This window comes from Lissotriton vulgaris, unplaced genomic scaffold (assembly GCF_964263255.1).
Source record: "Lissotriton vulgaris unplaced genomic scaffold, aLisVul1.2 SCAFFOLD_3223, whole genome shotgun sequence".
Classification (NCBI taxonomy): domain Eukaryota; kingdom Metazoa; phylum Chordata; class Amphibia; order Caudata; family Salamandridae; genus Lissotriton; species Lissotriton vulgaris.
In genome coordinates, this window is record NW_028251921.1 from 6,686 (window position 1) to 150,864 (window position 144,179).

At 46.6% G+C, this 144,179-nt stretch overlaps 1 protein-coding gene across 1 annotated transcript; it reads left to right on the forward strand.

Annotated features, from left to right (window-relative positions):
* The first annotated feature begins 5,442 nt into the window (after window positions 1-5,442).
* Window positions 5,443-107,071, forward strand: LOC147662708 (isopentenyl-diphosphate Delta-isomerase 1-like). The gene is made up of 4 exons (XM_086950957.1): window positions 5,443-5,608; window positions 38,416-38,508; window positions 87,411-87,541; window positions 105,435-107,071. The coding sequence occupies exons 1-4, from the start codon at window positions 5,467-5,469 to the stop codon at window positions 105,750-105,752; spliced, it is 684 nt and encodes a 227-aa protein (XP_086807083.1). The 5' UTR covers window positions 5,443-5,466; the 3' UTR covers window positions 105,753-107,071.
* The last annotated feature ends 37,108 nt before the right edge of the window (window positions 107,072-144,179 follow it).

Here is a 144,179-nt window from a genome sequence, read left to right on the forward strand (position 1 = left end):
CCCCCCCACTCCATCCATCCATCCATCCCCCACTCCATCCATCCATCCATCCCCCACTCCATCCATACACCCCCCACTCCATCCATACACCCCCCACTCCATCCATACACCCCCCACTCCATCCATCCATCCCCCTCCATCCATCCATCCATCCCCATCCATCCATCCCCCTCCATCCATCCCCCACTCCATCCATCCCCCACTCCATCCATCCCCCACTCCATCCATCCATCCCCCACTCCATCCATCCATCCCCCACTCCATCCATCCCCCACTCCATCCATCCATCCCCCACTCCATCCATCCCCCCACTCCATCCATCACTCCATCCATCCATCCATCCCCCACTCCATCCATCCACCCCCCCACTCCATCCATCCACCCCCCCACTCCATCCATCCACCCCCCCACTCCATCCATCCATCCCCCCCACTCCATCCATCCATCCCCCCACTCCATCCATCCATTCCCCCACTCCATCCATCCATTCCCCCCACTCCATCCATCATCCCCCCACTCCATCCATCCATCCCCCCACTCCATCCATCCATCCCCCCACTCCATCCATCCATCCCCCCACTCCATCCATCCATCCCCCACTCCATCCATCCATCCCCACTCCATCCATCCACCCCCGCTCCATCCATCCACCCCGCTCCATCCATCCATCCATCCCACTCCATCCATCCCCCCACTCCATCCCCCCACTCCATCCATCCCCACTCCATCCATCCCCACTCCATCCATCCCCACTCCATCCATCCATCTCCATCCATCCATCCCACTCCATCCATCCATCTCCCCACTCAATCCATCCATCCATCCCACTCCATCCATCCATCCCACTCCATCCATCCATCCCACTCCATCCATCCATCCCACTCCATCCATCCATCCACTCCATCCATCCATCCACCCCACTCCATCCATCCACCCCACTCCATCCACCCACTCCACTCCATCCATCCATCCCCCCACTCCATCCATCCATCCCCCCACTCCATCCATCCATCCCCCCACTCCATCCATCCATCCCCCCACTCCATCCATCCATCCCCCCACTCCATCCATCCATCCCCCCACTCCATCCATCCACCCCCGCTCCATCCATCCACCCGCTCCATCCATCCCCCCACTCCATCCCCCCACTCCATCCCCCCACTCCATCCCCCACTCCATCCCCCACTCCATCCATCCCCACTCCATCCATCCCTACTCCATCCATCCCCACTCCATCCATCCATCCATCCATCTCCATCCATCCATCCCCCCACTCCATCCATCCATCTCCCCACTCCATCCATCCACCCCACCCATCCCACTCCATCCATCCACCCCACTCCATCCATCCCACTCCATCCACCCACTCCACTCCATCCACCCACTCCACTCCATCCACCCACTCCACTCCATCCACCCACTCCACTCCATCCACCCACTCCATCCATCCACCCCACTCCATCCATCCACCCCACTCCATCCATCCACCCCACTCCATCCACCCCACCCCACTCCATCCATCCATCCACCCCACTCCATCCATCCACCCACCCCACTCCATCCATCCACCCACTCCATCCATCCACCCACTCCATCCATCCATCCCACTCCATCCATCCATCCCACTCCATCCATCCATCCACCCCACTCCATCCATCCATCCACCCCACTCCATCCATCCATCCACCCCACTCCATCCATCCATCCACCTCACTCCATCCATCCATCCACCCCACTCCATCCATCCATCCACCCCACTCCATCCATCCACCCCACTCCATCCATCCACCCCACTCCATCCATCCACCCCACTCCATCCATCCACCCACCCCACTCCATCCATCCACCCCACTCCATCCATCCACCCCACTCCATCCATCCACCCCACTCCATCCATCCATCCACCCCACTCCATCCATCCATCCACCCCACTCCATCCATCCACCCCACTCCATCCATCCACCCCACTCCATCCATCCACCCCACCCCACTCCATCCATCCACCCCACTCCATCCATCCATCCATCCACCCCACTCCATCCATCCATCCCACTCCATCCATCCATCCCACTCCATCCATCCATCCATCCCACTCCATCCATCCATCCATCCCACTATCCCACTCCATCCATCCATCCATCCATCCCACTCCATCCATCCACCCCACTCCATCCATCCACCCCACTCCATCCATCCACCCACTCCATCCATCCATCCATCCACCCCACTCCATCCATCCATCCCACTCCATCCATCCATCCATCCATCCATCCACCCCACTCCATCCATCCACCCCACTCCATCCATCCACCCCACTCCATCCATCCACCCCACTCCATCCATCCACCCCACTCCATCCATCCACCCACTCCATCCATCCATCCATCCATCCACCCCACTCCATCCATCCCACTCCATCCATCCACCCCACTCCATCCATCCACCCACCCCACTCCATCCATCCACCCCACTCCATCCATCCACCCACCCCACTCCATCCATCCACCCTACTCCATCCATCCACCCTACTCCATCCATCCATCCTACTCCATCCATCCATCCATCCATCCACCCCACTCCATCCATCCATCCCACTCCATCCATCCATCCACCCCACTCCATCCATCCATCCACCCCACTCCATCCATCCACCCCACTCCATCCACCCACTCCACTCCATCCACCCACTCCACTCCACTCCATCCACCCCATCCACCCACTCCACTCCATCCATCCACCCCACTCCACTCCACTCCATCCACCCCATCCACCCACTCCACTCCATCCACCCACTCCATCCACCCACTCCATCCACCCACTCCATCCATCCACCCCACTCCATCCACCCACTCCATCCATCCATCCCGCTCCATCCCACTCCATCCATCCATCCACCCCACTCCATCCATCCATCCACCCCACTCCATCCATCCATCCACCCCACTCCATCCATCCATCCACCCCACTCCATCCATCCATCCATCCATCCAACCATCCACCCCACTCCATCCATCCACCCCACTCCATCCATCCACCCCACTCCATCCATCCCCCCACTCCATCCATCCATCCACCCCACTCCATCCATCCATCCACCCCACTCCATCCATCCATCCATCCATCCAACCATCCACCCCACTCCATCCATCCACCCCACTCCATCCATCCACCCCACTCCATCCATCCACCCCACTCCATCCATCCATCCACCCCACTCCATCCATCCACCCCACTCCATCCATCCACCCCACTCCATCCATCCACCCCACCCATCCATCCACCCCACTCCATCCACCCCACTCCATCCATCCCACCCCACTCCATCCATCCCACTCCATCCATCCATCCCACTCCATCCATCCATCCCACTCCATCCATCCATCCCACTCCATCCATCCATCCCACTCCATCCATCCATCCACCCCACTCCATCCATCCATCCACCCCACTCCATCCACCCCACTCCATCCATCCACCCCACTCCATCCATCCACCCCACTCCATCCATCCACCCCACTCCATCCATCCACCCCACTCCATCCATCCACCCCATCCATCCACCCCACCCCATCCATCCTTCCCACTCCATCCATCCATCCCACTCCATCCATCCATCCCCCACTCCATCCATCCATCCATCCATCCCCCCACTCCATCCACCCACCCATTCCCCCACTCCATCCATCCATTCCCCCACTCCATCCATCCATTCCCCCACTCCATCCATCCATTCCCCCACTCCATCCATCCATTCCCCCCACTCCATCCATCCATTCCCCCCACTCCATCCATCCATTCCCCCCACTCCATCCATCCATCCCCGCACCCTATCCATCCATCCCCGCACTCCATCCATTCCCCCGACTCCATCCATTCCCCCGACTCCATCCATCCCTCCTCCGCCCCACACTCCATCCCTCCCCCGCCCCACACTCCATCCCTCCCCCGCCCCACACTCCATCCCTCCCCCGCCCCACACTTCATCGCTCCCCCACCCCACACTTCATCGCTCCCCCGGCCCACACTCCATCCCTCCCCCGGCCCACACTCCACCCCTCCCCCGGCCCATACTCCACCCCTCCCCCGGCCCATACTCCACCCCTCCCCCGGCCCATACTCCACCCCTCCCCCGGCCCATACTCCACCCCTCCCCCGGCCCATACTCCACCCCTCCCCCGGCCCATACTCCACCCCTCCCCCGGCCCATACTCCACCCCTCCCCCGGCCCATACTCCACCCCTCCCCCGGCCCATACTCCACCCCTCCCCCGGCCCATACTCCATCCCTCCCCCGGCCTACACTCTATCCCTCCCCCGGCCCATACTCCATCCCTCCCCCGGCCCATACTCCACCCCTCCCCCGGCCCATACTCCACCCCTCCCCCGGCCCATACTCCATCCCTCCCCGGCCCATACTCCATCCCTCCCCCGGCCCATACTCCATCCCTCCCCCGGCCCATACTCCACCCCTCCCCCGGCCCATACTCCACCCCTCCCCCGGCCCATACTCCACCCCTCCCCCGGCCCATACTCCACCCCTCCCCCGGCCCATACTCCACCCCTCCCCCGGCCCATACTCCATCCCTCCCCCGACCCATACTCCATCCCTCCCCCGGCCCATACTCCATCCCTCCCCCGGCCCATACTCCATCCCTCCCCCGGCCTACACTCCATCCCTCCCCCGCACTCCATTCCTCGCCCACACTCCATTCCTCGCCCACACTCCATCCCTCGCCCTCTTGCCCTTCCTCTATCTCTCACCCTGCCTCTATCTATCTTTCGCCCTCACTATCCATTGCATCACCACAGCATCACGCAGGGGCACCACAGCATCACGCAGGGGCACCACAACATCACTATGCGCTACCACAGCATCACTCGTCGCCGCCACAACATCATTCAGAGCCGCCACAACATCATTCAGAGCCGCCACAACATCATTGAGCCACCACAACATCAATCTGTGCAACCATTCAACAACAACTGATTCAAATATGTTCTCTCAATGTTTCAAACTTTTATTACAAATGTCACAAAAATAATATTTCACTTCTGTTCTTGTATTTTCATCACAATAAAATACACTAAACATAATCTTCCAAAAATTTATTTTCAAAAGTTTAAGCTATTGCTATTATAAATTACAATAACTTTTATTTAAGTATTAAATATTGAAAAAAATACAACCCATTGTTATTTTTAATATTAATACATCTAAGTCATGTAAATACAACACGCCTTGCATTACAAATGCTATAGGTGTCACGTTTGCAAAAGTTAACACTATTGGCATTGTAAATGACAGTTATTAATTTCGCTATTTTCAAAACAAAAACATAAATAAAAAATTGTCATTTACAATACTAATACCTCTAACTTTACTAATGCGAGTCCTATTGCATTGCAAATGCTTGTTATAATTCATTTGTTTTGCTTTGTTTTATACAGTACTAAACGTACAGCAGCCATGCCGGAAATAAACACAGATAAACTTGATGAGCAGCAGGTGCAACTTCTTGCAGAGATGTGCATTCTTATTGATGAAAACGATAAGAAGATTGGTGCTGATACCAAGAAAAATTGCCATCTGAATGCGAACATTAACAATGGTTTGTTATAGCTTTAACATATTCATTTTCATAACATCATGTTTTCGGAGTCTGCAATATCTTTTATTTTAAAACGTTAACAGTAAGTCTATTTGATTTGTTGAATGACTTGAACTAATTTACAGATTTAAAGTAAATTACTTGTTTTAGGTTTGAGATCTAAACAGAGCACAACTGTTGAGGTTTGTGTTGAAGGTACAATTTATATTTCACTAACTCCTTTAAGGAGTTTAAGTCTTAGAACATTTTTATTCTGAGAATTTTCTTCACTGGATGGTGAGGAAAACTTTCAGGATTTATTTTTAGTAATGAAATTGCATATATGTAGTGATTCATAACTGGCTTTAGTTGAAACTTCTTTACTTCGACAAGGCTAGTCTAGTTCTTGTTTAGACTCCATACACTGAAAATTAACATTGGTATAAACCATCATAACTATGCAAAGTCCTCCATTTTCAGTTTCCTGCATGCCCATCTCTTTGATGCTCCAGCTGCCTCCCTCTTACCCAGTTTCTATCTATTTTGAGTATACCTTCATGGTCTTGAAACACTTTTTCACAGTACTTTTAGGCACTTAATCACAGGAGTTTTCAACGAATGCATATATATAGCAGCAGCTCGCCTTTGTAAAGAGGGTAGTCCTAATAGTTTTCACTTGGAGAAATTGTTAAGGCATCCATTTCAAAAGCTGGCTCAGACTCAGATATTTTTTAACATTCTCCTACTGGCAATAAGAATGACTTTTTTACTGAAACATTTTGCTCAAACTTCCAGAATTGGGAAGCAAATAACTGCCTCCTCATAATCATTTCTGGCCTTTTGGTATAGCCCGTAAGAGGCTTTCTTCTTGATGTGTGGCTACACACACTATTTTTCACCATTATGCCACAACCTTCCAAACTTTGCAGTTGGCTTTCGCATGGATTTCTAATTTTCGATCCACTCTATGAATTATTAGCATTCAAAGTTTTTTATGGCAGTATTGTCTCCTCACAAATTCTTGACCCATATTTGAAACATGCCCTGGATGTTTATAAACTTCTATTCTCCATCCTGCCATTTATTATAACTATTCACGATCGATGATCATTAGGTCTCTCCTAGACGGAGCATGAGCTATCTCTTCGAGATCTGTTTTTAATAGTGAGCTTGGAGGCACCTGTTACTTACAATAGTTTCACTGTAACTTTCAATTATTTGATTCTTATTTGTCAGCTGCCCTAGGTTTCCTTCTAATTCTTGTCTTGGTCCCTCCCTGAAGCATGAACGTGTTCCTTGTGTCCTTCCACAGCTCTTTTTGTACCACAGTGTGTCTTTTGTGCCGTCATTTTGATACTTGCCCCCTCTGTGTTCCGCCGATCCACCGTTGTCCGTCTACTTGTCCCCATGCCTTCCTTTCTACTGTTGTTTGTGTGCTTGCCCCGCCCCCTGCACAGTACATGGTTCTGGCAATGTTTTTCCAGTGGCCCTCACCAAGAATGTAGCTTTAAAAGTAGAACTCGTTGGCATAGATGTTGGTAAACTGTGCTTGGTCTATGCAGTTAACCTCCTCCACCTGCCCTGCCCCCTAGCAGTCAGCAGGTGTGTGGGTCTTTTCTATCTAGTACAGGTAATCTGGTCCGGGTTTAATGCTACCTGAGTAGAATTTTCAGATAGCAACCCCAGCAGTCTCCCCAACTCTTCCTCCGCCTCATGTGGTCTGGTCTGTAAGTGTCACTTCAAAGCCTTGGCCTTTTGGAAGAAGCAGTACATTGTCAATGTCAGGTGTCTGTATCTGCCAACTGTAAAAGTTTCCTAAAACAAGTCAGTGCCTGTGTTGGTCCTGGTGTAATTGTGATGTGTATAGCCCATTGTCTTTTGCAAGTAGCGATATTGCTATGCCTTTGCTATGTCAAAATCTACATTTATGTGTTCACAGGTTTTAATTGTGCCTTCTCTGAGTACGTCATCTAGCTTAAGACATCTGCTTGTTTTCCATGGTTGAAATACCTCCCTGCCAGTCCAGCTGTAAAGTTGAGTTTACCAAAAAGTAGGGTGATTGGGAACATTAGCTTGTCAGTTTCATTTTATTTTTCACTGCATCTCAGATTTGTAAAGTTTTTCATGGACCCATACAGCCAGATTCATCATAGTCCCGTTTTGCGAGTCCTTAATAGCGATTATTAAGGAATCGCTATTAAGGACTTGCAAAACGGGATTCATGTAGGAATCGCTAAATAAATTACGATTCCTACACATTCCTTATTTGCGATTAGCAAATTGCTAATCGCAAATAAGGATGCGATTTCAAGGGTGCCAGGGGTGTCAAAAGGACACCCTGTAGCACCCCTGAAATGTAATCTAGATTGGTGTTGCGCACACACATGTCCAAAGGACGTGTGTGTGTAACATGCAACTTAGAAAAATGCATTTAAATGCATTTTGCTAAGTTTTCGCTATTTACCACGAGGTTTGACCTCGCGGTAAATAGCGGCCCAAAATTGCGATTTCGCAATTTTGAAATGGTTCATGAATTGCATTTAAGGAATCTCAAATAGAGATTCCTTAAATGCAATTCCTCGCAAATGTGAGAATTCTTCATTTGCGAATTTTGCATATGGGATGATGAATCCCAAATGCAAAAATTGCACTCGCAAAGGGCCAGATTCTCAGAATATGGCCCTTTGCGAGTGCATTTTTCTTTGATGAATCTAGCTGATAGTCTTTTGTTCCACAGTTACCCTATTCTCTTGTTGGATGCATTTGAGCTCCAAAACGGAGTCACCAGTTGGTGCGTGTTCAGTCGGGTACCACGGTCTCTCAGTGCCATCCCTTGACCACTCCTCCATATATTGTAATTGGTTGGTCTGTGAAACCAGATCTGTGATTCCTAGAATGTCCTTCTTGGGGGACTGGAGGATCTGCCCAGCTTCCACTCGCATATTATTCCCTCCATATAGTTGCAGTGCATCATCTGCACCCATTCCAGGCAATCCCTGGGGGCTGAAATACAAAGGACACAAGGCGAAAATAATCCTTTGCAGTGTTGTCATCTTTAGGTTCATAATATGCCCCAACTAGGGCGCTTCCAGTTCTCTAATGGTTTGTTTCCCAAGCCTGCTAGATGTTCTGCTCAATTATGTTAATGTTCTGGTGAATGTGCCTGCATTTCATTTGTTAGCACTAATGCTCAAATAGGGCACGGCTCATTGTATTAGAGGGCACGTCTTGCCACTGCACGGCTGGAGTTTTAAAAACCATGGTAAATATGGATGTGTGTAATAGCACATTTTTTTCCTCGTATATTTCATGAAACTTTCACTGAATTCTGCAATATTATACTTCTAAAGCAAATTGTGTTTTGCTAGTATCTCCTTAGGTTTTTTTTGTCTCGCGTGTATAGAAATACAAAGAAAACACTGCAAGTTTCTGGCAGGAGACAGATTTGAGCAGAAGGGTTCAAGTCAATCTTCTGGGATCTGAAAAAAACGTTTTTATGCAAAGTGTGAGCTTTCTGTTAAAAACAAATAAGTTCCATTTAACGTTGAATTCTGAGAAATTTCATGCAGTGCTAAATTAAAATTTAGCACTGGCCTAATCACGCTGTCAGTAATTTACATTGACAAAAAGCACCATTGCATTTTCAATAACCTAGACAAGCAGCCTGTAAAGCACCATTGCATTGCAAGTAATGTTTGTAGTCCCAGCATGTCCCAGACCGCTGCTCTACCTGTACTTCCATAGAATTTATGTAAAGCAACTTGGCCTTGCACGTAAACAACATAGCCTCCAGCACGTACAACTCAAATACTGTCAACATGCCAGCAATACACATTGCTTCCTTTGCCTTGAAAAACAGCCTTATAATGCCAAAAACCAACCCAAACTCAAGTATAAAAAATACATGACCTCCAGTTTGTAAAGGTCTTTAACCATTACAGGTATCAGTATCCCCTTCTAATTCCACTCACTCCCACTCAGGGATGCTTACAGTTAGCATTGTGCTGACAGATACTACAGTGCAGATAGTAATGTGCAAGCTACGCTAACCAGTGATGTATTGCATGGATTATCGCTCAAGTGGTGCTAAGAAGCAGGCCACACTGGCCTCCAGCATTGAGTAGGAAATCCTGTTTAATTAATGTACATTCAGATATTGGTGTTTTATAAAGACGTTTCATCAAGCTGAGTCTCCTGAGATGATTTACAAGTTTTAGACAAAAACAAAAAAAAGTTTGATTTCCAGGGCAGGACACAAGGAGATGATAGTGCACAGTCTGCATTTGCTCAACTGTAGTTTAAGTTACCACCTCCCCAGGAGAGAGCAGGTAGACGATGCCCTCCTGAACACAAATGGAGATGACACCTGCCTCTTGATATTGCTGACCCGTTTAGGCAGACAGAGAAAAGTAGTGGGAGTGACCGGATTTAGGAGGAACGGAATAACCAGGTTTTCAGTTTGTTCTGAAGATTTCCTCAGGGGGTTATGCCCTCAGATCATGTGGGAGAGAGTTCCAGATTTTGGAAGCCAGAAAGGAGAAGGAGCCCCTAGTCTGGCCTTGTATGGCTTAGGCATTCTGGCTAGTTTAGCTGTGAAAGATCTGAGAGCACAAAAAGGGACATAAGGTTGGATCAAGGAGCGAAGATATTTAGGACCTTGCTGATGAAGAATTCTACGACATAAGCACATGGCTTTGAACTTGATTCTTTTTGTTACTGAGAGCCATTGAAGTTGGTTTAGAGCTACTGAGGCAGAAGATCTTCTAAGAAGATTGAGAACTAGTCGAGCTGCTATATTTTTTACTCTTTGAAGAGTATTCAAACTGCCCTAGGTAGTACCCAGGTACAGGACATTACAATAGTCCAGCTAAGAGGTTATGAGAGCATGGACGTTGGTTTTCTGTGATTCCAATGGGATTAACTCCACGACTTTTCTCAGGGCCTTCAAGGTGCCAAAACATTTACCAACGGTGCTGCTGATCTGATTTTCAAAGGTGAGTTTGGAGTTAGATTTTTAGGTCTCGCCTAGCGTATTGCGTAGCAATCGCTCTGCGAGAGATATAGAGAGCTGCTCCACGAAAGCTTACCAAGGGGCTTTTCAATGCGGATTATCGACAGTGCATGTGCTTCGTGCGCGCTCTCGCGATTTGCTCCCCCACCCCCACCATCACTTGAAAGGAAGCCGCTCACACACCACCATTCCACCATTTGTGCCTCGCATCACTTCAAAGGTTCCTCTCCCATCAGACTTCAAAGTAATGCCTCCCCCGCCACAGCTATGCCGAGAGCTTGTTTGATCCATTTCACGGCCAAAGCAACTAAACGCTGACATCTTGTTCTTGTTACTGTTTAGTCTCTGTGCGTGCACGTCTTGTTTTCTATTTGTATTCCGGTGTTTGTAGAACTTTGTTTAGAATGCAAAGCACATCTAAATCACAGCTGTCTTGGTTTGTTTACTCATTCTGTTTATGAACTCACTTTACCATCATCCTACCCCGCTACGTCTTTTTTTGCTGCGGTCTGCTTTTTCTTGCAGTTTTATTCCCCAAAAGCTCCTTTTTTTTCTTGCTCCGTTTTTTCTTGCAGTTTTAGTCCCGATCTCCTACCCCGCTCCATCTTTTCTTGCTCTGCTCTGTCTTTTTTTGCAGCTCTGTCTACTTTTTCTTGCAGTTTTAGTCCCCAAAAGCTCATTTTTTTTCCTTGCTCCGTTTTTTTCTTGCAGTTTTAGTCCCCGATCTCCCACCATCACTCCTACCATGCTCCGTATTTCCTTGCTCCGTTTTATTTCTTGCACTTTTATTCCCTGATCTCCCACCATCACTCCTACCCCACACATGGACCTCCCTGTGACTCTTCCCCCAGCTCTGTCCGCTCAGCGAGTCACTCCATACTATTCCAACCCCTCTTCCCCATCTCCCACCATTACTCCTACCCTGCTCCGTGTTTTCTTGCAGCTCTGTCCGCTCAGCGGGTCACCCAAAACCATTCCAACTCCTCTTCCCCTATCTCCCATCATCACTCATACCCCGCTCTGTGTTTTTTCACAATTTTATGTAGCACGAACTCGACCGGGAGGCATTGGAGCACTTTACACGAGGACCACTTACATTACACAAGGACTTAGTCTGCAGCTCTGACCGTTATGCCTTATCTAACCTCTCCTTTTTCGCTTTCCCCTCCTTCGCAACCTTTGCTCTTCTCTCCCCTCTCTATTACTCTCCAACCTTTTAATAAAGCTTACAGCAAAGAGTATTCAACGCCCAGTATGTACAAGTTGAGAGTAAAATGATTTTACCTCTCTTCTTCTCTACGTCTTCGTCCTAACCTCTTCTCTGTGGCCTCTCCATGCCATCTCTCTTCTCCCTCAGCCTCACCACCCTCACTCTTCCCCCCCCTCACTCTTCTCCCCCTCACTCTTCTCCCCCTTTTCCATCTCGGTTGTAGCCACTTTTCTCTCTCTTTCGCCTTCTTTCATATCTTCCCTTTCTTTCTTTTCTCCCCCACCTGTGTTCCTGTCACTCTCCTCGCCCTTTCTCCTCTTCTTTCCACCAATACCATTTCAATCCCTCTTCCCCGATCTCCCATCATCACTCCTACCCTGCTCCGTCATTTCTTGTTTTACAATGCTACGTTCTTTTTTTTTTTATAAATCTTTTTATTAATTTTAAAAAGGCAATAACAATGAGAACGTATCAGGTGCAATGCAATTATTTACATACAAGTATCATATTGTGGAGAAGTCAGGATAGTAGAGACATAAGACACGGTATATCAGGACTCAACACTCCTAAACAATCAGGATTATGAAATTAACAGGATTTGCTCTATCGAAGGGTGCTGGCCCTCGGTCCCGCCGGTCACAACATCACTTTATACTTCGATCATGAACAGGATAAATTGCAGCCCTTGTATGTAGAAGATACACCAGATCAAACAATAACGCTCGCATTAGTACCCCAATACTGATAAAAGGGGGGTCAGGATAATTAAAAATATAAGAAAATAAAAATAAAATAAACGAGAAACTCAAAGCGCGTAACACCCCATCCTGCACCCCTGCACGCGGCTAACGCCAAACCCCAATTCGCAGTGTACCTGACGCCCCATCTAAACTATAACCTGTTGGACTTGGCCTTTTCCCCCAAATTTTTCGCTTTTGACCCCCTTGTTTAGGATGTCTTCCCCCATGGGATTAAACCTGTATAGGCCATGAGTGGTGTGAGACACCTTGTTAATGCTATGTAATTGTGTGAGCACTTGTAAATTTCCCCATTTTAGAACTGCACCTGACTGAAATGTATTGTGTTTAAAATGGATGCCATGGCCATGGGTTTTGCCACTGGACTGCCATAGGTCAGCGGTCTAGATAATATTACCCAGCTACCCCTAGCTTTTGGAGGGAAAGCCTAGCACCCAGGGTGCTCACCCCCTCCCCTTGAGCCAGTTTAGGCCAGCTTTGCCAACATTCTAGAAGGTTCTGGCACTGCCTGGGAGGAAGGTATAAGAAGGGGGGAAGTGCCACCAGAAAGTCAGTCAGAGCTGGGACAAGGAAGAGAGGGGACCTGCTGTGAGGTGCTACCGCCACATGGGCCTCTGAGATGGGCCCGGCACCCCTAGAACCACCCCCCCTCTGCTGTCCTCATGGGCCCCTGACAAGGGAGGGCCCCTACCCAGGTCACTGAAGCTGTTTGGACCGGGTACCACGCCCGCGCTGCGTGAAGAAGCGCCCAGGAGGTGAGGAGTGTGCCCCTGAGGAACTGCTGTGGGACTGTCTGCCCCCTTGTGAAGCTGTAGCCCCCTTTGAAGCACCATGGGGAAGATTGTGCCCCCAAAAGAACTGCTGCTGGCTGAGGTGCTGTGAGGCCCTGTGAAAGCGCTGGAGAAGTGCTAAATTCCTGCCCCCTCTGCGTGGTCTGAGGAAGGAGCTGAGGTTGTGGGCAGAGGGAGGAGCAGTGCGCTGTGAATTGCGCCGTTTGCTGAGGAGACTGTGATGATAAATAGTGCTGGAGGAGCCTACCCTCGTTTTGGCGAGCTGTCCGCCATATAAATAATTAAATAAAGGGAGCCTACCCCTTATTGCCGCCGCAAATCACCGCCGTGGCCCTGCGCTGTCGGGGAGACCCCCCTCGCTGTGGTGGGTATCGACGCGGTGGCCCCCGGTACCAGGAGATGGCCGCCGAAGTGAAGAATGGGCCGCGCTAGGCCCTGAGGCCGCGGCACTCGCTTCACGTGACGGGGCGCCCGGGAAGGCAGGAAGAAGCCGAGTCTAAGCCCCGGGTCCCCGTGAGGTAGGAGGGGGACCCGGGTGAAGCGCCGTTGCGGGGCCCCCGTGCAGAGGAGGGAGCCCCGGGTGAAGCGACCGGAGCGGGAGGCCACCCCGCCGGTCTGTGCCCCCGAGCGAGGGGCCGGTGAGGTAGGCGGGGCCAGGGTACACTGTCGGTGCCAGCCCCGCCTCCTGACCTGAGGCGGCCGAAGTAGAGAGACTGCGGGCTCCCGTGAGGTCGAGGGAGCCCCGATTGAGCTGCCCCGAGGCAGTTTCGAACCCCCCTCCCGGGCTCCCGTGAGGAGGAGGGGCCCGGGTGACTCCCCCGGAGGGGAGGCGAGCTCCGTTTGCGAGTGCTGCGCGGCAGGGGCCTCGAGGCACATTGCCGGTGCCTGCCCCCTCCGCCTTGAAGCCCCGGGTCCCCATGAGATAAGAGGGGCCCGGGTGGAACCGGAAGCAGCGAGAAGGTGCTGCAGGACCCGCGGGGCTCCCGGTTGGTCAGGGAAGCCCCGTGAGTGAGAGCGCTGTGCAGCAGGGGCCTCGAGGCACATTGCCGGTGCCTGCCCTTACCGCCAAGGAGGCCCTGGACAGCCCGGTGAGTGTGGGCGACAGTATACGGTGTGGGGGGTGGAGAGGGCAACGGGACACAGGGTCTGTGTCCGCCACCCACCCCCTCTGTTGACTGAAGTGGGGCCCAAGTGCCCAGAAACCGAGTAAGGGCTGCTGGTGACTGCTGCCTCAGAGTCCCAGGATACCAGTAAGGCCTACTGAACTGCCCACAGAAGCCCCTGCTCACCCTAAAAGTCACAGGGGGGAGGTAGAATGTTGTCGTGGCCCCCAGGGAAAGGTGTGACATGCATAGCCAAGTGAGAGGCTCATTGAAATGCACCTTTTTGCCTGTTGCCTGATTTTACCTGAAGTGTTTAGTCCTGACATCCCACCTATATATGTATGCCCCGAGGAGGGTTTGCCCTAGGTTGAGGTTCTTAGGCCTAGAGTCAGGGCCCTGTTAGGTTCAATGTGATACGGGCCTAGTGGTTATGTGACTGCTACCTGCCTGTCCTCCCTAGTTAGGGCTGAGCCTTATGCTAAAGCAGGGTGCCTAGCGTACTGCGTCCCCTGCCCAGGATTGGGGACGTCTGGGGCCTAATGAGGGTTGGCTGTTGTGTACACCCTGATGTTTGATACCCCTAGGTTGATAGTAGAGGGAGCCTAGCTGTTTCCTTACAGGTGTTCCTGGTCTATGAGGAGGGCCCCTACCTGATATTAATGCTGGGTGATGTATGTTCTGCCTAATGTTGGTCTATAGGTTGGCCTGATGTGTTATTCCAGGCCCTTAGTTATGCCCCAGGTTAATGGGCCAGCCGTGCTGATTTATTACAGGTGCTCCTGTTTATGATGTGCCGTGATGCCCTGATGTTTTTCCCTTAAAGGGGTTGGGTTGGCGTTATCGTGCATGATGTATATCTATGCTAATGTGGTATTTTGCAATTACAGCCTACCCGTAAGGATGAGAGTCTGAGTTGGCCCCGCCAGATTGGCCCCAGATCTAATGTAATTGTAAACATTCTTCTTTATTTTCAGCTTTGGACTTACAGACTCAGCCCTTACTTGCCATGTAAATAATCCCACATTGATACACTTGGCTCTGGTGCCAGTTGGCGCCATGTTACGATACCACTGTTATGCATTTTTGCTTTGCAGGTTGGAAACACTACTAAACTACTTATTTTTTCCAACTCAAACTGGTGTCCTGCCTCTTCTGTGGTGTGCCTGGTGTGTTGTCTGTGGGTACTGCGTGAATGCTTCACATGTCCTCTGAATTTTGGCCTGCCCGCTTGATTCCATGCTACCCCCTTGGAGATTTGGGTAACCCCCATTTCTTACATAACCCATAAAAGGAATGGAGGAGGGCCTTCGTACAGGCTCCCGGCCTCTCCCCTCCCGCTAACCCTAAGCCTCCCCGAGTAAGGATATTCAACGGTTACACAATCGAGCTAAGATCGGGGGATTCATTACTTGCCTACTTCGCCTCCCGGGATCAACATTATATAGTGAGTCTCTCACAGCCACAACTCGAACAAAAGTCCTGAAGGATAAGCCAGTCTCAGCCCTGGCCGGTTCGAACAGGTACATGAGTGGTCGCCACCAAACAGTCGCCATCTTGGAAGAATGCTGAACACAGGAGCGAGCCGGAAACCTCACGGAACATTCAATCACATTGTCACTGGGTCCCATCCGCTTCGTCAAGAACTCCCGACATTGTTTTCAGTCACGTTTAACTGAGTTCAAAAAAAGGAAGAGGGGTACCTTGTCAATCCATTCCCGAGTCCTTACATGAGTTCTCAGATGTATTTTACGGCGCAATTTTCTCTCCCTCAATATTATTACTGAACATTCCGACACAACAGGGACGTCTGACACATAGCCATTAGCTGATTTGCGGATCAGAGTCTCTCTCCCCTCTCGCTGCACAGGGTTGTTGGCGTCGATTAAACCAGTTGCTGTAAACGCCGCCACTTTTACACTGTCATGAAATTGAACACAAGCCTCTTTCATATGCCCCATCTCGAAAATAACGGCATCCAATTTAAGTTCCAGTGCTTGGGCTCTCCGGTTCACGGAAAGGTGAAGACCACCGACAGCCGCCATTAGAGCTGCGAGCGTGGGTTCAATTCTGGCTGACACGGTTTCCCCACGTTGGTGACATACTGGTCTGATATTGAAAACCCCTTGGGTAGGTTATGTCGTCCCACAATATCCATACGACTTTCCCTGGACCCCTTGGAGGGATGGGTTTGAATCCTACGCAGGTCGATATTGGGTGTCGTGTCATACAGTTCCACCATGGTCAGTCCCTCGGGCCCATAGGGATAGACCAACTAGAGTTAAAGATGAGGACACCCGTTCGACTCACGTACAGGATAGTTCGGGGTCGTCGTCAGGATGTGGCCGCAGCCACCGGGTCACCTTCCCGACTGTTTCCAAGCCATTCACGGCGCTGGCTCGGTTAATTAATATCTAACTTGCATCCGTTCATTCACAACGCCAATTTGTTCGAACGTTCAACGCGAAGATCGGACAAAAATTTCACTTCCGTTCCGGAGGACCGGCCCCTCCAAACTCCTGTGTCCGATGTTGTTCAACTAGGTGCCGGCAAGATTTCTATTCGAGGTCCCGGCTTCAGGGCTGATGTAGGCTGCAAACTTCAAGACGATGTTTCTCCGGTCTCGAAGCTGACAGAACTTTCGGGAGCTCATGGTGCGGCGTACTTTTGATAGGATATCTAGCAGGATCTTGTAGCAGGATGAGGAGGTCTACGGAGCCGGGAGCCTAAGCGGCCATCCTGGTTGCCAGCTTGGCTCCTCTACAATGCTACATTCTTGAATACTACGCATTTAACAAACAGTCGCCAATGGGCCTGAAGCCAGACAGAGCCACCCTGCCATCCTGCTTGATGAATGGATTTGCATTTGCTCGTGAAAGCAGTAAACATCCCCGAGGCGCCACCAGAGCTCAAGCCACCCGGAGACATCCAGACATCCTCCTTAAGTGTTTTTTCCTCTGGGTGCCAAGTTATTTTACTTGTAACTCCTAACATACAAAAGGTTCTCTTTTTTAGAAATATATAGTATCTTAAACAGTAATGTGTTTGTGGTAAAATTAGAACGGCACTATACAGTGGTGTTAGCCAATTTTCCTCCTCTACCTCCTAATGTTTTTGAACATTGGTCGACCTTAACGAATAAATCCATTCATTTTTTATCTTCTAAACTTGGGTTCAATAATTCCTTGTTTTCGAAATTTAAGATGGTCGGAAGAGTGAGCTGGTTGGGCACACTAAATAAATCATTGAGCGGGGACTGTGTAATTCTAACATTTCGGTCTCCACCATTGGTTAGTAAAATAATTGAGAGGGGCTGCACCGGGTCATTTGACCCAGAGTTTGTTAACATTCTCCCCCTCGGTTTTTTTTATTGCCCTCCTACACCAATTAGGCGTTTAGCCCCCCCCTATCCATCATTAGACCAGGATGGACCGTTGGTTGGAAGATATGGTATCCCAATATCTAATCCTTTTGACATTCTTAGTGGACTAGAAAACAACGACTGACTGCAGGTAGACACCACCACCCAAAATCTTTTAGGTGTAAAAACAGACTCCACCCCCACTGTTAGCAATGAGGAAAGTGTAAAGGCAGACGGGGGAAAGTTTCTAATAAAGCCCCCAAAATGCTAGAGATTGTGGGTCATACACAGAGTTCAGCGATCCAAGATGAAGGATTTGAGGTTGGAAGTGAGCAGAGGATTATTCCTTTATCAGTTGGCTCTACTTCTGGCGCTCCTGTTACTTCCCCGTTGGCCTCGTTGCTATGCAAAATTTCCTTGTGGAATATTGCTGGCATTAGATCTAAAATTGCTAACCCAGTTTGGGGGGACTTTACTCAGACCCAAGATGTGCTCTGCCTCCAAGAAACATGGAGTCTGGATCCGGTCCACTTAAACGGTTTTAGGACGTTCCATACTCCATCAGTTGATGCCCCACATGGAAGAGCTAAGGGTGGATTGAGCATATATTTGTCAAACAAACTGAATTTAGTAAGAGTAATAGTGCCTGTTATAGATACTTACTTTCAACTTTTGATATTGGTCATGGCTTTTGATACTCCGATTGCTCTTCTTAATTTACATAATAATATTCCCATCGGTGATGTATCTATTGTTCTAAGTATATTGGCCAAAGCCTTGTCTTTGCAGGATAAAATCTTAAGACATGATCTGATGATACTTTTGTTTGGGCATTTTAATTGCACTTTGTGTAGTATGTCAGAGGATAATAGGTGTGGAACGATACGGGAAGACAGCTTGTCCCACTCGCACTTTAATCATTCTTTCCAGGGGGAACAATTTAACAATTTACGTTCTAAATTTGATTTGGGATTTGCAAATGAAGTCTGTACTTTACCATCTTCCCATCTCCCAACATTCAATGGAAGGGGTGGTGCTACTACTATCGATTATGCTATTGTATCAAATAAGTATGATAATAGAATGTATTCCTTTAAGGTCTTGGATGTTGCTTTAGGCGACCATTTCCCGCTCTGTGGCCATTTTGCTTCCAAAAATGTCCACCTTAAAAAATAATAAAGAAAGGGACAGCGTGGACGAAAATCTATCTATCGGTAGTATACATGGTCACTCGCTAAAATGGGCTATGGTGGTCCAGTCGGAAATACTTAAAATAGTGGTTGGTAAATGCACATCTGAGCTAGCGATCTGTTTAGGGGAAGATTCTATTCCTGAAAGGCTTCTTGCATCCTACCTGACTATTTCCAATGAAATTAGGACCTCCCTTATGAGACAGATTAAAAACAGTAAACAAAAAGAAGGTTGGTTTGACTCTAGTTGTACTATATCTTACGCACTTCTAAAGAAGGAATTACATAAGAAACCCAGGTGCGCTGAGGAAGTTAGTAGACTCAGGAAAGAATACAAAATAGCTATAAGAGATGGAAAGAAATCACTGAAAATAAAAGCTTGGGAAGCCTTGCACCTGGTAGGACCGACAGTGCGGGCTTCTGGAAGCTCATTAGAACACCCTTTCCTAGGGAAGAGGTTGGTCCTAGGCTGGAAATGTCAATTCCTGAATCGGACTGGATTAGGCACTTTTCTAAAGTGTATGAGGGTGAGGGACTGGTGAGTTCTCAGTCCCCCCTTATTGCATACTCCGCTTCAAGAAATTTGTTATTCACTCTGGAGGAAGTTAAAAAAACTTTGCATGTAAGCCAGGGTGGAAAGGCCCCTGGCCCGGACGGTGTTCCCATAGATATTTTTAAGGCTACCCCTGTCTGTGGGGCCCCCTCCTGGTCCAGGTGCTTAACGCTAGCTGTATTTCGGAATTTCTGCCTACATGGGTGGAGTCTGTAATTGTCCCCATCTATAAAAAGGGGGATAGACACGACCCGGGTTGTTATAGACCCATCTCCCTTTTATTTTCTTTTACAAAAATAGTGGGTCAGATAGTTTTGGATCGGCTCTTGGTTTGGGCCAGAGAAAACTCTATTTTATCTGATCTACAGTATGGCTTCCGTTCTTGTTTGGGCACAGTGGAACAGGGTTTAAATCTTTTAATGCTGATCGGGAAGTACACAAGGGCCAGGAAAGGGAACTTGTTCCTGGCCTTTGTTGACCTCTCGGCCGCATTCGACTGTGTGATTCGTTCCAAACTGTGGATATTACTGGGACAACTTGGGGTTGAAGAAAATATTATTTATTATCTTAAAGTTTTTATAGTGATGCATCAGCCCGTGTTCGCTATGGCCTGAAGGGGGAACGCACTGATAAAATTCCAATCAGGAGTGGTGTCAGACAGGGCTGTGTCCTGGCCCCCTTTCTCTTTAATCTATACATTAATGGATTGGACCTGTGCGATAATAGTTTAGATCCTGCATATGTAGCTGGCCGTCCAATCCCAGCGCTTTTGTACGCTGACTATGCTGTGCTAATGTCACGTACTCAAGTGGGACTCCAGCGTGTGGTGGACAGTTTTTTCCTCTTTATGAATGAGTTGGGTTTAAGAGTGAATACATCTAAAAATTTCACTATGCACTGCGGCTGGTACCATAAACCTAAGAGGGCCATTTTTAGAGCAGGACAGAAGCTTGAATCCACTAAGCAATTTTCTTACCTGGGCATACTGTTTACTCAAAGTAAGTCTTTGTCGCAGGCAGTGACAGCGAAAAAACTCGCGTTGGTTCGCTCGACGGCTGCCCTCAAGACTTTCTCAAAGAAATTAGGTACCAGACCTGTGGAGTTAAGATCTACAAAGCCAAATGTGTGTCTGGTGCAACTTATGGTAGTGGGGTATGGGGCTTTGCTGACCCTATGCCCATCCAGGTGGTGGAAAACTACTTCCTAAAGTTTATCCTTGCAGTTCCCAAAAGCACTCCTAATTATAACTGTCATGTAGAATTGGGTCTTGCCTTTATATCTGATCTAATTAAGCTGGAGCCTGTGCTATTATGGCATAGGCTGTGGACAGAAGAAGAAACAAAGCTTAATAGAGATATTCTGACAGATATTCTAAAATTAGAAGGAGCCATGAGAATACCATGGCTTAGCTATGTATGTAAATTTTTAACAGATATTGGAAAGTTAGATTCTTTTACTATCTCAGCCATTTCACGTAAAGAACTAAAGAAGGGTCTGGCTTTCTTGGATTCTTTAAGAATCACATCAGAGGTTCTAAAACCTACTGTCCTGCATCATCAAATGATCTTAACAACTTTTCATATTCAACCCTATTTGATCTATGTGCCAGATAATTACGATAGATTTTTATTATCTCGTTTTAGATTTGGAATTGTCCACAGATTGGTTAGTTTCCCCGACAGTAAATAACTGGATGCACGAATTACCTCCCTGTCCCTGTGATGATGTTTCACCCCAGAGTACTATACATGTTCTTCTTTTTTGTAAATTTTATGGCCTGATTAGACATAATGTTTTATTGCCGTTGTTGAGAGTGATGGGCCATCGGCAATGCTGTGTGGCTATGTTAAGCCTCCAATACTTGGATAACCATCTATGTGTTGCAACAACTATATTGTATCTGAAAAATGTGATGCGTAGTAGGAAAAGTATGATTACATAATGCACTTTAAGATATATGATATTATGAATTCTGAAACTCTTGTTATTTATGTTTTTTCCTGTACGCCATAGAGAGATTGTAAAATGAACTAATGAATCTTTTTTAATGAAATGTTTTTATGTACACTTTTATGATTGCTTTTTAACAATCAAATAAAGTTATGTTTGATTTGAATTGAGAACGGCCCTATGATGGGCGCATCTAAGTATTTCCCCCTGTTAGCAATATTTTAGGGCTTTTAGCCAATGTAAGTTGTTTTTTTCCCAAAAAACTTTATTTGTTAGTCACAGGCAACGTCAAGGAGGTTTTGTATTATTTTGCTTAAACAACATTTGTACCTTATTTTAAGTTTACACAGTACACTAGATGATTTTCTCTTCCTTCTCGCTTTTTTTTCCGTCACATTAGCGCAAAAGGTATATAACTTTCCATTATGTATCTTGAATGGAGATTAAAATTGCTCTCACATCTTTGGTATCTTACCATACCATCTTACTTTCACGTGTCGAGGCGGCGGGAATCGGAGGGACAGCCTTGTTATGGCTATCCTCCTTCTTGAGCGGTCGGACTCAGGCGGTTCGCCTGGGAGAGTTCTCAGCTGAATTTCAACCCATCCAGTGCGGGGTCCCCCAAGGTTCCTCTTTGTCCCCCCTTTTATTTAACCTTTACATCGCCCCCCTCATCTTTGCTTTACAGCAACTGGAGGTCTCTGTGTATAACTACGCAGACGATCTCCAGCTCATTTTTTCTCTTTCCTCTTCCCCCGAGTCAATGTCTAATGTTCAGTCCATCATGACTTTCATCCAGGACTGGATGAACTTCAACCACCTGAAACTCAATCCCGATAAAACGGAGTTGGTGTTGACAGGTGGTTGCTCCAGTCCCTGGTCCTCTTCTTTTTGGCCCCCTTCTTTAGGCTCCCCACCCACTCCTGTATCTTACGTCAAAACTCTTGGGTTCAAAATTAACAATCCACTCTCCCTACACTCTCAAGTCTCTGCCGTGGTATCCTCAGCCTTCCTCTCCCTCAGGACAATACGCAGAGTTTCACGATTCTTTTCCCCCGACGCGCTCAAGCTAATACTCCTGGCCATGGTAACATCTCGCCTAGATTACGGCAATGCCCTCTATCATGGCATGCCCGACTATCTCATGAGGCGTCTTCAACTGGTTCAAAACCAGGCCGCACGGCTGGTTTTTAACTTACCAAAATCACACCATGTAACTCCCCTCCTTTTCTCCCTGCATTAGCTCCCTGTCCGGCAGCGTGCCTTATTCAAGCTCGGCTGCACCATCTTTAAAGCCCGGACAGGCTCTCCCCTTCCTTCATTAATTCAGCCATTCAAAACTACATTCCCTCAAGAGATCTCCGATCTTCTTCCCACCACCTCCTCGTGGTCCCCCGCTTCAAACGGAAGAAGTGGGGGGGCTCCAAGTTTGCGACCGCGGGCCCAGCTTTTTGGAATTCCCTCCCATCTTCTCTAAGAACCTGCACCCAGTACCCTATTGAGGTGCCGGGTTTTTAGGAACCCGGTGGTGCCAGGGGTAACACCCGGGGACCTCTGAGTTCTCCCTGTTCCGGACCACAGAAACACAGAGTCTTCTAGTTGAAGTCAGAGATCGAGTTTTATTGGCTGCAACCAAGTAACATGTGTCCTAGAAGTACGACAGCACGGGCCGTAAGTTCTCAGGAGACTGTTCGTCTTTACAGAACCAGCCTTCTCCTTATATACATGAATAACAGCTGCGGGCAAGAATTCTTGGGTTTATGATATGGTTGTACACATATTTCTACAACAATACAAAGAGCAAAGTCATGCTGGTCAGCACATATTTTGGATGTCCAGTTTGTGATGGATTACCCCGCCAGATCCAGAATTCCCATCAGATATCGATGAAACACCAATAAGGTCGGGCACCCTCCCATCATAAAACGGGTCATAAACAAGAAGCATGGACAGGTGTATGTGTATGGAAAACATGGTCTGTATGTAGTGAATGGTTTATGACATGTTGTGCCTAGATGATATCTTGCTCGGCCACTGGGCGAGGAGCTGCCCAAACAGGCTTGGCTGGAGGCGATGGAGTCAGTTCGGCCAGGTCATGGGGAAGTCAGCTACGGTGGACGTGTCCTTTCACATCAAACTCGGTCTTAATTAATTGACTATATATGAGGGCAAGTCATAAGATGGATGCCATTTACAAAATGGAGTCTGAGGGTTTGGGACGGAAACCATGATTTAAGGGTGCTAGCATCACTCCATCATGACGTAAATGCATAGGGGTAATGTCCTGATCATTACCGGTCCGTAGATACCAAATTCGTCATGGTACGATGATATTTTGTGACACGAGTGGTGGACCCCGGGACCGGTGGAACAGAAGGGTCCAGAATTACAGTACTTCAGACCCTCCTTTTGCCCTCATATTAGGCAATAACTCACTCTAATCTGAGTCCAAATCTGTATTGATGAATTCATGGAGATGCTGCTGTAGCATCATTCTGTTGCTCAATTCGTCCCTTGATACAGGCTTCCTTACACATGAATTAGCGCAGAGGCCACATATTGCAGGAGCGCACTGTACAAACAGGCAGAACATAAACAGAACGGCTAAGATCATCCCGATGAAGATCAGAGTTTTCCATCCCCAGACAGAGATCAGTTCCCAGAACCACCCTAGCAAGGACCAATCCCCTTTCTCTACGTGAAGGGAATCAGAGATTTTGTGTAATTTGGAGATGGCCTGGTACACTGTTGGAGCATTATCGGGGATGAAAATGCAACAACTAGACTGGATCACTCTACATACACCACCACGGTCTGCAAGTATGACATCTAGGGCAACCCTGTTCTGAAGGGTCATAAGTCGATCAGACTGAAGCTCAGCTGTCAAGTTGCTAAGGGCACCGGCCGTTTCGGTCACGGCGGACTCAACTATCCTCGTCAATTGTCGAATGTTCCTGCTGTTCACCATAGGCCCCCAAAATGGCAGAAAACTCTTTGCGAAGTCTCCAAACTCCTGACCCGCGGTGTCGTCTTGACTCACGACACCCCTAACTGTCCTTGTCCGATGGTAATCTGCCCCGGCCGTGTAGGTGGGTGGCAGCAGAAACGAGATAAAACATGTGCCCGAGAAGTCAGGGGGCAACCATGTGTAGGCTTTGTCATGGCAGACGAAATAGGTGCCTTTAGCCGCCAAGAATGGAGGGGAAGTTCGGTAGGCAAATACGTATGTTTCCGTACATGTGCTCTTCCCCAACTGTGCTTTGGGATCCCTGCCAATACCTTGCAGACATAAGTGACCTCGGTGGGGCACTATCCAGACTGGGGAGGATTTCTTTGTTTTCTGGCTTTTATTCAAAGAGATCCCATATTTAGTCACGTTCCAACGGCCGTAGGGAGTGAGTTCATCTTTAGGAATCATTTGATACGTATCAACATCCCTACTCATATTTCTTATTCCTACCACTAGTGCCTTGTTGCTGGAATCGCTCTCCGCGGAACGGGGCGGGTATGGTTCTAGGGCGAACAGGAACATGGTCTGGAAAACCCACAGAGAACCGTAATAACTGAATGGTAGGATGAAGTATGGAATGCCCTTATCTGTCGTGTGTGGCATGAGTCCTCATATCCAACCATTCGATGTGTTCATTATGGACTGGTGCTGGTGTAGGAGCTGGATAAAGGAGTTATTTACGAACTCTAGTCTTCTGGCAGACTCGTGTTCAGGGAGAGGGTGAAAGGAGTGCAAAGAGGCGGTCGGAGAAGGCGTGGGCTGAGTGTTGTTTACAAAGGTGATTTGAAACGTGGATAAGGTGTAACCAATCAAGAACATCATTATGCTACATATCATCAAAATACATATTATCAGGAATTTCTTCCTGGCCATTACAGTACATATTTTCGTTTTAAAGTTCATGTGTCTAGCAGGTCTCTCTACCCTCGGAAACTCCATCCTCTGGTTGCTGCCCTCGGTGGGAGGTTGCTTCTGCCAAGATGTGCGCTCTGTCCAGTCCGGGGTAATTCCCTCAGACTGACCAGAACCGTTGACCTAGGCGTCCCCGGCTGCACTCCTCAGACTTCAACCGCGGCCCTAGCAGCAGAACCGGATGGCGGTTCGAAAATCTAAAATGAGCTAGTTCCCTGGGTGAGAGAGCTGTGAAAATCAAAAATAGTTCATGGGGAAAAGGGGGAAATCGTATTAATTCGGTTATGTCAGTTCCTTGGTCTTGACCTCAGATTATATCGTTCTTTTCCAGGTACGGTGTGATCTTCAAACAATGTTTCAGGTTCTGTAATGTCCAACTGCATCGACGGTGGGACAGATCCTTGCAAAATACAATCGCTCTCTTTGTCGGTACCAGTTCCTTTTAGCCGTGCATCGCTGAAGGGGATAAAACGAGGTATAAACTCAGTTTTGGAGTCAGCGACTCCGTGCTGGACCCATCGGTCATATGGAAGGGGGAGCGGGACCCTTTTGCAGTGGGCGCCGTGCACCCAATGTTTCTTCCCGAGGACGCGTACTGCAGAGCGGGTGGACAGCAGAACCTGGAAAGGTCCGGTCCAGCGAGGCTCCTCGTTCTTTGTTCGTCTGAAGTTCCGAACCAGGATCCAGGAGCCAGGTTCGATGGCGTGGCCTGGATCGTCAGACACCGGTGGAGAGGAGCTGTGGACCTGGTGATGTAAAGCATGCAGTTTAGTTGTCAATTCTTGTAAATAGTCAAACAGTGCAGGGTACTCTTTCCCTGAGCTTTCTGGGCCTCGGTACTCCCCATATATTTGCTGGGCGCCCGAACACGATCTCGTGTGGGCTGAGTCCTAATCTGGAGTGGACAATCATCCTGGTAGACAGGAGTGCTAAAGGCAGGGCGTCTGGCCACTTGAGACCTGTGCTGGCTTGGATCTTGGCCAGTTTCAATTTTAACGTGCCATTATAGCACTCTACCAATCCTGCCGATTGGGGATGATTCGCAGCATGAAATTTCTGGTGGATGCCTAGACACTCACACACTCTCTTCATCACTCGTCCCACGAATTCACTTCCATTATCACTCCAGACAATTCTAGGCATGCCAAATCTGGGGAAGAATTCCTTGACAAGGGCTTTGGCAGTTGACAATGCAGTGTTGTTCTTAAGGGGTACGCTTCTACCCACCTGGAGAAGGCGCAAACGACAACAAGGACATATTTTAGGTTATTGCACCTCTCCATGTGAATGAAATCGAGCTGCAAGACCTCGAACGGATACGTTGGAGGTGAAAAATGACCAGCTGGGGTTGGGGTTCCTTTACCGGGATTGTGCTTCAAACACACCATACAATTTCTGACCAGATTCTCTGCACATTTTGGGATACCACTATTCTGCCATACTGGGGCCAACAGCTTACATATTCCTTTCACACTGATGTGTGCCATTCCATGGGCCATCGTTACCACTGCGAGCACATAGGCGTTAGGTAACAACCATCGCTGATGTTCTGACAGTTCGACCCAACAACCATTCGCGTCTAACCTACCCTTGCTTTCTCTCCATTCATTCACCTCTTTCTCAGTAGCATCAGCTTGTATAGATTTCACGCTTTCGATGGTGTCCTCACACATACCCACATCAGGGGTCCATCTAGCAGGACCTACGACATACATCCGACTCATTGTGTTCCTTGCAGTCTCTTTCGCGACCTCATCGGCAAATGCATTCCCTCGGCCAACATCATCTCGGATCTTTCTATGCGCGCTGCACTTCACAATCGCAACCTGCAGGGGCAAGGTCAGTGACTCGAGAAGGTCGTGTACTAGCTGGCCGTGTTGAATTTTCGCGCCATGTGACGTCAGGAACCCACGTTCACGCCACAATCTTCCAAAACTGTGGGCTACGCCAAAGGCGTACTGACTATCAGTGTACACATTCACTCGTTTCCCTTTCGCCAACACACATGCTCTTGTGAGTGCGACTAACTCCGCTGCTTGTGCAGAATTCTGGGGGATGCGAGCTGTCTCTACAATCGTGTGTAATGTTGTCACAGCATATGCTGCAGTCGTATCACCATTCGGCAACTTGAAACATGAACCATCAACCCATAGATTATCATTACATTCAGAGAGGGGAGTGTCCTGTAAGTCTACTCTCCCTTTTGTCTCTTCCTCTGTCCTAAAGCAGCAATCATGTTTGTCGACCTCATCTGTCTCTGCTGGAACGGGTAATAAGGTAGCAGGGTTGAGTGTATCACACCTTTTTATGTGAATGTGACTTGCTAACGGGGTCAATTCATAGCTGGATAGTCGAGCACTAGTTAGATGTTGCGTTTTCGTTCTGTTTAGTAGGATATCTACTGCATGTGGGACCATTACGGTCAGAGTATTATTCATGACTAACCCAGCCGACTGTCGGATGCAGACAGCCGCTGCGGCAGTGGCCCTCAAGCAACTTGGTAATGCCTTAGCTACAGGATCTAGAGTCGCGGAGAAATATGCACATGGGCGTTGTTTGTCCCCAAAGTGCTGTGTCAAGACTGATAATGCGCAACCTTCCTTCTCGTGGACATATAATGTAAACGGCTTGCTGTAGTCGGAGTTGCCCAACACAGGAGCCGAACATAATGCCTCACGCAACTCATGGAAACTCGCCTGACAATCTTCAGACCAAGGCAAAGGATTGGGTGGGTCTTTACGCATTAATGCCAGCAAGGCTTTGGCCAATAGTGAGAAGTTCGGTATCCATTGTCTACAGTACGATGTAATGCCCAAGAAGGCACGCACTTCTGTTTTGTGTCCTTGGGACACTCAATTCTGCAATTGCCTGTACTCTTTCTGGGGTCAGTCTCCTTCCCTCCTTCGACAAGATGTGACCTAAGTAGGTTACTTCTTGTCGGCAAAATTGTAATTTGGAAAGCGAGACCTTGTGCTTCATGTCACATAAACGACGCAACAATGACAACGTAGCTCGCTTGCAAATCTCTTCAGTATCTGCAGTGATCAGTAAATCGTCTACATACTGAATCAGAGTCGCGCCACCAGGTAGAACAATCGTATCGAGTTGTGTTTTCAGAGCCTGACTGAATATTGATGGACTCTCACAGTAGCCCTGAGGAGCGCGTTTAAAGCGGAAGCTTCGTCCTCCTAAATTGAAGCCAAAAATATATCTGCTCTCCTCGGCAATCGGGATGCTGAAGAAAGCATTCTTCAGGTCAATCACTGAAAACCAATTGGCTGAGGCTGGAACCATTGTCAATAAGGCAGTAATGTCGGGGACGACTGGAAACTGTGGTACAACGATCTTATTTACTTCCCTTAGATCGATCACAAATCGGTACACAGGGGGCTGTGAAGGATCGGTACGCTTTAACACAGGCAGAACAGGACTGTTACAAATGTTGCCTGAAGTCTCTTCGATGACATCTTTCGCAATTAGATCGTAGTCGATCGCTAACAAAGCCTTTTCACATTCGTTTGATATTCTATATTGGGGAATACGTGGCAACCTAACATTAGCTTTCAATGTTATGACATATGGCGCTATTTCTAAACAACCTACATCATTAGAACCATTCGCCCAAAGTACATCCGGAAGAGATGACCACTCAGTTGGAATTCTTTCTTTTGACAAATACATCGGGGAAATCACTTTCTTACCAAGGGTGAGTTGTACTCCCGAAGGAGAACAGTACAAAGTCGCATATAATCTCTTCAACAAATCCAAACCTAACAAATTTTCGCCACAACCTGTTGTAAGAATGAGGGGTGCTTCTAATTCGCATGGGCCGACAGAAAGGGGCATGGGACTGGAGATCGGGTTTCTAACAGGGGCGCCAGAAAAACCTACTGAAACATTCATTTCGCCGGACAAAGGTGCACCAGGAAGTTTTGAGTGCATAATAGAACTTTTTGTAGCACCAGTATCCAGCAGAAATGGCTCTGACACTCCTGATGTAATCACCTTGACATAAGGTCCATTCTGATCTACTGGAACTGAAACAACTCCCTCTCTTTGTCCATGGCTGTCCTAGCAATTATTACCCTCATTCTCGTTTTCTGGGTAATAGTCGTCTGCATAGTACTGAGCTGACCTGGAAGACGCATAGTTCTGTTGGTCAAAGCTATTCATAGAATTCTGAGGCGGAAAAGAAATGGTGTTCTGGGAGAAATTTCCACGGCCCCTACCTCTAGGAGCCTGTTGACCACCTCTACCTCTTGCGCCGGAAACACAGTTCAAGCGTCGCGCAAGAGCTTGACAATTACTTTTGAAATGTGGCTCACTGGTTAGAGGCGGCAGACCAGAGAGCAGAGGACTGCCCGGGACCAGGGTTCGATTCCCGGCGCAACAGGTTTCTGGACCAGGGTCAGCGGACTCGATAATTCTCTCGCCTCGGTGCCCACTCTGATCAGCGTCCACACTCGGCAACTCTGGGCATTAGCTTGCCTCATCTTCACTAACGGCCCCACCAGACCGCCGGGGATGCCTGGTCTCACCCTGGAGATACCCATTAAGGGACCATCTCTCAGGGAAGCCAGGAAGGGTTTCGCAGCGGTCGAAGCGCCCTGGGACCCTCCGGGTAAGTAGTGCGCTATATAAATGCCTATACATTACATTACATTACATTACAAATGACCCTCTTCTTTGCAATAGGCACATTGATTCGGGCCATACGGAGAACGCTGGTGGGAAAACTCGTTTCCTTGCGCGTTTCTCGAATACTGCTGTGGTTGCTGAAAATTGGGCTGACTAGGAGTGCGAGGCGGATAGGCCTGCTGGAGAAGAACTTTAGTTTTTATTTCTTTAGTCTTCTTGTCTGTCTTATCTAGCTCGTCTTTGCGTCTATTTTCATAGTACTGGGCTGTGGCTAAAATCTGCGCTGACGTGGAAACAGCCCAAGCACTCTCTGAATCTTTCAATTTATTGCACAGTTCAGGAAGCAGATTATGTACAAATTTGTCTACAAACAATCTTTGACCACCCTCGGTAGCCATATCCTGACCACTATGATCAGTGAAAGTCTCCTCAAATCTCGTGAAAAAGTCACACATTCTCATCTTTCTTCTGCTTGCATGCAGATAGCTTGTCCCAATTTACACGTAATTCAGGCATTAATGTTTTCATGTACGCGATAATCCTACCGGGAAGGTCTGCTATTAAAGGCTCGGGTTTAGAACCACCAATTTGTCTAGCATCAGTAGCAGTAATATTAGCCCATGAGTCACCTAGTTCTTGATCATGATCTGCATGACGAATTTTACTCCATAAAGGATGCGGAACAACATTCCCAAACAACATGTCTACATCAGCTAAATTCATTACACATGAGCTGGCAGTTTGTGATAATTCCTTGTAATATCCTGCTGGGTTTTTACGTGGATCAGGTAGTGTCTGTTTGAGTGCTAAAACTTCGGATCTTTTCCAGGGGACATGCACCCATACACGCTGGAAATGGGGTGGAACAGGTGGTTGTGCATTCGCATCACCTTCCCTCCATACTGGAGGAATTTCTCTCATGGGGTACTGTCGCGCCTTTTTCCTATCTGACACATCATCCTCATCAAACGATCTAGAGCTGTTTCCCTTACTCCTATAAGATAACAACAGATCCATTGCTCGTTCAACATCTGCACCTATAATCATGCCTTCGTAAAATTTGAATCGCATGCGGGCTAGTTCCTGCATTCTGCGTTTTGGGTCATTGTCTCGTAAATCTTCCCAGAGGTACACACACATCTCTTCAAATACATATCTTTGAGTGGATGAATCCCACTGACGGAAGACTTCCATAACAGACTGAACATCATATCTTACAGTATCAGTAACCCATTTGCGCGCTAACTCATTCAGCACTTCTCTTTCCTCGTAGTCGGGTAATTGACTACGCAACTGTCTACGTTCTGTTTTAGGGGTCGTTTTAGGCGACCCAAAGAAGGGCGAGAATAGACCAGTGACAGTACTTGCCTCTCTCTGTCTGACAGAAGGAGAAGCTTGCGGCGAGGCAGATGCGCCGGAAAAGACAGGCTGATGTAAAGAGGAAGTTGAAGCAACAGCAGAGGAAGTCGAGGCAGTAGCAGACGTAGTATCATAGTGAATAGTTGGAGCAGTAGGCAAAGTCGTAGAAGTAGATGGAGTATGTAGCAAAGGCGGCGGCCCTTGAGAAGGCTGCGCCGGAGAAGTAGGAACCAGCTGAAGAGGAGCTGGTGCTTGTGCAAGAGCTGCTTTTCGTGCGCCAGGGCGCGGTATAACAATACGCCTCGAGGGTCCAACAATACTCGATGTGTATGGGGGTGGTGAGTTCAATAAATGGGACATTAATGGATCTTTCTCGGATGTTCCCTTTCAGTCTTGTCCCCCATGTGGTAACATCGGGTAGCATTTATCTACTGCTAGTTTCTTGCTTCTGAGCATTTGTTCACTTTCCTGCTCTTCCTCATTATCCCTGTATGCGATGGCAGCTTGTACCATCGACATGCCTCTTTTATTTTTCTTTGCTAATTTTATTTCTTTCTGTTTGGCTTCTTTGCGCCATAAGCGAAAAGAGTCAAACATCGCCGGCCGGGCTTTCTTCTTGAACAATTTGACCTCGAGGTTGTCTAATACTTCTGAGTCGAAACTACCATATTGGGGCAATTTTAAAACACCCTCCTTGCGGGTGTATTTTATCCACACTTCATTATACGTGATAGGACCTACTCCGTGCTTTATATATAACTCATATGTTGGAGTTCCAATCCGAGGAACCGGACACAAATCCTCTAATCGGGAGTCCTTACTACAACCAAGACAAAACAAGTTTCCAAGTCTGCTAAGACCAGGCATCTTCGCTCACTAGTCTAGCTTCAAACTTCAAGGGATTATCTAATTATGATATTATCGTGAATACACAAATCCCTCGGTTTTGGTGCTTGCAAGAACCAATACAAACCGTATCTCTGGGATACCAAAACTAAGAACCAAACTAAGGACTGGGAGACGCTCCACTTATACTTAACTGAATATTGAAGATCGGTGACGTCACTAGAAGACTCTTCTATCGTTTCGCTCTACCAAGGATCACTAGGTCCAAAACAGGGCGATAGTCAGGGCAGCAGTCCTTCGTAGCCGTCGGGACGCGGGGAACCTCGCAGCAAAGACCTTCGGAACCACGTCGACATGCAGGGGTCGCTGAAGTGGCTGGCCGTCCTTTGGAATTTTCACACGAAGCTCCTCACGAACATCTGGCTTGGACCGTCCCCGCTCGATACCGCCCCGAGTTGGGCGCCAACTGAGGTGCCGGGTTTTTAGGAACCCGGTGGTGCCAGGGGGTAACACCCGGGGACCTCTGAGTTCTCCCTGTTCCGGACCACAGAAACACAGAGTCTTCTAGTTGAAGTCAGAGATCGAGTTTTATTGGCTGCAACCAAGTAACATGTGTCCTAGAAGTACGACAGCACGGGCCGTAAGTTCTCAGGAGACTGTTCGTCTTTACAGAACCAGCCTTCTCCTTATATACATGAATAACAGCTGCGGGCAAGAATTCTTGGGTTTATGATATGGTTGTACACATATTTCTACAACAATACAAAGAGCAAAGTCATGCTGGTCAGCACATATTTTGGATGTCCAGTTTGTGATGGATTACCCCGCCAGATCCAGAATTCCCATCAGATATCGATGAAACACCAATAAGGTCGGGCACCCTCCCATCATAAAACGGGTCATAAACAAGAAGCATGGACAGGTGTATGTGTATGGAAAACATGGTCTGTATGTAGTGAATGGTTTATGACATGTTGTGCCTAGATGATATCTTGCTCGGCCACTGGGCGAGGAGCTGCCCAAACAGGCTTGGCTGGAGGCGATGGAGTCAGTTCGGCCAGGTCATGGGGAAGTCAGCTACGGTGGACATGTCCTTTCACATCAAACTCGGTCTTAATTAATTGACTTTATATGAGGGCAAGTCATAAGATGGATGCCGTTTACAAAATGGAGTCTGAGGGTTTGGGACGGAAACCATGATTTAAGGGTGCTAGCATCACTCAATCATGACGTAAATGCATAGGGGTAATGTCCTGATCATTACCGGTCCGTAGATACCAAATTCGTCATGGTACGACGATATTTTGTGACACGAGTGGTGAACCCCGGGACCGGTGGAACAGAAGGGTCCAGAATTACAGTACCACACTATGTTCCGCAGAGACCTCAAGACCTTCCTCTTCACCCAAGCCTTCCCATCTTGAACGGTCACATTCCCCACCCTTCCTGCTCCCCGAGTAGCCGTTGCCAGTTAGCGCCAAGAAACCGCTAGGTGTACGAGCGCTCTACAAATCCCTTCAAACTCAAACTCAACGCCACAGCATCACTCCGCACCACTGAACGCCACAGCATCACTGTGCAACCATTCAACAACAACTGGTTCAAATATGTTCTCTCAATGTTTCAAGCTTAGTTACAAATGTCACAAAAAGATGTTAATAAAAAATTGCTCTCACATCTTTGGTATCTTTGTCTCACACTACACTTTTATTTTACACGTTATTTTTGTTTCACACTTTTTCTTTGGCACACACATTACCAGCCGTCAGTGCACACTTTCGCCAGGCATGCACCACCAGCCGTCAGTACACGCTTCCACCAAGCATACACACCACCAGCCATCAATGCACGATTCCAACAGGCACACACACATCACCAGCCTGCAGTGCACGCTTCCACCAGGCACACACACCACTAGCCATTAGTGCACGCTTCCATCAGGCACACATCACCATCCATTAGTGCACGCTTACACCAGACAGACACACAACACCAGCTGTCATTGCACATTTTAACAGGCACACTCCTCCAGCCGTAAGTGCACATATTCACCAAACATACACACCACCAGCTATAATTGCATGCTTCCACCAAGCACACACATCACCAGCCGTCAGTGCACACTTCCACCAAGCACACACATCACCAACCGTCGGTGCACGCTTCCACCATGCACACATTACTAGCAGTCAGTGCCCGCTTCCACCAGGCCGACACTAACAGCTGTCAGTGCACGCTTTATAGGCACACACACACACACACACACACCATTAGCGTCAAGCATTCACAAGCTTCAGGCATCCACAAGCGTCAAAAATTAAAAAGTGTCAGACATCCACAGGCGTCGGACATCCACAGGCGTCGGACATCCACAGGCGTCGGACATCCACAGGCGTCGGACATCCACAGGCGTCGGACATCCACAGGCGTCGGACATCCACAGGCGTCGGACATCAGACATCCACAGGCGTCGGACATCAGACATCCACAGGCGTCGGGCATCAGACATCCACAGGCGTCGGGCATCAGACATCCACAGGCGTCGGGCATCAGACATCCACAGACGTCGGGCATCAGATATGCACAGGCGTCTGACATCGGACATCCACAGGCGTCTGGCAGGCATCCACAGGCGTCAGACATCCACAAGCATTACCCATTCGACATCCACAGGCGTCTGGCAGGCATCCACAGGCGTCGAGCATCAGGCATCCACAGGCGTCGAGCATCAGACATCCACAGGCGTCGAGCATCAGACATCCACAGGCGTCAGACATCCACAAGCAATACCCATCAGACATCCACAGGCGTCTGGCATCCACAAGCGTCCCTTTCATCACCTCTGCCATCCTCGTTAGCTTTAAATGCTTCTGGTTCCTCACAAGGCCCCTTCAGCTCTCGCCTTGCTACATTTTACATTGCCACAGCACCACTAAACGCCACAGCACTGCTCAGCGCCACCACACCGCTCAGCGCCACCGCACCGCTCAGCGCCACAGCACCGCTCAGCGCCACCGCACCGCTCAGCGCCACAGCACCGCTCAGCGCCACAGCACCGCTCAATGCCACAGCACCGCTCAATGCCACAGCACCGCTCAATGCCACAGCACCGCTCAACGCCACAGCACCGCTCAACGCCACAGCACCGCTCAACGCCACAGCACCGCTCAACGCCACAGCACCGCTGGTCGCCTCAGCACCGCTGGTCGCCTCAGCACCGCTGGTCGCCTCAGCACCGCTGGTCGCCTCAGCACCGCTGGTCGCCTCAGCACCGCTGGTCGCCTCAGCACCGCTGGTCGCCTCAGCACCGCTGGTCGCCTCAGCACCACTGAAGGCCACAGCATCACTCGGCACCACTGAAGGCCACAGCATCACTCGGCACCACTGAACGCCACAGCATCACTCGGCACCACTGAAGGCCACAGCATCACTCGGCACCACTGAAGGCCACAGCATCACTCGGCACCACTGAAGGCCACAGCATCACTCGGCACCACTGAAGGCCACCGCATCACTCGGCACCACTGAAGGCCACCGCATCACTCGGCACCACTGAAGGCCACCGCATCACTCGGCACCACTGAAGGCCACCGCATCACTCGGCACCACTGAAGGCCACCGCATCACTCGGCACCACTGAAGGCCACCGCATCACTCGGCACCACTGAAGGCCACCGCATCACTCGGCACCACTGAAGGCCACCGCATCACTCGGCACCACTGAAGGCCACCGCATCACTCGGCACCACTGAAGGCCACCGCATCACTCGGCACCACTGAAGGCCACCGCATCACTCGGCACCACTGAAGGCCACCGCATCACTCGGCACCACTGAAGGCCACCGCATCACTCGGCACCACTGAAGGCCACCGCATCACTCGGCACCACTGAAGGCCACCGCATCACTCGGCACCACTGAAGGCCACCGCATCACTCGGCACCACTGAAGGCCACCGCATCACTCGGCACCACTGAAGGCCACCGCATCACTCGGCACCACTGAAGGCCACCGCATCACTCGGCACCACTGAAGGCCACCGCATCACTCGGCACCACTGAAGGCCACCGCATCACTCGGCACCACTGAAGGCCACCGCATCACTCGGCACCACTGAAGGCCACCGCATCACTCGGCACCACTGAAGGCCACCGCATCACTCGGCACCACTGAAGGCCACCGCATCACTCGGCACCACTGAAGGCCACCGCATCACTCGGCACCACTGAAGGCCACCGCATCACTCGGCACCACTGAAGGCCACCGCATCACTCGGCACCACTGAAGGCCACCGCATCACTCGGCACCACTGAAGGCCACCGCATCACTCGGCACCACTGAAGGCCACCGCATCACTCGGCACCACTGAAGGCCACCGCATCACTCGGCACCACTGAAGGCCACAGCATCACTCTGTGCAACCATTCAACAACAAATGGTTCAAATATGTTTTCTCAATGTTTCAAGCTTAGGTACAAATGTCACAAAAAGATGTTAATATTTCACTTCTGTTCTTGGATTTTCGTCACAATAAAATACACTGAACATAATCTCCGCAAAAGTTATTTACAAAGGTTTAAGCTATTGCCATAAATTACAATAACTTTTATTTAAGTATTAATTATTAAAAAATTAAAAGCCTTTGTTATTTGTAATATCAATACATCTAAGTCACGTAAATACAACTGAGATATTCCGGCCTCCACCCGAATTACAGTGGTATTAGTGACCTAAGAGGCAAGCCAGGGATCATGTATACACAATATGTGGACTAGATGTGTGTTCTACATGGAGCAAACATTTAGCCTATTAAATCATATAAAGGTTTTTTTATACAGCAGACCTACAGAACTCCCATATTTTTTTTAAATATTTTTATTTGCATTTTCAAAACAGTGCGATACAGTGTTCAGTAAAGATACAGAGCAAATTGAGCATAGTAGTCTTTCAGCAGAAACCATTATGGCTATGTCACAAGTACAAGTATATCTGAATCCAGCAGCCGCGGCATAGGCTGTAAGCAAGTTCGTTATTCCCAGTGCATCAATCGAATCCGAGCTGGAACTATCATCTGAGGGTGGGTCACAAATGTCCCCTCTATATTTATTCCATTTCCCCCAAATCTTACTCCATTTTTTGGGACAACCCCTATTGCAAAACAGAACTCCCATATTTGAAGGTATTCTTTTGTGTCATAATTTTTCTTGTATGTGATAACGAAGAAGTTAGGCAAATAGTGTTTTCAAGTCACTAGAACTGCAAGTGTGGGCACATGTTTTTTGTTTTATCAAGGCCTGATGTACTTTGGTAGGCATATGTGTGCTCCATTGTGACTGCAAATGTTTACGTCCATCTGTGGAGTAGGGCACCCCTCATAGGGTGGAACTTGATGGTGACCCTAAAGTGGCATGTACTTGCCCCACAGATTGTTGACAAACCCATTTAGTAATAATTTACAGTGAACTTTCTCCTACAGAGGATCATAGCTTTGTAGGTGCCTTCTCAGTTTGTTTAAGGAGGTGCACTGATTCCTAGTCCTAGATGTAATGAAAATGCATAGTTGAGCTCAGATCTTTTCTTAAGCACATTTCCAAAATATTGTTCATTAAGAGCAAATTTTCATTTTGCCTTTCAATTTAAATTTATAATGTAAATCTATGAAAAAACTGATCTGTGTACGATCTTCAACTGAGAAATTCCTGCTAAAGTAAACAATTTCTATTTAAAGGCCCCTGCTGCACTTTGGAGCTACCTAAATACTGTATAAAACAGCTCAAAGGAGAAGAAAGACTATGAGTGGTGTCTTAATTAATGAATGACATTTGCCAGATCATTGACCTTTTGTTGCTACAGTCATGTTGTGAGAGTTCATCATTTAGGCCAACCTTTATCTATAGATAATAAGCAGAGACTGTAAATAATGTAAGTTGAAGAATTTGAGCTTCTTTCTGCTAGGTAAGTCTCCCACCAGTGGAACACTAGAGATTGGAATCTGGGACATGATTTAAATTATATCTAAATTCCTGCTTTTCAATGATGTCTTTCATCTTATTTAAATTGAAAATCAGCCAAACATTTACATGCCTACACTAATGTCTTAAAACATGCAAATAACTTTATGAATCTTCTTTGTTTTTCAGGTTTATTGCACCGGGCCTTCAGTGTTTTCCTGTTTAACACTGAAAATAAACTATTGCTGCAACAAAGGTCAGATGCTAAGATCACTTTTCCAGGTCAGTGTAAAACATTGAAAAGTTCAGCTGATCTTGTAGATATGTATAGGTTTGAACTGCATTAAGCGGAAGAAACTTGATAGATATATATATATATATATATATAATTAATTTGTTTTACCTATGCCCATCCAGGGCGCAGGTCTGAGAGGTCAAAAAGACCTGTTTACGATGTGAACACAAGGGCATTGGTCCGAAAGTAATTCTAACATTTACATCGTAACAGGCAGAGTAGAACTGTGTTTGACACAATGTCAGCATGCATGCACTTTAGATAAAAAAAGACTAACTGCTTACCTGAATGTTTTTAAATTGCACTGAGCACTTTATGATATTACAACGCCATGACATGTATATGTTTGTCTTTGTGAGATTTGCACACTGAAAGATGGCCGCTATGAATTTTCTGTTGAAAATGTAAACAGTTGTTTATGTTTATGATGAGTTGGCTTTAAATGGCGCTGTAAAGTACTACACAGGTGAACACTGACGAAGCCCTTTGGCGAAACGCGTCTGTTGTGGGGGTAGGGGCTTTAATTAAAAACTCTTAAGCTTATGGTATCGTGTGCTGGTCGTTTGTCTAGCCGAATTGGAGTGGAATATATATATATATATATATATATATATATATATATATATATATATATATATCGAACAAGTGCAACCTCCCAGGCTCCGACCACAGCGACCCAGGAAATCACGCGGATCCAGTAATTATTAAAGCACAGATTTTTATTTAAAAGCTGAACCAAGCAATCTGACGCGTTTCGGGCATCCGCCCTTGCTCACAGACAATCAGAGTTGGAAATGCTTACGTTTTAAATACTAACTGCTAAACAGTGAAAAAGTGCATTTTTTTCTTTTTTTCGTCATACACCTCGTGGTAATAGAAAGCGAGGACAAACTACTTGCAATGCATAGCTTAGTCTGTTTTCCAAACATTTTGAAATGACAACAGTTGGAAAAATTCATTAACTGGTTTAAATCCACATTTTGAATTGACAATAATGAAAACCCATGATATAAAAGTTAAAAATGTAAGAAAACTTTTTTACAGCTTAAAATGCAAATACCAAAAAATTGTATATAGAAAATATATATACAAGGCCCTCGCCTACATTAAATATTGATAGTGCAAAATTGCGAAATAAAGTGCATCATTTAAAAAGAGTTGTTAATGTTATAATAGATGCAATAAAAAAAACAGCAGTAATACTATTGATTTTGTGCAAAATAAGCTTAGATGTAAACAATGTAGTGTTGCATCTATATCTATCAAAAGTGCAAATCAGCGCAATATGTAAACATACGACTGTAGCAGCATAATTATGAGGCCTGGGCTATTTGGTATAAAAATCAAGGGGATATCATTGTCATTAATCAAACTGTTGAGAAAGCATATTAGTCAGGAAATACAGAAAAAAAGCATATTGTCTATGTCCTCAAATAATAAGTGTACCCAAAAATTAATGCAAATACATCAATAGTGAACCACCGTCAAATCATATGTACAAATGATACGTGCAACAACCCAACAAGGAGACATAATATTGATCACGTGGGGGAGGGCGGCAGCCAAACGAACCCTACCACCCAAAGTAATGCAGAACGAAGTGGACAAAGCAAGGCTTGATTTACAAAAACACATGTAGATCCTCCGTGTTATTCAGACCATTGGGAGATCTACTGTCTAGCTCAAGATTGAAATGAGATTCCATTCTTCTCAGCATCCTGACCCTATCTCCGCCTCTTCTGGGCTTATCTATTGCAGAGATAACGAAATAGGATAGGCACTCCAGATTGTTATTGTGTATTGCCTTGAAGTGCCTAGCTACAGGATAGGCTGGGTCGTTGTTAACGATGGCGCGTAGATGCTGGAGGATCCTAACGTGTACCGGTTGTCGTGTACTGCCGACATACCTAAGTGCACATGTGCAAGTTAAAACATAAATGGCAAATTCAGTTTTACAGTTGTATTGACCCCTGATCTGAATTGGGTCTGGACTGAACGGCGTGTGGTATTGCCTAGTACTTTTGCCAAATTTGCAAGCCCTGCAAGAGGTGCAGCGTATAAAACCTTATCTTGTTTTCATCCATTCCTGCTTTTTTCTAAGTTCAGGAAATTCATGGCAAATGTGAGACCTGAGTGAGGGACCTTTCCTAAAGGTGACAATAGGAGCTTCTGCCAGTTGGGGTTTTAGTACAGGGTCTGTAGCAAGGACTGGCCATCTTTTAGACAGAATGGATTTTATTTGCCTGGCCTGTCTGCTGTATGGCGTAAGGAACCTGGGGTTCGTGGTGTTGTCATCTGAAGTGCAAGATGTATCAGCACTGCTGTTAGTCTCAAGCAGAGAAGCACGAGATCTACTCTTGGCTTTTTCCATTGCTGTTTTAAGCACTGATTCACGATAACCCCTGGCACGAAACCTAGTCAGAGCTTCATTAGTGCAAGATTCCAAGTCTGAGTCTGTACTGCAGATTCTCTTAATTCTTAAGAGTTCACCCAGAGGAATATTATCTACCACATGGCGCACTGCTAGCGTGCAAGATACTGTTGCCCGTAGTACTTTTCCGATGTAGCTTGGTTGTAAGCTGGCCATTGCGGATAAGGATTTTAACATCCAAAAATTCAGCCTCACAATCACTGATGGAACTAGTGAATTTCAGGTTTTCAATATTAACGTTGATAGAATCAATGAACAGTTGTGCACTGTTCCTGTCACCCTGCCATAACAAAAAAACGTCATCAATATAACGAAGCCAAAGCAAAACATGATCAGAAAAGACTTGGGCGTGCCGCCTGAGGACCTGCTCCTCCCACCAACCCACGTGCAAGCACGCGTAGCTGGGAGAGAAACAGGCCCCCATCGCGACCCCACGTTTCTGCAGATATAAATCACTCCCAAAAAGAAAGAAATTGTTATTGAGACACCATGATGTAAGCTCAATCAATACTTTGTTGTGCTGGTAACAATTAATGGGCCTTTTTCCAAGGAAAAAATCTAGTGCTTTAATGCCACATATATGCTCTATGCTCGTGTAGAGCGATTCTATGTCCAAAGTAATCATGAGCATTCCATCATTCCACTGGGTGTTCTGAATTTTAGCCAGAAAATCGCCTGTGTCTCTTACATACGTTGGTAAATCTTGGACCAGACTTTGCAGGAAATAGTCGATGTATTCTGTGACGTGTTCAGCCACTCCTGCAATGGCCGAAATGATCGGTCGGCCAGGCACTGGTCTAGATAATTTGTGTATCTTAGGGAGTAAATAAAGTTTGGGCAAAACAGGAAACTCAACATGGAGGAACTCAAATTCTTGTGAAGAAATCATGCCTTCCCTTTTATACTTAAAAAGTAGTTTTTTAAGTGATTCCTTGGAAGATACAAAGTGTCTCATGTTGGTAATGGAATAGCAAGTACCATCACTAAGCTGCCGCTTTGCTTCCTTAATGTAGTCCTCCTGGGGCCAGATGACCACATTGCCCCCCTTGTCGGCCGTGGTTACTATAATATTGTGGTCATTGCTTAATTTTTTAACCAAAGCATGGTAGTCAGTTTCCTGTTTGCTTCTATATCGCTTTTTGTGCTTTATCTGATGATGCAACTGCTTAAGGTCTTCGACTACCACATCCTGAAATACATCAATAGAGTCTCTGGGCATGGTAGGATTAAATTTGGACGTTTGTTTAAAAGGACTGATGTTGGCTCCAATTTGGGGAATGTCAGCTGCCCTCAGTTCATCCTGTGTGGATGCAAGATCGTTGGTGAGTGCATCATTGCCCAAAAGATTCAATACTGTAAGTGCTGTTCGAGTGTCACTGGCCGGAAGCATGGGCACATTTGAAAGAACATTGGTGGTAGCTCCAATTCCCTGTGGTGTCTTGTTGTTCAGACCTTCCTTAATTTCAAAGAATTTCTTGAGCTTCCATTTTCTAATATACATGTAAACATCTATGCGAGTCTTGGCATAGTTGAAGTCAGTAGCTGGACAATATGAAAGACCAAGGCTTAAGAGTTGTTGTTCAGCCATGGTAAGGTCAACGGAAGATAGATTGACTACAGTGTTGTCACTCACTTGTTTTTGCGCCAATATTGCCGCTTTGGTTTTTTGGGCGCTTTTGTGCTTTTTCCGGCGCTGGCCCCGTCTCCTGTTGTTCCTGGCACGCTTTGCTGCTGCCCCTTTGTCTGTTGTTTGTTCCGGGGCCTTAGTGACTGCAGTCTTTCGTTGGATAAAAAATCCACTTCTTCCCCTAAATCCAGGATGACCGAACTTGCTTCCCAAGTGCCACTGGCATCATCATCCGAGGTAGGGGCACTTGTCAGTGACTCATTGTCGCTATGTACTTGGTTTGTTCTGGCTGTTGTGGGACCCAGAGATGGCACTGAGGTAGGTGTTTGTCCATCAGATTTGCCCTGTTTGGCCAGCTGTGTTTGTTGAGCAAATTTGGAGCGCTTTACATTGTCGAATTTGCGCGCGAAGGTAAATATTCTTCCCTGTGCATAGTCTTCCTTATCGCGCGCAAATTTGAAAATCTTACGAGCTTTGATTTTTTCTTCCTGCTTGGCTATGCGCTCATCTATTTCTTTTCTGGATTTGGTTATTAGATCATGCGGTTCGAATTTGAGCAGCTCCTCATTAATTTCTGAGATTTCTTGCATGAGCTGTTCACGATCTATTACTGCGTACTTAACCAAAATTTGCAACAACTTGGCAGATGACTCCAGATTAGCTTGACCCCACTCTTTAAGCATACTGGGATTAGGCCTGTCGTAGCTCGGTGCCAGTAAAATACGTAAGCCTCTAGGGACTCTATTCTCTTCCAGATACATAGTCAAAGATTTGTGCTCCCACCATTTGGACATTTCTGAATACATGCATTTTTCAAGTCTTTTTAATGCAGCACGTATTTGGGTTTCTATCGTATTGGAGCTGCCAGTTTGATCGGTTTTATTACTGCCTCCTCCCACACCCGTTGTTACCTTGGGTAAGTTGGAGTACAGAGCGGCCGCCGCCGCTTCCCTGCCACGGAGGGTCTCCTCTGACATGGCGCCTGGTTCAAATTGCTTCAAGATGTTGTGTGCACTAAATTACCCGAGCTCGACAATCCTGCTCCCAGGGTAACGTGCGAGTGCTTAGTATTCCTCCCCACCGTGCCGCCGAAATAGCTGAGCGTTTTCCGTTGGATTCCGATTGATAAGGCGTTTTTGGCGCCTCCACGCCTTTTCCGATTTTTCAAAGAACGCCGCCGATATTCTCCAACATGAAACTGATACCTCCGCAGACACAGGGGCTGTCGTTGACAAATTTTCCTGGCAGGAAAGGCTTTTGGAAGATGATTGAACACGACAGCCAACTTCAGGAGAGTGGATCCACCTTGGAAGCAATCACCTTCCGAAATTACATCGAACAAGTGCAACCTCCCAGGCTCCGACCACAGCGACCCAGGAAATCACGCGGATCCAGTAATTATTAAAGCACAGATTTTTATTTAAAAGCTGAACCAAGCAATCTGACGCGTTTCGGGCATCCGCCCTTGCTCACAGACAATCAGAGTTGGAAATGCTTACGTTTTAAATACTAACTGCTAAACAGTGAAAAAGTGCATTTTTTTCTTTTTTTCGTCATACACCACGTGGTAATAGAAAGTGAGGACAAACTACTTGCAATGCATAGCTTAGTTTGTTTTCCAAACATTTTGAAATGACAACAGTTGGAAAAATTCATTAACTGGTTTAAATCCACATTTTGAATTGACAATAATGAAAACCCATGATATAAAAGTTAAAAATGTAAGAAAATTACAATAAATCCTTACCGGGATGAAATGCTGGCTGCCGTATACTTCATGTCTCCTAAGCTTATATATATATATATATCATGTGATCAAGCTCTGCGTGCATAGCGAAACGCGTCAGGGAGAGCACTTGCTTGTAAATATGGCAGAATATTAAAAACTGCACTGCTCACTCTACTTCGTGTGATGGCGTCCTGATTCCTGGATTTTAGGAGTTGGAGGGAGAAAGAGGTCCGCACCCAACAGAAGCCGTGTCGAGAGCGGCTGAGATTTGTGTATGTATATGTATATGTATATATATGTATATGTATATGTATGTATGTATATATGTATATATATATACATATACATATACATATATATACATATACATACACAAATCTCAGCCGCTCTCGACACAGCTTCTGTTGGGTGCGGACCTCTTTCTCCCTCCAACTCCCAAAATCCAGGAATCAGGACGCCATCACACGAAGTAGAGTGAGCAGTGCAGTTTTTTATATTCTGCCATATTTACAAGCAAGTGCTCTCCCTGACGCGTTTCGCTATGCACGCAGAGCTTGATCACATGATATATATATATATATATATAAGCTTAGGAGACATGAAGTATACGGCAGCCAGCATTTCATCCAGGTAAGGATTTATTGTAATTCGCCGACTCGTTTCTAGGCGGACATTCCTCCTCTTCACAGGCATTTCTGGATGTGTTTGGGCGGTCCCAGTCACTGATTTAAATACATGCAAAGTCTTTAGTAGATCACGTTTAGTACGTCATTTCGGCATGATGGGACTTGTAGTCCAAGCGTGGGGTGTAAGTAACACTTTAGTAGGTTCCAATACATCCATGATTTAAAAACTAATTCATACCCACAGTGGGACCTTCCATCTGATAACTGACTTATTGCGCCTGTCTTCTGTGCTGCAGTAAGGCTTGGATACTGTTCCTGCCAAAGAGCCTCGCTAGGCGTGATGGTGCAATCTTCCTCGGCCTGGACGGCCATTTTTTCATGTTAAACAAAGTGCCCAGAAGCTTTGAAGCCGCACTCACAGGAGACATAAAGTATACGGCAGCCAGCATTTCATCCAGGTAAGGATTATTGTAATTCGCCGACGCGTTTCGAGGCGGACATTCCTCTTCTTCACAGGCATTTCTGGATGTGTTTGGGCGGCCCCAGTCACTGATTTAATTTAAATGCATGCAAAGTCTTTAGTAGATCACGTTTAGTACGTCATTTCGGCATGATGGGGCTTGTAGTCCAAGCGTGGGGTACGTTTTTAAATCATGGATGTATTGGAACCTACTAAAGTGTTAATTACACCCCACGCTTGGACTACAAGTCCCATCAGGTCGTGGAAGATTGCACCATCGCGCCTAACGAGGCTCTTTGGCAGGAACAGTATCCAAGCCTTATTGCAGCACAGAAGACAGGCGCAATAAGTCATTTTTCAGACGGAAGGTCCCACTGTGGGTATGAATTAGTTTTTAAATCATGGATGTATTGGAACCTACTAAAGTATTACTTACACCCCACGCTTGGACTACAAGTCCCATCATGTAGTTTTCAGAAACATTTGGGTTTGGTAGGTCTCCCTAGATGGCCGCCGAGTAAACAATGTGGGATCCACACAAAACATACCACATATTATTCCCTTAGTGATCAGTTTCCAAAAAGATGTGTGGGCAGAAGGTGTTCAGTGTATACGCAGACGATAAAAAGCAAAAAAACACCAAAACATTACTGTGCACCCATTTACTAGTCAATCACGGGCATACTAGTTGGATTTGGCACTAGGGTAAATAAATGGTTCATGAGAAACTTTCTTTTCCAATGACTTTGCAAAATAAAATCTGCAAAAGTTATTGTTGATAATTTCAACATTATATCAGAGAACCACTGACTGACAGCTTGTGAGCTGTAAAGCCACATCAAGGCACTGGGCACTTTACTGTCCATTTGCACGCTTTTCATGCGTTACACACAGAAAACCATTCACACTGCCTGCTGCGGGTCCAACACAATACAACATTTAAATTTTCAAACAGTGCCATTAAGGGGCCCATCGCTCTTACGCCAAAAGGACTAACCCCCCAGTCACACCACCAAGCACCCAAACATTTATTTATTTATTTAATTTAATTTCTTGTATAGCGCAAGAATCAACCCCGGACGGGGTATCTCCGCGCTTTGCTCGCTGGGATGTAGGAAGGGAGGAACTTTGCAGATGAGCTGTAGTCTAGTGAGCTGACCAATCTAGTTATTCCTCTAGGAACAGGTTGGTTTTTAGCTTTTTCCTGAAGGCGGAGTGGTTGGAGATTTGCCTAATACTGAAGGGCAGATTGTTCCATAGGGTTGGCCCCACCAGGGAGAAGGCACGGCCACCTTGTCTGGTCTTTTTTACAAGAGGGGGTTTTATTAGCAGTTGGTTGCTTGAGCGTAGGGATCTGTCTGGTTTGTAGAGATGTAACTTTTGAGTCAGATAGTTGGGGCCATTCCCGAACAGGCACTTATGGACAGTGCAACATATTTTAAATTTGACACGTTGTCGTATCGGTAGCCAATGAAGTTCTCTCAGCAGAGGCTTGGAGGGGGTTCTTGTAGGGGCATTCAAAATCAGTCTTGCCGCTGTATTCTGAACTACCTGTAGGCGGTTTATGGCATCCTCGTTGGCTTGTATCAGGAGCCCATTACAGTAGTCTAATCGACTTATCACCATGGTCTGTACAAGGGTCTTTCTGTAATTGTCTGGTAGATAAGGGAAGACTCGTCTCAACAGGCCAATGGTGTGGAAACATGCCCCAGCGATCACATTCACATGTTCCTTTAAGGTTAGATTTTGGTCTAACTTCACCCCCAGATTTTTTACGGTCAATTTTGGGGAGGGTACTGGTCCTAGGTCCAGGGGCCACCAGTCAGGGGACCATAGTATAGATGCTTTTCCAAAGAGCATTACTTCAGTCTTCCCAACGTTACATTGGAGACGGTTGGAAGCCATCCAGTTAGAGATAGCCCTCATGCCTTCAGCAAAATTTTCCCTAACATTAGAGTTAAGGGTGTGGAAAGGGTAGAGGAGTTGGGTGTCATCGGCGTAGGACACCGGAGTGAATCCGTATTTCCTCACAATCTCAGCAAGGGGGGCCGCGTACACATTGAACAATGTGGGGCTTAGGCATGAGCCCTGTGGCACCCCCTTCGTGAGCGCCCTTGAGGTGGAACGATAGGGGCCCAAGCTGACGGATTGTGAGCGCCCGGACAGGAAACTCTCCAACCAGGAAAGGGCCTGTCCTCCAATGCCCACTCCCTTCAATCGGCTCAAGAGAATCTTGTGAGACACAGTATCAAAGGCGGCAGACAGGTTTAACAGCACCAGAATCATTGAGCCTCCTCTATCCTGTGACATCTTGATGTTATCAGTCACGGAGAGGAGTGCTGATTCGGTGCTGTAGTTGGGCCTGAATCCAGATTGTGAGTGGTCCAGGCCACCTGTCGCCTCTATGAAACTGGACATGTGGGTGTTAACATGTTTCTCGGCCAGTTTGCTCAGGAGGGGCAGAAGAGAGATGGGGTGGAGATTGGAGAGCTCCGTCCAAGGGGAGGTGGAATTTTTCCGTATAGGATTCACTACTGCCTCTTTCCATTGCTGAGGGAGTTTACCTTCTTTGAATGAGAGGTTCAAGACTTTTTGAATAATGGGGCAGAGCGCTATACTCAGTGTTCATCACTCTGGCAGGAAGAAGGTCAAGGGGGGACCCAGTTTTTATATTATTTAGTAGTGATCTTATGTCATCCTCGGTGGCTTCAGGGATGTCAGTGAAGGTATCGGTATTAGTCTGTGTGCAAGAGGCACTGGAGGTCTCAATAGTATTAGGATGTTTGGCCAGAATTTTATTATAAATGGTGTCGATTTTATCTTTAAAAAATTGAGAGATATTATTGCACAACTCTTGAGAGAATGTGTCAGGGCTTTCGCATGCTGAGAGGGGTTGGACAACTAACAAACGCATCTCAAGCAAGTCAGTACACATACTGCCTACCAGCCACCAAAACACCACCAGCCTGCTTGCATCATCAGCCAAGCACCAGTCCATGCACATTGCTAGCCAAGTGCCTGTCTACACACACCGCCAGCCAAGCGCTAGTTCACCCACACCTCGATCCATGCACACCGCCAGGCATGCATCAGTCCACACACATCGGCAGGCAAGCGTCGGTCACCACATAAATACATCAAACTAATGCCAAGAAGCTCCAGGGGCCACTTTGTTTTTTGAGAGGGGGACCCTCTTGGTTAATGGGCTTACCCCCTTTTTGGTGGGCCCTTATTGTTTTTCAGGGAATATATATATATATATATATATATATATATATATATATATATATATATATATATATATATATATAGGATGTTCGCTTAAAGGATTCCCAGTTGTGAAAAAAGCCGACCTGCCTCCCGCACCCGAGGAACCTAGAAGGAGCAACAGAGGCATTATCGCGTGCGAAGTTTGGTCACTGCACCTTAAACTGACTGTTTGTTTTTCCACGGTTCCTTACCGCGGGATTGTGGTGCATGAAGTCCAAGGTTTCCTGGCAGGGAGCACAGCGGTAAATACGAACAAAGGAACTTTCCCTGGCCGCTGTGTGCAAGATCGACTCCCAACCAATGGGAACACTTGAGCGGTATTTTAAACCTTAGCAACGTGGTCAATTTCACCTGGGCGCAGTCAGCTACTGAACCGGCACTGAAGAGGCACACGCCGAAACGCGTCTGCCGGACGCTGACACTGTGGACATCACGAGGCATATTATTGTGCACTGGTTGGAATAAAAACACAATTGAAAAGCCTGAGCATGTGTCGGACCTGTCTTTCAAACAAGGCGGGATTGGAGGAGTATGTTAAGGTGGAGGTCGGCTCCACCGTATCCGAAACGCTCCTCGGTCTGGAGCTCCGCACAAGAACCGACAAACTCTCTTGGATAGTGCTTGGAAGGCACAAGTGCGGCGCCCCCCCAACCTGGAGTGTCTCAAGGGCATTGGGGAGAGGGAGCGAACAGGATGTTCGCTTAAAGGTTTCCCAGTTGTGAAAAAAGCCGACCTGCCTCCCGCACCCGAGGAACCTAGAAGGAGCAACAGAGGCATTATCACGTGCGAAGTTGGGTCACTGCACCTTAAACTGACTGTTTGTTTTTCCACGGTTCCTTACCGCGGGATTGTGGTGCATGAAGTCCAAGGTTTCCTGGCAGGGAGCACAGCGGTAAATACGAACAAAGGAACTTTCCCTGGCCGCTGTGTGCAAGATCGACTCCCAACCAGTGGGAACACTTGGGCGGTATTTTAAACCTTAGCAACGTGGTCAATTTCACCTGGGCGCAGTCAGCTACTGAACCGGCACTGAAGAGGCACACGCCGAAACGCGTCTGCCGGACGCTGACACTGTGGACATCACGAGGCATATTAATGTGCACTGGTTGGAATAAAAACACAATTGAAAAGCCTGAGCATGTGTCGGACCTGTCTTTCAAACAAGGCGGGATTGGAGGAATATATATATAAATCCTTCTTCCAGACACTTATACATCCACTCATTCTTCAATATGTAAGACATATTTTAACTTTACAGAAACATACAGTCACTGGATGTTGTCATCAGTGATGTCATCAGTGATTTTATCAGTGATGTCATTTGAGATGTCATCAGTGATGTCATCAGTGATGTCATTTGAGATGTCATCAGTGATGTCATTTGAGATGTCATCAGTGATGTCATCAGTGATGTCACTAACCATGTCATGAATGATGTAATATGTGACATCATCAGCAGTGGATTGCGGGTGCGCGATATATAGTTAGTGCAACTAACTATATATGGAATTTCAATGGTTTTGTGTGAGTAAAATAAGGTTTTGAAAAGGCTAATCCCTAACTATATATGGTCTATAACCAATGGTTTTTTCAGTGAATTTTCAAGGTTTTGTAAATGCAAATTCCTAACTATATATGGTCTATAACCTATGGTTTTTTCTGTGAATTTCAATGGTTTTTTAATAGCAAATATCAAAAGCTGTCAAATGTCAAGTATGTGATAGGTAAAACCTTTTTCGTGTTTATGCACGCTGATGTGCTTTGAACGCTGCCCCCCCCCCCCTCCCCTCTTTTCTCTTAGTAGTACTCTCTCTTTGCAGATAGTGAAGGGTAGTTAACGCAGGCCTTTACCCCCGTTGTAATCCGTCGTGCCTGCTTGTCTCTCCATTTGATTGATTGTTATCCAAGCATTTACTGTTTTACAATTGATTCTCTTTGGTTCATTCTCTATTTACAAACAAGCACAAAGTCGCAATACTCTGTTTAGTCTTTGCAGATAGTGAAAAATCGTGTAAAAAAATAAAAGTAATCGAGCAAAATCAGTAGGCCACTAATTGGATCTCTTTTTGACCTCTCTAAAATAGAAACATTAGGAACAACCCTTCATGAGAAATACGAAAATAGTGAGATGAACTGAGCTCCACACCATGAGGGCTGCAAGACAGCTCGGCTCCGTCACCCACCCCGCCCAAAATAACGACAAACCCTATGCAAATATTAAAAATATATACAACACACCAGCAAAGTAACAGGGTAAAACATTTTATTAAATAACTATTTACATAACTATTTTATACTTTTTGTTGCCCGATCCGGCTAGCTCAATCGATCGAGCATGAAACTCATGCACTCTGATAGCAAGCGTTGTTGCTGATGCTATGCAGACCAAAACTGGTTTTCAGTTTGTACATTCTTCTAGTTTTTTTCATCCAAGGTTGGTTGAGTTTGTAGAACGATGGCTTCAGATTTAAAAACATACGGTGTGGTGGCGCGGACTGGGAGGGGGCGCTTGGCTCCTGCCCCCTCCCCAAGTAAGATTTTCATACGTGAAAGTACGTTCATGATTTTGGACTCTGAGTTGCTTCGATGTCACTGCCCTTCTCAAATGGCATAAGTTCTGGATGTTGGGTGCCATAGTTCAGAGTTCTGAGCAGCGCTTGTAACACTGTCTGAAGCTTATATGCACGTACTGCAGCTTCACTATTCTCAAAGTAAGTGGGGGCCGTTTGTGGACCTGACTGCATTTGAAAACAATGTGATATGGTACCTCCCTAAACCGCTTGACGGAGGCCCCCGAGGGGCGGTGTGATGGCACGGACTCGGAGAAGACGCTTGGCTCCGACCCCCTCCCCAAGTCTTATAGCACTGGTGTAGCCTGAGATCGCCCCCGACATAGGCGGCCGGCTCCCGGGGTTCGGAGGAACTTTTTGCCTTTTGATGACTCTTCTATTCTGGACCTTGTCTCACAATCCGTTTGACCTGAAGACACTCTGTAGTGGGGCGCCCCTTTACCGTTTTAGTTGCCATTCCGCCCGCTTTTGCTACACTATGCCTCTTCCGCCATTCAGCTGTTTACCGCCCGCTCTTGCGACTACAGCGTCTCGCTCACCATGTAGTTGAGTTGCTCCCGCTCTTGCGATGCAACGATAGGCGGCTGCCACAGGACTCTCAAAATGGCGGCCGGCTCTTCAGATTTGGGCGTGGTCCACTAAAATGGCCCTGGAACACCTTGGAACTCGGACGCTTGCCTGATAGGGCTTGGGTCCCATTCTCGAAAGCGTCCCCTCAGCCGTGAAGATTCTACAAAAGTCTTGGGGGCCCCCGACTCCCGCAGGCTTCTGGTGGGGAGCGGCTGCCATGATTGCTCGTGGAATGGCCACGACGGAGCTACGAGATGGTGGTGCTCTCATGCTGACGCCAAGCCCTGTCAGCTGAAACCCCCGAGGAATCGGGTTTTTGCTTGCAGGAATCGGGAGGCGGGAGACTAGCACTGAAATCGGTAGTCTCACGCCTGAATCGGGAGGGTTGGCATGTCTGGATTCTCTACAGCTGGGGCCATAAACTACATCCGCAGGGCTAGGTGATAGCCTGGGACCGGCCTGGACAATCGGACACAGAGGAAGAGGAGTGTCAGAGGGTGCGGTAGTGAATAGGGTGAAAGGGAGGTGTCGGGCGGGCACAGGGTGTGATTCTCAAGGAAGAGCAGCGCAGATAGGGGGAAGTTTATGGCCCATGCATAAGAGAGAGAGCGGGGGTGACCAGTGCGTGGGGGAGATGCTTGCGAGGGTGGGGAGCCGTGCTGAGAATCGACGGCGTGCAGAGAGTGGGTCTGGTCAAGGCATCTAAAATGGCTGCCGTGCACGACAAAATTGTGGCATTGGAAAAAAGGCAAGATGGCGCAGACAATATTTATCAATAAGGATTCATTTATAACAAAATATTTTATCGCAGTGACAAATTGGCGGTCAACACTTCCTGATTTCCATCGAATCGAACGTTAACAGACGTCACGCAGCAAAAAAAAAAAAAAACGCTCACGCACTGCCGCTGGAAGACATGTATCAACATATATGAGCCTCCTCAGCCACCCTCAGAAAACATAAGGGATCAGGATACGTCTCCCGCACCCCCTTATACCTTGTAATTTAATTAAAACGAAACACAAAATGGCGAATTCCCGTTTCGCTACCAGTTTGCGGCCCAGTTCGCGGCCCGGGAAGCGCTTCTACTGTGAAAAATCATTTTTTTTTATTTTCCCCACGGGACCCTTTAATAACCCCAACATCATTCCTAGGGGGTCAAGAGGGGTCTACCTTGCCCCCTTTCATTAAATTCCCCCTTCGTTTTTCACCTCTTCTCTCTCGATCTTACCGAGAGATAAGATGGCGGCCGCTCCGGACTGTTTAGAATGTTGACAGACACCGGAGAGCCAATCAGCTTCGCATCGCAAAGTTCCATTTCGCGAAAAGTACGCGAACCGGAGCGCAGCCCGGAGCGCTGTTACAGATATATATCTTATTTTGAACGTTAATTTCTCAAAATCCACTGAAGCACATATATTGAGACCTAGCAAAGGCACATCGGGCTAACAGTCACTACAATTTTGCCAAGTTTCGTGCAAATCCATTCAGCCGTTCGAGCTAAAAGTGAGGCCAACCGCCCTATGGAAATTAACATGGGAAAAACGTGTTTTGGGACCCCCCTTTTTTCTCGGCCCCCCCTTGACGAAACCCCCCCAAATTTTCAAGGGCTGCTCGGAAACAAAATGTGCCATTTTCCTGAAAATTTCAGCCGATTCCGTCCACAAACGCCAAAGTTATTAGACATAGAATTTTCAAAAATCCCATAGGGAAAAAATCCTAACTATATATACCTACTGGCGACAGCCAGTAGGTAATATATATATATATATATATATATATATATATATATATATATATATATATATATATATACATATAACATTTTAACTGAAAAAAACAACGGTTATATGGACGTTATAGTTGGGGTCAGATTTTACTCGTACAAAACCAGAGAGATTCAGCAGTTGGCTAACTATAACTTGCTCCCCTGCAATGCACTGCTTATAACCTCTCATATTACATCACTCATGACATGGTCAGTGACATCACTGATTACATCTCAAATAACGTCACTGATGACATAATCCAAAGAACCATTTACACACCTGCTCAACCCTTAAAACCTCTTGTACCCCCACTCACACACCTGTGCATCCACTGACATACCCATTTATAGACCTATACCAGTTTGAATGAATTTTTATAGTGTGATTACTTAAAACCATTAGAATATACACAATTAAAAAACATATAGCAAAAGGTGGGAGTCATATGAAGTAAAAGTTAAATACCTCTAATGTTAAACCCAGCTACTAAAGGAGATGAGTGAACGGCCCATGTTAACTTTGTAATTAAAATCATTGCTGCTCAGTGCAGCTCCTTAATTAGGTCGACTGTTCAAAGATAAGAAGAGCTACAGGAGGCATCCCTGATGTGGTAGGCTCGTATGCTGTTAATCGGTCTTTGCCTGAGCCAACTTCTCTTTCAAAAGTGTGCGAGAATAATGTACAAATTTGCCAAAATTGGCCATGTTCTTCACAATATCCAAACAGACAGCCTCCTTTGGGTGCGGGTGCCCAGTTGGAAAAGTATGGGTCTTAGGTAGATTGAGCGGGCTTGTCAGAAGGCCGGGCAGCATAACAAAATATGTACGGAGACTCCCTTTGGTAGTTTCATACATGAGATTCTGTAATGTTCGGCAGTGCTTTCAAAGATGGATATAGTTCTTTTCAGGGGAGCGGGTGTAGTCTTGCTGCTGAAATCCAATGGAGCGCTTGTCTCCCCAAAGCCTGCGTGAGGCGGGGCTTGTGAGTGTGTAAAATTTGAGGGAGCCATAGGGTTTCATGAAATTGCGAGAGCGGGAGCTCAATTGCCTTTTTTTGTTGCTGATTTGATAGTTGCATAGTTGATTAGGTTTGATTCCCAGCTCTTGGTCACTAGTTGTAGGAATTATTTGGCAGTAGAAAGGTTGTCCAACCAAGCATTGCTCGTTTTTTCAAAAAAAATGCATTTAATAAGGCCCTTCATGGAGTTCTTGAGAGCCACAGTTGCCAGGTAATAATATTTTGCCTAGGTGGCCAGCCCCTCTATCTAGTTCTTGCTGAATGAGGTCTACTTCGAGGCAGATCAAGGTGTTTCTTGTACAGGCGGGCAAGCAGAATTTTTTGTTCGAGGCATATGGGCTGCAGATGGTACATTTATGAATAGATCGCCATCTGGTGTTGGGCTCGGATGATTGCACTTGTTTTTCTCTTGGAGAAGTCTTGTCGTCAGGAGACTTGTGACTCCTCCTTTGGGTGCTAGTGCGCATGCGCATCGGCTCCATCCTTAGATTGTTTTTTTCCGCCATCGGGTTCGGATGAGGATCGAAGCGCTCCGGATCGACTTCGAGGAAAAAGTGATATTTCGGCACGTATTCCCTTTCCAATTCGACGGTATTGTTATCGAACGCAATTTCATTTCCATTCCGACACGTTTCGACTCCAACAATAAACAGTTTCTTCTACGTCGACGAGACTGGGAGGCCTTTCTCGACGTAGTCCATCCCGGAGTCCATGGAAAGGACTCCATTTAAGAGATGTCCAACGTGTGGTGCTAAGTTCCCACACAAGGACCTACACGAGGTGTGCAACCTCTGCCTATCGCCTGAACATGAATCCAGGGACTGCGAAGCCTGCGCAGCATTCTCCTCCAAGTCGACGATTAGAAACCGGCGAGCCCGAAGACACGAGGTTTCGAGAATGTAGTCGGAGGCAATCCCGGAGCTGTTCGAGGCCCAGCACCTCGAAGAAGAAGAGGAACATGAAGATGAGTCGGGTCGGAAGTGGACGAGTCTGATGTCGAAGAAATCGACGCTCAACAAACTGTGAGTGACGACGTCCCCTTACCAAAAATCCGACCCCGTGTGGTACCGACCCCGCCTTCGAGCCCGGTCAGACTACCGAAGAAAGTTTCCGACGCCCCGCCTTCGGGCCCGGCAACGAAACCGGAACAGAAACCGAAACTCTCGGCCTCCCACCATGTCGGATCCGAGAAACGGTCGACATCGACACCGAAGCTCCATACAAAGGAAAGCTCGGCATCGAAACATTCCATGTCGAAACCTAAACATGCTTCGACGTCAGACTTACTCGACACCGAAAAAATCTGAATCGAGCAAATTCTCGGTGCCGAAAACAGAGAACATTGACGGTCAGAAGCAAAGGCACCTTTCGGAACCAAGAACTTCGGTACAGACACAGGAGCAGCAGACAGATCCAAAACAAAAGACTTTGTTTATCGATCCGCAAACTGGCAAAGTGGTGACGAAATCACCGAAAAATAGGAAGAATGAACAGCTAGATGACAAAGCTCTTTCTCCTAAAAAGAGAACAATGGGGACAAATACAACTCCTCCCCTTTCTCCTTGACCTAGAGACACACCCTCTTCTCCTCTTCCTCACACTATGCCAGCTATTCCTCCACCTTCTACACCAAGACCATCTACACCTCAAACCGATGTAGACAGTGATACGGGGAGGGAGAACTTCATGGGGATAACGACACTGTCCCAGATGAAGAAGACCCATGGGAGATTTATAATGCAGGGTCAGATGATGATAACGACCCAGAATTATACCCCTCAAAACCTTCACCACCTGATGATAATACAGGTTTTGTACAGCTGATTAATAGGGCAGCAAAATACCATAAGGTAGATTTACATAGAGAACCTCAAATAGAGGATTTCCTTTTAGAAACGCTACCCGCTGCACAAAGAACATCAGGAACACTACCTATGCTAAAGGGTCTTCTCAATCACACAGCAGACATATTCAAAGACCCTGTGAGGGCTAGAGTATTAAACCCAAGAATTGATAAAAAATATAAGGCAGCCCCAAAGGACCCAATATTTATCAAGGGACAGGTACCTCTGGACTCGCTTGTAGTCACAAACGCTCGTAAAAGAGCAAACTCATTATCTACAGGAGAAGCTCCTCCTCCTGATAAGGAGTCCAAGCTAATAGATGCATCAGGCAAAAGAGTAGCATCCCAAGCAGCAAACAGCTGGCGCATAGCTAATACACAAGCGCTACTTGCACGCTATGATAGAGCGCATTATGATGAGTTAGAAAAACTCATCACACATCTTCCCAAGGAACATCAAAAAAGGGCAGACCAGCTTATACAGGAAGGGAAGATAGTAACCAACACTTCCATTAAGTGCGCCTTCGACGCGGCAGACACTGCAGCAAGATCCATCAACACCAGTATCATGTTAAGAAGACCTGCATGGCTTAGGGTCTCAGGGTTCAAACAAGAAGTACAAACCTCTTTATTGAACCAACCTTTTGATCAAAAAACACTTTTCGGCTCAGGTACAGACGAGGCTTTAGAAAAGATGTAAAAAGACAAAAACGGCTAAATCAATGGGAGCATTTCAACAGCCAACTCAAAGGGGTTCCTTTCGTAGGTCCACCTATAGAGGGGGGTCAAAGAATACAGGCACAAGCCAGCAATCTACCTCTTTTACACCAACATCACTCAGAGGTAATTCAAGAGGCAGTTACAGAGGTAACAACAACAAGGGTAGAGGTCGCGGAAATATTAACAACCGCAGCTCCCCAACCCCAAAACAGTGACTTAATACAACTCCCCCCAGACCATATAACACCGGTCGGGGGGTCTATCACAGTTCTTACCTGTCTGGGAAAACATCACATCAGACAGGTGGGTGAGACAAATTATCCAACATGGTTATTGCCTAGAACTCACAGCTACCCCACCAAACATCCCCCCAGACAGCGTCCAGTGAGTCAAGATCATCTGACATTGTTAAAACAGGAAGTACTATCACTGCTACAAAAGCATGCTATAGAGAAGGTTCCAAAACATCAGCAAGGGACAGGAGTATACTCTCTATACTTCCTAATTCCCAAAAAAGACGGGTCTCTAAGACCAATTTTAGACCTCAGACCTCTCAATGCATACATAAACTCGGAACATTTCCACATGGTCACGCTCCAACAAGTACTTCCTTTACTGAAGAAAGGGGACTTTCTTTCTACACTGGATCTAAAAGACGCTTACTTTCACATACCAATTCACAAAGCCCACAGAAAATACCTCAGGTTTGTAGTAGAAGGACAACATTATCAGTTCAAAGTCCTTCCGTTTGGGGTCACAACAGCACCAATAGTGTTCACAAAATGCCTAGCAGTGGTTGCAGCACACCTAAGAAGACAACAAATACATGTCTTCCCTTACTTGGACGATTGGCTAATAAAGGCCAAGTCGCAGGAAGAATGTCCTCAAAACACACAGAAGACCATTCAATTGCTGCACCAGCTAGGGTTTACGGTGAACTACACAAAATCCCACCTACAACCAAACAAGGTTCAACAATATCTCGGGGCTACTATAGACACAGGAAAAAGCCAAAGTATACCCCAATCCAATCAGGATCCAAACAATGATCACGTTGATCCAAAGATTTCAACCACAACACTCACTAACAGCTCGAGTGTTCATGCAGCTGTTAGGGATGATGTCCTCCTGCATACTGCTAATACCATATGCCAGACTACAAATGCGTCCACTGCAAGAGTGTCTAGCGACACAGTGGAATCAGGCTCAAGGTCAGACTACAGATCTGGTGTTGGTAGACGACCGCACACATCGCTCTCTGAAGTGGTGGAACACAACAAACATTTCCAAGGGGCGGTCGTTCCTAAAACCGATTCCACAAGTGATACTAACAGCGGATGCATCGCTCACCGGATGGGGAGTGCATATAGAGAAATATACAGTGCAGGGAAAATGGAGTGTACAGCAAAAAAGACTGCACATCAATTATCTGGAACTACTAGCAGTGTTTCTAGCATTAAAAGCTTTTCAAATGCAAATCCTCAACAAAGCAGTCCTGATCAGAACAGACAACATGACTGCAATGTATTATATTCAAAAACAGGGGGGGGAGGGGACACTCTCTCCAACTATCCAGACTAGCACAGGACATTTGGAGATGGGCCATTCCTCAAAAGATCTATCTGTTAGCCGAACACCTACCAGGAGTTCAAAATCAGATAGCAGACATCCTAAGCAGAGAGTCAGAACAAATACACGAATGGGAACTGCACAACCAAATACTGCAGCCATTCTTCCAACCAGAGATAGATCTCTTTGCCACTCATCAGAACGCAAAATGCCAAAACTTCGCATCCAGGTACCCACACCACCTGTCCCAGGGCAATGCGCTATGGATAAATTGGTCCAAACAAATTTGCTTACGCTTTTCCCCCTCTCCCACAAATTCCATTAGTGGTTCGGAAACTGCAACAACATTCAATGACAATGATACTAGTAGCACCCACGTGGGCAAGACAGCCGTGGTTCACCACGCTACTGCAACTCTCACAGGTGCCACATCAAAAGCTGAGATTATTACCCATGCACCTTACACAGAACCATGGAGAAATAATGCACCCAGATCCCAAACAATTGAACCTAGCGATCTGGCTCCTGAGGTCATAGAATTTGGATACTTCGATTTACCTCCAAACTGTATGGAAATCATTAAGCAAGCAAGACGTCCTACCACCAGAGCATGCTATGCAGCAAAGTGGAAAAGGTTTGCTGTATACTGTAACAGTAACAACATCAACCCTCTGGACGCATCCACTAAAGAGATTATTTGCTATTTACTACACTTGCAGCTATGTAACCTTGCTTACACCTCTATTAGAGTACATCTTGCAGCTATAGCACCGTACCTACAAAACAGTCATCTTTCCCTGTTTAAAGTACCGGCAATAAAAGCTTTCATGGAAGGCCTCAAAAGAGTCATTCCACCAAGACTACCGCCTTCCCCAGTCTGGAATCTCAACATAGTACTTACCAGACTAATGGGACCACCTTTCGAACCTATGCATAAGTGTGAAATACAATTCCTCACATGGAAGGTGGCCTTTCTTATAGCGATTACTTCACTCAGAAGAGTAAGTGAATTTCAAGCATTTACAATGCAAGAACCATTTCTGCAGTTACACCAAAATAAAGTGGTTCTTAGAACAAACCCAAAATTCTTGCCTAAAGTAATTTCAGCATTCCACATCAATCAGGCAGTGGAACTACCAGTCTTCTTTCCAAAACCACAGACGGTAGCAGAAAGGGCCCTACATACATTAGATGTCAAAAGGGCGATATTGTACTACATAGAAAGAACACAAACTTTCAGAAAGACAAAACAACTATTTGTAGCGTTTTCTCCTACACATAAGGGCAATCCCATCTCTAAAGCAGGCATTGCCAGGTGGATTTTAAAATGTATACAAATATGCTACTTAAAAGCAAAGAGGACATTAACTGTTCCTCCTAGAGCTCACTCTATACGTAAACTAGGAGCATCTATGGCATTCTTAGGAAACATTCCTCTAGATGACATATGCAAAGCAGCTACCTGGGTTACACTGCATACCTTCACAAAACACGGATGTGTAGATGTGCAGGCAACACAACAGGCTAGAGTGGGACAAGCTGTACTAAAAACTTTATTTCAGACTGTTGCAACAGACACTGGTGACCACCGCTAGGGAGATAACTGCTGTATAGTCTATTCATAAATGGTTTTTTTTTCAGTTTTATAAGTCTTTATTTCGGTAAAATTAACCATAAAAGACATCACAAAATAAAAACACACAGTATAACATTAAAACCAACATAATACATGAATTACATAATACACGGTGCATCACTCACTGGCTGTTCAATAATAAAAGTAATAATGATAATAATAACAATAGACTGTCAGACTAGCTAATGCTGTGTATATATTTAACTCTAATTAGCCAAGACCAGCCTAGAAATTTGGCTACTGATATGGCCACCGGGAGAGATGTTACCATCCCTAACAACCTTAGGGCCTCGTCTGCCCCTCTCGTCTTGAACTTCTGACAAATCGGTTTTAGCCATTTTTTCCGTGGGGCAACCTATGCAGGGCATTCAAAAAAGAAATGACCCAAAGTTTCCTTCTGGTCTTGACACCATGGGCATGAATCCCCTACACCCCCCCTCCATTTGTGTGTAAACGACCTCACGGGTAACGTTCCTGCTCTAAATTGATGGAAGAGGTTTCTATCAATACTCTTTGTTATGGCATCCTAGTAGTCCTCCAGACTTGTATCCACTTTATGGCTTAAAAATCTACCAGAGAGGGTTAATGAGCTATGTTCCATAATCAGTCTATTTCTATATGCGGCCCAAAACTTGTCTTTGAGATCCTTTTCTCCAGGGAACTCGCTGGTCCTGGGGTCGGACCATAGCTGATTAAGGCCCAAATCTGACAGGGTGGATTTGACCTCTTTAAACCAGGGGAGATTACCACTGCCCACTATTCGTCTGAGGTCTTCTATACCCACAGCAAAGGAGGCCAATTCAGGAGTTACCCATATTCTCCTCCATAATAGATAATTCTCAGTTTAGCTAGTTCCTCTATTGGATAACAACCCAGGTCCAACATTAAAGGAAGCATGGGGGTCGATTGAGGGAGACCCACCAAGTTTCGTAAAAATGTATTTTGTATTTTCTCAAGTTGGGACAAGTTAGCGTTCGCTCCATAAACAATTGCCGATCTAATCTTAGTATTGTATATTTTGAGTACTGGGCTCACTCTCTTAGTTAGAGAGGATCTCTGCTCCTTAACCAGTGTCCCACTCAACTGTGAAAATTGTAATGACAATGCGTCCAACTGAGCAGACCATCTTAACCTATGGTCCAGAACCACCCCCAAGTAAGTCAACTCATATACCTGTTCCAAATTTACACCATTAAGATTAACTTGTCCCAATCTTGGTCTATTTTTGGTAAAAACCATAAACTTGGTTTTGCTTGTATTAACCTGTAAGTCGTTGGCATCACAGAATTCTACAAATTTTCTAAGTGCCAATTGTAGCCCCTTTTGGGTTTTTGAAAGTAAAAGCGTACCATCTGCAGCCCATATGCCTCGAACGGAATATGCTACTTACCAGTATGCATCTGTTCTTGGCATAGAGGGCTGCAGAGTGGTACATGCCCTCCCAGCCTCCCCGGAAACCTGTGTCTGTTCCAACACTATCTTATTTAGATACACTTACATCGGAATTTCTATCATACTACTCCATCTAACCCTACTATGGCAAAACAATCTAAGGATAGAGCCGATGCCGATGCCCATGCGCACTAGCACCCAAAGGAGGAGTCACCAGTCTCCTGACGACAAAAGACTTCTCCAAGAGAAAAACAAGTGCAATCATCCGAGCCCAACACCAGATGGCGATCTATTCATAAATGTACCACTCTGCAGCCCTCTATGCCAAGAACAGATGCATACTGGTAAGTAGCATATTCCTTATACGCTGTGTCTTTTTTTTGAGGTCCTGGGCGAACATTTCCGGAATTGCCTGTTGCGCATAATTAAGTGACGGTAATAATTTGACCCTCAGTACCCTTTGGATTGCTATGGTTCTAGGGCTATCTGAGGTGGCATATAGTTTGCAAAGGGCGTGTGTGACCATCTTCCCTTTCTGCCGCAGTTGTTGTAGATGGAGCAGGGGGCGGCCGGTCTCACTGAGCCATGCGCCCAGGTAGTTATAGCTTTGTTCTCCGCCCAGGGTCAAGGAGCCTAACTTAGTACGTTTTTTGCTTTGGGTAGGGACCTATACCAGTACTCTCACACTCAATCAGTCTACACAATTTTCGTTTTTTTTTTCTTACGCATTTTCTGTGACTCGGTTGAACCGAGTTACAAGATGGCTACCAACACTTCCTGGATGAAGTCTTGGCAGCCAATCAGTGCAGTGCATTTCCCTGCACGAGCTCATCTTCGCGAAGGCTTCGTGACCAGAGGTATCACTAGAATTTTCAGCTTAAATTTCTCAGACACTACTGAACAGATTGACACTAAATAGGCAAAAGGCACTTCCCTAAACCAACATCTATACTATTTTTACACAATGTCACGTTAAAAACAATAAAACAAAATGTGTTTCTGCTCACATTTTTTTTTATTTTAAACTTCCTTTTATTTAAACAGGTGTCAGCATCCATATACAGATACAGAATTATAGGTAGGTTAGGTTACACGTTTCTCAGCGGTTGTCACCGGCTGCAACTCATAAACATATTACAACGGTCATGAGACACTTTTGATCCTACTTTATATTGTATACCTCCCAGCGCCCCTCCCCACCTAGCTATGTTATGCCTCCCCATACCACTGTATTCTTCCCACCCTAGCAAAACTTTCTCCCACTTCTTGGGGCAACCCCGGCTCTTCTTCTGCTCACACTTTTCACTTGTTGAAAGCAAGTGGGAAATATAAACGGAGAAGTACCTGGAATTCAAGGATTGCATGAGTTAAATATCCTGGTGATTCTGAAACTGGCATGTTATTCCCCATTGTGGCCCAAAACCTCGTAGTGCCCGATAACTGAGGTGGTGCTAATGGCCAGAGTTGGTAACCCTGGGCCTGCAGCTTATAGTCGGATCTATAAAAAAAAGGCAGGTCACCTCTGTAGAGAAAAACAGGCACTTCAGGCCCATTTACCCCTCCATGCATATTTATCTATTAATAATTATTAAACAATCAATCCATTCTCCGCTTCATTTACATTTAAAATAATATTGGAAGGGGGGATGTGGTGCACTGCTGTACCTACCAGCCAGTTCACCCCTTAGCATTACGGTAAATGCAGTTCACTTTGAATGCTTACTTGATTTGTTGCCCACATTTTTAACCAACGTTGGCGCCGGTTAGTGCTGTGAATCTCTAGACATGTGTTTCTGGATATTATCCTTCATCAGTAGAGATTTCTGGATGTCTACTCTAATTTTTGAACCTAGTAATACAGAGCGTGTCCTATTCTGAAGTAGGAAGTTACTTGTAACATGTCCTCCTCATATTTGTAAGAGACTCACATACCTTCCTTACTGAGGTTAAGAATGCTGTTCTGGTTTATAAAAGTAAAGTATGATGACTCACACTTATGATGAAAATAGTGTCAGTATCCGTTTTCTATATAGGAAACCAACATTAAAAAAAAAAAAATGTTGGTGTCATTTTCTAAAACAAACATAACATAAGTAACTTTGGTTACTGTCGTCCAGCCTTTAGTGCAATTAGTCATCATACAATACAGTAGGGTTTCATCTGCATTACATCTTCTACTGCAGTGTAAGTACATAACAATCATTGATGGGAAACAATGCCTTGGAACCATTCCCCTCCCTAGGCATCTGGGGTTTCTTGAGCTGGTAAGGTGTCTGGGTGGGCTAGCCCAGTACGATCCAGTTGGGAATCATCCCCTAGTAGATCGAAACCATAATATCGTCTCTAATTACCCTACACCTTTCGAAATTTCCTGGGGCAACCCCTCGCTTTGTAGGTGACCCTTTCAGCTGCCATATACATGTCCATCCCCCCTTCCATTCTCGCAGTCGTGGCGTGTCTGCAGCTCCCCACTTCCTTGCCACCTCTCGCTTGGCTACTTCCAGTGCTAGTGCCAGGAAAATTAATTGGGTTCAGCCAAGGTCCATATTGTAGGAAATACCCAACAGTATAAGTTTGGGGTCTAGGGCTATCGTAGTGTTCAATATTTTGCCAAATTCCCTCGTTTATCTTTTCCCAGTAGACTTGTATCTGTGCGCAGTCCCAGATGGTATGATAGAAGTCGCACTCGCTATACCCACACCTCCGACATCTGGGATCCTCTGCTCACCCCATCCCATGTCGTCGGACTCTATCGAAGTATATTCTATGCCGTATCTTATACTGTATGAGGTGTAGTCTGGATTTGATCGCCACCTCCCTAGGGAACATCAAAGCAGCTTCCCAGTCTAAATTTTCAAGCGCACCTTGGTTACCCTCCCAGGTTGACCTCAACTTTCCTAGTCTATCTGGAGCGTTGTTATTCAGGGTTTTATACTTTCGCGATACAGCTTTAGTTATGATGCTTTCTTGGAGCAGCCTCCCCTCTAGTGGTGCGAAGTCCCGTAATGGGAAATTGTCTATTTTCTCAGCCAAACAAGGCGTGCCTAAGTTGTGCGTATTTCAGGAATTGGGATGGGTGTAGTGAATATTCGGGTCTTAAGGACACCAAAACTTTTCAGCGTTCCCTTGCAAAGGATATATCCACTAATTTGGAAATTCTGATATTGTCCCAACCTCCAAATTTCTTCAATTTATGTAGTTCCTTCAGCCATGTGCATTGCCACAAGGGTGTCTCTTTGTTTGGTTTATTGCCCCCATCCAATGGCCTTCGTGGCCCTCACCCAGGTTTCAACTGTGACCTGAGTTGCTGGGAGAAGCTTTCCCACACCTCTACCACCATATAAATACTGGAGGAATGTGCGACTGCTAAGGGTTGCCCTTTCTAGCCTATATGTAGGGTGTGTCCCTGGTGTATGTATCCAGTCATTAATAGGGGTTAAGTGTTCTGCCCAGTAGTAGGCTTCTATATACGGCAGGGACATTCCCCCATTGTACTGATTGCTCTGTAAAGTATGAAGCGCAAACCTGGGCTGTTTCTCCAACCAAAGAAAGGAGCATAGTTCTGCCGCTTCTTCCCGGAAAAGCGGCCTTTGACAAAGGGCCCAGATCCAATCTTTGGGCCAAAATGAAAGCCTGGGGCGTGCCGCCAAAGTTGCTGGGAGCAATTATTGAGCTCTACACAGACACTTGGGTCCAAGTGAAAAAAGGAGATGGTCGACGCCTGACAAGAAAATTCCATACAACCAACGGTTTAAAGTAAGGCTGCGTTCTGGCCCCCAGCCTCTTTAACAGCTATACCGCGGACCTAGAAAGTGACCTAAGCACCATCCAGGGAGACCCACCAAAATTGGCCCACTCACCTATAATAAGTCTCCAATACGCAGACGACATTGTGCTCCTCTCAAAAACCCCCATCGGTCTACAACGCTTGATCTCCAAACTGTCGCAGTACCTCTCGAACGCACAACTGACTATAAACCTAAAGAAAACTAACATCATATGCTTCTGTGGCTCCAGAAAAAAAAAACTTTCGTCTGGAAGATAAATTCTACCCCTCTAATCCAGGTAGACCATTATAAATACCTGGGAATCTTATTGGACCACTGATTTAAAGTTTAAACAGCACCTAGAACAGGGGGAATCCAAAGCTAAGCAGCTTCAATTTGCATTCAAAACTGTTCAAAAGCAATTAAACGGACATTCCACCCGCCACATTCTTAACATCGCAGCTGCCAAATTTCTGCCATCACTGACATACGGCTCTGAACTACTGGTAATCCGGGACACCCAATCCAGGCTGTTCAAAACTATTTTCTCAATCCCGAGACATATTTCGCAAGCCCAAATTCGTTTGGAGTTCGGTCTTACTAACCAGCTCCCAGCAAGACAAGGCGCACTCGCAAAATATTATTGGCATATGAGGGACGCAGAAGACGAATCCCTGGCCCACCTTTGCTGGTTAGAAGTCGAAAAACAGGCCGGGCTACCAGACTCAACATACAAGATCTTGAGGCAAGCTCTGGAGGCATTAAAACTAGAAGAATCTTGGCTTCTGCCCATGACTTATTCCGCCTTCAAACTGATAACCAAGAAAGCAGTTAAACAAACATAATTACTCATGGATAAAGCAGCAGTGGCTGGATCGTTTTGCCGTCATATACCTACCTAAAACCTCAGGAATATTTGAAAGAATGCTTCGGGGACCACTACAAAAGGAAATTAAGCCTTTTACGGCTGGCTTGCTTCTCGTCCAAAGACCTCCCTCCCAAATGGCTACGGTTGTGGGCAACTCCCGACTGCCGCCTCTGTGGCAACGGCGCAGAGTCCTTACTGCACCTTATATGCATATGCCCGGCACTTCATAATCTAAGAAAAACGCTTCTTCGAGCTCTTCTAAGAGAAGCCCAGGTGAGAACTTGCAGGGTGGAGGTGATAAGATGCCTAAGTGGATCTTGGATAGAACTCTAATGTAAAACCATAACATTTTTGAATCTTGCCGCCATAGAGCTGGAAAAAAGGGCAGCAACCAAAGAGGTCTCTGGACAATAGGCCAGGCTTTGGCAGGCCACAGACTTTTCCACTCTCTTCCCCTCTTCTCCAAACGGTTGTCTTTTTGTATCATGAGTTAAAAATAACGAGCTTCTTGTTTGAACTACTATTATTCTTCTATACTTTTTTTTCCCCTTTCATCAGGAGTCAAAATTAACGTGTCCCCTACAAAAACTCACATCATTCCTTTTTATTCTTTTCCTTTTAGACCCTTTCCCGCTACTTTTGTATATTATGATATTCATTTTTAACTTGATTTAAAGTTGATTTTGTGTTGTTTTTATGATGTAAATGCCGCTTGCATGGTGGTAAATCCACCCTTTTATGATTTTTTAAATCAAATAAAGTATCATTCTTTCTTTCCCGGAAAAGTACTGTGGGAGGGGAAAATATGGGTTTAGTAGGGCATATAGAAATTGGGGTAACGTAATCATTTTGAACATGGACTCTTTGCCCAGGATTGTAAGGGGGAGAAGTTTCCAATGGTGTGCATCCTCCTTAAAGTTTGTGAGTATGCGTGGAATGTTTCTCCTGTCGCCGAGGTTTTTGTCAGTTGTAAGATAAATCCCCAGATTGGTAAACCCCAAGTCCGCAATCTGTAGATCTCCCAGTAGGGCAGGCCATGTATGCAATGTGTCCGGACTGTAGATTACAGATTTATGCCAATTGATGGTGTATCCAGAGTGTTGACCATAGTGATCTATAGTGTGGAACAGGTTGGGTATATCTGTGTCTGGGTGAGTAATGTATAAGAGTATGTCATCGGCATACAAGGAAATCTTCTCAACCATGTCGTTATCTGGGTGATTGAAAAGACTTGTATCCCCGGATGTTGACGCACCTGGCAGGCAAAAATCTCTATCTTGAGGGCAAATAAGAGTGGTGAAAGTGGGCAGCCCTGCCTTGTACCCCTCCCTATGGGGAAGTCTTCTGACGTTCTGTCGTTTACCCTTACTTTGGCCCTGGGTTCCTTATACATAAGTCCCATCCACTTCCTGAAATTAGGGCCTAGTCCAAATTTAATCAGGGTGGCTTCTAGAAAGGGCCAGTGGACTGCATCAAACTCTTTTTCTTTGTCCAGGGATAGCATAAAGTGTGGAATGTCTTGCTTCTTGACCTCCATCATCCAGTTATGTGTCCTCCGAAGGTTCAGTCTAGTCCCCCGACCTGGCAAGAACCCTGACTGATCCTGGTGTATCAGGGCCGTGATCACTTGACGCAATCTGGGAGCCAAGATAGTTGATAGAATCTTCACCTCAGTGTTAAGCAAGGAAATCGGGCGATAGGAATTGCATTTACCCTTGGGTTTCCCTGGCTTATGAATAGGTATAATTGTAGCCATTCGTAATTCCAATGGGAGAACCCTGTCTGCAGTTTCGTCTTTAAAAAGGGTTAGAAAGTGTGGACTGAACAGGTCCGCCCATTTTTAGGTTTTGTGGGCGTTGGAGTGCGCATGCGCTCCTCGTCTGCGAGAGATTTTGTAGGAAAAAAAATTCTACGAGGTACACCAAGCCCCGCCCCTCCTTTCCAATGGGTAGCGTCAGTGTTTATGGTAAACGCTGGCTTCCGATTAGAAAAGAGGGTTTTCCGTTGCCGCCCTGTCTGCTTTAGGAACGGCCCCTCCGGACACGGTGGCCTGCATTATGGCTGTCGTGACGAAGTTTCTTATCAGATGCTTCGTCACCCTGCCTTGCACGCGCCAGTCCAGCTCTGTGATTGGGCGCTCTGAGAAAGCTGTTGGTTTGTTAATGGGCGTCTTTTGGTAGGACTCCCGCATTTTTAGGCGTCTTTCCAAGCTGTGCATCGCCTGGAACCCATCTGATCCCACCCTCTACCTCCTTCCTCAACTGAGAGGTGCCGGGGCTAACTTCGTGAACGGGGCGGGAATCAGCACTGCCTCTCGGAAGCAAGAGGCTGAAGGCGAAAAACAAACTTTAGCGGTCTTGTTTCCCCCCCACTAGTCTCAGACAGCTTATTGTTGAACAAAAGCGAAATCGTACAAAGGGTACTCTGTTTTACCAGGAATACGGATGAAAGAACCGGTAAAAAGGGCGCCACACAGTCTATAAACATCATCAGAAAACAGAAATGCGGTTTGAAGGCGCACTCCCTGTGAAACTCGACCAAATGTTTCTATTAGCATTCTGGTCGTAGTGGTTACCTCTATGATCAAAATCAATGATTAAAAATGCAAACTAAAGGCTGGTCTGCAGGAGAGGTGATGTGTGTTACCACCCAAAATCGGAGAAGCGACATGCGAACAGGTTGCAGAAAAAGCAGCACTTTTCAAAGCTAGCTTAAAGCTCTGCAGCACCAAAGATTTCGACACAGAGCAATATGGGCGCACGTGATGAATGGCTTCATGTGGAGGGGGCGGAGCCGGCTCAAGAAATGATGTGGGAACTGGTGATGGTGGGGTCCTCCGCTCATTCATTTTTTTTTTTTTTGTTCAATAATTTTATTAATTTTAAAGGAGCATATAAATAGTTAAATACAATAAGAAGTGATACAAGTGATGAAAATTCAAGAAGAATAATATACCAATTGTGATCAAGTCACAAATAGTTCATCCTAAATAGTTCATAAGTGTATTATAAAAGAAGAAAAGACTATATAAAGGAACCATAATGAGCATCAAAAGTATCACCATGAGATAAGAAAGATATATATATATAGAGAGAAAGGAAACCAGAAAAAAGAGCGCGAAAAAACAGGACAGAAGAAAAGAATACCGAGGCGCAGTGGATGTGGACTGTTAACCGTACAATAGGCAGGAAGGTGGTGGCCGAGAGGCCCCCTGAAAAAAAGAATCATGCAGCAGTGATAGCCTGATTACTGGTCACGGGGAAGGGTGTGTAAAACCAAATGGAGATGTGAAATGCAGCACACCGCACGGGACGAGGTGAAGGGAATCGTGAGTTTGTTGTCTTTTTTTTTTTTTTTTTGAAGAGAACACAAATAATAGGACGTGCAAGCCGCACAGCACACCTTACTACCTTGCACTGTTAACAAAGGTCCATACAATGAAGGCAGAAAAAATGAATCGTGCTTCTTTCATTACAATATGGATTCATAATTCTGTCTCCAGATGATAGACATTACTACTACCTGTCAAAGTCTCAGGTGAAATTAATCCGGTTTAATGTTTGTCTGAGGCAAAACATTGATTGCGTGCTTTCTGTATTCACAGAGGAGGGGACGTTGTCTTTGGGAGGGTCAATCAGCCAGGGCCACTGGATGAATATAAGCCATGATCGCAGAAGAAAGGGTAAATAGTCAAACAGAGAGCGGATTCACGGCCATAGGCCATTGGCTTTAAATGCAAGATGATGAAAGCAGAAACTGATTGATGCATACAGGCTAGCAGGTGCAATATGCCGGGACAGGTGTGCGAAGGTCCATTTTAAGGCACCACGGAATCAGGCAAGGTGAAAGAGAAAGCAAGACAAACAAGAGGTCTCGAATGCTCGACCTAATACGAGATAGAAACCCATGGTGTCGGGTCCAGACCAAGGAACAGATTGAGTAGGGGGGGCAGGGGTTTGGTGGGGGCTGCTTACATGCAACGTGTTGAACAGAGTACAGCCTCGCTGTGAAGATGAAAGGACATGTATGGGGATCCATGCTTTCCAGCACCAGCCAATCGGTTCGTGTTTGCATCACACGCATGGAGATGGGGGGGGAGATGGGGGGGGGCGTGGGGGTCATGCTTAGGCTGCCAGATCTGGGCCAAAGGCACATTCATTGGAAGAGATCATACGGACATGCACAACTGACCATTCGCGTTGGAGCAATCATTCTTACAAGCACTGACCTCTGTATCCAGTACAAACGCACAACTGCTCTGAGTGGCGGCACTTAGTAGCACCATACTGTCAGATTCACTGTGAAGCACGGCCACTGAGAATGGTCACCCGCGAGTGACCGTAGCAACTCGGGGAGTGTCAGGCAGCTGCTCCCGGGGTGCTTACATCTCCGGCTGAATCTGTATTCTAATTAGAAGTCTCCATTAGGGTGACCAACTGGCATGGGTGCAAATTCAGGACAGTGAGTGTAAAAATTCAGGACACAGGGTCAAAATTCAGGGCAAAAATTCAGGACAGGAGGTCAAAATTCAGGACAAGACTTTGGGACAAAAGGTACGTTTTACAGACACATCAGAGGAGGTCGCACTATAGTATATAAGTAATCCCATCTACATCCAAACATATTCATCCATTTGAAAACCTATTCATCATGTATCCTTCCTTCCATACATCCCTCCAGCCACACTTTCACTCATCCATCCATCCACCCTTTCACCCTATCCATCCGTACACTCGTCCATCTAGTCTTCCACCCATCCATCCACTTATCCATCCAGACATTTACCCTTTCACCCATCCAGCCATCCTTTCACTTATTCATCTTTCCACCCATTCACCTTTTCAGTCATCCATCCATCCTTCCTCTCTCCATTGACCCTTTAACTTAGTCATCCTTCCTTCCATACATCCACCCATCCTTCTACTCATCCACTCCTGAATCCATCCATTGACCCTATCACTCATCCATCCTTTCACTCATCTATCCACCCATTCACTCGCCCATCATTCACCCTTTCACTCATCCATCCTTTTGCTCATCCATTCACCCTTTCATTCATCCATTCACCCTTTCACTAATCCATCCATCCACCCATCCTTTCACTCACTCACCCACCTTTTCATATCAATTATGAGCTGAGTCTTTATCTGCAGAGTTTCATACAGAAGAGACCCATCAAGAATTTCACCCTTGTTATAGTTCCTAAGTTAAGTTCTAGGATAGGCCATGGGACGGACACACCCTTCACCCTCAATCTAAAATAGCGAGCTTCTTCTCTGGATGTCGATTAATGCAGAAATTGAGCAGGCAGGTTGAGTTCAGTAACTTGCGGGCAAAAAACACGACCCCTTAATCGGTCACCATGGACTGAGGGACTCCTAAAGTTGCAACCAGGCTCAGGCTGCTGGCCGCCTTCAGTACACGCCGAGGTCCGCCTCAGATGCTTGCCTCGTTCTTGACCGGTGAAAGACTAGGTAGAGAGCCATAAGGAGTCCTGAGGCAAAGGTAAGGGTGCCAGTTGCACAGCAGACTTATCTATGTATGCGGTGGGGTAGGAGCAACGCAACCGCCATAGTAGTGTTTCCGAAGACCTGCCAAAGCAGTGAAATATACTAAAAAGTGATCCCAAGCCCTGGCGCCTAAGCGCGGCTCGACCTTCTGTTGGCCATTCCTTGTACAGTGTATACACATGACTAGCTATATGAGCTATAAATTAAAAATATGTAAGAGAGGGGCTAAGGAGAGATGAGGGACACCATGGTGGGTGGTAGTCAGGGAATACATAAAGATGGTCATTGAAGGGGCACCAACAAAGATTGTCACCCTGGGCGTCACTAATGCTCATAGTTTAGAGTCTGGTAGTTCTTCCAGAGCCTTTGCAGCAACCACCTATAACGTTTTTGTCCTGTTTTAGTGGTACACAGTTACGCGAAAGCTACGCCTCATTGTTTAAAATAAGTTTGCCATTTGCAAACATAAACAGAGCAGAGACGTTTTAATGCAAGGGCTAAATGTGCAACTTCCAAGGACCCCAAGCTATAAGGCCCCCTCCCTCCCCTAGGAAGATGATCTATTACTATATTGTGTATGTCTATTCATTTAAACGTACCCCCTCTCCTATGTAGTTGTAAGGCTTGTTGGGCCACAAGGGAAGACATATCTGCTGTTTCGGCATGATTCAGTTTCTAAAACTTTAACATAGTTTAATATTTTTGTGCGTTATGTAAGCTTCAGTTTTCAGAAAATGGTTAGTAAAATTCACAAATGTTCCGAACAGGGGGCACCTAAACATGTCATGCACAGGCCCCGGCCATCATTAAGATGACAATATACAGGGTGCATTGCACATCCATTACTGTTGACTTTTACTGTGCAAACAGTCAGCGGTGTGACATTATTGCTGCTTGCACTGCGGCCCAGTGCTCTCGTGTTACACCACCGCACAGAGACCATATTTTATCTGTCATTTAATCTGCTTAATGTGTCCTGCGATAAGGATCTCCTGAAGAAAAGCCAGAAATGCAGAAAACCTCCAAAAATGCAATAGGCTCGATTCTAACATTAATAGTTCCCCAGCCTCCAATCCAGCCAATGTCACCTTGAGGCCTGATCTGTTTAAAACGCGTTTTACTGAGTCTACAGGTCAGGGTTCGAATGAGGGTTCCGGAAAATGTAAAAGGGAAAAGGCTGAAAACGTGCCCTGCACGTCCAGAAGTGCCGTGGCTGGGTACTCAAAAGCTGTTCTCACTGGCCTTGAATCAGGGCCAATGAGAACAGCACTCCTGCAGGGTACCAGCGAGCTATAGGAATGGCTGATGGCTTTAAAGCCAATTCTATATCGCTTTGTTGGGTCTCCACAGCAAACGTTAAAGGCACACCATTGGCTGTCACCCAACAGCTGTTAAAATTACGGACAAATGGCGTCCGTTAAAGAAACCTCCAGGGACAACGGACAGACGGCCGAAATTACGGACTGTCCGTGAAATTTACGGGCGGTTGGTCACCTCCAGAGTCCGGTGGTGACTGTCACCGTGCTGTTATTGACTTCAGAGGGTTGGGACAGGCCACCTTTTATCCGCATGTGATTTACGCGTGCAACCGCTAATTTGGCAGCGACATTAAAGAATATATTTTGATGTGAAGCCAATTACATATTTTCTGTGCCAAAGTAGCCCTAAAAAATATTCAGACTGAAAATCTGCTCCGTGCTGTTATGTTAGTCCCTTTCAATTTTAAGTAGCCTTTGGGGTTGCACTCAGCCGGGGCTCTCTGCAGGGACTGTCTGCTCAAATGTTTGCATGGAATGCGGGTTTCCCTCTGCCTTCAAGACCAATATCTATGGAAATGAATGTTTCAAAATCCAATACCTTAGACGGTATACAGAAGCGCATGTACCACCAGAATCTCGGTGCAAACGAATGAAATCAATTTTTAGAAGCACAAAAATATTATTGTAAGTAAAACACTGCAGACACCTAGCTGGGCACGTTGTTGATTCTTTAAAAAAATCCCAAAACACTTCATTGAAGGAGTTTCTCAAATTATATGGCATGGCTGATCCTGCTCTTTCGGGTTCCTTCTACCAACCTAAGAATATATTCCTAAATTGTTCTGCACTTTCCTTTGTGGAGGGAATCTCTACAGAGAGATGTGAGCAGCTGCTATCACCACAGTCTCCTGGGGCGGGGGAGGGTGGTTGTCTTGGAGGAGAGGTTTTCTAACATTTACATCCTCGCCTTGCAGCTCACGTGTATAGTGCCCTCCCTTCTTACTTTCAGTTAAAGCACCGGACTCTGGTGCTCACTCTTCGGTGTGGTTCACATCTTAACAAAAGCACCTTAGAAAGCAGCGCTTCTTCATATTTGTGGAACGTTTTAATGGAAAGGTACTTGGTTTAATAATATTAGGCACTTTTTAATTTCGTGTTTTTTTAAAAAAACCTGCTTGACTATTTTCCCTCCTCTTTGATAGAAATATGGATACTTTTTAAAGACTTAGACTGTTAGCTAATTTGTAGTGATGTTCTTGATATATAAATAGTTACCTTCGGTTATAAAATTAAAAAAAAATTGCTTCCATTATGTTTTTGAGAGGGAGAGTGTTTTTGAAGCATTGTAGGGGAAGACAACTAATTTCTAGGTGCTTCTAAAGGAGCAGGGTAACGGAGGGTTTGAGAAGAACACACCTGAGTGAATTTTTGCTACATTTTGAAAGGCAGAGAGTTCCAAACTCAAGCAGCATGAGACACCTGGAGACAACCTGCCTGGGTGCAATAAAGTAGCTTTCAACAAACAAGCATTTGCAATGCAATAGGTCTCGCATTTGCGAGATTTTGAGCTACTGGTACTTGTAAATGACAAACTTTTATCTATGTGTTCGTTTTGAAAACATAAATAAAAGGCATTGTCATTTACAATGCCAATAGCTTTAAATTTCGCAAATGCGAGACCTATTGCATTGCAAATGCTTGTTTATAGAGTTCTGCCAGTAGACCGTTGGGGCCTGGTGTCTTTCCGGGAAGCAACTGGGCTATGGCTGTTTTGATTTCCTCCATTGTGATTTCCACATCCAGCCCTGTCCTGTCCACATCATCCAGTACCAGGGTATCTACGGTTTGTAAGTAGGCAGTTACGTCTTGGTGAGCTTGTAAGTGGCAGGCCTTATAGAAGTCTGCGTAATAAGACGCAAAACTACGCAAGATCTGCAGCACTCACCGTGGGTCTACTATACAGTCTCCCATCGGGCCTCCAGTGCCTTACGGCCAAGCCAGGCCATTAGCTTTCTGGTTTTGTCACTTACATCATAACGTTTGTGCAGGGTTGCCGGGCCCTGGGCTTTAGCCGCTTGGGTTGCTAGGTGTTTATATTGACGCCGAGTGTCACTCAGTTGTCTCTAGAGCTTGGGATCGGGATGTGGCACATTACGTTCTTCCATGGTCAGGATCAGGGCTTGTAACCGAGTCAACTCCTCTCTATCCTTTCTCATGACTCATGCTACGCGGTTCTGGGCTCTATCTCGCAGTACGGTCTTGTAGGCCTCCTATAGGACCACCCCAGATTTGACGGACCCCCCCATTTTCAGCAAAGAAGACCGCAGTGTCTGCTCTAATGCCTTTCAGTAGAGAGCCATTTTGGAGGTCCCACGCGTTTAAGCGCCAACGTGTGATCCGGTCCCGCTGTCTGTCTCCTATTTTTACGTACAATGGCGAGTGGTCTGATAGGCCCCTCGCTAGGTATTGGGTATTGTATATGTCTCGTACTTCTCCTTTCGGTAAGAACACATAGTCAAGTCTGGAGTAAACTTTGTGCGCTCCAGAATAAGAGTATTTCCTCCCTTCCGGATGCAAATGCCTCCAAACGTCCATCAGCCCTAGGGTCTCAGTGAGACGCCTGGTCAGTGAGACATGCGGTGCTTGAGTGTGTCCTTCCGTCCAGTCTGTGGCCTCATGCATAACCTCTTTGAAGTCTCCTACTATGACATGTAGAGAGTCTGGTGTCTCGAGCAAGATCTCTGTTAGCTTGTCTAGTGTGCGAGCTTGAAGTTTGGGCAGTGTGTAGATGGAGACAAAAGTTACTGTTAGTCTGCCCATCTCCCTGTCACTCCAGCATATGTGCCCTGGGGATCTAACCATGTGCGATGTGTATATAAAAGGGGGGAGTTTTTTTAATGAGGATTGTTACTCCCCTGGAACCAGCGGTGTAGCCCGGGTGCACCAATACCCTGTAAGCCCCCATGCTAGGAACCCACATTTGGTACCCCTAAGGTGAGTTTCCTGCAGCATCACCCCGTCAGGGTGCCTGCGCTTAATGAAGGATGTCACTAGCCCTCTCTTGATTTTGTCCCCAAGGACATTCACGTTCCAGGTTAGTATAGTAAAGGGAGGTTCAGAATCTAGAATTAGTATTTAGTACTAAGGAACAGTGCCGGACTATCGCCGCAAGGTGTTGCAGCCTGACTAGATAGCTGTGTTTGGACATGTTTGTATGTAAAACCATTGCTTTCGAATGGGACTGATACCTGAAAACCAAACAACAACTGTGCAACCAATTGAAACCAGTCCCCCACCTTCCTCAGCCCCCCCCGCCCCCTTCCCCATTGCACGCTCCTGCAGAGTCTCTCTCGGTGTTGCGGACAAGGGTGAGAAAGTTCTGTTTCCCACCCTGCCCAAAAATCCTAACTAGGCCAAAATATCTAAAACACGACAAGGACCATAACAAAGCAACAAATGAACGAAAAAGCAAGCAAGGAAGGGAGAGGGTAGGGAAGGATCGGAGGAGGGAGGGAGGGGGGTCAAGAGAAGAAAAGAAGGGGAAAGATCCAAGGAGGGAAAGAAAACAAGAGTAATGCAATCAGTCTCAGGCCTGGAGTGGCCTATCTCTTGCTCTTGGATGCAAAGTATCGGTCTCTATGCAGAGCCAGAAACCAACACTTTTGTCCCAATGTTTACTTTTAACGGTGTTTAGGGACACTGCCAGACTGTAGGAAGACTGTCAGATTGGAGGAACACATTTAAGAAAAATTTACATTTTGGGTACTCCAGAAAGCAGCGATTTTAATATTGCTGCATACTTTGTCAATTTGTAATGCACATGAATATGTCCAATGTACTGCTGTCAAAATACCCATCAACTTATTTCTAGTGACTCCTGGCATGTTCAGAAAACCTTGTGCTTGTTCATGAAACGAGATTCCCTACTGGAAATCAAATTCTCCTTGCTCACAGTGTTGCTGTGCATGCGTATGCTGTCTGAACGTAAGACGTGGTAGAATTTGGTAATGGATAGAGAAAGATGACTATTGTACCTTTTGGTGCTCTAAACAGAGTAAAAGATAGCCAATGACATTGTTTGCTTTTGTATTGCATATAGTGTTCTGCTACTTTTCATGATTTACCCTATATACATTGTGAACATGCCTCAAGGGCAGCACATTAGTGAATGTAGAGAGGTGTGGCTCACTGGTTAGAGGCGGCAGAGCCGGAGGCTGAGAACAGCCCGGGACCAGGGTTCGATTCCCGACGCGGCAGGGTCGAGGACCAGGGTCAGCGGACTGATAATTCTCGCCTCGGTGCCCACTTTGGGCAGTGATCACACTCGGTAACTCTGGGCATTAAGCTTGCCTCATCTCTACAACGGCCCCCCACAGACGCCGGGGATGCCTGGCTTCACCTTGGAGATACCCAGCATGGGACCATCTCACAGGGAAAGCCAGGACGGGTTCCCCAGCGGTCATTCGCGCCAGGATACTCCGGTAGTAATTGAGCGCGCTACAAAACACCTTACATTTACATTTACAATGACGGAGCAACGGTTTAAAGGAATGTTTTGGGGCTGCAGCGCTTGAGGTGAGGCCGCCGCGCTTGTGGTGAGTGTGGCGTGCATACGAGGCTAATTTCTCCAGTGTGGAGCATTTCCTCCAAACGGCGTTCTTTTTCTTACCCGAGGATTAATTGGGTGGACGCCTTGCTACATAGTGCCCTGATCGAGAGTGGTGTTACCAGGACTTTTACCGCCTTCCTTTGGGGGACTGCAAGTCCCAAGACTCCCTTTGCCCCAGCACACCTGGCCCGGACCATCGCCACGCCAGCAGCCTCAGGCGCTTAGAAAGCACCTTGACGCACCCGCTATCGCGGGTGCTGCAGCGCTTGAGGTGATTGTGGCGTGCATACGAGGCTAATTTCTCCAGTGTGGAGCATTTCCTCCAAACGGCGTACTTTTTCTTACCCGAGGATTAACTGGGTGGAAGCCTTGCTACATAGTGCCCTGATCGAGAGTGGTGTTACCAGGACTTTTACCGCCTTCCTTTGGGGGACTGCAAGTCCCAAGACTCCCTTTGCCCCAGCACACCTGGCTCGGACCATCGCCACACCCACAGCCTTAGGCAGGATTTAACCGTCATATCATCACCGCGGCGCAGGAGCGCGCGCGGGACAAGGGCGGGCCGTCCGGGGCAGGAGGAGGCAGGGCCACCCCCCTGACATCGGATTTCGGATCATCGGCTCAATACATGTAAGAACTCTGGCATTGACATTTGTTCACGGACTTGCATTGATTGAAAAACTGCTAGTCTTTTGTCACTATTATAGATAATATCTTGGCATAGCTACCTACAAGGGAAATGAATCGTCGCCCAAGTAGTGGTAGGAAATCTTTGGTGGGTGGGTCTGTCCAAGGCACTCTTAACCAGTTTATCACAAGGGCAGCAAATGTTTTGGAAAGAGAAATAGCCCTAACCGAGAGAAGGCTGTCTTCAGGACTAGTACAAAACAAACGTTCCTCTCTGGGGTTTATCCAACATTCCACTACCCCCGATTCCTTGGGAACAGAAAGGGTCGTAGATAGCGAGCTTGGTATTCCACTGCAACTAAAAGATAAGTACGTACCTACAGATTCTAGTAAGTAGTACGAAACTGATCTTTCTCATATTGAACCCCCAATAATAACTATCACTGAGGGTGCAAGCCAACCTAAACCCGCCTCTCCTACGAAGGTGGATAATTCACGAAAGCCAGGACAGGGAAACAAAAGGAAGCGTAGGGGGACTTGTTTAGCGGGTAGGCGTGCGAGAATTACTAAATCTACCCCAGGAGTTACGAAGGCCTTATACTTAAATAATGAGGGTAGGGAAATCCCGCCTCACTGCCCAGTCACACCCCCCAACTCTCATCCAGAATTATTGGGAGCCATGGAACACCTACTGAAGTCCCTCTTGATTCCCTTAGTAGAGCGAGTGAAACGGATCAGTGAACAATTGGAGTCCCTTAAAGAAGTATTTACAACTAACACTAACCGGCTTAATGCTCCGGTCGCTCCTACTCCAAATCCGACTTCACAAGGGCAACCAATAGAAGATAAAATGACTACATCACAAGTTGCCTAAGGTGGAATCCCCAGTAGTTCACACACGAACAAACGGGTCCCCATGGAAGCGGGCAATGCACCCATAAGAGATAAAGAGGGAAAAGAGGGAGGCTCAGTAGGCTCACCAGTTCCCAAGCCCATATAAGTAGCCAGGGAATACCTTTCCAACAAATCCACAAATGGTGCCCTACAACATATAGACCTTCAACCAGAAGCAGCGCCATATGTTATAGTCCTCACTGGGGTTCCTGAATTGACAGTGGGGAAGAAGGAAAGTTACCCAGAACTCAAAAATAAGGTGATTTATTGGCTCCGTAATAACCGGCTCCTACCACCCAACCTAGATGGTGAGTTACTTCATGTGAGATGACTGGGCTGGGTGGGACAGAGACAAAAAAGGAGACGTCATTATAATAAATTTCAGGGACCGTAGGGTCATTGCACATATCAGGGATTGGTTTCTGGAAAGCGGGGAGGGGGGAATATCAACGTATGACCTTAGCTACTTCTACCCTGCTGGTCGCCAAACCGCAAAGACCCTGGAATTTACACACAAGAAATCTAGCCGGCAAAGGTTTCAATATCCCCAACGTCCAATCGCTTTTCACTCTTCTCAGGATTAGAGGGGGTAGATTGACCTGCTAAGAGACTAACTAGTGAGCCTTATCCTATAACCCAGGCAGTCATATCAGAGGCCAGCTCAGGCAAAGGAGATGGAGTCAAGCGAGATGGTATGAGCCCCCTCGTGTTAAGGGATCAACATCCCGCAACCCAGGTCTTAGAATTAGCGAGGGATTATAGGCTTGACCCAAGATGTTTTGATCAGTCTGGTGCATCCATCCCCCAAAACAAGGATCAGTAAACCGCTTGTTAATACCTCCACTCATCTACAGGTTACCAAGCGCCCATTAAATAACTTGTCCGTTCACTCAATAGTTTCCTGGAATATAGCAGGAATAAAGAGCAAATTATCGTCTCTAGACTGGCTAGCATTTATTGACCTCTACACAGTCATTTTATTCCAGGAAACCTGGCAGGTGGACCCTCAGTTTAGGCAGGGTTATTTGAATTTTTTTGTTCCTGCAATCCGAACCACAAGAGGCAGACCAATCGGGGGCTTAACTACTTGGGTAAAGCAGGATGATAGTTACATGGTTACCCAGATAGAATCTGGTTGTAATGACATTCTCATTATAAGGTTGGAATGTCCAAATGCCAGAGACCTGTACATCATTAATGTTTACGCGAGGGGAAAACCGGGTGGCAAACAGTCAGAGGTAGTCTTTAAGCTGGGATCCCATTTGGACAAACTTAACGGTAAAGGACACATGCTAATAGCGGGAGATTTTAATTGTTGTTTCGAGTCCCTGGATCAAAATGATATTAACCTAGCTAAGGAGGAAGACCGTGCATGGGGCATCCTCCCACTAATTATCTCCCCCGATAAAGCGATGGACTCAGGCCGCTCTCCAGCTTAAAGCTTTATGCCTAGAACAGGGGTTGCGTGCAGTTAATGGTAGGACCAGTGCAGACAAAGAAGGAGCACCAACATTTGATAATGTGGTGCGTTCCAGTAGAATAGACTACATACTGGGTAACTTAGAGTTTTGGGAATCTATCCATGATATGTCTATCATAAAAAGAGCAGAGAGTGACCATAATCCCCTAAATTTAATTTTGGAATTAAATGGTGTATCGCTGGCAGATCCCAAACTAACAACCACCGACCTATTTTAAACAAATGATCAACAGAGGGTGAAATGGTCTGAATGTCTATTGAAACAGGAACACATTTTAGCTATGGGGGAACTTGCCGAAAGGGCAACCATGGAACTTCAGGAATGCCTATTAAACCAAGCCTCTCTGTCCAAGGCTGCTCCTATCCATTTAACACTTTTCAATAATCTTTAAAAAAAAAATTATTAAGGAGGTGACTGGACCTAAACACAAAACTAAAAATCACAAACCAGCTTCCTGGTATGACAAGAGCTGTAGGGTCAGCTATAAAATACTCGCTGCATCTGTAAAATCGAAAAATAGGGATGAAATCCAAGATGCAAGGCACAAGTATAAGAATGCTCAGCGGGAAGCGAAAAAATCTTGGGACGAAAAATATTGGCAGGAACTATATGATGCCAGCAGATCTAGAAACATGGTAGGTTTTTGGGACCTGGTAAAATGGGGTAAGGGCTGCCCCAGAGCTAAACCAGAAAATAAGTTTCTCCTGAAACATGGGTGAAGCATTTTAAGAAGCAGTTTGCCTGCCAGATCTTGGATATTGGGATATTCCCAACGATCGCTCCTGCCAATACTTTCCAAGCCCCCTTACAATTTAGCCAAAAGGAGGTAGAGTATGTCCTAAAAACTGTCCGAAAGGCAGAGCACCAGGTTTGGATACCATACCAGCGGACCTTTTCATTCATGGGATGGATGTATGGGCAAAGTATATAATGCACCTTGCTAATGCTATTGCCAAAGGCTCCCCAACTCCAGATACCTGGAAGGGAGTGGAGATAATTCCTATATTTAAGAAAGGTGACCCCTCTGACCCCTCTAACTACAGGCCAATTAGCCTAATAGACTGTATTCAAAAGGTGGTGGGCAGGTTAGTTCTATTGAGGATTCAAAGCTGGATTGATTATGTTGAAGCCTTGTCACCTCTAGCAGCTGGGTTCCGTGCACATACAAGCACGGTGGACCAGTATTTTAGATTTTTCACTATTTATTAGAGGTGGGTAGTTCTTGGAGGGGGCACTTTATACTCTGCATTCGTCGACCTAAAATCGGCCTTTGATTTGGTGCCTCGAATGAAGATGTGGCAAGTTCTCCAGGAACAAGGCATGCCACCTGAACTACTTGCGTTTTTACTTAAACTTCATGATAATAATTATGCCCAGGTTCGGTGGGGTCAACAAGGACAGGTAACAGATAGGTTCCCAATTCTGAAAGGCGTAAGACAAGGATGTGTCTTGTCTCCAACACTGTTTTCTCTGTACATCAACAGGGTTATCGACTACTACAAGGACTTTCCAACTGATGCTCCTAAGCTTTGTGGTGTGTCGATACCCCTGTTGATGTTGGCAGATGACTCCCTTTTGACTTCCAAGACCCAGCAAGGCCTTCAAAGAGCAATTAGGCGTTTTGAGACCTTCTGTATTGACTATGGCCTTGTCATTAATGTATCTAAAACCAAATTTATGGTAATATATAGGCACAAGCATGTGACAGGAAGAGTAATAATGAATGGGGAGCCACTTGAGCAAACCCAATCATTCACGTATTTGGGCATTACACTAGGCTCAAGGCTCAAATGGAAACCCCATATCCATAACCAACTGGTAACCAGACACGCCCAGCTGGCGGGAGTTCTCTTAAGGGAATTGCGCTCCTCGGCCACCCAACCCATTGCTTCGTCTCTGTACATCAACAGGGTTATCGACTACTACAAGGACTTTCCAACTGATGCTCCTAAGCTTTGTGGTGTGTCGATACCCCTGTTGATGTTGGCAGATGACTCCCTTTTGATTTCCAAGACCCAGCAAGGCCTTCAAAGAGCAATTGGGCGTTTTGAGACCTTCTGTATTGACTATGGCCTTGTCATTAATGTATCTAAAACCAAATTTGTGGTAATGCATAGGCACAAGCATGTGACAGGAAGAGTAATAATGAATGGGGAGCCACTTGAGCAAACCCAATCATTCACGTATTTGGGCATTACACTAGGCTCAAGGCTCAAATGGAAACCCCATAACCAACTGGTAACCAGACACGCCCAGCTGGCGGGAGTACTCTTAAGGGAATTGCGCTCCTCGGCCCCCCAACCCATTGCTCCGGCTCTTAAAATCTATTAAACAAAAATTCGAGCATCTGTGTTATATGGGGCAGAACTATGGGGGTCATGTAACATTTCTGCTCTGGCAATTGCCCAAAACAAATTTATTAGAGGCTTAGTGAGGTTACCTCCATCCACCCCACTTTTACCTCTATATATAGATCTGGGCTGTCAGCGGATAGAGGATGTAGCGCAATTCAGACCTATAGCATACTGGCGGAGGATTTGGGTCACCCCAGAACTCTCCCACTATGCACAAGCACTCCTCAAGGTTAGGGACATGGACACAGCTAACAGAATAAAATGGTTCCGAGACTCCAAGGCCATCTATATCGCCATGGGCCTTGGTGATCTATGGGAAAACCCAGCGCAAAACAATTTTCCCTCACGCAAGATCCTTAAAGAACTGTATTGATCCATGGTCACTTCACAAGACTTTCGAAGATGCACTGTGCCCTCACTACAATGTGAGTTTCTTGAACTTAAACACCTACCAGCCTATGAACCTTACTGGGACCTTATTACAATCCCAGAGGACAGGAAACGGTTTCACCAATGCAGGGTGGGCACTCTGCCAATTAACACCTATACATGCAAATGGTCCACTGGTGGGGGTGCTATGTGCCCCTTATGCATTACACAACCGGAAAGCCTTGCTCACATCTTGTTTATCTGCCCGGTGTAGAAAATTCCGCGACTAAGGTGGATCAGGCTGATTTGTTTCCAGAAAGGCATACAAAAAGGTACAGAGCCCCTCAGGGTCTTCAAAACTGACAGTTCTTAAAGTTTAATAATTGCTGTGTCTAAGTTCCTTAGCTGGATGTGGGCAATATGCAGGAATAAACTGAATTCAGTAGTTGCCCCCACTGTCTAAGTAACCCCTATATTTTATGAAACAATGTTTGTATATAAGGTTTTCCACTAGATACATTGTTGTAAATATTGTTCTTTTTAAAAAAATTTTTTAATGCATTCTAATATATTTATGATCTTAAATGGACATTTTATTTAATCAAAGATATGGAATAGCCAGAGGACAGAATAGCCAGAGGACAGAATTGCTTGGAAGTTTTATTGTTACAGCGGCTAATGAATTAGTCCTGTTTATTGTACTATTTGGGCATGATGATGGTTACTTGTCCCTTTAAATTCTTTTTAAACTCTTGTTTTTAATATGTTTGTCTTTTATGACATGATGTCGAAATAAAGACTAAATGAAATAAGAATGTTTTCGGGGTGGAGGTCTATGGGAACCCTTTTCCTCTACGTTCATGGGTAGCTCTGGGGAGGTGCAATGACTGTTCCCTACTTCTTTGAGGTGCAGAGTCAGTGCGACTCCTGAAACCTTGTTGATTCAATGCCGGTGTACATAATATGATGGCAGGTTGATTCAATGCATTCCCCTCATTTGCATCTAACACTGCCCCAAAGCAAATGAGGGAAATACACCCTTAAGATAGTGCCAGCACTATATATATATTGGCGGCGGCAGGCTTGCTGAAAATAAAACACCTCGATTAAAGCACCTAAAACTGGGTCTGTTCCTTCGTCAGTGTTGGATTGTTTGGCTGAGGCGGCTGCTTTGGCGAGTGACGAATTTACGTGTATATATATATATATATATATATATATATATATATATATATGTATATGTATATGTATATGTATATATGTATATGTATATATATGTATATGTATTCCACAAAACGATAAGTCAATAAAGTACGCTCTCAGGGCAGAAACAGGCAAACACCGGTAGTTTCTTTAGTGCTGTTTATTCCACAACGCGTTTCGCCGTGAAGACGGCTTGATCACGTGGAAAACAAGTTGCAAAGCCATAGGTTATATCTATTACCATCATAGACATAGAAATAAGACTAGACATACGTACATTTGGAATAAGACTCTCAATGCTTTTCATGTATTAAATATAAAATGTATACCCTCAAAACGATATTTATCACGTTGTTAGCAACAACCCCGTAATTATAAAGCAGGAAGCAGAATTCATGTACAATAAAATATATGCTTCGTCATCACAATTATAAACAAGGTGTCGTTTCATTGTTTAACTCGTGGAATGCACGACAGAATAATAGTGTGCTGGAAACCCATGCGTTCCATGGTCAGGGAGCGTCATATCATGTTAACATGTAATGGTTCCGTATTAAAGCGTAATCTACGGGTAGTCAGAAATTAGCCACAAAGATGGAAGTGGTAGTGACAACGGGATTATCCCCCAGGGAAGGGGAGTAAAGGGTTGGGTTCAGATCATGTTGACCCCCGCCAAAAAAGTGTACACATAGTACATTCAGTATTCGCAAGTGCTCAAGTAAAGTGTAGTTCTCTACCAGTAAGTCTTTGCAAACCATGCAGTGCCTTTGTGCTCAAAAAAGTGGAGAAGGGGAGTAGTCCCGTGAGGTGAAGTGCCAGTGGAGTGGGCCCCTTCTCTCGTGTTCCTAAAAGAACAAAACAAATATATAAATCAATACAAGTTTAAAATCAAATGAATTACATTTTCCATTCCTATGATATTGCACATAGGACTGAACACAAGCATAAGATATGGAGGAGGCATGAATAAACTAACAGCATGAAAGACAAACATGAATTGACATCAGCTATGGTGGATAGTCTATGGATCTTTTAAGTGTACTGCTAGTTCCTCATCCTGGTTAAGGCCCCCCGGATCCTTGCACTGGAAGTCTATGATCAATTTCGACTCTCTCTGTCGCAATTTAAGAATCTTGTTGCCCCCTCTGGGATTTTTGGGTACCTGTTCCAAAATTATGTAGCTAAGGTATTTAACATTGGAGAAATGTTGCTCTTTAAAATGCCTTGCCACGGGGTACTTGGGGTCAAAATTCGTAATTGCTCTGGTGTGCTCCAGAATGCGTTTCTTCGCCATGCATGTAGTGCTACCTATGTACCATTTGTTACATGAGCACACTATTGCATAGACGACAAAGGTAGAGCTACATGTGAGGAAGGACTTGATTTTCTTGTTTATGCCGTTATAGGTGACTTCCTTGCACGATTTACTGTTGGCGCAAGCCTTACAGTGGCCACATGGAAAGAAGCCATCTAGACCTTGTACATTGGCAGGGGGGTATGTGGTGATATCACTGTGAACTAGCAACCTATGGCTTTGCAACTTGTTTTCCACGTGATCAAGCCGTCTTCACGGCGAAACGCGTTGTGGAATAAACAGCACTAAAGAAACTACCGGTGTTTGCCTGTTTCTGCCCTGAGAGCGTACTTTATTGACTTATCGTTTTGTGAAATTGATTCAAGTCGGCTTCACTCCGCCGACACGTACGCCACCTTCCACGGGTCACCTCGGATCCAGAAGGAGTTTTCTGCTGGATAAATATGTATATGTATATATATGTATATGTATATATATGTATATATATGTATATATATATATATATATATATATCAAAATGGCCCACACAGGCGTCTGCCCTACTGTAATACTGCGGTGCCCCGACCTGTTGCGCCCCCAGGGCGCTATATGTATTACAGGCCCAGATTTTTATTGTAATCCATCTAAAGGGTACTTATTTTATCAACCTCCGAAGGATAAGGGCCTGTGTGAATTGGCTTGGATTCAAACATTGAAGTCATACACATACTTCTGGATTGACTCCATTTAGTCCACTGAGCCACAACAGCCAAGGGTCCACTCTGTCTGATATGTGAGGTGTTTCACACAATCCATATTTGTGTGAAGCCCAAAGTCACTTGTCTTTTGAATAGAGATCCGCAGTGAGGTGGGCGTTTTTGCTGAGCGCTCAGCAGTAGAGTGGAAGCTTAATTGAATAAATGTAGGCGCGTATGCATCAAGGGGCCCTATTTGTGAGCTGTTTGCTGCAAGGTTGTGTTTTGTGCATAGAAAAGGGCTGCAGGATATCCAAAAGCTTTACTGAAGCTTCACTAAACGAGGGGTTCACCTATGGTTAGAGAAGGTGATCCTGGTCTTCTTTAAGCCCAGCAACTAAAACAGTTGCACAAAGGCCACAGAGCGAAGTAGAACCTACTTAGCATCTGTGTAGTAGTAAAAACCTTTTGGGTACAAATGCAGATTTCTCTCTGAGGCTCTTTCTCCTTGTAAACCAGCGATAGATGGTGTCTGATGTAAGGGGTTGAGCTACCTTGCTGCTTCTCCCAGCAGTATCTGCTAGGAATCTACAACCATTCAACTTCCTGGAATATTTAAAAACGCAGTATTTTGGTTTTTCACACTGAATCAATTCACTATGTCTTTCCTCAGCGCATCTCTAATGCCGATGGTGAAAGGCAGTATTTGATTTCATTAATGTTTTGACAGGTTGTTTCACCAATACCTGTTGCAGTCACCCACTACATAATCCAGAAGAGTTGGAGGAGCCCAGTGCCATAGGCGTCAGACGTGCAGCACAGCGGCGTTTGAAAGCCGAATTGGGAATACCTATGGAACAGGTAAATATTGATTCTTTCTGTATTGAAGTACTCACTATTTTTATAAGCTACATCAAATAAAATTTACTTTAGTCTGTCTGTATTTGTATAAACACACATGCACATTACAAAGGACTTTTGTTTTCGTCTTGTGAAGTAGAATGCTACAACCATAGACCATTTCAGGATTTTAAAAGTAAAATGTTAACCCAAAATTCATTTTTAGGTCTCGTGTGGCGTACTCTTAGTGAACTTCACTAGCGAGGGTTAAGCCCCGCCCATCTTCTCCATTGGCTGGCCTCCTAAAAGGTGGCCAGCCATTGGAGAAAAGGTCCTAGTGACGTTCTTCTTTCTCTTTTGAGGTTCCGTGACAATTGTAAGTGGTGCTTTCGACTCGCACGAATATGGTCGAGTCTGGTATCTATGAACCGCAAATGACGAGTTTAGTAAGTGTGCGCAGTTTCGCTGTGCTAGCTTAAACCGTTCGTTTGTTATGTGGGTTTTTCATCTGTACCCACGGGTTCCATCTTAGATACAGCATCCATTTTGTCTCTTGCCCTCAAGTAGCCAGCGAACGGACGCTGTCCGCTTCGCGACCCTGGGACCCCCGAGATATTTGCGGAAGACACATGTCCTTTGTAAGTGTCTTTATGACGAGGGGGATGTTACTGTAAGGCAGATGGCGCCGCTCAAGGCTCCTCTTGCCGCACGGACTTATTGTCTCAGCCGTGCATCTCATTAGGCACGTCCCTTTGATGCCTGTATCTCGTGTTTCCCGATACCTCCCCGTTTTACACCCTTTCCGATCTCCCCACTGTCTCCGTCTTCCTCTGCACCTGTCTTTGTTCCTATTTCGATCTGTTTTACTGCTGATTGGAATTTGCTAATGGTGGGAAGATGGGTTTTTACAGTTGGGAACCGCCAAATGTTTCCGCACTAATGTTCCGGACCTCATTTTGTTTCAAAGTGACCAAAGGGACCCCTCTGGGGGATGATGGTGGGAACTGAGTTGTAAACCTTTGTGTACCATGTTGTCTTATGGGTAAAAACTGTATAAAAGGAGCGATCCACAGAACCAATTTGAAGCAGTCTCCCCAAGTTGCACGTGGTGTACTTGTCGTGACTTCTGTGTTCCCTGCAGTAAATAAACCTTGAATCTTTGACGCCGAAGGAAGTGTCCCGTGTCTCTGTGATTCGTACGCCGGAGCAGGTTACCCACGAAGGTTTCAGGTGTTGTGCCCTGGCACCGCTGGGTCTTAAAGAACCCAGTCCTTCAGTTGGCGCCCAACGTGGGGCTGCATCAGTGGTACCGGTCCAAGCCCGACGATCGTGAGGAACTTCGTGTGAAATCTCCGAGGGAAGGTGCACTCCGCTTCATCGATCCAGTTGTCGAAATAAGTGGCCCGAAGACTTTTCCCGCGAAGATTCCCGCCTCCGGACGGCTGCGACGGACTGCTGCCCTGACTGTAGACCTGTTTTGGCGCCTGGCGTAGACCTTGGTATAGCGAGACGATAGACGGGCCTTCCTGGTGACGCCATTGATCTTTGAGTTAAGTATTTGTGGGTCGCTCCCAGAGTTCTTGGTTGTTGACACTTTAGCGAGTGTTTTTGTTGTTAACGCTGTGTGAGTGTTTTTGTCGGTGACACTTCGCTAGCGTACTTTGTTGTGTTGTTTGACGACTGCAGCCGCCAAAGACCGAGGGTTTTGTTCTTTGCTGGGACTTGGTAAATCCCGTAACCCTTGAAGTTTGTGAAACTCGGCTAGTGTGCAAGATGCCTGGTCGCAGTACTTTGTTTAGTTGTTTCAGACCTTGTGGTATGGATTCCCGACTGGAGGACTCGTGTCCGATACCTCCGGTTGGAACTCCCACTTATGACCTGTACAGTAAGCATGGGCTAGGCCCAATTACCTTTAACGATTACTGGATTAAATATACGAAAAAGGACGGCGACCTTCGTTGGCCACCTCATGGTAGCTTCGAGGCCCCGATTTTAGATAATCTAGAGATTAAATTGTTCGAAAGAAAGTCAAGGCCGGCCATGTTTGATGCCTTCCGGTTGTGGCGCAAAGAAGCCCGACAGAAAGAAATCAGACAGAATAAACGTAATCATCGAGATAATGTTGCTACCATAGTAAAGAAAGCAGAGCAATTTCAGCATGATAAGGAGGTTAAGGATAAGGAAGTGTTTGACAGACTACAGCGTATGACCGTAGATAAATGTTATCCCGCTTTGCCTACGGAGTCGGAAAAGAAGGAAGAGCCAGTTGAGGATCCTTTAATGTCTTATCTTATGAAGTCGCCACCTCCGTACGTACAGGGTACCCCAGCTGCAGCTCCTGTGGTTCCTGCCGTACCTATTCTTCCGCCTATTCTTCTTCCGCCTGTTCCTCAGCCTGTTCCTCAACCTGCACCTGCTCTTCCGACTGTTCCTGCTCCTTTGCCTGTTTCTGTCCCTACTGCTCCTCCACTTCCACATACTCCTGCTGCTGCTACTGCTCCTGTTTTGTTAACTCCTGCTGTTGCTACTGTTTCTACTCCTTCACTTGTTAGTCCTGTGTCCTATACCTCTCCCTCTACTCGTAGTCGTAATTCTCCCCTTGCGGCTAGCTTCTTTCATTCGCTCGGGCCTGTTCATGGGTCCGCTGGTTCTGATGGTCCTCAGAGACGTAGTCAGCTTCCTGGAAACAGAGAACGTGTTGCGCTATATAATATGGCGATGGGTTGGATGGTAAACCCTCTTAGAAATCCACCCCGTGTTGTCCTTGAAACGTTCTGTCAGTTTAATATACCAACCCAGAGATATGTGTTTAATGAAATGTGTAAGTTCCTTCATGATCAGATAGTGGCCGATGCGCCTGACGAGGTGCTGACCGCCCTGTCTGAGCTTCAACTTCAGTTCGCAAATGGACTGATAGTAGATACTAATGTTCGACGTGCTATTGAGCGGTTGCTATCTTTTCGTCCCGCTCCGATACCCCATGCCTTGTTTGTTGAGGATATTGAAGGACAACCAGATGAGTCTGGCCAATATCCCATGCGTGAAGTTCCACCGGTTTGGATGCCAGGTAACCCCGCAGCTGCCCCTCCGATCCCGCCATATTTTCAGAGAGTATGGATACATCTCCCATGGAAAAGATCGGAAGTGTTACAGGTGAAGCAATCTTTGCCTGACCCTCGCAAAAATCCTGCAGGGTATTACAAAGAATTATCGCAGCTCGTAGATGCTACGGTAATGAATCTTGCCGATATCGATATGTTGTTTGGCAATGTTGTACCGCAACCGGTATGGGCTAAGATTCGTCAGGAAAATCACGCGACCGAGCTAGGTGGTGATTGGACGGCCATCGTAGCGGCAGATGGGTTGCAAGTTGGTGGTGCTAAGCCTGAACAGTTGATTGCTGCTCTTCCCCAGCGAATAATTACATTAATGAAAACGCTTATGCCAGCTATGAGAGTAAACTGGGACAAATTGTCAGCTTGCAAGCAAAAGAAAGATGAGAGTGTTTCCGACTTCTTTACGAGGTTCGAGGAAGCATTCATTGACCATAGTGGACAGGATATGGGTACTGAGGGTGGTCAGAGATTGTTTGTGGATAAATTTGTTTCTAATTTATTGCCCGATTTGAGCAATAAGTTAAAGAATTCGGAAAGTGCATGGGCCGTTTCTACTTCGGCTCAGATATTGGCTACGGCGCAATATTATGAGAATAGGGAGAAAGAAGAGAACGACCGTGTTGATAAAAAGACGAAAGAGCTAAAAACTAAAGTGTTGCTTCAACAAGCATATCCTCCGCGTTCGAATCAGAATGCACCCCAACAGAATAGATCGCAGCCGCAATCGAATCGATCGCAGCCGCGTAATGACTCCTCCTCCCAAAGATCATCGTTAGGGTACAATCAATGTGCTTATTGTAGACAGGAGGGACATATTAAATTCAATTGCCCTGTTTTGAATGAGCGTAATAGTGGTAACTCATCTAAAGGAGGTCGTGGTGGTTCGCAGCAGGCATCACGTGGTAGAGGTCGTGGTACTCAGAACGATCGTTCTGATAACTCCTCTAATAATAATAATAATTGTTTTGATCAACGTGGATCATCGCAAGGGCGATCTGCGCAGTACAATGTAGACGACTATTACGTCGATCAGGGGACTGACGACAGTAATTACTAGGACAGCCAAAGACATGGAGAGGGAGTGGTATCAGTTCCGGTTGATCAGAGAGGGCCTTACGTCGCAGTTGCTACATCGGGCGTCGTTGAGCCCTTTCTGTTGGACACTGGTGCAGCGAAAAGTTCTATTCAGCATTCGAAACTCCCTGGCGCACCTTTGTCTGGCTTAACAAATGTTTCCGTTGGATTCTCTGGCGCCCCCGTTAGCAATCCAGTTTCACGCCCTTTGCCCCTTAAAATTGGGCCACGTGAGCTAGAAGCTCCATTGATTCTAACCACAGGTTGTGGTGAAAATCTTTTGGGCCTGGATTTGCTTAAACGTTTGTACGCAACTTTGTATTGTTCTCCTGCGGGTGTAAAGCTTACGTTAGGAGAAAGGGTTGTCTCTCCCATGTACTTGTCTCTCGACAAGCTCCCACCGGAATTGAGTTCTCTTCCTGCGTCTTTGTGGGCAACGGGTCCGAATGACGTGGGCCTACTTGATATCTCGCCCTATGTTGTTCAGTTGAAATCTAATGTGCGTTTGCCACGTATTCCCCAATATCGTATCTCCCTTGATGGTGAGCGAGCACTGTTGGCGATCATTTATGATCTGATTGAGAAAGATGTTATTGAAGAGACTCAGGGAAACGTGTGCAACAGCCCTGTGCTGCCTATTCTTAAACGTACTGATCCTTCAAAACCACCTGTTTATCGTTTTGTTATCGATTTACGGGAGGTGAATAAAATTGTGGTTCCTCAATTCCCTGTTGTGTCTGACATCACGGCGCTACTGACTCTGATTCCGGCTTCTGCATCGTGGTTTTCGGTGATTGATTTGAAAAATGCGTTTTTCAGCATCCCGATTGCCGAAGAGAGCAGGGACCTTTTCGGTTTCTCTCTCGGTGGACGTAGCTTCCGGTTCAAGCGCGCTCCTCAGGGCTACTGTGAAAGTCCATCGATTTACAGTCAAGCCTTGAAGGGTCAACTGGATGCGTTTCGGTTGCCGGTTGGTGCGGCCTTAATCCAATACGTCGATGATTTATTGGTAGCGGCCGATACTCAGGACATTTGCAAAATTGCTATGGTGTCGTTGCTGCAACATCTCTGTGAGTTGAATCACAAGGTGTCACCTACTAAACTCCAATATTGTTGTCAAGAAGTAACCTATCTAGGTCACTTATTGTCAAAGGAGGGAAGGAGGTTGACCCCAGAGAGAATTGCAGCGATTGCACGAATGGCTGTGCCAAAAACCCAAAGAGATGTACGTGCCTTTCTAGGTATCACGTCGTACTGCAGGCAATGGATTCCTAATTTTTCATTGCTAGCGAAACCATTGGTGGCTCTTACGTGCAAGGATGTTTCAACTCCTTTACCATGGACGGAAGAATGTCAGAAAAGTTTTTCTGAACTGCGTGATTCATTGTGTTCGGCTCCTGTGTTAGGTACTCCTGACTACAGTAAGCCGTTTACATTATATGTTCACGAGAGAGAAGGTTGTGCTTTGAGTGTCTTGACGCAACCTTTTGGTGGTAAGCAGCGTCCATGCGCATATTTTTCCTCGACCTTGGACCCAGTAGCTAGAGCATTGCCGAGTTGTTTAAGAGCAACTGCGGCAGCTGCGGTCTCCATCCGACAATCAGCAGGATTGGTCATGGATAATATGCTTACGGTGATGGTTCCGCATGCAGTCGATACCCTTTTGAATCGAACGAAAACTCAGCACTTGACGAGTGCGAGGTTGTCTGGGTACGAGTTGACGTTGTTGGCAAGCCACGTTCAAATAAAACGTTGTAATGTTCTGAACCCGGCAACTTTGTTACCAATTAGCACAGAGTCAGATGAAGTAGCAGAGCATGATTGCTACTTGAGGACTGAAGAGGAAACAAAAGGTCGAGTGGACCTTAAAAACACCCCATTGGAAGATCCGGATGGCACATTGTATGTGGATGGGTCATGTTTTAAGTTGCCGAATGGCGATGTGACTACTGCTTATGCTGTTGTAACGTTGAATACTGTTGTTGAGACTGCAAGGTTGAATCAGAATTCTGCCCAAGCTGCAGAATTGATTGCTCTTACTAGAGCATGTGTGTTAGCGAAAGGGAAACGTGTGAATGTGTTTACTGATAGCCAATATGCGTTTGGAGTTGCTCACAGCTTTGGACGATTGTGGAGAGAGAGAGGTTTCTTGACGTCGCATGGTACGAAGATTCAGCATGGCCAGCTTGTGAATGATCTTTTGGATGCATTGACGTTGCCTAAGCAAGTAGCGATTGTTAAATGTAGTGCACATCGTAAGGTGACGGATGATGTTGGTCGTGGTAATGCGTTTGCAGACGAGATCGCTAAGGAGACTGCCCGAAACCTTAGCACTCGAATGTATGTGACGAGTTCGGTTAGGTGGCCTACAGAATCGAGCATGTGTGAGGACACTATCGAAAGTGTGAAAGAAATTCAGAATGAGGCCACTGAGACTGAAAAGGCGAAGTGGAAAGAAAGTACGGGAAAGTTGGATGCGAATGGTTGTTGGATCGATTTGTCGGATCAGAAAAGATGGTTGTTGCCTGATGCGTATGTGCTGGCCGTTGTGACAATGGCGCATGGGTTAGCACATATCAGCGTGAAAGGTATTTGTAAATTGTTGTCTCCGGTGTGGAAGAATGATGGCATTACGAAATGTGCTGAACGTTTGGTGAAGAATTGTATGGTGTGCATGATGTACAATCCTGGCAAAGGAACCCCAACTCCTCCTGGCAGTTTTGCTCCCCCTTCGTATCCCTTTGAGGTGATTCAATTGGACTTCATCCATATGGAGAGATGCAACAACCTGAAATACGTTTTAGTTGTGGTTTGCGCATTCTCTCGATGGATCGAGGCCTATCCTCTCAAAGACAATACTGCTTTGTCTACTGCGAAAATCCTACTGAAGGAATATTTTCCTCGGTATGGAATGCCTAGAGTCGTGTGGTCAGATAACGGAAGTGAGTTTGTGGGTAGTGTGATGAAGAGTGTGTGTAAGGGCCTTGGAATTAATCAGAAATTCCATAGCGCCAATCATCCCCAGTCAGCTGGTTTGGTTGAAGGGTACAACGGCACCCTTAAACTAAAACTAGCGAAGATTCAGGCTACGACTGGTCTTTCGTGGCCTGACGCTTTACCTTTAGCATTACTGTCAACTAGGGCGACTGTACACTCCCGAGTAGGGCTTAGTCCCTATGAAATAGTGTTCGGCCGTCCTGCGAATGTGTGGGGGGTTCCTAGGCCAGGAATGTTTTCTGATCTTGAGTACCCAATGTTGATCGATTATCTACATGACTTGACTGCTAAACTGAGGTTAATTCACCAACAGGTTTACGAAGCATTGCCGACGCAGACGGAGGGTCCAGGCCACCAGCTCCAGCCTGGAGACTGGGTGGTGACGAGAAATTTTTCACGCAAAAACAACCTAGACCCGAGGTTCACCGGACCCTATCAAGTGCTCCTGGCCACGAGGACTGCCGTTCGTCTCGAGGGACGTAAGAATTGGGTGCATGCCACCCACACCAAACGAGTCCCTATTCCTTTGCCGGCAGACCCGTGGGTAAGGAGAGGCATTGCGTCAACGGAAACAGAAACATTGCCGGCGTTTGTACCTTTTAGCGACGCACAGCCTGTTGGAGAATCCTCAGTGCAGCAGAAAGACACTGTTGAACAATTGTCATTGAAAAACTCAAGACCAGAACACTCAACTGATCAGCAGGACGCTGTCTCCTCAACGGATCCTTTGTTTGACGAGCAGACACGTTCTGGGAAAATCCGATACTTTTTGCGATCTCGCACTAAGGACAAATAAAAGATTCGGTTTTGTTGTATTGACAACTGCATAATCCCATTTTCCGTGATCAGTTTTGAACCTTCGTATTACTGTAAATATTCTTGTATATATATATATTGAGCTTCATTCCTTGTACTTTTTGCTTCCACAGTTGAGAGACTTTGTTTTTGCATATATACATATTGTGCATTAAAGGCCGTAGGGCCGCGCGCGTACTTCCTTCTGGATAGTAGGTCTTGACGCTAGGTTAAAGGCCGTCGGTTCCTGGGAACTCCTAGGGATTGACTATTGCTACACAGAACGAAGTGCGTCAAACGTTGCGGACGGTCGTAGGGAATGGCATTCTCGAAGCTGAATGATTTGGAGGGAGCTCAGGTTCATCGATTCAAGCTGCAGCAACTCAGTCGTACCAAATGTTTTATATTCCAACTGTTTGTATTGTTTTTGACTGCTTCTGCATTATTGGCGGGTGGGGTGTATTACACGATGTCTTACTTCTTACCTGCTACACCTACTCCTACTCCTTACCCTAATCTTACCTCTACTGTTTCTCCTCATTCCTTTCATATGTTACCGGAACACGAGCAGGCTAGACGTGTAGAATTCCGCAACAATTCCTTTATTCAGCTCCTTCATCAGCATCAGTTAGTGGTTAACACTACTAATTGTTGGGTGTGTGGGTTGATGCCACATACTACGGATAAGGGAATTCCATATCTGGTGTTACCGTATAGTTCCCAAGGGTCAGCTCGAGCATTTCAAACAATGTTTCGAAGCGCACTGGGTTTCCACCCCATTCGAGAACCACGTTCCCCCTACTCTGGTCCTACCTCGTATCAAAAACCTTTGTCGATAGCAATAGAGGATTTAGATAGTGATATCTATGATCCCTCGCTTATTCCTGAAGAAGAGATACAAGCCTATAGGGTTCTAAGTAGAGGTGAATATAGTGCGTTCACTAGCGAAAAGCAGCTTAAAAGCTCGCCTCCGATATGGGTCGTACCCCACACTGGTAATTTTTGTCTCATGGGTCGTGGCCGACGATCGCAAGCCCGACTTGGAGCAAGTGCTTGCACTGAAAATTACATTCTGCCAATGTTCTCGTCCCCTGTGTTCCTGGCTGCCAAGGGTACATACTTTATCTGCTATGATCGTGCATATGCATGGTTGCCCGCTGACTTCATGGGCTCATGCTTCATTGGAAATCTGTTGCCTCCGACGTTTACCGTAGATGCCGATTATCATAAGACTAGAGTTGTGAGAGGCGTAATTAGCGAAGAGGATACTGCCGGTCAAGAGGCAGGAGACTTTTTCAAGGGTTTCCTCCCGTTTTGGGGACCTATGGTTAATAGTAGGAACCTGAGACAGTTGACTCGAGTGGTAGAATCAACAGCTAATATTACTGCCAGTGCCCTTGGTAATATCACCACAGAACTTCAGGCGGAGAGACTTATGACGTTACAAAACCGTATGGTTTTAGATGTCATCTTAGCAGATCGAGGTGGGGTATGTAAGGTGATCCATTCGAGCTGCTGCATTTTTATTCCAGATAATGCTCCTACTGTCTATCAAGCCATCTCGAGGTTGCATAAGATCTCCGAATCCATACACGTGGATGTAGGGGATTGGACGCTACTTGGATGGTTTTGGGGCCTGATGTCGACTTGGGGTTGGAAAATTCTGATGATCATCGGAGTCGTTGTAGTGTTCCTGTTCACGTGTTGCCTTTGTGTGCCGTGTGGTCCTGCCTTATGTGGCCTCTGTGCTACAACGTGTATAAGACAACCACCTGTTACCAAGGGGACTCGATTGGACAGAGCTATGCTACAGCAACATCTCGATGGTTTGATGAATATCGAATATGATTCCGACTAGTGCTTGCCTACATGAGGGCAAAAGGAGCGTCTGAGGTTCCGTGACAATTGTAAGTGGTGCTTTCGACTCGCACGAATATGGTCGAGTCTGGTATCTATGAACCGCAAATGACGAGTTTAGTAAGTGTGCGCAGTTTCGCTGTGCTAGCTTAAACCGTTCGTTTGTTATGTGGGTTTTTCATCTGTACCCACGGGTTCCATCTTAGATACGGCATCCATTTTGTCTCTTGCCCTCAAGTAGCCAGCGAACGGACGCTGTCCGCTTCGCGACCCTGGGACCCCCGAGATATTTGCGGAAGACACATGTCCTTTGTAAGTGTCTTTATGACGAGGGGGATGTTACTGTAAGGCAGATGGCGCCGCTCAAGGCTCATCTTGCCGCACGGACTTATTGTCTCAGCCGTGCATCTCATTAGGCACGTCCCTTTGATGCCTGTATCTCGTGTTTCCCGATACCTCCCCGTTTTACACCCTTTCCGATCTCCCCACTGTCTCCGTCTTCCTCTGCACCTGTCTTTGTTCCTATTTCGATCTGTTTTACTGCTGATTGGAATTTGCTAATGGTGGGAAGATGGGTTTTTACAGTTGGGAACCGCCAAATGTTTCCGCACTAATGTTCCGGACCTCATTTTGTTTCAAAGTGACCAAAGGGACCCCTCTGGGGGATGATGGTGGGAACTGAGTTGTAAACCTTTGTGTACCATGTTGTCTTATGGGTAAAAACTGTATAAAAGGAGCGATCCACAGAACCAATTTGAAGCAGTCTCCCCAAGTTACACGTGGTGTACTTGTCGTGACTTCTGTGTTCCCTGCAGTAAATAAACCTTGAATCTTTGACGCCGAAGGAAGTGTCCCGTGTCTCTGTGATTCGTACGCCGGAGCAGGTTACCCACGAAGGTTTCAGGTGTTGTGCCCTGGCACCGCTGGGTCTTAAAGAACCCAGTCCTTCACTTTAAGCCCCGTCCTTTTCAGATTGGGTTCCTTGACTTACTGCTGAAGTAAAAGGTTTCTTATCTTCTTTTATGGGTCCAGATGGCCCCCATAAAGAAGATAAAGAAACTTTTACCCCAGCAGGAATTTGGGGCACCCAGTCTGAAAAGGACAGGGCTTAGTGTCATGGCAAGCGCTTATTTTGAGCGCTTGTTTAAAATACGGTCTCCCCTTAACGATGAGGAGAGCCCCACAACGATGCGGAGATGTGCCCTATGGCTGGAACTACTGAGCTTGGCACTGGGGAAACATGCTCCAAACCTGACACAGTATTCGGTCATTCTGGACAAAATAGGAATCCTCCTCCGTACCAGGAAAATTGTTTAATATATAAATTGCTGTAATGCCCTCGGGACACCTTAGCACTATATCGCATAGCAACATGAAAAAGAGCACAATGAGAAAGAACTCTGTCACACTGGGTGACGTCATCTTCCAGTTCTTTTCTATGGAGGAAGCGTTGTTTAAAAAGTCTTTGTTCCAGCTGTGCTGCTGACGATTCTTTCACTTAGCGTGACCTTTCAGAATACTGTCCAGAGTTTTCCATTATGGTTGGCTCAAGCGGCGCAAGATTTCTTTCTTACCTCATCATGAGTGGCTGCAGCTGGAGACAGTGTTTTTCCAGTTTGTTACTGGCTCTGTGATTGGTGGGCGTGGCCGGTGCTGCATGCCGGCCCCTCAAGAATAATGGTGGAGGTTAGCCGGAGGTTGTTGTGGTTCCCGGCGCCTTGGAACCAAGTTGTCTGCGTGAAGGGGGCCCGGGAATACCACAGGGGAGTATAAAGGTTGAAGAGTTCTATCGAGCCCACTACGGCGTGCAGCTTGAATGGGAGCGGCACATGAAATGGAGATGCGAGGAGCTACAACGGCAAAAAAAGGGCGTCGGTGAGCAGTGGAAGGTTAAAATAATCTGTGGCTTGACTGTTTTCACAGGCGCTCCCGGTTGCTGCCTGCCAGAGTCCTGGCGAATGCTCCCTGAGATGCTTCTTATTGCTGCCTGCCAGGGTCCTGGCGTATGCTTCCTGAGATGCTTCTTAAATGAAGGGTTCTTATGCACCTGTTATGTCAATGTTTGCCCTCTTAAAAACAATGTTATAAAATATCCAGGGTAGTATTTAAACTTGTTTTGTTCTTCCCAATGACTTTTATTCCAGCACGAGAGTTCTCTTATGAGGCAGCAATTGTATGCACAAATCGCACACTGTGCCGTTACAAAGTGAAGGAGTGTTAAAGCTTTGATTAGCACGTGTTGCATGGCCTCCACTGTGATTCAGTGAGTGTGAGTTGCTACCGGCGGTGTGGGCTTGATGTTCTCTTGCAAAGTAAGGTGATCTCAGTGACGGAAGCAGGGTGGTCTCCGACTCGTGTTGTGCTCTCAACTTTTGTTCCTAATTGAGGTGAGATTGAAAGGGGCTGTTGACGCTTGTTTCCTTCATAAACTCAAGGGGTCTGGACTACGGGGATTAAACATTTGAGGCACTAGTAGTGTTGCTAAATGCCTATTGTAACCCATTCGTATACTATTTTGGGTAAGAGTGTGTGTGTGGCTCTGTGTGTGTGGCTCTGTGTGTGTGGCTCTGTGTGTGTGGCTCTGTGTGTGTGTGTGGCTCTGTGTGTGTGTGTGGCTCTGTGTGTGTGTGTGTGTGTGGCTCTGTTTGTGTGTGGCTGTGTGTGTGTGGCTCTGTGTGTGTGTGTGTCTGTGTGTGTCTCTGTGTGTGTGTGTGTGTGTCTCTGTGTGTGTGTGGCTCTGAGGCTGTGGCTCTGTGTGTGTGCAAATGCAATAGGTCTCGCATTTGCAAGAGATTAAGCTATTGGCGTTGTAAATGACAATGCCATTTATTTGTTTTCAAAACCAACACATACATAAAATGTTTGTCATTTACAATGCCAATAGCTCTAACTTTTGCAAAGGTGAGACCTTTGCATTGTAAATGCTTGTTTGAGTATTTTGATTAGTAGAAAAGGCCAAGTAAATAATAATGTTTCAACATTTTACCTTGGGGTTTCATGCACATCCTGTAGCCTGTCTTAAAAACATTTACTGGACTGATCAGCATGCATGATGATCCCACCTATTGCACAATGCTATGCAGTGTGTGTATGTCTACCAACTTAAAACTGTTACTATAGGGAGCATTCATTTTGCAGACTAATCGGAGCAGTCTACTAAATTGCCATTAATATGTTGCCTGATTAGTCGTAACCTGCTAAGAAGTTTAACTCCGTCTTGTCTCATTCCTAGAGTAGCCCTTCATGTTTCAGCAAACTTTTGTCTTGCAGAAACTAAGAGTACAAGTGACCTCAGTCTCTGCGACATAGGTGAACTGCTTAGCTGTATAGTTGTCTGTTTGTTTTTCCACACTCCGGTATGCTGCTTAAATACATGTGTGCTACTTCTCCTTAGAGAATAAATCATTTGCCTACGGACAATTTATGATCAATGTCCCCTGCCTTTTAAAGGATTGATGCATTGCATCATCGACCCATTCGAAAACTGCCTAGAAAGTCATCTTATGACTTGGAAAAGTTCTGCGATTCCATTCTTATGGCTGCTCGTGTCTTTGAATCACTTGCATCTAGTGGCGCTTCAAATGGGCCCAGTCACCCCTTTTAATCTATACAAATACAATCCTTCCATGCTTTCTCACAATTGTCTGTAGCTCCCTGTTGCATTACCCTCATGTAAGGCCGTTATTTGTATCATTAAAAGGTTTTAATAATTTTTAGAAGAAATAATTAAGCCCCTGGAAGGCAAAGTTTTCTTTTCTTTGAACATTTTGATAGATCTGTTTAGTTAAATGGTTACCACTAGCTGACTCTCTGAATATATTTTTAAATGCCTCATCATGATTGTACCCAATTCCTTCTCTCCAACTGAAAGATCTTTTTATACTGCTCGATGGATTTCTTGATATGGTATGAACATTCATAAAATAGGGATGTTTACCCTTCTCCTAATCTTGGTAATCTCTTTTTGCTTCATGTACATGTAATTCCCTTTTTCATGCAAAGGAGTGTATGTAAACTTTAACAATCCTCACTGAATCCCATATACTCAAGAGGAGTCTGGCTGTGGGACACCAGTATATTATTGGCAGATATTCTTCTTTTTGGAGAACCCGATCTTCCATATAAAGTTGTCCTTGTATCCAGCTGATTGATTTTATAAAGCCAAAGTTGCTCAGATGAATGCTTCCTCCATTGAAATTATTCTGAAGAGCTCTGATCCCTAAAAATGTATTTTAATATTCAGCTAGGCCAGTTCATAGTCCTCCTCCGTTGATTGCGTCAGAATCCTATCCTGTGTAAAAATGGTATTAAAAAACAATATGTTCCTCTTTAAGGATGAATTGTACCTACAGACTAAGGGGACCAGCATGGGGGCCACTTGTGCCCCCAGTCTGACCTGCCTTTATGTGGGTGAATTTGAGCGAAGGCGCATATTTAACGAGATCGTCCCTTATTATGAAAATGTGACCTACTGGCACAGTTTCATAGACGATATTATCTTTATATGGAACTGTGCCAGTACAGGCTTAACTGAAGTTTTTGGAGTGGATAAACTTGGGGAAACCCAATTTAAAGTTCACAGCTCATTTTAGCGATTCCTGCGTGGAATTTTTAGACAAAAAAATCAAGGAGGTGGATAGGGAATTACAAGTGGAGCTTTACACCAAGCCCACCGATAAGAACAGCCTATTACAGTATACCAGCAACCATCCCCGCTCTCAGAAAGATAATATTCCCTTCGGGGAGTTCTTAAGACTGCAGAGAAACTGCACATCAGTAACAGATTTCTATCACCACGCAGAATGTCTTACGGAAAAATTGTGAGAGAGTGGATTTTTTGTCTCACTACAGACCGCTTTAGCAGTCTGTGAGTCCTAATGTTACCAATACTTAAACCAAGCATTGGCATAGCCAATCAGTCGTGACACTGAGTGCCTAATTACAAAGACTGTAAAAGGAGCGTCGAGGCGGGGAATCAATCATTAGCATGCAGGCTGGCAGGCATGCAGGCTGTGACATTTGTTGCAATAATGTTACAATAATTTTGCATGCCTCAATGGATAAGTGCTGTTTTTTGTGGTGTTTTTCAGGTCTCGTGGCAACCGCGCGAAAGCGTGGTCTCGCCAGAGACCTTTTGTCAGCGACTCAGCTTTCCAGGAGAGTGGAGCTGGCCGCGCGCATCTTCCAAAAGGCGATCGGAGCGGGCCGCGCGCACGAGAACGCGCTCGCTGTGGCCATCTCCTGGGAAGCGCAAACATACACATGCACACCTCCCCCTGCTTACGCATGCGCACAGGAGGAGGAGGATTAGGATGAGGATTTATAAGCACACACAGAGATACACACACGAGCGCACATACATGCACACATACAGAGACACCCCCCGCCGCTGCACACATACACACACAAGCGCACCGAGACCCCCCGCCACTCCCCCCTACAATTAAGGCCCACTTACCGCCACTCCATACTTCTGCAGCCTCCCAGTGATGATGACGTTGATGTGTCTGCTAACGTACTCGACGCATGCGCTTCGGAACGAGTCGGAGAGCGTGGCATTATGACGTTTGCCTGATCTGTGACGTCGGCCGTGGCCACGCCCCGTTCTCGGGAGCTGCGCATACGCACTGTCAGTGTACTCTTGTTATATCTTGTAGTGGGGACCTTCGCAGGTCCCAGCAGGGTCTTACCATGGCTTCACATCTAATCGAAGTCGAGAAATGTTGTATGCCTAAATTAGCTAAGTTCACCTATTATTTACAGCTGTTTGATGTGAACCGCTGTTTAACAGCAAACAGGTATTCGTAGCAGTATACATCCTCAAGGCTCGTTCACACATTGCAGTGTCTCTGTGCCGAAGTCTCCTAATTCAATGTTTCGCTATGATTTGCTTATAGCCAGGCAGAACGGTAGCGCACTTGTATTCTAAATATCGTAAATACTGTTGTTACAGAGAACGCCTTTATTTGTAGTATCTACCCCAGACTGGAAATGTTGGAATCTGCTTGTGATGCAGCAGGTGATTGTAGGCTGATACCAAAATGCATAACATCTTACTCGGTCTTTAATATCTCCCACGGCGGAAGTTGCAGTTTGCTCGTTGTACCGCAGTCCGGTCATTTACAGCCTGCTTTTGATTTCTCGGGCAGAAAACGTTAGTTTGCATCCGTTCCCCCTCCTGCAAGTCAAGGCGCTCTCTATTCTCAACCCCGGTTTCCCCAGACAGCTCAGGTGCCCTCACAACCAGGACTCTCCCCTTCCCAGGTGTCCCTAGACCAGGAATTGCAGCTAACCCTGGCGCCCCTCTCCTCGCTCTGACAGGTGTTCATAGCTCGGCGAGGGCGGATCTAAAAAGCTTACACTATGTGCCTGGTGTGCGAGGAGCAGAGTGTGGCTCCGGCTGGAAACCGGGATTACTGAGGGCTCAGTCTGGCCAAGATCTCAAGCTGGGACGATATCATCACAGGTATGTTTATGGCATTTCGTTCATGCCAACTCGCCAGCATTTGGCGAATGCAATGACGTGACAAAATAATGGGGCTTCCTTTAGAATGTGAGACTGATTAGAGGTCCTTGAGCCTTCTATTTCTTAAAGATTTTCATTGTTCTTGGTCTGCATTGGGGCCCTCTTAAGGTTGGGACCCCTGAAAGCTCCCCCTTCACCGCAGGGGTCTGCATTTTGTGTAATCCCCTGTTTATGCATTTCTCTCTAGTGGTGTCACGTCACCCGCTAAATTATTCATCCCGCATTCACCTCACTGGGATCACCCTGTTAAACGCTTAACTCCATCTGCATTTTTGTTCTATATGGAGACCATATGGGGTTAGCGGGTCCACTTAGTGACTATAAGCAATCACAAACCGTGAACCATTTAAGACGCTGCTGCGTGGACAGGGCGACTTTCTCCTCGTTTGTGCTTCATAGTGTGGTGGGGGCTAGTTGTACGTTCGGGGAGGCTGCCTGCTTGTCCTGGGTGGCTGGCTATCTTTTCAGTCTCTTTAGGGTAAAGGCTATGACATGACATCTCTCACCTGCGATCATCATGCTATCCAGTATCCACTCCCTCCCTGTCTTCCTTCTTATCCGGCTCACCACAAACCAAGGGTCGAAGATCAAAGGACAACCTTCGTCTCCCTGCCTGCAGTCCTTTTGCAAACTGGAGGATCTCCATTGGAAACAGGGCATCCGACCTCAAAACAGCACCTTACACCCGTCCGCCCTAGTGGTGCTGAAGGTGCAGCTTTGATGCTAATTTGTTTTCCCACAATCCAGTAGCCTGCTTGCCAGTGCCCACCAACTGGGGGGCCCCCTATAACCCATTGTATAACATTGGGCCTCAACACTCTGCATCCGGCCATTTGCTGACTGTGTAAAACAAATGCTTTACGCTGTCCTCTGATACTGCCTTACTGTTTGACTACACTACCATAAATAGAGGTTCTATCAACTTTTACCTCTGCCTAACTTTGGGGTTTCACTGGACTCTGCAAAACATCTCAATCAGTAAATTGTTAGCCTAGAATACACCTGCATTTTTTGAGTTAGCTGAGTTAAAGTTACTAGAGGCATGAGTATTGCCTACACCCCTGCTTGGTCTCTCATTAACAATGTCCCGTATCAAGCATTCCCTCTTGCAGATAAGAAGACAATCAAAACTGCAACTACCTGAATTCAAAGAGTAAAATCAGGATTTGTTCAATTACTCACATGACATGAAGGGGGTTGAAGAGTTCTGTGAATGTATTTGGAATTTACACTTTCTCACATAATTGCAAGGATTGACAGTATCTGTGTAGTCAACATATCCTTGATGGTAAGCATTAGAAAATCTAGATTGACTCGCACTATTTATACTGGTAATTAGTAACTGGCCTTAGTTTTTGTGTACAGGAAACTTGAATGAGCCTAAGTTGTCTGCAATAAAAAAATAATCTCTAATGACCTGAATTCATGCCCAGTTCATGCTCATGTGATCAAATGCATTTGGCCAGCTTTCTTAATGGTAAATGTTGTTATTCCAGGTGACACCTGCAGAAATGGCCAGCTTTATTAATGTTAAATGTTTTTATTCCAGGTGACACCTGAGGAACTTCACTACCTTACCCGAATTCACTACAAGGCGCAGTCAGATGGAATTTGGGGTGAACATGAAATAGATTATATACTGTTTGTTCAAAAAAATGTAACACTAGATCCTGATCCTAACGAAATAAAGAGCCACTGCTATGTGACAAAGGAAGAGCTCCAGGAACTATTTGAAAAAGCAAAACATGATGAAGTCCAGATCACTCCATGGTTCAAGTTAATTGCTGAAAATTTTCTTTACCAGTGGTGGGACAATTTGCACAATTTGAATCCTTTTGAGGACCATGATAAAATACACCGGCTGTAACAAGTGCTTATCTTGCCACAGAGATGTCTGAGTTAGTTGGAAGGCCGGCCTGGTGGCTGTCTATTTGCAACTCTCCCAGTATCTGCAGTGGCTGAATGGATTTACTGAAGTGGCAACCCGTTTGAATTGGTTATTGACATCTAACGTGTGTCAGAAAGGAAAAGTATGTTTTAAGATATTGATTGAAATATACATTCTAAAGTCATGGCTATGAACTTTATACTGGGAAGCAATAGAGGGCTGAAGTGTTTATAGTAGAAGTTCTAATTTCAACTGACCCCTGCGCCATCTCCTGCAAATTGTATTTGGATAAGTGTCAGTGGCTAATATTTAATTGGTTGTAGCCCTTACCATGTCAGAACACAGGATTGTATTTTTGGGTATTAATTGCACTGCATTTGTTAGATTTAGATCCTACTGATTGGTGTCTAAACTATTAAACAAAGTAAATCACTCAATTCCACCTTCTCATTCAGGGTAATTGATAGATATATGTTACAACCTACTTGCTAGTAATATGATTTTGTGTGGATCTACCAGTTTACAGTCACAGCATTATTTACACAACTGTATCTGTTTTTTCAAAACTGTTTTAGGTATACAACTTATCACATACCCTCCCAAGGTAAGGGTAGTGAAGGTGCACCCTATCAAATTTCATGGGGAAACATTTTAATTGCCCATTGTATTTCAAGACTGCTTTTTTACTCCTCCATCCCTGCTTCCTACAAGAGCTACTCTGTTCTAATAGGAAACTAGCTGCAAATCATGCTGTATGGCACTTTAAGTCCTGTGATTAATAGCTGTGTTAATGAACAAATAAGTTAAACAATTCCCAGCCTGAAATTGAAGGCAAGATTGAAGCCAACTCTGTGATAGTGTTATGGCTCTTTTGCGCAAGTTGTGGTTCTGGAACTACTACTTATGAATGATGTTTCTACAGCATAACACATTTACTTTCTTTGAATCTTTCTATTGTATGTGGGGGAAAGCGTGCTTACTCTCAAACATCAAAAACAATTGAACACTTGTGTTTGCTTGGACTTTTGGATTCGTCTACAAGTCAGAAAAGTTACAATTGTAGGCCTTTTCTTGTTTTGAAAGATGTTTGTGTGACAAACGGTGATCTTATTTTTTCTAATACAGCGTGACTTAAATTTGGTGTACTTTTTTGAGTGCTAGAGACCAATAACCTAGCCATTATGATTATACAAGAAGCATATAAAACCTTCTTTGTATTTGGTTTAACAATGAAAAATTTTAGAATTTGCATGAAGGAAAGTTTCAATTCTATTAAAGACGTGGAGGCGAGGATTGCATGTTTCTCTTTTTGCTTTATTGTACAGCAGCATCACAGTAATATTGACAAAAAACACTTTTAACCTAATTTCCCAGGATCCACTGTTCACCAATATATAGCGGGGGGAAAAATAAAAAAAATAGATCCTCATGACTGCTTTTTTAACTTTAAACTAGTCCATATCACAAAATTCACGCAGAGATGAGCGGGTGCGAGAGCACTCTCCAGGTGCTAACCTGGAACATAAATGGTCTTTGATTCAAGGCTAGGCGGAGGTTAGTACTGAAATATTTGGAGGAGTCAAAAGCACAAGTCATTATGTTAGAAGAAACCATTTAACTGCAAGCGAAAGTAGGGAAGTGTATGCAAAGATAAAGTGGATATAGAGCTATGTAGTTTCAGATCAAATCGAGTATTGTAAGTGGGTGGCGATACCGATTAGGAGGGGCTCCGGAATTGATTTAATTGCTTCTAAAACCGACAGTTCTGGAAGGTGGGTCATAGCGACTCTAAGATGTGCTGGAATAGTATTTACATGTGTGACCTATTATGGGCCCAGTGTAGATGACCCCCAGTACATAATTGACCTACATCTGCTGTTGAAAGGGGAGGCCCAACTCCCATTGTTATTGGAGGGGATTTTAACACCCTATTAGATCCATTATCAGATAGATTCACCTACAGGACTACCGGACAGGCTCCAGCATCTAGGACAAGGTAGGCCCTGAAGCATATGATTTACGAAATGGGTCTGGTGGATACATGGAGGCAGTTAAAAGGGCAAAAACGAGGGTACACCTTCCATAGTTAAAAATACTCCCACTTCTCCAGATTAGATTATTAATTAGTATACTGATTATGGGCAGAGAAACTAAAAGAGAAATATTTTACCAGTGCAAATCTCAGATCGTGCCCCGGTAAGTGTTACACTAGTCTGAGTGAGAGCAGGCTTTAGCACTAGATGGACCTTTAAAAGCTCTATTTTATTAAAGGCAGAGGTGTCCACCACTGTGAGGGAAAGGGCTAAGGAGTTCTTTTTGGAGAACGCCTGGTCCGCTCCTTTAAATGTAATATGGGATGCCTTTAAGGAATATATGCAAGGGTTACTGCAAAACCATGCATCATACTTAAACAAACTTGACAAAGCAGAACTGAAATGTGAGGAAGGGAGAGTTGGGGAGTTGGAATTAAAGGCGAAATCTCTTGATCCCTCCCAAAATGCGGAGTCTCTAATCAAACAACTGGAAGAGGCAAGACTACATTTTAGGATGACCTATGAGACCAAGTGCCAAAAGAAGTGGGTGACTGGTATTATGGATTTGGAGTATGGGGAGAAACGTCGACGGCTCTTTTTCTTTGGACATCCGGCTCAAGTCCCTGACAATTCCATCTATTGGCTGTGACCGTAGAATGTCTCCCTTTAATTTTTCATTAATAGTGGCCACAAATTTCGGCCTTTTGTACTTGAACTGTTTGATCCTTTATTGATTGTGGAATCAACATTGTGTGTTTTTTTGATTAAATGTGCCTATTTCTTTGAACTTTACACCTTTATTGCACCCCCCTCTCTTTTCCTTTCCCCCCCTTTGGGGCTTCTTATTTAATATCAAATAACATGAAGTGAATCTCACCATTACAGGTGCTCAGTGTTGTTAATAAATTGCAATACCAGTGACATTTCTTAAAATTGGGAATTTTGTCTTTGAGTGCTGTTTAGTGCTAGTGTGTGTAGTTAGTACAACAAACCCTTTTCTTACGGGGACCCCTTACCCACATGTACCATTTAGCACCCATGTCCCTGTGACTGCAGGGGTTCAACCCCCCTTTAGTGTAATGTAGGGAGAAGCCCGGCGCACTATTAGCCTGGAAGTCTGGGGCGGATAGGTCCCGGAATTGCATTTGAGAACTAATTATCAATGCCCAGGGAGACATTTCAAATCAGGAAGAAGAGATAAAGGCTCGCCTGGTCTCCCTTTTCTCGGAATTATACACTCAGGAAATTAGGCCAGAGGAGGGGACATTAAAAAATTGGCTGGATAAATTGTACCTCCGTCCTCTTAAATGATGGTCGGGAAATAATAGAAGCGGAAATCACAGAGGGAGAAATTAGAGCGCAAATTAAACATTTAAAAAGTGGGAAGGGAGCAGGCCCGACTCATTACCAGGAGAGTTATACAAGATTATTGTTGACGAAGTAACTCCCAATATGGTAGCACTGTTCAACTCGATTTTATAAGGGAAAAGATGAAATCCCAGCTTTGTGGAAGGAAGCCATAATTATGTTGATTCTTAAGCCTACAAAAGACCCGACGAGTGCGAATTCATACAAGCCCATCTCCCTGCTAAATGTAGACTATAAAATCTATGCTGGCATTTTGGCTGGGAGATTGGCCATGTTAGCCCCCCAACTAATTCATGCAGACCAGAAGGGAGTTATTCCCAAGCGATAGATCCAGGAAGTGACTCTGTCCTTGATCTGGATTATTGATTTAGCAACCACACAATCGTTTGCCGTGGCGGTAAACACCATAGATGCCGCCAAGGCATTTAGTCGCATGTGTTGGGTGTTTCTGGGGGTGGTTTTGCGGTCAATGGGCATTAGTGTGGGCTATATTACGGCTATAAAAAAAACTAAATCAAGGATCTACAGCCAAGATTCTGGTAAATGGAGTTTTGACTGAGCTTTTTAAGATTACCAGAGGTACGAGGCAAGGCTGTCCACTGTCCCACCTCCTCTTTGATATCTATATAGAAGCCCCTAGCCCAGCTCCTGCGGAAGGATGAGCAGATAATCCCCATTCACTCGCTATGTTTCTGTAGCAAAATAACCCTATTTGCAGATGACCTTCTAAATTATACCTCCGACCCTGATAGAACGATACCAAGGGTGGAACATTTAACCAAGGAATTCGGGGAAATCTTTGGTTACCTAGTAAATACTGCCAAAACCGAGGTGATGGCTTGGAACTTAGATGGGTGGGAAGGTAGAGGGTGCGTGGAGATGAGATATCTAGGGATCAATATAGTTAAACAGATCAGTGATATCCAAGCCCGGAAAACTAGAGTGGGAAAAGAGATTGACAGAACCCTTGCTAGATGGAAAAACCTCCTGCTTACTATCTACGGGAGGGTGAACTTGATAAAAATGTCCATTCTCCCCAAATTAACATATATATTTAACTGCATCCCGCTAAAATTCCCTAAAGAAATAAGTAAAATACAAGGGAAAATAACTAGCTTTATCTGGGCCTCTAGAATACGTCTTTCTTGGAAGAAGCTAAGAAGACGGCTCTATGGGGGAGGTCTAGCCCTGCCAGATCTCAAGATATACTGCATTGCATTCCAATTAAAAAAAATTGAATGGTATAGGGGACCCTGACTCGACCACCTTGGGGCTCAATATTACTGGAAATGACAAAGGAGTTCGGGACAGTTTTTTTGTATAAGTTTGGGGCTCAGAATTCTTTTTAAAAAGTAAGACTTAAAGTTTTAAATGCATCCTTAAATTTATGGTTTACTATGAGGAAGATGCTAAATATAGGATACTTCTCGGAATTTGCCCCTATTCTGGACTCTCCCGGTACACCGGAATGCTTAAAAGATGGCTTGGCGTCGCCACTGAAGCAAGCCGGGTTGATTAAGTGGGGTGAAATTTTATTTGAAGGCAAACTGGTCCCCTGGGAAGTATTGAAAGCCAAAACTGAAAATAGATTATCAAAGTTTAAATTTATCCAACTAACTTCATGGCTCTCCACAATACTTGGAGGGATAGGGTCGCTATGGAACTTCGAGAATGACATTCAAGGCACAAGGGCAAAGAACAAAGAAGTCTCCAAGTGGTATATGCAATTGATGGATGTGGAAGAAAGGAAATTAGACCCCCCTCCATATGCCATCTGGCAAGATGTACTCCAGGAAGATCTGAAAATACTTTATAAGAGCTCTCTAGAAATGCTATAGTCTTTAGTTACACCAGCAAATTTCAAAACGCATCACTTTTTTACAATAAATAGACTGTACTGGACACCACAAAATATAGCCAAGTTGTATTTTAACCGATCCCTAGCTGTAACAGATGTAAAATACCAAAAGCTAATGATATACATATTTTTTTTACATGCCCCGAAATAGAGCAATATTGCAAGGTGGGGGAATCCGCTATTTGTGACATCATGCAGATACCACTAACATTGACAGTGATTCTTGTGCTCTTTGGGGTGAATCGCGATGTGCAAACAACGCTTGACAGTAAACTTAGGGGGTTGCTTTTTTACTTGTTATTGCTGGCCAGACGAGAGGTCTGAAAACACTGGACAGATTCTGTACCACTGCACCAAAATGGCTGGTTGACAGCAGCCAGGTGGACTTGTAAAACACCTATAGATGGTAATTTACCACAAACTAGGGATTTGTGGAGAAGTGTGGCTCACTGGTTAGAGCGGCAGACTGAAGCAGAGATCAGGCCTGGGACCAGGTTTCAAGTCCCGACGCGGCAGGGTCTTGGGCTCAATGTCCGCAGACTCGATAATTCTCGCCTCGGCGCTTACTCTAATCATGGGTCCCACGCTGCAACTCTGGGCAATAGCTTGCTTAATCGCCACAACGGCTCCTACAACACTGGGATGCCTGGCTTCACCTTGGGGGTGCCCAGGAGGGGCATCTCACAGGGATAGCCAGGAAGGGTTCCACAGCGTTATACAGCGCCGGGACGCCCCGTTGGGGCAGCTGTGCGCTTTACAAAATACACTACATTACATTACATTACGTTTGTGGCAGGTTTTTGCAGATTGGTTAAGCTAGCATAGCAGAGATGCCCTCCCCCCCCGCCCCCCGTGTCCTATGATTACAGCAGAATATGGGGGAGGTGTCTATCCTTCCGGATGACAGAACCTTCTTTAAGGGCCTGGCTGAGAAAAGGCAAGGGTCCACATGATATAAGGGTGCCAGGAAAGGGTCCTTGATTTGTGAGATGCCATGCTGACATGAGGACAAAACATATATATATGTAACATGAATAAACAATCCTCTTACTCTTTCTTCAGTGTTTGTCACAGATATGTATATTTGTTTTAAAATATTTTATTAACAATGCTCGTGAGACCATACAAAACAACACCATGGCTGAATATTACTTTGGGAGATGATACATAGGTTATCATGAAATTATTCATCAGGGAAACACCAGGGCCCTCCAACATTTCAATATGACTACCCCTCTAAGAGAGTATCCTCTACATTTGCGCCAGGGCGCCCATACTTCCATTTTTTCATGCACCCCCTGCTTTTGTATACAGAGCGCCTGCACCACCATCCCCTGGCAATGTTCCGTTTTGCAACCCCTGCAGCCAAGTCCAGCCAAAGTTCCACATATCTCGACCAATCAGTGTCCCCCTTAATCAGAAGTAGAAGCCACTTTAGGTCAATCGGGACTGTCACCCCCATTACCTTAAACCTAGTGTCTGTTACCTTCGTCCAGAATGGAATGATCTCCGGACACTCCCATAGGATATGGAAGAAGGTGCCCTCCTGCTGACAACCCCTCACACAGTCCGCCAACTGGCACCTTCCTCATGCATAAAGGTGAGTGCGAGGATAGTAGGTACAATGAAGGCATTTAAACTGCACTAACCTAAACCTAGAGTGGCTTGCGATCCCTCTAGGACCCTGGCGCGCTTCTTGCCAGTCTTCCTCATCAAGGCTCCCAAGGTCCCTGGCCCGTGCCGCTCTGAGATTAACCAGGGGATCGGGTACATTATTTATTAATTTGCAATAGATTGTGGATGTGGGTTTCTCCGCAATGGGGTCGAGTAATAACCGATCCTCTATCAAGGAGTAATCTGGTATGAATGTGCCACTTAGTATGTGGGAGCGCAGGGCATGCAGGAGACGTATATGCTGATATCTCTGTGAGTGATGTAAGCTGTACTCCTTCTGAAGGTGATATGCATCATTTTTGTTGTCTTTCTACCAATGAGGATTTAATTGCTTTAAGCTGTGCAAAGAATTTGTTACTCAACTCCTTCACATGAAGTTAGCTCCTACATAGGTGTCCCTCTTTACTCCTGCTTCTGATCTTTTCTGGATAATTGAAGACTAGTGACTGTTGGGACCAAGGATGAGTGTTCAGTTCAAAGCTTGCTAACAACCAACCAAGCTACTCCCAACACCAATGTGAAGTGGCAATGTATAAAAGTAGAGTCATGGAGGTCAATCCTGTATCATTCATAGCATCCTCCAGTTGACATCCTAGTAGGAAGGCCTTAAATGCCATTGTTTCTCTTTAGGAGTGAGCCCCAAAAACAGAAGCATAAATGCCAGCCTTCTGCATCACCTAGCGGAACAGTTGAGTGACGAAGTGAGAGTAGACTGCTGAAATAAGATTTCCTGATAAAGATCACTAACTTTTGAACTCACCTTAGAGCAAACCTTCTCCATTATGCACAAGATTTTGGACATTAAACTAAGCTATGAGATGAGATCATATGCATACTGGATGTAGTTCTGCTGGCAGTCGCAAATGTGACTCATCTGGGGTAAACATCTTGCTAGAGATGTAATGTAATGTTCCCTCCAGCAAAACAAGACACAAAATCATTACCAGTTTTGCTGAACACTCCTTTCTGGACAGTTGGTCTTTTAGGTGCCAAGAAATAAAATTGTTAAAAACCTGATTTCCATTGCACAGTTGAGAATGTTAGGGGTCCGGCACATGGGATAACTGTAGCCTCATAAGCAATTTACCAATCATAGGTTGCTCCTAACTGGAGTCCAGCTGCTTTACCTACATTTACTGATCCGTATGCCAATCCACAACTCGCCATATCTGTGCTCTCTGGCCAGCTTGTTTGTATGAGCTCCGAGGCTCCCTTCTATAATCACGGGAGCTCTCACGGTTCCTTTTAATCCTCCACGCCCTGAAGGGTAGCCTCCACTACAGAACCAATTAATGGATACCTCCTGTGGAGATCTGTCAGTAGGTAATGGTTATGGTGACAACCGATTTATATAATCTCAAGAAAGTTTCCTCAGAATGTGAAATCACACTTGAGGCCATCAGATATATGTTATCAGAGCCAGATTCACAGACTTTCAGCACCGTAGCCATCACCCTTATGATCCTGGTAAACGGAGGATAAGCATACTCATATACTGTCTGCCACTCGTGCATGGACTTGTCCATTGCCACTCCTCACAGATCCAGTCTCTAACTGAAGCTGGAAGTCTAGAGCGATACAGATCAACCACAGACTGACTCCACCTATCCTTAGGCGTCAGAAACACTCTAGCATCCAGCTTCCATGCACTGGAGTCTTGAAGATACCTGGTACTCTTGTTCTCTCTTTTGCTGTCTTGGAAGGTATTGTGCAGTACCTCACCCTTGGTTATCGAGGCAAAATTGTCAGAACGCCTTGGCTAGTTTCTCCAGAGCCTTCAAACGAGTGTCACCTGCCCCCCTTCAAGTGATTTATGCACCGGACTGCTTAAATATTGTTCAACTTTAGAAGGACGGAGTACTTTATCTGGTCCCTGGTCATGTATTTGACGAACAAGGATGAGTTAGGAGCCACAGGCAATATATATATGGTGTTCGCTCGCTTTCCACTTGTGGATTCTCTGCTCCTGGCTTCCCAGTCCAACTTGCCTCTGTCACCAGATCTGGATCTGATTTGAGGATCTCCTTCCCGTTCCTTGTGATCAGCCATCACTGCATCTCTGAATTGTCTTCTTTGGAGAACTCTAGAGCCTCTACGTATGACAGACCCTTCCCCAGGTTAGTTGCTTTCAATATTTGAAGCGCTCAGTAGTGCATTTGACCAGTAAATATTATCTGTATGGATCAACTACTAGTTTCACAATCAGTGCAAGATGTTTTTCAGAATTCTGGTTCTGCGTCTGCTGCCTCTTCAGTTCACTGCAAATGTGTGCCGTTCTTGGATGGGAGACTCCTCTGCATTTCCATTGAATGTATCATGAAATCCAGAAAGGTAATTCTTTGCTTTGGCTCCAGATCTGATTTGTATTCGTTTATGAGAAAAACCAGATCCTGCAGGAGGGTCATCAACGTTTCCAAATGGCTTTGAGAACTCCTTGGGCATTGATCCATTAAGAGGATATTCCAATCCAATCCAAAATTCTTTATTTCGGCCATCAAGACCATAAAAGATACAAGGACATTTAAAAATCATTCCATCATTTCACAGTTGCAGAGAGATTTTTACAGGGAAATATACACAGCCCATAAAACACAATGATTTACATTATATAGTTAAAATCCACATTTACAGATTAGGTAGTAAAAATACCTCCCCCAGTTTCACCTTAGCTAGGCAAAATTATTCGCCTTATCGTCCACATAGCTAGCAGATACTTTGAGACTGCAAATACAGTAGAGCTTGAAGTGCTAGTTTTTAAGATTCTGAAGGACTGTAAACATTTTTTGAAGCATAAGTTTCTGCTTAGTGGTACCAACCAATACTTCCGACATTTGCTATATTCGGGGCAAAAGAAAAGCACGTGGATTTCCTCCCCCACACTTCTGCTACATCCTGGGCAAGATTTATCATCTGAAGCAGACCATTTACTTGTAAAAACTTTGAGGCGGGCTCCACATTGCTTTCTTTCACCTCATCTGTGTCGTCCTTGTTTTCTTCCCTGCCCTCTTTATGCTTCTGCCCAGCAGTCGAAGACCATTCATAAAATATATGGAACTGTGATGCTGCATGCAAATGGGAACAGGGTGAGTGGTGTCAAAGGCGTGGCTAAAAACAAAATATTCTATAACTTTTTTCAGTCTTTCACCTTCAAGCAACCACATATAAAATAACATACACCTTAATTAAATATAAATGCAAGTTGATTTAATCCATGGGATATGCTGTTGTGCATTATGAAACCTTTGTTGGTGCACCGCAGAAGTCTATATAACCAGATAACCACAGAATTGAACCCTTGTTGGTGCAGTCTAGATCATTTACTGTGTTTAGTGCTATGAGAACTCAGTCTGTGACATAAAGCACTGTGAATATATAAGTCATTATTTTAAAGTTTCATTGCACACAGCAGAAGATAGACTGCTATAAAATGTGTAAAAAGGTTTTAAGATAAAAAAGGGCTTAAATATAGATTTTAGGAGGCGGGGCCAAGATGGCAGAGTGAGCAGATTTGCTCAACTATCTCTCCGCTCCAGCCATGGACCAAAGCCTGAAAATTGCTGTGCTCCACGGTCGAGTGGGGGCACTTTCAGCTCGCCCGGCCTGTCACTGGGGCACACATTGTACGCTTTTCGGGGCTGTGAGTGGGGCGATCCCCGCAAAGATTTCAGGTCACGAAGAACCCCATCTTGTTCTCTCGTTGGAGGGCGGAGGCAGATTCAATGGCCGCCTTCCTTCCAGAGACTTTGTTCAGTATCCCTGTGAGTTCTATTTTCTTGTTCTTTGTTATTGAATGTTTGTAACGTACCACCATGCTCCACTTTCAGGGGACATTATTGTATCACTTTTAACATTTCAGGTTCTCGCACAGCGCTTCACCACTGATAGGGGGGCATTGGGACAGGTCAGTCCCTTACAGCAAGACCTCACTCACCCGCAATGAAAATAGGCGACGCCTTAAAAATGGCCTCCCTGAACGTCAAAGGACTGAATAACCCAGTGAAATGCAAGGCTGTCCTCTTATCTAGAGCATACTGGGGCAGATATCTGCCTCCTACAGGAGACACATCTCCTGGCTGGGTACTCCCAGCGGCTTAAATCTAGATCCTTTCCGCAGCAGCTGTTCTCATCAGGGTGCAAGGTGACAGGGGTTACTATCTTACTCTTGCGCACATTCAGAGGCTCAATTGGCCCCAAACTGATGGAACTTAAAGGCCGTCTCCTGGTTTACCAAATGCAGCTGGGTTCACAGATGCTAACACTGGGCACCCTCTACGCACCAAATGAAGGGCAGGAGCGCTTTATCCGGAAAGCACTAGCGGGGACATTAACATTGCAGGACCCTTTGGTCCTGAAAGGGGGTGACCTTAATATATTTCTCACCCAGAATATGGACCGCTGCGTACATAGGGAGGGGGGGGTTCTGGGTCTCTGTCAGTGGAGGGCCTCACCTGGTTAAAGGAGGCCGGGCTTATAGACTTGTGGAGAGCATCTCACCCCGGCACTCTGGACTTGATATTTTATTCACATGCTCGCAAATCCTACGCCCGCTAAGATTATTACCTGGGCACCCTAGACTTACATTAACTCCTTAGTATGGTCGAGATACAGCGAAGAGCCCTCTCCGATCACTCAGCGTTAGTACTTGGAATACGCAATCCCCTACAGCAGTACGTGCAACGACACTGTCCGCTCAGGGAGTCCCTGTTGCAGAAACCGGAAGGGACGGCGCGGCTTAGGAAGGCCATTGGCGACTATTTGGAAGCCAATGACAACCCCGAGGTGCCACTCCCGGTTAGTTGGGACGCATTAAAGACAGTGGTTAGAGGGAGTTGATATTCCTTTCAGGCATTGAAAACAGACAGAGGAAACTTAAGCAGGCTGAGATACAGGAAAAATTTAGGGAGCTGGAGTGTGTTCACCACCGTACCGGTGCCCCCAGGGTCTGTCCCCAGCTGGAGGCCCCATGGAAACAATTGGTCACAACGACAGCAACACCACCACCCTTCTGGACAATCTCGCCAACCTCGGACTCAAACAACTAGTTAACACCCCCACCCACTGCGCAGGACACACACTCGACCCTATCTTCACCTCCAGTCAAGTCAAGTCAAGTCATACCATTTATATAGCGCACTACATACCCAGAGGGTTTCAAGGCGCTTAGGAAGGGGAGGTGGATTATTTGTCAAATATCCACGTTTTAAGCTGCTTTCTGAACGCAAGGTGATTCTGGGTGAGGCGAAGGTAAGCGGGGAGTGAGTTCCATGTTTTGGCAGCCAGGTATGAGAAGGATCTGCCTCCCATGGTGGTCTTGTTGATGCGAGGTACAGTGGCGAAGGCTTGGCTGGAAGAGCGAAGTTGGCGGGAGGGGGAGTAGAAGGAAAGTCGAGAGTTGAGGCAATCTGGTCCGATGTCGTAGAGTGATTTGTGTGCGTGGGTAAGCAGTCGGAAAGTGATCCTCTTATTGACGGGTAGCCAGTGGAGGTCTTTAAGGTGACCAGAGATGTGTTCGTTGCGTGGGATGTCTAATATGAGCCTGGCTGAGGCGTTTTGGATTCGTTGTAGTTTCTTCTGGAGTTTAGCGGTGGTACCTGCGTAGAGGGTGTTTCCGTAGTCCAGTCGGCTCGTGACTAGAGCGTGGGTGACTGTTTTCCTTGTTTCGGAGGGGATCCAGCGAAATGTTTTTCTGAGCATGCGAAGAATGTTAAAGCAGGAAGAGGATACGGCGCTGACTTGTCTGTTCATTGAGAGTGAGGAATCCAGGATGACGCCAAGGTTCCGTGCGTGGTCTGTCGGGATGGGTGCATTTCCGAGGGCTTCCGGCCACCAGGAGTCGTCCCATGCAGAGGGGGATTTACCTAAGATGAGGACTTCTGTTTTGTCTGAGTTCAATTTCAGACGGCTTTGTTTCATCCATTCGGCGACTTCTTTCATTCCTTCGTGTAGGTTAGTTTTAGCGGTGCTGGGGTCCTTGGTGAGAGATAGGATCAGTTGAGTGTCATCCGCGTAGGAGATGATGTTGAGGTTGTGTTGGCGGGCGATGGCCGCGAGGGGGCTCATGTATACGTTGAAGAGGGTGGGGCTGAGTGAGGATCCTTGTGGTACGCCGCAGATGATTTCAGAGGCCTCGGACTTGAATGGTGGGAGGCGGACTCTCTGGGTTCTTCCGGTGAGGAACGAGGTGATCCATTCCAGTGCTTTTCCTTGGATTCCGATGTTTCTGAGGCGTTGTAAAAGGGTGCTGTGGCAGACTGTGTCGAATGCTGCAGAGAGGTCGAGGAGGATGAGGGCGACTGTGTCTCCATTGTCCAGTAGAGTTCGAATGTCGTCTGTTGCTGCGATGAGGGCGGTCTCAGTGCTGTGTTTGGCTCTGAAGCCAGATTGTGAGGGGTCGAGTGATTTGTTGGCTTCGAGGAAGGCGGCGAGCTGGTTGTTGACAGCTTTCTCGATGACTTTGGCCGGGAATGGGAGAAGCGAGATGGGGCGGTAGTTTTTGAGTTCGGTGGGGTCTGCTGTTGGTTTTTTCAGAAGGGCGGTGAGTTCGGCGTGTTTCCAATCTTCTGGGAAGGTAGCGGAGTTGAAGGAGCAGTTGATGACGTCTCGGAGGTGCGGAGCTATGACGGAGTCTGCTTTGTTGAAGATGTGGTGGGGGCATGGGTCTGTGGGGGATCCAGAGTGGATGGAATTCATCAGGCGGATGGTGTCCTCAGTGGAGATTGGGTTCCAGGCGTTGAGGGTGTTAACGGGGGGAAGATGGTCAGCTGATGGTAGGGTGGGTTGGCTTCCGGGTTGGTTGTCAAAGCTGTTGTGGATGTCAGCAATCTTGTCGTGGAAAAAAGAGGCTAGGGAATCGCAGAGGGTTTGAGAGGGGGTGATGTCGTTGGAGTTGGTCGAGGGGTTGGAAAATTCCTTGACGATGTTGAAAAGTTCCTTGCTGTTGTGGGCGCTGTTGTCAAGTCGATCTTTGAATGCTGTTTTCTTGGCTTTTCGGATCAGTTGGTGGTGAGTACGGATGGCGCTTTTGAAGGCGTCCTTGTTACTGGTGGATGGGTCTTTTTTCCAGGCCTTTTCAAGGGAGCGGCACAGTTTCTTGGATTTCTTGAGGTCGTCGTTGAACCATGAGGCCTTCTTGATGCCAAGTTTGTGTTGACGTTTTTTCAGTGGTGCTAAGGTGTCGGCGGTGTTGGATAACCAAAGGGTGAGGTTGGAGGCGGCTTCGTTGGCGTTAGAAGAGAGGACTGGGGAGGTTTGAAGGAGTGATGTGGAGATCTGCTCTGTGGTGATTTTGTTCCAGTTTCTTTGTAGAGTTGGTTGGAGGTGGATGATGGGTTTCGGCTTGTTGTATGTGAAGTGAACGCAGCTGTGGTCAGTCCAGAGGAGATCTGTAGTGTGGCTGAAGGAGACATGGTTGCTGGAGGTGAAGATGGGGTTGAGAGTGTGACCTGCGATGTGGGTGGGGGAAGTGACCAGTTGTTTAAGTCCGAGGTTGGCGAGGTTGTCTAAGAGGGTGGCGGTGTTGCGGTCGTTGATCTTTTCAAGGTGGAAGTTGAGGTCTCCCAGAAGGATGTAGTCTTTGGAGGGGAGCGCGTGTGGGGTGATGAAGTCCGTGATGTCTTCACTGAATTTTGCGCGGGGTCCTGGTGGTCTGTAGAGGAGGGTGCCTCTGAGTGTAGTCTTGGGGTCGATGTGGATCTGGAAGTGAAGGTGTTCGGAGTTGGCGAGGTTGGCATCAGAGCTGGTTGAGATGCGGATTGTTTTCTTATGGACGATAGCGATTCCACCTCCTGTATGGTCGGTGCGGTCCTTGCGTGTGATCTTATAGTCATCAGGGATAGCGATGGCGATGTCAGGGGCGGAGGAAGCGTTCATCCATGTTTCCGTTAGGAAGGCGACGTCAGGAGAGATGGTGTCTAGTAGGTTCCAAAGGTCAATGGCGTGCCTGTGGACCGAGCGGGTGTTGAGAAGGATGCATTGTAGGTGATTGGGGTCGGGAATCTGTGGTGTGGTCGGAGCGGAGATGTTGTCAGTGCCGCTAAATTTGCAGGAGAAGCAGGAGAACGGTCCATGGGTGCGTCCAGGAGCGGCTTGGACGCAGTTGGGGGCGCGACCGGGGTTAAGGGCTAGAAGGGTGGCGGCATCGTAGGTAATGCGGGGGGGCTGGGCAGCGCGAGGGGCAGGGGGTCTGGCGCTGGGCGCGGTCCAGGCGCGGACGGGCGTAGACGGGCTTATCTTTGGCGTGGCCGAAGCGCGTGGACGCTGCGCGTGGAGGCATTGGCCATAAATGGATGGTGGAGGGGGCGGAGCGTGGGAGGGGCTGCCGGGAGGCGGGAGCGGGGAGGAGACAGGGGCCGCAGGTAAACACAACAACAAAATGGCGTTATGGTCGCGTGCACGAAGCAGGGGTACAGCCGGAGGGAGAGCAAAGGTACAGTTACACACAACAAACAATAATCAGCCTGTAAATAAGTCACCGCTATGCAGGGCCAATGAGCAGCAGTGATAGCAATGTGAACGATACCACGCGCTTGGGAGTGGTCGAAGCGCTCTTTGATGTAGCCGGTGTCCGGGTGTCCAGGAGTTCAATCAGGGCAGGCGGTGTGGTCAGCAAGCGTCGCTAGGGCAGGCAGAGGTCAGGGGAGCAACCGCTGTGGAGCAAGTCCAGACGGTCACGGTGGGACGGAGGACGGGGCTAGATAGTTATACCAGTGTGTGGGAGGGGCTGCCGGGAGGCGGGAGCGGGGAGGAGACAGGGGCCGCAGGTAAACACAACAACAAAATGGCGTTATGGTCGCGTGCACGAAGCAGGGGTACAGCCGGAGGGAGAGCAAAGGTACAGTTACACCCAACAAACAATAATCAGCCTGTAAATAAGTCACCGCTATGCAGGGCCAATGAGCAGCAGTGATAGCAATGTGAACGATACCACGCGCTTGGGAGTGGTCGAAGCGCTCTTTGATGTAGCCGGTGTCCGGGTGTCCAGGAGTTCAATCAGGGCAGGCGGTGTGGTCAGCAAGCGTCGCTAGGGCAGGCAGAGGTCAGGGGAGCAACCGCTGTGGAGCAAGTCCAGACGGTCACGGTGGGACGGAGGACGGGGCTAGATAGTTATACCAGTGTGTGGGAGGGGCTGCCGGGAGGCGGGAGCGAGGAGGAGACAGGGGCCGCAGGTAAACACAACAACAAAATGGCGTTATGGTCGCGTGCACGAAGCAGGGGTACAGCCGGAGGGAGAGCAAAGGTACAGTTACACCCAACAAACAATAATCAGCCTGTAAATAAGTCACCGCTATGCAGGGCCAATGAGCAGCAGTGATAGCAATGTGAACGATACCACGCGCTTGGGAGTGGTCGAAGCGCTCTTTGATGTAGCCGGTGTCCGGGTGTCCAGGAGTTCAATCAGGGCAGGCGGTGTGGTCAGCAAGCGTCGCTAGGGCAGGCAGAGGGTCAGGGGAGCAACCGCTGTGGAGCAAGTCCAGACGGTCACGGTGGGACGGAGGACGGGGCTAGATAGTTATACCAGTGTGTGGGAGGGGCTGCCGGGAGGCGGGAGCGGGGAGGAGACCGGGGCCGCAGGTAAACACAACAACAAAATGGCATTATGGTCGCGTGCACGAAGCAGGGGTACAGCCGGAGGGAGAGCAAAGGTACGGTTACACCCAACAAACAATAATCAGCCTGTAAATAAGTCACCGCTATGCAGGGCCAATGAGCAGCAGTGATAGCAATGTGAACGATACCACGCGCTTGGGAGTGGTCGAAGCGCTCTTTGATGTAGCCGGTGTCCGGGTGTCCAGGAGTTCAATCAGGGCAGGCGGTGTGGTCAGCAAGCGTCGCTAGGGCAGGCAGAGGGTCAGGGGAGCAACCGCTGTGGAGCAAGTCCAGACGGTCACGGTGGGACGGAGGACGGGGCTAGATAGTTATACCAGTGTGTGGGAGGGGCTGCCGGGAGGCGGGAGCGGGGAGGAGACAGGGGCCGCAGGTAAACACAACAACAAAATGGCGTTATGGTCGCGTGCACGAAGCAGGGGTACAGCCGGAGGGAGAGCAAAGGTACAGTTACACACAACAAACAATAATCAGCCTGTAAATAAGTCACCGCTATGCAGGGCCAATGAGCAGCAGTGATAGCAATGTGAACGATACCACGCGCTTGGGAGTGGTCGAAGCGCTCTTTGATGTAGCCGGTGTCCGGGTGTCCAGGAGTTCAATCAGGGCAGGCGGTGTGGTCAGCAAGCGTCGCTAGGGCAGGCAGAGGTCAGGGGAGCAACCGCTGTGGAGCAAGTCCAGACAGCAAGCACATCTCCTTCAGTCACACCACAGCTCTCCATTGGACGGACCACAGCTGCGTTAACTTCACCTACAAAAAGACCACAATCCACAACCACCCTCAACCCTCTCTGCGAAGAAACTGGAACAAAATCACCATCGACCAGATCTCCACATCGCTTCTTCAAAATCCCCCAGCCTATTCGTCGAACCCTAACCAAGCAGCCATCAACCTCACACAATGGCTAACTCACAGCGCCGACAACCTAGCACCCTTGAAAAAACGCCAAATCAAACTAGGAAGCAAAAACGCCCCCTGGTTCAACGATGAGCTTAAGAAATCCAAGAAACTCTGCCGCTCCCTCGAGAAGGCCTGGAAAATAGACCCAAACACCAACACCAGGGACGCCTTCAAAAACGCCACCCGCATACACCACCAACTGATCCGGACAGCCAAGAAAGCCGCTCTCAAAGACCGACTAGACAACAACGCCCACAACAGCAAGGAATTATTGAACATCGTCAAAGAATTTACCAACCCCTCTGCCAACTCCAACGACATCACCCCCTCTCAAACCCTTTGCGACTCCTTAGCCTCGTTCTTCCACAACAAAATAGCCGACATCCACAACAGCTTCAACAACCAACCCGAAGACCAACCCACCCAACTTTCTACCGAACCTTCACCCCCCCCCTGAACATCCTTAATGACTGGAACCCAATCTCCACTGAGGACACCATCCGCCTAATGAACTCCATCCACTCAGGATCCCCCACAGACCCATGCCCTCACCACATCTTCAACAAAGCGGACTCCATCATAGCACCACACCTCCGAGACGTCATCAACTGCTCCCTCAACTCCGCCACCTTCCCGGAAAGTTAGAAACACGCCGAACTCAGCGCCCTTCTAAAAAAAAACACAGCGGACCCCAACGAACTCAAAAACTACTGCCCCATCTCGCTCCTTCCATTCCCGGCCAAAGTCATCGAGAAAGCAATCAACAACCAGCTCGCCGCCTTCCTCGAAACCAACAATTCCCTTGACTCCTCACAGTCCGGCTTCCGAGCCAAACACAGCACTGAGACCGCACTCATCGCAGCAACAGACGACATTCGAACACTACTGGACAATGGAGACACAGTCGCCCTCCTCCTCCTCGACCTCTCCGCAGCCTTCGACACAGTCTGTCATAGCACCCTGCTACAACGCCTCAGAAACATCGGAATCCAAGGAAAAGCGCTGGAATGGATCACCTCGTTCCTTGCCGGAAGAACTCAGAGAGTCCGCCTCTCACCGTTCAAGTCTGAAGCCTCTGAAGTCATCTGTGGCGTGCCACAAGGATCCTCACTCAGCCCCACCCTCTTCAACGTATACATGAGCCCCCTCGCGACCATCGCACGAAAACACAACCTCAACATCATCTCCTACGCTGACGACACTCAACTGATCCTCTCACTCACCAATGACCCTAACACAGCCAAAACCAACCTACATCAAGGAATGAAAGAAGTAGCAGAGTAGATGAAGCTCAGCCGTCTGAAACTGAACTCAGACAGAACAGAAGTCCTTATCTTAGGTACCTCCCCCTCCGCATGGGACGACTCTTGGTGGCCAGCGGCCCTTGGAAAAGCACCCATCCCGACGGACCACGCACGGAACCTGGGCGTCATCCTGGACTCCTCACTCTCAATGTCCAGACAAGTCAACGCCGTTTCATCATCTTGCTTCAACATTTTTCGCATGCTCAAAAAAACATTCCGCTGGATCCCCACCGAAACTAGAAAAACGGTCACCCACGCACTGGTCACAAGCCGCCTGGACTACGGAAACACCCTTTACGCCGGCACCACCGCAAAACTGCAGAAAAAACTCCAACGCATCCAGAACGCATCAGCCAGACTCATACTAGACATCCCGTGTAAAGATCACATTTCTAATCACCTAAAAGACCTCCATTGGCTCCCTGTCAATAAGAGGATAACATTCCGCCTCCTCACCCACGCACACAAAGCACTTTACGAACTTGGACCCGAATGCCTCAACACACGAGTCTCCTTCTACACCCCCTCACGCCAGTTACGCTCGTCCAACCAAGCCCTTGCTGCTGTTCCACGCATCAACAAAACCACCATGGGAGGAAGATCCTGCTCCTACCTGGCGGCTAAAACCTGGAATTCTCTCCCCACTCACCTCCGCCTCACTCAAAACCACCTAGCATTCAGAAAGCAACTTAAAACCTGGATATTCGACAAGTAATTCCCCTCCCTCCTCAAGCGCCTTGAGACCCTCTGGGTATGTAGCGCGCTATACAAATTACTTGACTTGACTTGACACCTCAAACACTCATTCTACCTGAATGGAAGCAAGAGTGGCAGACTCTTGGCCACCAAGCTCGGAGCCCAACGAAGCCAACACAGTCTTTTCCCTACTGACAGAGAATGGAGAAGTGGTGGTGAGTGACACCTCGTCATTCTACTCTGAACAACCTGTGCCCTCTGTGGACATAGCAAGCTATCTCCACGGTTCTCCTATGACCAAATTGACTGACTCCCAAGCGTCGTCTCTGGACGGGCCCATACGAGTGGAAGAAGTCATCTCTGCCATCTCGAGGCAGAAGCCATTGAAGTCCCTGGGCCCAGACGGCTTTTCCTCTGGGTCTAACAAGATCTTCTGCTCGGAGCTCGCCCTAGTCCTTACCCGGCTTTTTAATGCTATTGTGGACTTGGGCTTTCTCCCAGCCTCCATGCTTGAAGTGACCATCGCAGTTATCCTGAAGCCTGGAAAGGACAAGCGGTCTTGTGCCAACTATTGCTCCTAAACGCAAACTCGAAGCTTTTCACAGGCATCCTCGCAGCTCCTCTCAACCCCTTGATGCAGGGGCTTATTCACCCCGATCAAGGGGAATTTTTACCTCTGAGGCACTGTTTGGACAACACTAGAAGGCTTCTGCATATTATAGACAAGGCGATTGTAGGCATGGCTCCAGTATGTTACTCTCAGTGGATACCGAGAAAGCCTTTGATCGGGTCCACTGGCCATCCCTTCAGGCGACACTGGCTTATTTTGGATTCGCAGAGCGATTTCGATCTTTGGTTTTCGTGGGTATGGGGCCCAGTCTGCTTCAGTGAGGGTCAACGGGGTGGGCTCAGAGAGCTTTCTTGTACGCAGAGGCACGAGACAGAGCTGCCTGCTTTCCGCTCTCTTATTTGCTCTTTATATGGTGCCTTTTACACAGCCTGTGCAAGATAACCTCCAAATTAGTGGGATTCCCTTGCAAGAGGAAGAACATTGCATCAGTCTGTATGCAAATGATGATATGGTAATGCTAGATAACCCAGTCAGGAGCTTGCCTCCCTTCCTAACCGAGCTAACCTAATTCGTAACTGTGCCCGGATTCTGTATGAATCTCCACAAGTCTCTGGCTCTCAACCTCACAATTCTCCTTCCTGAGTTGGTGGCACTAAAGCAAGCCCACGCTATCTGCTGGGCACCTGACTCCATGAGTCCAGTTATGCCGGACAATAGAAAAGACAAATGTCCTAAATTATGGGGCATTGGCGGGTCATATCTGAACTGGACCAATGGCGACACTACCTGCTCTCCCTACCACCCGCAGCCACCGCGGTGCGGGGGCGCCCCACTCTCTTCAGTAAATGAAGGGGGTCCCGGCCCCCTCAGCTCTTCAGTGAGAGCTGTGAGAGGCTTGCGCTAAAGTAATCCTCTCTCCCTCTAAAGCAGGTGCAAGCTGTCTGCAGCCTGCTCTGAGCCCCTCCCGCTGACTGAAGAGAAACAATGTAACAACTTACATGTTTTCTCTTCAGTCAGAGCCCGCTCCAGAAAAAGGATGGGGGTGGGGGCCCAGAGACAGCATTCCCCACAGGGCTCTGCTCCTCTGAGAAGAGGACAAGGACAAGGATGGGGTGGGGGCCCCAGAGACAGCATTCTCCAGGGCAATGCTCATATGAGAAGGGATGAGGCAGCAAAATGGTGCCCTCAGGTAAGAACTCTTGCTAGAACGCACCATGGGCATCCGCAGTGGGGGTGGCCTGGATCGCCAGTGCATCTGGTGTGGGCTCAGTCAGGACCTTCCCTAGTCCATCATGCTTTTGAAATGGTGCCATTGTTCCAGTGGCAGCCCCCTCCATTGGGTGGGAAGGGTGCAAGGGGGTGGCCGAGAAGGGTGCAAGGCAGAGGGGAGAAGGGTACAAGGTAGAGAGGAGAAGGGTGCAAGGCGGAGAGGAGAAGGGTGCAAGGCGGAGAGGAGAAGGGTGCAAGGCGGAGAGGAGATGGGTGCAAGGCGGAGAGGAGAAGGGTGCAAGGCAGAGGGGAGAAGAGTGCAAGGTAGAGAAGGGTGCAAGGCGGAGGGTGAGAAGGGTGCAAGGCGAAGGGTGAGAAGGGTGCAAAGCTAAACGTGAGAAGGCTAGAAGGGAGAAGGGTGCAAGGCAGAGAGTAGAAGGGCACCCGGCAGAGAAGGGTGGAAGGCGGAGGGGAGAAGGGTGGAAGGCAGAGGGGAGAAGGGGGGCAACGGGGAGGGGGAGAAGGGTGCAAGGCAGAGGGGAGAAGGGTGCAAGGCAGAGGGGAGAAGGGTGCATGCAGAGGGGAGAAGGGGGCAAGGCAGAGGGGAGTAGGATGCAAGGCAAAGGGGAGAAGGGTGCAAGGCAGAGAGAAGAAGGGTGCAAGGCAGAGAGAAGGGTGCAAGGCAGAGAGGAGAAGGGTACAAGGTAGAGAAGGGTGCAAGGTAGAGAAGGGTGCATGGCGGAGGAGAAAAGGGTGCGAGGGGTAGAAGGGTGCAAGGCAGAGGGGAGAAGGGTGCAAGGCAGAGGGGAGAAGGGTGCAAGGCAGAGGGGAGAAGGATGCAAGGCAGAGGGGAGAAGGGTGCAACGGGGAGGGGGAGAAGGGTGCAAGGCAGAGGGGAGAAGGGTGCAAGGCAGAGGGGAGAAGGGTGCAACGGGAAGGGTAGAAGGGTGCAAGGCAGAGGGGAGAAGGGTGCAAGGCAGAGGGGAGAAGGGTGCAAGGCAGATGGGAGAAGGGTGCAAGGCAGAGGGGAGAAGTGTGCAAGGCAGAGTGGAGAAGTGTGCAAGGCAGAGGGGAGAAGTGTGCAAGGCAGATGGGAGAAGGGTGCAAGGCAGATGGGAGAAGGGTGCAAGGTAGAGAAGGGTGCAAAGCAGAGAAGGGTGCAAGGCGGAGGGGAGAAGGGTGCAAGGCGGAGGGAAGAAGGGGGCAAGGCAGAGGGGAGAAGGGTGCAAGGCAGAGAGGAGAAGGGTGCAAGGCAGAGAGGAGAAGGGTGCAAGGCAGAGAGGAGAAGGGTGCAATGGGGAGGGGGAGAAGGGTGCAATGGGGAGGGGGAGAAGGGTGCAAGGCAGAGGGGAGAAGGGTGCAAGGCGGAGGGAAGAAGGGAGCAAGGCGGAGGGAAGAAGGGAGCAAGGCGGAGGGAAGAAGGGGGCAAGGCAGAGAGGAGAAGGGTGCAATGGGGAGGGGAGAAGGGTGCAATGGGGAAGGGAGAAGGGTGCAAGGCAGAGGGGAGAAGGGTGCAAGGTGGAGGGGAGAAGGGTGCAAGGTGGAGGGGAGCAGGGTGCAAGGTGGAGGGGAGCAGGGTGCAGGACAGAGGGGAGAAGGGTGCAAGGCAGAGAGGAGAAGGGTGCAAGGTGGAGAGGAGAAGGGTGCAAGGCAGAGAAGGGTGCAATGCAGAGAGAAGGGTGCAAGGCAGAGGGGAGAATGGTGCAAGGTTGAAAAGGGTGCAAGGCGGAGGTGGAGTAGGGTACAAGGAAGAGAATGGTGCAACGGGGAGGGGGAGAAGGGTGCAAGGCGGAGGGGAGAAGGGTGCAAGGCAGAGGGGAGAAGGGTGCAAGGCAGAGGGGAGAAGGGTGCAAGGCAGAGAGGAGAAGGATGCAATGGGGAGGGGGAGAAGGGTGCAAGGCAGAGGGGAGAAGGGTGCAAGGCAGAGGGGAGAAGGGTGCGAGGCAGAGGGGAGAAGGGTGCGAGGCAGAGGGGAGAAGGGTGCAAGGCAGAGGGGAGAAGGGTGCAAGGCAGAGGGGAGAAGGGTGCGAGGGGGAGAAGGGTGCAAGGCAGAGGGGAGAAGGGTGCAAGGTAGAGAAGGGTGCAAGGCGGAGGGGAGAAGGGTGCAAGGCGGAGGGGAGAAGGGTACAACGGGGGGAGAAGGGTGCATGGTAGAGAGGAGAAGGGTGCAAGGCAGAGGGAAAAGGGTGTAAGGCAGAGAAGGGTGCAAGGTGGAGGGGAGAAGGGTGCAAGGCGGAGGGGAGAAGAGCGCAAGGCGGAGGAGAGAAGGGTGCGAGGCAGAGAGGAGAAGGGTGCAAGGTGGAGAGGAGAAGGGTGCAAGGCAGAGAAGGGTGCAATGCAGAGAGAAGAGTGCAAGGCAGAGGGGAGAATGGTGCAAGGTTGAAAAGGGTGCAAGTCGGAGGTGAAGTAGGGTACAAGGAAGAGAATGGTGCAACGTGGAGGGGGAAAAGGGTGCAAGGTGGAGGGGAGAAGGGTGCAAGGCGGAGAGGAGAAGGGTGCAAGGCAGAGGAGAGAAGGGTGCAAGGCATAGAAGGGTGCAATGCAGAGAGAAGGGTGCAAGGCAGAGGGGAGAATGGTGTAAGGTTAAAAAGGGTGCAAGGCGGAGGCGGAGTAGGGTACAAGGAAGAGATTGGTGCAAGGAGGAGGAGGAGAAGGATGCAATGGGGAGTGTGAGAAGGGTGCAAGGCGGAGGGAAGAAGGAGCCAAGGCAGACGGGAGAAGGGTGCAAGGCAGAGAGGAGAAGGGTGCAATGGGGAGGGGGAGAAGGGTGCAAGACAGAGGGGAGAAGGGTGCAAGGCAGAGGGGAGAAGGGTGCAAGGCAGAGGGGAGAAGGGTGCAAGGCGGAGGGGAGAAGGGTGCAAGGCGGAGGGGAGAAGGATGCAACGGGGAGGGGGAGAAGGGTGCAAGGTAGAGAGGAGAAGGGTGCAAGGCAGAGGGGAGAAGGGTGCAAGGCAGAGGGGAGAAGGGTGCAAGGCAGAGAAGGGTGCAAGGCAGAGAAGGGTGCAAGGTGGAGGGAGAAGGGTGCAAGGCAGAGGGGAGAAGGGTGCAAGGCGGAGGGGAGAAGGATGCAGCGGGGAGGGGGAGAAGGGTGCAAGGTAGAGAGGAGAAGGGTGCAAGGCAGAGGGGAGAAGGGTGCAAGTCAGAGGGGAGAAGGGTGCAAGGCAGAGAAGGGTGCAAGGTGGAGGGGAGAAGGGTGCAGGGCAGAGGGGAGAAGGGTGCAGGGCAGAGGGGAGAAGGGTGCAGGGCAGAGGGGAGAAGGGCGCGAGGCAGAGAGGAGAAGGGTGCAAGGTGGAGAGGAGAAGGGTGCAAGGCAGAGAAGGGTGCAATGCAGAGAGAAGGGTGCAAGGCAAAGGGGAGAATGGTGCAAGGTTGAAAAGGGTGCAAGGCGGAGGTGGAGTAGGGTACAAGGAAGAGAATGGTGCAACGGGGAGGGGGAGAAGGGTGCAAGGTGGAGGGGAGAAGGGTGCAAGGCAGAGAGGAGAAGGGTGCAAGGCAGAGGAGAGAAGGGTGCAAGGCATAGAAGGGTGCAATGCAGAGAGAAGGGTGCCAGGCAGAGGGGAGAATGGTGTAAGGTTGAAAAGGGTGCAAGGCGGAGGTGGAGTAGGGTACAAGGAAGAGATTGGTGCAAGGGGGAGGAGGAGAAGGATGCAAGGGGGATTGCGAAAAGGGTGCAAGGGGGATGGTGATGAAGTCAAAAATGTGCCCCACCGGAAGCATTTCTGCAGACGCACACCACTTTGTGAGAGAGAGACAGAGAGTGGAGAGAGAGAGAGACAGACAGACAGACAGAGAGGGAGAGTGGAGAGAGAGAGAGAGGAGAGAGTGGAGAGAGAATGGAGAGAGAAAGAAGAGAGAGAGAGAGAAAGGAGAGAGAGAGACAGAGGAGAGAGAGTGGAGAGAGAAGAATGGAGAGAGAGCGAGAGAGAGAGAGCGCGAGAGAGAGGAGAGAGAATGGAGAGGGAGAGAAGGGAGAGAGAGTGGAAGGAGACAGTGGAGAGAGAGGGGGGGAGACAATGGAGAGAGAGAGTAGAGAATAAGAGAGTGGAGAGAGAAGAGAGTAGAGAGAGTAGGGAGTAGAGTAGAGAAAGTAGAGGAGAGAGAGGAGAGTAGAAGGAGAGAGAGAGAGAGTAAAGAGAGGAGAGAGTGGAGAGAGGCAGAGTAGATAGAGAGGAGAGAGAGTTGAGAGGAGAGTGAGAGTAGAGAGAGAGTGAGAATAGAGAGAGAGTGAGAATAGAGAGAGGGAGAGAGGCTTTCATTGGGGGACGTAGTCACTAGGTAGGACAAATATTGACAACCTATACTTATTGACTAAAGGCTCCCTGTTCTGTTGACAGGATAGATGATCATAAAGGCAAGATAGAGCACTTGCACTAAAGTTATCTGGGTGATGCCAGTGCCCAAAAAGGCTTAGCGCAATCACAAGTAACATATAGCCTCCCAATATAACCTATTCAAGGAAATAATGCAGTTCATCCTCTGTATTATGACCCAATTCAATACACAGCGCACTTTCACACATTAAAAGCACGCACTTAACTTTTTCATTTCCCCCCCTCCCCACCCTATTTCCAAAAACAAAGGGAAAGGGGTAACGAAACAAACCACTTCTTGGAGCAACACCAGGGGCACACTAAGTCTCCTGCACGCACAATCCTCCCGCACACGTCTCACCTCTGAACGTGAAACCGACACTAGTCTGCATCTGCTGCCTCGAGGGGTGGGGAGACCACGGCACCGAAACTTAGGACGCGCCCGAGCACCGTGGGCACTCTGGAAGGAGCGAAAAAAAATACAATACAGCGCAATCTGCATATCCAGCCCGCCTCCCTCCGTCTCAAAGTCAATTCCCTGTTGCCGCCTCTCGGGCGAGGTGCTTCATGATCAATGCCAATGAACCACATATTGTCTGTATCTCTATGATGCTCTTTCATGTGAAAGGTCAATGGGTGTCTGAGATCCCTATTCCGTCTTGCGCGTACATGTTCTTGTATGCAAATTTTTAGGGCTCTTTTGGTACTTCCTACGTAGATTTTATTGCAACCACACCCAAGGATGTATGTCACGTACTTGGTGTTACAGTTAATCAAGTGGTCTATTTTGTACTTTTTTTTGGTATTGAAACAAAATTCCTTGGTTCTGTTTCTCCCCAGATTGCATATATTACAACAGTCATTGCATGTATAGAAACCCTTTGATGTTGGCGTTAGCCAACTTGTTTGCCTCGGGGACTCTATGTAACTTGGGCAAAAGATGTTTCGAAGATTTTTGCCTCTTCTGTAGCATACTTTGGGTTTCATAGCCACTAAGTAAGCCCTGTAGGCTTGGTATATCTGCGAGAAAGTGCCAGTGCCTCCTCAAGATGTTATATACTTTACTGCTCCGATCGGTGAACTGGGTGCTAAAGGCCAAAGATCTGTTAGTGTTATGTTTTATAGATATGGGGGCTAAGGTGGTTTTTCTCATCACTTTCATCACCCTTTGGTTGGCCTTTCTGAGAGTGTCAAGGGTATCCCCTGTCACGGAAGCGTTTTTCTGTGTCTTTTACATTAGAAAGAAAAGTCTCCTCTGTGCTGCAATTGCGGCGCATTCGGATCATTTACCCATAAGGGATATTGTCAATAACATGTGGGTGGGAGCTGTCATGATGTAATGTGCTGTTGCAGGCGGTCGACTTGTGATGTGTGTGGCTGTGCATGATGTTATCCTCCACAAAAAACGTCACATCCAAAAAATCTATGGATTGTCGGTTGTGTACAATTGTAAAGCGAACATTGAATGGATTATCATTAAGGAAACCAAAGTATTCCATCAAACCCGGGGCAGGCCCATCCCAGATCATGATCACATCATCGATGTACCTGCCCCAGAATATTATATTGTCCATCCATTTGGCCGCATGTCGTCCCCAGGCATGCTCCCGCTCAAACCAGCCCATGAAAAGGCCGGCGTAAGCGGGAGCAAACCTGGAACCCATCGCTGTTCCCTGCGTCTGGGGATACCATTTGGAGTCATGTAGAAAAAAAAATTGGGACAATATGATCTGTCATTTCAAGTAAGACGCCATTATGTAATAAATGGTCTGCTGTCCTTTTGTCTAGAAAATATTCTAGTGCCATTATTCCGAATTCTTTTTGGATACAGGTATAAAGGCTGACGACGTCAAGGCTGACGAAGGTAAGAGTGTCAGACCAAGTAAAGCCCTCAAACTTTCCCAGGATGTCCTTTGTATCTCTTAAATAAGCGGGAAGATTTTGTACCATCGGTTGTATGAAGGTGTCCACGTATTCTGACAATTTTTCTGTCAGTGAGTTGACCCCCGAAATGATAGGGCGGCCAGGTGGAAAGAGGCCACCCTTATGGATTTTTGGTAGAATGTAGATACAGGGGAAAGAGGGGGCCACTACTGTGAGGTATCTACACTCCTCTTCACTGAGCAGATCAATCGCCAGCCATTCCGTCAATCTCATGTTAATGTGGGTGGTCAGGGCCTCTGTCGGATTACCCATCAGTCTAGTATAACAGGTGGTATCAGATAACTGACGATCTATTTCACCCATGTAATCTTCCCTGTCCATAAGAACCACGTTCCCACCTTTGTCTGCCTCACGAATAACAATGGTGGGATCTGATTGTAGATTTTAGAGCTTCAGCCTCTCTTATTGTGAGATTGTATTTACGGGGACCAGATCGTGAGGGGCTTTCCAATAGTTGGTAAAAACTCTGGGTGACCTTTTCCCGGAAAGTATCTATATTTGGGTGTGTGCCAGTTGGAGTAAATTTGGATTTAGGTTTTAGTCCACTTTCAATTGACATATTTTCCACAATATTCAGTTCACTTCTGACACACTCAATATCAACAAATGTCTCAAGTTCCACAGTCATCATTGCTTGAATAGTATTTATTTCGTTCACAGTATGTTCTGTAGCAGAGTTAACATTGTTTAAGTTCACACAGTAAGGGGGGTTGAGTGAAAAATGATCTTTGAGTTTCAACAACCTTGAATATTTCAATAAATCGACAATCAAATCAACATCCCCTCCAACTTGATTCGCACAAAAACCTAGTCCCTTACTTAGGACTGAAATATCATCATGCTTCAAGATTCTTTTGGATAGGTTGACAACTATAGGCATTTCTGACCTCTCCCCTTCTGTCCTTGCTATTGTTGTTGATTCCCTGTCTTGGATCTCGTCAATCTCCCTACTGGTTCTAGATTTGGCTTTTTATTGTTTCTGTTTACGTTCCTGCCAATTCCTCCCTCCCCTTCTTGTTTTTGATGTTCTTTATGTATAGGTCGTGCCCCTAACCTCAATCTCTCCATCTCCAATAAAAAATCACTAGATCTCGTTTCTGTTTCAGATGTACCGAAGGGCTCAACTGAGGAGATGGAGCTGGCGGCCGATGATATTGAGGTTATGCTGCTAGCAGTACTCAGTTCTAAGGTATCTTCCCTTTGTCTTTTACCCTCTCCAGGGATTTTCACATTGTCATACTTCTGGGAGAAAGTATACACCCTCCCATCCGTATAATCTTTGTTGTCCCTTTTTATTTTTTTCAACTTCTTATCCCTTAGATAAATTTGGTGATTTTCCAAGATCCCATCCAATATAGCAAAGTTCTTTGTTACTATGTCCTTCAATTCGGACAGTGCTATTTCCTTTTCTAGTTCCTCTATTTCCTGTTGGGCTTTCGCTCCCTTCTTTTCTGTATTTTTTATTAGAATGTGCATCATGATAAAGGAGGCATTCTGGAGATTATTTTCCCAATCTTGTAATTGCTCTTTGTCGAGGTCTTCAAACGTGGGGAAAATTAGTATTTTAAGCCCACGTGGTATTTTTTCATTATCTATATACTTTCCCAGGGTGGTACCGTCCCACCATCTGGACATTTAGTTTTTCTTTAATTTCTCCAATTTCTGAAATTTCGCTTTTAAGCCTTCTGTTTTAGGAGTTACTATACTGGTAGATTTGGCCCCAGATGTAAATAAGTCCTGCGTAAGTTCTTGCCGTCTGTCTTTGAAACTGAGCATAATTAAAAAACCCTATTTTCGGGGTTCTCACTTGGACAATTTCCAATAAATACAGGGTGTGTTAGTGCTAGCGAAGGTGATATAAAATTAAAACAACAAAGACCCAACGATGGAACCTTCTTTCTAGCAGCACCTAACTAACAATAACCCTGCGTATGTATCTTCCCCTAGAAATTAAATTGGGGTTTATAGGCACACTGAATGGCACCCACCGCAACAGTGCCTATTCCCTAAGGAATTCAATTTGACATAAACAACAACAAAGGCGCACCACAAGATATAGAAAGGAATATATGTTGTACAATGAACCGCTGCTCAACTCTCAGCTCTCTCTCTAGACTCTTGACTCGGCTCCCGTGTATCGGGAAGGGCTGAGAGGAAGCAGGAGTCTGCAGGCTAAATGCTGAATGCTGGAGGCAGAGGCTGAGGCAGTGTGCTCCAATGCACTGGTTCAATGTGTTCAATGTGCCTCGCACGCCCTGCCTCACTGCCGTACCCCCGCTGCTGTTATTTGTTGTTTTCTTGACCAGGAAAAGACTTAACCGGGCCTCTGGCACCGTGGAGATATCAACACGGCGTCCTGCTTGGCGTCCTCGCTCGCTCGCCCGTTTCTACAAACTGCTCTCCGTTCGCTCGTAGCTCACTGCTGCTCTCTGCTGGCTCTCTGCTGCAACAATCTCATCAGTTGATCGGAGCATGCTTCTATTTTTCGAAGGTTTTAGTGCATTGTGCTTCAAACTTCAAACTAGGGAAAAATTATCAAGTAAAAAAAGTGCCTCTGCAACCAGTAGGGTGAGCGATGCCGTGTGTTATACACCCTCACCTACTTGTATTCTTCAGCTGACTCTTTGCTTTCCCCGCCCTAGTTCCCCTTCTCCGCTCTGTTGTGCTTTCGCACTCTAGCTGCTTTTTAGATGTGACTTAAGCCTTGACTCACGTCTCTTTGACTATTACTCGCATTCCTCTCCCCATTTCTCTCTTCTCCTATTTCCTTAAATGCCTATTAGCTTAAAGAATACTTTATTTTGTTAATATAAACAGCAATTTCTGGACTCTGACTAAAGCTGGGTATTTAAAATGGGGTTGGTTTCTATACCCCTCTGACATTTACGTTCTTTAAATTTTAAGCTTCTGTCGATCAGTGTTTTGTCTTGGAAAATTAGGCTTCCATTTCTTTACGCCTTGTCTGTTTCAAGCAGTTTTTCAGTAAAAAATGTTTTAAAGGAGACTTTTTATATATTTTTGTAATGTACATGTAATGTTAATGTAAATGTTTGTACATGTTGTGTCAAATGTTTTTTATATATTTTCTATTGTTCATATGTTCGTATTAATAGCCCTGAAGAAGTCTCCTGTGTGGGACGAAACGTGTCAGCTGTATGGTGCTTCATTTACACCCTTGAAATAAAAGATTTTGAAACTCAAGAAAATACCATTGTTCGCGGTTCATTGTACAACATATATTGCTTGCTATATCTTGTAGTACACCTTTGTTGTTGTTTATGGCAAAGCTGAAAACTGTTTGCAAAAAAAAGAACAGCTGCAAACTCGGACTGATGTTTGTGTCGGTGTGGAACAATATGCGTTTCATAAAACTGCCGTTGTCTGTTTACTTTGCTTGTTTTGCTGTCGAGGGAGGGGTTCGGTCTGCGCAGAGATTTTGAAATATTTAATCGTTCTCTGTGCATAGTAACATCTGATCAGCGTGTGAGGGTCCACTCGGTTTTCTGTCCTGTGGGAGGAGCTGAAAGGCAAACTGTGTCTTTTTGTCTAAAAACCTGAAGAACGAGTGTCGCATTTGTGTGCGCCAAATAGAACACCAGGTAGTGTACAGTAGCGTAGCAAGGGTGCCCATGAGTCCTGGTGCAAGCAAGGTGAATGTCCCCATTGACTACTGTTAAAATAGTAAAATAAAGCATTGTGGGTGTTCAGTCAGCCCCTCACGGCACTGGGCCCGCGGTGCTACTGCACCTTCTGCACTAATAGTCTCTGGGAAAGGTGTAGGGTGTTAAGTCAATTGCCCTGGTGCCAGCAAAGAAAACCAGGGTTGCAGGGTTGGGTTGCAGATTATTGCATTAGGCCGTTAACTCTGTTTGACCTTGGTGCCACCCCACCTGCTGCGCTGTTCATAGCCGTGCCAGCGACACTATGCCCGGCAGAAATTCATTCTCTTAGTCAAGGAAAAAAAAGTATATATTTTGCAAACTTATTTTTTGCAGCAGAAGCCATTCTTAGTTTGCAGTGAGTCCTGTGCCATTAGTGTGCATTTGTTTTTAATTCAGAGCATGTTGCATTTTTGGTCCTTTGCCTTCTACACAGTCTTAAAGTATCGGATGAAATGTCCCAGAATTCAAAGCCAGGTCTGGCTGACACATGACACAGGACCCCTTGCAAGGCCTGTATGCCCTCATGCATACTGCTTCCTGCTTTGCGCCCTCACTGCCCTTGCGCCTTCACTTCCCTAACGCCTTCACTGCCCTAACACGGCGTAACGCCTTCACATTGCCCCCGGACCTTCGCACCACTCTGCATGAGATGGGTTTCGCTCCTCCCCTTCCTTTTCAGGTTGACAACTGAAATCTGGGTCCTTGAGATAGAAACCTCTAGTAGGTGGAACATAGCAGTGCAATAGGACATTCATGCAAAGGGTCATAGTATGGTAGGGCAAAATGACTTTTCACCCAGGGAGCCAACAGACCTTGCACTGTGCTGGGGGAAATATCTAAAGCTACATGCTACGTCAGTAGACCGTATCTCCAACATTTCTGATGCTAAAGTTCCCAGATAGCTTTCATCCCTATTCTTCTTCCCCTCCCAGGAGCATATCAGATTTATATACCTACTGCAGTGGTTGACTTCTAGCCTTCCACCCTTGACTGGTAGGGAGGGATTACTTTTTCTTTTTTTAATATGCCTTCTGCACTCTGTGAGGGTGCATTGTTTTTCTCACTCTCCTACTTGTGTTTTCTTTATATTTTTGTATATTATCTTTAAAACAAAATTTACTGAGGGGCCAGCAGTTGCACACTGCTACAGGTCTGTTTGTTTTTGGGCCTGTGCTTTCCCAGCCCCACTTTTAATTTTTTAAGATTTGCTTCTTTTAAAACAAGTATTGGCATAGCAAATGGGTCTCGTCTTTGGGACCTTATAAGTGTTTAGCCATGCAACAGTTGACTTTGTTGCACCTAGAATATTGTGCTGCATAACTAAATACTTTAAGGTCCCAAAAGCGAACCCTATTGGCTATGCCAATGCTTGTTCAATTAGGAAGGGCTGGTTCCATTTGATACCCTATGATCGGATTACGCTTTCCTCGAATCTGAACGCTATCAATACTTCCAAATTAGACATTGAGTAGCACATCCGTCGATCCATCCGGGGCAGAGAGGTTCCTGACACCGTACGAGACATAGCTCCTGGGTAAACACACAGACAGAAGTCATATCGGAACTATACGTTCTGCTCCAGCCCCCTTTGGCCGGCGATAAATCCCCCTCCCAGAAGCGCTGGGAATCTGAACTGGGCCAGCCATTCTCCCCTAAGTAATGGCGCAATATTTACCACTGAGCCAGACACACCACTTACATGGCCAGCACTAAAACGGCTGTCAAACTTACTTCCTATTGATACTTAACTCTGGTGCGACTTCACAGGGGCAACCCAGCCCGCAGTAATGCATTCTGGCATCAATGTGGGGCAAAAGGCACGTTCACTCACTCACTTTGGGATTGCCCTGGACTCAGCATTCTGGTCTTCAGTCTTAGATGATATTGACACTCACCATAATTCTCTACTCGGCACCCCAGATTTCCATCATACACCCTACTAGACCTTCCTAACCCACTCACTTATCCTCTCATCTTGCAGGGGTCACCAGATTAGCATAGCGCTGGGGGGCGCTCATCAGACCATCCTGGCCCATTGGGGCCCACCCACTGCCCAACTCATGTGGGTTGGTTTAGAGGCCTATGGGACATACTGGCGATGGAAACACTCACCATCACACTGACGTCACAGAGCGAGACCTTTAGAGCCATTTGACACCCCTTCCTAGCTTTAACTAAGGAATTTAGAGAACTGACCTGCCCCAGTTATTCGCTACTGCGCTTGGCTGACTTACAAGCAACTTAAATGGTCGAACACATATGTGAACCTTACAACTACCCTAACATCATAGCATACATAGCAAGTGGTACCTGGGGCTTGGGCGGGGGGAGGTATAAGGATGGATTGGGGGTGGGGGGAAGTTTTGTTCCTTTTTAGGTCGAGACTAGAGCAGCGCATGCGCTGCTTGCTCGACTTTTAGTAAGGGGGTTTTCAGAGTGCTACCAGAGACTTTTACTTGCCTCAAGCTTGCATGCGCGTGCATGTGCGCAGCCACCATGTGGGTAAGTAACTTTCGTGCATGTCTTGGCCCCCACTGTGCTCCTCACTTCTTTTGGCTTCAATCTGCCATCTGGCTTTCCTCGCGGCACCCCTCTGCCTCTCCCCCACCACAGAGCTCGTCTTTACTCCGCCTCAGTTCCAGCCTGCGGTCGGGTGCGCTTCACTTCCTCATACTAAAAGTAAAGTCCTTGTTTGCTTTCTCTGACCCCAATCTGTCGTCTCTTAATTTCTATGAGCCTCCTCTGTCCCTCTTTACTTTCGCTAACTCCCTTTAACGCTCCTTGATTCATTTGTCCCTGATTGCTTGTTTTTGTTTTTTTAGCATGCGCGGCACACACAACTCGAGGCTTGTTCCTAGAGAGGTGCGTAGTAATGGCAGCCTGTTGCGCTGTTGCCACAGCGAGATGAGCTTCAAGTGTGCTGTCGCAATCTAGCTTAACTGTGTCCATTTCGCCTCTTTGGTGCGGCATGAACGAACCCTATGAAATTGTGTCATTAAGAAATAAAACTGACTCTAGACTTGTCAGCTTGGCGCTAGGTGTTTCTGTATGTAATCGTGCATATAAAATTGCATATCATAGATATGGGCTCCACACGGGTGAGGACAGGGAGTGACTCTGAAAGTGCGGTGAGTAAACAAACCCATCCTTTCTATATGTAGGATACATGCAGTTTGGCAGCGAGTATGTTTTTGGCAGTTTCGACTATTTATGGAATGCATAATCAATGGCATTGAATACGAATTTCCTGATATTTTATTTACAAGAGTGAAATGAGGAGTAGTAAGCTCATACACAGATTTAATGTGTGATTCCACTGAAAGGGCACAGTTTAAGGATGTACATTCTCAGCAGGGATCTGAGCTGAAGCCTTTGTGCGGTGTGAGAGAAGCTGGAAGCTTGTAATGTTTATACATATCAAAACTGCCCTAATTACATGGTCTCTGTTATCTGATGCCGTTTGCTTGGTGCAATTGTCTCACGTTCCCAAGGTCTAATTGCGTTGTTTCGTGCGAGATACCTTGGTGCTTGAGTTTCAACCCAGAGCGCTGTGGCAGCCTTCGACCTCAACCCAAATCTGTGTGTTCCCACCCAGTACCCACAGGGACATATTTTGAGTGTACTGTTAAATGTAGGATCCCTGTGCAAACTGTTCCTTATTATAGGCCCATTTATAATTAGCTCCCAGTGGTACCCCTTTTATCCATCTGTGACAGGGAAAGGTTGTAGTCAGACAGCAGGGTTAAAGCCGTGACCTCGAGTTAACACACTGATTTGTTCAACAGAAGTGTTGTCTCACTGAGGTATTAATTTACAATGAGAGGCCATACCAAACGGAGTGTGTACGTTGCTTACATTTTCTGACTGTTATTGCTTTAGTTGTATTGAAGACATGATATGCCTTTGTGCTGTCTCTCTCCCTCCATCAGACCATGCTGCCTTTACCCGCTTCCTCCTACCCTCCATCCCACCCTCAGTCCCTTGGTCCATGTTGCCTTTGCCCACCTCCCTCCCACCCTCCTTCCCGGTGGCTTTTGACACCTTCTTCAGTATTTCTATCTTTGTTACTACTTCAAAGTTTCTTTTCGGAGTGTGTATGTCACTTATATTTTTCTGACTATTGTTGTTTTAATTGTGTTGCAGAAATGATATTTCTTCATGTTGCCCTCTCTCCCACTGTGTTGCCTTTGCACCCCAACCCCCGTCCCTGTGACTTTAGACCCTTCTCACCGTATCTCTGTCTTTGTTACTGTTTCAAACACGCTCAACAGTAGTTAAGATAGTTTTTTTCAGAGTGCACTCTCAGTTATATTTTCTGACTTTTTTGTTTTAGTTGTATTACAGACATATTCCTTCATATTTTCCTCTCCCCCTCCATTTGTTTGTGTTGCCTTTACCCACCCTCTCTCACCCTCCATCTGTGTGCCTTTGCCCTCCTTCCTCCTCTCTTTTACTCATGTGGATTTTGCCCAATGGCAGCCCCGTAAATAAAAGGTGGTAGGGCGGGACGGGGAGGGCAGGAGGGGTCGCCCGGGAGGTCGCTTTGGGGTTTTAGAAATAATATATTATTTTAAAATTAAAAACATACCTTAAGCCGACAGCCCCCTCCAGTGTCACACCGCCTTTCCTCTTCTTCCTTAAGCTTCAGCCTCTGGGATAGACTCCCACCCAATCCCCTTGCTTAGTGTTTAGCCATGCAGCAGTTGATGTGAGGATATTGTGCTGCATAACTAAATACTTATAAGGTCCCAAAAGCGAGACCTATTGGCTATGCCAATACTTGTTCATTTCCTTAATGGAATCCAAAAGTTGCATTATTATTCTGTGATTCAGACAGATTTTCTCTTGGAGTACATTGTTTTCTTGATTTGCCAATAAAACAGAATTAAACAAAAAATATAGATTTTAGTAGTTCCCAATCTGTTCTTTAAAAACTCATACTTCACAGCTCGGCTGGTGGGTCCCTTGCAATACCACTCAAAAAGAATAAATATGTGTTATTGAGAAGCTTTAAGTTATTCCATCAATTAAAACCAATACCGGTGTTGAGATCGATAAATACTATAGCAATGTACACCCTGATGTATGCACGCATAGCAGTGGCATTACCAGTACATGCATATTTAATTATGCTGTAATCTATGCATGCACAGTGATGTCCATACCAGTAAATCCATTGTCGATGAACACAGTAACTTATGCACGCAAGACGTCAATCAGTCAATGCAATTTTGATGTACGACGTAACATCTGTACATATAATAATTAGAATATCGGTAAATATGATCTCAATGACCGCCATTATACATGTGCATGCAGTCACAAACTTGTATCATTGTTGTCAAATTCATCCGAGATAACCTTCCCATCAAATGCAAGTCTAAGATACATGATCAGACAGGCCCTGCGACCCACAGCCAAGGTTGACAGGTCACGGGTGGGAGTTACCCTTAGCCCAAAGAGAAACTCGCTCCCGGGGAAAACCCTGATCGATCCCACAGATAGGTAGTCACACCACCAATGGGAACAAGATTTGCCCCAATAAAACAAGTTTGGCCAACAGCACGCGTTCCCAAAATACCACTAAGTTAGATGACACATGTAGCTAGGAACACACAGTCAATCAGGACACGACATGTATACCATATGGGGTGATCATGGGCTCACCAATCCAGACATCTGGACTCGCACACACTGGCCTCCCGAGGTTGAGAGTCATCTGTGTTCCCTTCATCAGATGGTTGTACTTGTTGTTTAGGACTATGATGCTTTTCTAAGAATGTTGAAACGTTTCATTGTACACACAAAATGATATATATGTGGCCAAAACCTCTGTACTCCGAAACTGTCTTCAACCCGCCTCTGTTGATACTTTTCGGGCAGCTGTGTTTAATTAAACCAACTTGTTCCTGTTTTGCCAAATGTAGCTTGTCTTTTCATTTAATTAAAGTAATTTCATATTCGAGCAACATTTTGGCAAGCCAGATAGGAGAGATTGGTTTGTCGAGCCTGACTGCTATCGAAGGAAGAACCCAGCCTAAACGGATTCACATTTGCGTGGCGATATCGGTGAGAAGACACCATAATTGATTAGAAGTTTTGCTGAATCCACGGGCAGGAGGTCCGTATGAAGACAGCCGTCACAGAGTAAGAGACTACATCTGATCCTTAATCCCAGTTTGTGGCAGGTGAAAAACTAGGACAAGCATATAGAGCACTTTTGCTTTCCCCCTAAACGGCACTCCAAAGAAGCAGAAGGTAGCTGCAGTTTTTTTGCTTAAACCATTGAGTGTGACCCAACCGGCCCACCCCCAGCCGTTGGTGTTATATAGGGTCACCACCTGAATTTTATTTATTTAGGGAGTTATTTTAGGGACTGTCTGTTTCTTAACACTGATTGGTCCTTGAAAGAAGTGAAGAGTGTACTTTTTTGCATGGACTGCTGGTCTAGCCCTGGGTGACTTTTTTGCATGGACTGCTGCTCTAGCCCTGGGTGAGACATAGGGTGTAATACGAATGTTAGGGAAAAATACAGACCTTGGTGAGTAATCTGTAGCTTGTGTCTGACCACGGAGGGTGGATAGTCGTCAGCAGTCCATTTTTATTCTCCTCACAAATTGTTGCTATTTTTGTCTGCCGAGTCGATATTGACAGACTGTTGAGCTCTCTTAGCTCTGTGTGTTACATGGAGCATCCCTCTCCTCGGCATGTAGGCGCTGGAAGGGAACTAAGGTTTTTCCATTTTTTCTGTCCAATCTTGTCTCTTCTAGTCGCTGTTAGAGTGTTCAATTTTTTTGCATTATTGATGTGGAAATTTTGCAGATTGTGCTTAATGTTTAAATATTGTCATGTTGTTAAGTTTATGCGTTTCATGAGTGATAACAATTTTTTTCCATAAATCAGAATTCCACATTTACTGTTTCATTGCTAAAAGTCAACTTGCATTGTTCTCAACTAATCATTACACTTAGTTACAGGTTATTATTTCATGTTATTTGTCATGGTCAAATTGTTAAACGTTGTTTGATGCATCAGTTTTTTTTTGTTGCTCTTAACTAGTACATTGTTTCTGGAACTACCCTGTGTACTTAGTTTTCCCACAATTAGAGTAGAATTTTTAATCATTTAAAGTCTCAAGACAATCAAAAGTTTGTAACTTCCTTTAACCGAGTTCCCTAATCCATCATGGACACTCCCTTCATCCAGATGCAAGCTAGGTTCCCCACATTGGTCCGAAAAATTAGGAAAACATTGCAGTGAGTGGCACACCCAT

Excerpts from the sequence above, each read along its gene's own strand:
- LOC147662708 (XM_086950957.1), top strand. The coding sequence starts at position 5,467 with ATGCCGGAAATAAACACAGATAAACTTGATGAGCAGCAGGTGCAACTT. Across the intron at positions 5,609-38,415 it reads GAATGCGAACATTAACAATG|GTTTATTGCACCGGGCCTTC; the intron begins GTTTGTTATAGC and ends TTTGTTTTTCAG. Across the intron at positions 87,542-105,434 it reads TGGGAATACCTATGGAACAG|GTGACACCTGAGGAACTTCA; the intron begins GTAAATATTGAT and ends TTTTTATTCCAG.